This window comes from Cnephaeus nilssonii, assembly GCF_951640355.1.
Source record: "Cnephaeus nilssonii genome assembly, chromosome: 15".
In the NCBI taxonomy this organism is placed as follows: Eukaryota; Metazoa; Chordata; class Mammalia; order Chiroptera; family Vespertilionidae; genus Cnephaeus; species Cnephaeus nilssonii.
Genome location: NC_137086.1, coordinates 7130348 through 7273205, shown reverse-complemented (window position 1 = coordinate 7273205; position 142858 = coordinate 7130348). Strand labels below are relative to the sequence as shown.

Below are 142858 nucleotides of genomic sequence, written 5' to 3'. Positions count from 1 at the left end.
CTCCGTGAGTCACGTGCCCTCGTCGCTAAGTGCTGATACAGTGCCCTGCCTCCCAGACGAGGGCATGTGGGCAAAGTGCGTGGGAAAGCGGGCGCGGAAGAAGCTGCCTGTTACCTAGTTAGCAAAGGGTGTATCCTTCGCAGCTTCCTTAACTGAATTGGAAGCGCTTTGGAGGGAAACATACTTAACAGGAAGAAGGTGCTTCCTTAGCAACTTACATACCCTTGAACATCACTGAACTTTCTTGGCGACTCAGGGTTAATCGTGCTGAACATCCATGTCCGTCCCGAGCTGCAGTGACATGGGCTGAGGGCACTGCCCTGTCACGGGGTGGCTCGGGTCCCAAGGCCGTGCCTCCAGGCTGCTGGCTCTCCAGGCCTCACCGCAGCCCTTTATAGATCAGACGCCTCCCTCCCTGAGGCTGTCGGCTGTCGGCTGTCACCTCCTGGCCGAGCTGTCAGATGCGGGCCCAAAGCAGTTTAAGGACACTTGGATGTGCTGTGGCTTTGCAGGCCGGTTGCCTGCATTTGTTAGGAATGTTCACGAAGGCAGGGATTCCTGAGTACACAGAACGGAGGGTTCAGCTCAGGGGAAGGTGCATGCGCGTTAGTGCGTGGGGTTGTGACATCAGGCTTGGCCACTCAGAGGCCCTTTCTGCTCCCTTCATGGATTTCAGCAGCTCCGGGTGGGGGAGGGGGAGCTGGTGACCTGTCAGGGATCCTCTTTTATTTAGTTAGTTAATTTTTTTAAAAAAAACATAGAACTGTTTCTTTTCCTTCTGCAGGTGGTGTTTATTGTCACTCACAGTAACTCCAGGGCCCCCGCTGCCCACGGCCTCAGCCCAGGCCCTGCCCCCGCCAGCCTTGCCCCCGCCTCCGAGGCTGGCACCTGGCGAGCACTCTGAGTGCCCGTGTGCCCAGCACCCGCCAGGCGCTCAGGGGCACTGCTAGGGCGCACGCCGGCTGAGGAGGCCCGGCCACCGCCTGGGGACAGTCAGGGACACACAGGAAGGCCAGGAGTAGAGGCTGGCCATGCCCCCGCGTGGCCCGCGCGTTAGTGCCTGGGCGGTCAGGAGGAGGCTGCCCGGAGTGCCGGGGAGGGCTGTGGGGAGACCTGAGGGGCGCACGCTGGAGGGACAGCTAACCCCGGGCGATGCTCAGGTCCCCCCAAATGCTGACAGGCATGAGGAGAGGGCAACACCACCCAGTTGTTGGGTCCCCTGAGAGAAATGAGGGTGGAGCGGTGGGGAGCAGGTGGGGAAGCAGGCGAGGAGCAGACTACTGGCTGATGGAGAATTTGTGGGCGATGTGGGCCCCTCCACAGCCTCCCTCCAGTAGACTTGGGGTGAGGATTGGGGTGGGGAGAGCACCAGGAAACAAAGGGCAGGAGCGAGGAGGGCAGGAGCGGGAGGTGCAGAGCCCAGGCTGGCAGAGCCCAGTGTGAGGACTGCCCACGGGCGGGGTGCCCGCGCTGCCCAGCACCCCGGGCTCTGGCCCTGGTGCCCATCACTCCAGCTTGCTTTAATGGGCGCGAATCAAAGCGAAAGGGAGGCAGGAGGCCTCTCTCTCATCCCCGGGAAATTGGTTTCAAGCAGCACTACTGGGGACACGCACTCCCTGGCGCTCCTGGTCCCCGAACACCACGAAAGGAAGTCTGCTTCTCTCAGACTGACAAGCTGGGGGGGGGGGGTGGCGCTTGCAAGGAGGCCAAGCGGCCAGCCCTCCCTCCTCCTCCAGCAGAGCCGCTGGTTTCGGGCAGAGATGAGCCAGGCAGCAGGGAGCTCACGGGTCCCAGGCCGGCCCGGGGCGTTGCGGGAGCTGCCTGTGCGCTCCTGACTTCGTTGGAGCTGGGGTAACCAATGGGTACCCCCTGGCTCCCACCCACGGTGCTGAGGGCTAGGAGGCAGCACACACGCGTGCTTGTGGGGGCTCTGGGGGGGCAGGTCAGCGGGATTCTGGCCTTTGCTCCAGAGGCCCCATTGCACCCACACGCCCTTCACCGTCTGTCACGTCCTCTGGGCAGAGGGTCGCCTCTCTGCTTCGTTCACACAAGGCCCCAGGCCCAGAGTGCGGCCACCGGTCCAGGGTCACCCAGCGGCTGAGTGGCCCAGCGCAGGCTCATGGCAGCTTTCAGGCCCGAGCTGGTGTGGAGAGGCCGTGGGGGTGGGGGTGAGGGATGTGGGGGGTCGCCAATGGCGATTCTCACATTTGGAAATGTGCAGCGCGTCCTGTGTTCCAGGAGGTGGCCACTGCCTCTGGTCATCCCACGTGTCGCTCACTGGGTTCCTGCCAGGGAGGACCGCCTCCCGCCTCCCCAGGGTCCCCGTCCCCACCCCCACCCCCACCCTCACCCTCACCCTCACCCCGGCCCCAATCACCCACTTCCCAGCTTTCCCAAGACATCCTCTTCCAGGAGGAGGCTCAGGGCGGGCGGGCCGGTTAGAGTCAGCGGTGGCTGCGGAGCCCGGTGCCCCACCATGCGGCCGGAGCAGGAACTGCAGGCGCCCCACCTCCCTGCCCACCCCGCAGCCAGCCGGGCTGCACCGACCTCTCCACCCACAGACTTCACCTTCACCTTCACCTTCACAGAGCGTCACCTGGGGATCGGGCTTCATTCCCGCTGTGCGCCCTCGCAGTCGGGGGCAAACTTGGAGTCAAATGACAGAATGGCCGATACCAAATAGAGGTGGAGGCAGGAGAGGAGTGTGTGTGTGTGTGGGGGGGGGGGAGTGGAGGGTGGAGGTTGGGGGGTGGGGTGGAGGGACAGACATCAGAGTCCCAGGAGGACCCCAGGGCACAAGAGCCTTCCTGCGGAGAGATCAAGGATGGGGGCAAAGGTCGGAGGGGCCAGGGCAGGATGGAGTCAGGGAGGCCCTCCCGCTGCTGTGTCTTTTTCTGGAGATGTTGTTTCTCAAAAGAAAGGACAGTGGCACCCCAGCTCCCAGAGGCATCTGGTGACAGGCGGGGCAATCCAGAAGTCCCACCACAGCCACGACTTGCCTGCTCGAGTTTGCCTGGGCACATAACTACATACACACATTGACGTTTTAAACACGGGCTGTCTTCTGGAACCTCTGTTGCCAACCCCCCACGCATTGAAAGCAGAAGCAGGAGACCCGGCGCCGTGGGAGCCGTGGCGGGCTGCTTCAGGGTGTGTCCCAGGTGGGGGCACCATTCTCGCCGCCATGCACAGGTGTCTGGGGAAATGCCGCAGAGCCCAGGGGGAGTGCGGGGGTGGGGGTGGGGGGAGGGTCCGGTGACCTTGATGAGGATCACACGCTGGCCTCTCCGGCGGAGCAGAAGGCCAGGAGTGAAGGAAAGGAGTCTGGGGGTGCTTGTCCCCGGTCCGGAGCTAGAGGAACCAACAAGGGGCCTTTGTTTTAACCTCGAGGCCCCCTGAGAGGGTCTTGGGGACCCCCAATGGGCCTCAGACCATCTTGAAAACTGCTGAATTGAGAATATGGTCACGTGGGCCATGGCCCTGGTTATAAATCTGAAGCCTGATTTTATTTATGTTTTTAATGGATGTCTTTGGAGCTCAGGGTCCCTTTTCTTTGCTCATTAAAAAAACAAAACAAAACAAAACAAAACAAAAACCTACAAAACTGTCCGCAGATGGGCAGGGTTCGGCTCCTGTGAGGTCCCTCGTGCCGAATCAGGAGACCATCAGGGCTCTGGGTCACTGTGCTCAATAACTCTTTCCACGCAGGGAGACAAACATTTACAGACACGACTGTATTCTCATTTACAAGCCATCTTCCAACCCAGGGACATACATGCAGTTATGAGACCTTAGAGCAGGCGACCTCAAACTACGGCCCGCGGGCCACATGCGGGTGTTTTTGCCGCTTTGTTTTTTTACTTCAAAATAAGATATGTGCAGTGTGCATAGGAATTTGTTCATAGTTTTTTTTAAACCATAGTCCGGCCCTCCAACGGTCTGAGGGACAGTGAACTGGCCCCCTGTTTAAAAAGTTTGAGGACCCCCTGCCTTAGAGCTAGGAGGGCCTTGAGAATTCTAGTCCAACCCTTGGTTTTAAAGGTGGAAAAAGTGTAGCCTAGACGCGTCCAAACTCAACCCAATTCCATGAACGTCGAGCACCTGCGATGTGGCCAGCAGCATCAAGCAGACTTAGACGCCAGGGACTGAAGACGCCTTCCTGGAGGTCTCAGTGGACACTGCCATGGGCCAGACCAGGGGAGAGGGTGGCTATGACTGCACCCCAAAATCTCCTGCCCTAACACGCCCCCTAACACCAGGGGGCGCTCCCATTTGTCTGAAATCCCCACCACTGGAGAGTTCTCTTGAGGGTGAAGCTTTGCTGGCCACTGCCTACCACGTGAAGAGAGAGACTCATGAAGTCCTGGTGGAGTTTAGGGGGCGAGGAGCAGGCCAGGGGCCCCAGAGGTGGGGGGCAGAAGGCAGAGCCTTTAGGCAGGGCCCTTCGAGCAGTGCTTTGGGGCGGCAAGGGTTGGCTGAGGGGCAATCAGGAAACCGTTCTCAGCTTCCTTGTGTTAGAGGGGAAAGCGGCTGTGCCCCACGTCTGCGCAGGCGTTCAGGAGTAGCCCGGACGGAAGGCAGGGCCCTCGGACACTGCCAGGCACGGGTGCTTGGGTATATGGTCTGGAAATCTCCAGGCTCCACGACGGGGCCCGGCAGGAAGGTGGGTGAGAAACGCTGTGGAAAGGGCTGACAGAGATGGCAGTGATGCCTCCCTCGAGGGCTCACCCTCCCGCCTGGGACGGGACCGCCGGTCAGAACCTCACCAGACAGAGTGGCCATTTGGGGAGGTTTCCTCCCTGCTCCTGCCTCTAGATCCTCGCAGGAGCAGGAACCCTGCCCATCTCCGTGCAAGGTGGCTCTTTGGACAGCAGAGAAAAGGGAACCTGAACATCGCAGACTTTAGGTTCTAGATTTTACCCAGGCTGTGGTTCCTGTGATCATATTCTTTTTTAAAAAAATATTTTTATTGATTTCAGAGAGGAAGGGAGAGGGGGAGAGAGAGAGAAACATCAATGATGACAGAGAATCATTGATTGGCTGCCTCCTGCACGCCCTACACTGGGGATCGTGGCCACAACCCAGGCATGTGTCCTGACTGGGAATCAAACCATGACCTCCTGGTTCATAGGTCAACCCTCAACCCCTGAGCCAGGCCAGCCAGGCCTGTGACCATATGCTTCATTCAGCAGTTCCCAAAGTGGTCTGGGGGCCCTAGGGGTGCGGGGTGTCCCAAGACCCTTTCAGGGGGTACGGAGGTCAAACTGTTTTCATAGCAATACCCAGATGTTAACTGCCTTTTCACGCATTCTCTCATGAGTGTCCGGAGGCCACAGGACATGTGACGGCAGGGACTGAGGGCCGAAGCTAATCGTAAGGTGTAGGAATCTAGCTCTCTTCCATGAAGCCCGGCGTAACAGAGATCTGTGAAAGTGTAAAACGATGCCACCCTTCTTGCTCTTTTTGTTTTAAAAAAATCTAGTTATTTTTCTTTAAAACATTGTGTTGGTATGGGTTTACTGTTGCTTTTTAACATGGATTTACACATATTTTTAAAATCCTCAGCCTTAGTTTCTAACATAGTATAACCAGTGGCTATGACCCACATAAACTTACTGGGATTCTCAATAATATTTTAGTACAAACGTGTGGAGTGTAATGAGACAAAGCCTTCGGTCTGGCTAGAAGCCTCTCCACCGCCCCCCCCCCGCCCCCCCCGCCCCCGCCCCAGAAGCCTGCTGCTGCCCTGACCCAGGGGGCCACGGAGGCCTGGTGTTTCTCAGAGCACACACTGGCCTCTCAGGGGTCATTACAGCTGTGAGACCATGTTGGCATTGCACATCAATGCCACATGAGGGCGCCCTTGCCAACCGGCAGATTTCTTGTCAAGCTAGCTTCACAGATTACCAATATAAATAGCAGTTTCCTCCACCTTAAAAAAAAAAAAAAAACTTAGTTAAACATCTATTGCAAGGGTAAAACAAAGACATTCCCTAACCACTATGCCGTACATCTGAAACTAATGTCATATTGAATGTCAATGGTAATTGGAAAAAAAATAGATTTTTCCAGATAGCCAAGTGTCAAAAATCTGCCTCCAATGCACCTTTTCTCAGGCTGCTACTGAGGGAGGTGCTCCAAAACATATGGAGGCAGCCCTAGCTGGTGTTGCTCAGTGGATAGAGCGTCGGCCTGCAGACTGAAGGATCCCAGGTTCGATTCTGGTCAAGGGTACATGCCTGGGTTGCAGGCTTGATCCCCAGTAGGGGGCGTGCAGTAGGCAGCCGATCAATGATTCTCTGATCAGTGGTGTTTCTATCTCTTTCTCCCGCTCCCTTCCTCTCTGAAAAAATACAAATATATATATATATATATATATATATATATATATATATATATATATGCAAAACAAGAAAGAGGAAGGCGAGGGAGCGCAAAGCCAGGAGAGAGGAGAAGGGAGGTCCCAGGACGTGGGTCTCAGGCCTCCAGGGCAATGTTCCAGGTGGGAGCAGGGTTTCAGGAGGGACTCTGGGGAAAGTCAAATTGGTAGGAAGCACAGGTTTCTGAGCACCTTGAAAACACTTTGAGGTTTACCTAAACAAAGCAAACCAGTTAACCAGACAAACCAAGATTAATGTCAGGAAAAGTCCAACAATAAGCAAGAAAGAAGAAGTCCCCATAGTGCACACTGTTGTTCAGCTGCGGATATCATTGAAATAGCAATAATGTAAATGCAAAATAATGCTCTGACTGAGATGGTAATGTAACTACTTGGGAAGGGACAGGGACTGTGTTGGTGCATAGTGGGAAGGAGTGGAAGCCGCGTGCTCCGTAGTGGGAATTCAATGAATGATATTCAACATTGGAAAATCAAATAGTAGTAATAGCCGTGTAACATTCAGAGCTGTGGAGGTAAATACGGAGAGAACCAGCTGAGAGCTTGGGGAGGAAGAGGTGAGAGCTGGGATTGGGACAAGGGTCTTTAAACCATGAGCTTGTAAACCTGATAAAAATTCCATCAAAAGTTAACACACACCGCACTGACAGGCATTCCGTGTTCTTTGTGATTTGGCCACCGGCTGTTTTTCTAAGCTTATTTCCCACTGCCCTCCACCTTATCCACACCCCTGTAATGTGCCAGCCTTCCTTACATCTCCTGTCCAGAAGCCGGCACCTCTGTGCGGAATGCATTTCCCTGTCTACCTCCTGTCAACTCCCTAACCAAAGACAGCTTACACCCAATCTCACCCGAGAGGCTTTCTAAGAACCCATAGGCTCCACCCGCCCCCCCCCCCCCCAAACAGGAATCAGATTGTCAGACTTCCTTATCCACACGTCAGTTATTCTGCCCATCACAGCCCATGAATCAGTGCGTGAGGCTGCCTGCCCACTGGGCTGTAGGATCCTTGTCAATCCCTCCTACAGGGCCCAGCACACTGTGTCTGGCCCTCACTGGTCTTGTTCCATCTCAGCTCCTGGCATCGGGGCCAGACATTTGTATACATGGGGTGAATCGGGAGCTCTGAAGCCCAGGACTGGGAGGGTCACTGACTGTGACGTCCTCCTGCCCCTCCTTTCCTCGCTGCACTGACAAGAGGCTCCCTCTGAGGTCCCTCCATCTACTGGCCCACCCCAACACCCCCCCTCAGTCTGTGCCTCCAGACTCTCACCCTCATTACTAGGTAATTTGGTGCAACATGAGTCAGCTTTCCTCGAAAAGGCGGGGGGACGATTCACTGAGATATCACTGTGTATTCTCCCAGCGTTTTCTGCTCCTCTGAGCTATGTCCTTCCCTGAGAGAATTTTGCAAAGCAGGCCTGAGGTGTCTCTAATGACAGCCCAAGTTCATGGAAGAGATTGTGCTGATGTCCTGCAGGGGGCGCCTCTGAGCTAGCAATGAAGAGATTTTTCTCCCCACTCCAGCTGGAGGAAATCAGTGAGGCCTGTGTGAACAAAAGGCCGGCCCCAAGGTGCGCCTGGGCCTCCTGGACCCCAGGCCCCGGAGCTCCCAGCATTCCGGAATTCCCGCCCTGGGAATGCAGAAAGTACGGAGCCACCTGGCTTGCGGGGCCCTTGTCCCAGTCCCGGCTCTCACCTCTTCCTCCCCAAGCTCTCAGCTGGTTCTCTCCGTATTTACCTCCACAGCTCTGAATGTGACACGGCTATTACTACTATTTGATTTTCCAAGTAAAAAGCATGAGCAAGCCCAGCCGGCATGGCTCAGTGACTGAGCATCGACCTATGAACCAGGAGGTCACAGTTCGATTCCTGGTCAGGGCACATGCCCAGGTTGCGGGCTCCATCCCCAGTAAGGAGCGTGCAGGAGGCAGCCGATCAATGATTCTCCCTCATCATTGAGATTTCTGTCTCCCTCTCCCTCTCTCTTCCTCTCTGAAATCAATAAAAAATATATATTAAAAAAAGTAAAAGCATGAGCAAGTGACTGATGACAGCAGGAAGCTCCTGAAGTTTCCACACAGTGCTAGTGTGTGTGTGTGTGTGTGTGTGTGTGTGTGTGTGTGTGTGTGAGAGAGAGAGAGAGAGAGAGAGAGAGAGAGAGCGCGCACGCTCGCGCTTGGGGTAGATTAAAGTTGAGTTGGAAGGATTAAGAATATGAGTCAGTGAAAAAGAATGAAATCTTACCATTTGTGACAACATGGGTGGAGCTAGAGGGTATTATGCTAAGTGAACTAAGTCAGACAGAGAAAGACAAATACCGTATCATTTCACTTCTATGTGGAATCTAAAGAACAAAATAAACTAACAAACTTCAAACAGACTCATAGGCACAGAGAACAGACTGATGGTTGCCAGAGGGGAGGGGAGCTGGGTGGAAAAGGTGAAGGGGTGAGGAAGTACAAACTGGTAGCTACAGAATAGTCCCGGGGATGTAAAGTACAGCCCAGGGAACAGAGTCAGCGATATTGTAATAACTGTGTATGGTGCCGGGGGTACTGGAAATATCAGGGGGACGCTCTGTAAAATATGACTGTCTAACCACTATGCTATACGCCTATAATGAATACAAAATAATATTGAAAAGTAAAATAAAAAGCATAGCAACATAATTATGTCCAGTACATCATAGTTGATAATAAAAGTGATTTTTAAAAAAGAAACAATTTACATAATAAAATTTTTTCTGAAAAAGAAAGAAATGAGTCCATGGAGCCTTATGTCCTACGTGGACCTCAGGGCCTGTGTGTGGGGAAGACCTTTAGCTCCGGAGACGGCTGAGAGGGTGGCTGGGCCAGAGCAGAGACTGGCGAGGGGAAAGGACCAAAGCTGCTGGCAATATGTGTGTGGGGGGGTGGGGGTGGGGGTGGGGGGTGGGGGGTATAGAAGGAAGGGGAAAGAAAGTTCTGGAAGCATGGAGAACAGATGGCAGAGGACTACACTGCCTTGTTTGTTCCTGAGGAAGTAAGGGACTTATTGCCCCAGACATTCTGTGATTTTCTTTTTCAAGTCTTTTCTTTCAGGGATAATCTATAAACACACACATGCTAACAGATAACTGCATAGCATTGCTTTGAACGAAAAGGACTGTTTCTGAAAAGCAAATATATTATAAAAGCTGCACCATCAACAAGCATAAATCCATAGCTGATGTGTGTGTGTGTGTGCATTTTATTTTTTTAAACCCTCACCCGAGAGCTTGCTTATTGATTTTAGAGACCATGGAAGGGAGAGAGAGGGAGATAGAGAGACAGAGAAACAGGGATGTGAGAGAAACATCGGTCAGTTCCCCTCCCATCAGCACCCCAACCAGGGGTGGAACCTGCAATCTGGGTATGTGCCCTGACCGGGAATTGGACCCGCCACCTTCCTGTGTACAGGCCGATGCCCCAACCAGCTGCGCCACACCAGCAGGGCTATGTGTGGTATATGGCACAGGGAAGCCCTCCCCGCGCTGGTGCTATGGCGTGTGCTGGTGATGGCCGCAGCCTGAGTGGACATGAGCACAGGGAGGAGGCCGAGGCAGCTGCGGCATCCCCTGCGCTGTTTGAAGAGCTCGCAGGCTCCCGGAAAGGCATCCGGGGACCCAAGTGAAGAACAGCAAAGGCTAGAAGATGCTTTCTTCCATGGGGAAAAGCACCATCAGTCATTTGAATTAGCAAGCCCTTGTAAGAAAAAAAATATGTGAAAAAGATGTCTGATCATTTTGATTTTAATAAAAAATTATACTGTGTACGGAAAATCCATCCTGCTCAGATGCTACAGGCCCCCGGGGAAGTGGTGCGGAAAGCGGAGGGGGTAACGCCCCTCAGAAAGGCCCTCCCTCTGCCGGGACAGGACGCGGGGTCCCCACCCCTCTGGGCCACTCCCTGCGGCAGGATTTCTTTCACCAGAGTAAACTCAACAAAAATTTCTTTGGGGGAAAGAAATGTAAACAGACCCAGGTTGTCTGGTTCCAAAGCTTGTGTTTGTGTGTGTGTGTGTGTGTGTTTTTCTCATTATACCGCAAGTACCAAATGAGGCAGGCCTTTCGTGATTCAATTACTATGATTAAATTGTTGAACTGTAATCAAAGGATGTAATTTGAAAAGAAAATCATTGGGCTGACATTCCCAGGACTGGGCTGAAGGGAAAGCTTAGAAAAGGAGCCGTGGGCTCTGGCCAGGGAAAAGGACACGGATTCGGGCGGCTCGTAGGGACAGCGCGGCCCGTGTGGACAGGGGTGAGCCGCAGCTGCATCTGAGCGTGGGCTGGGCAGGCCTGGGGGACCCCTCAGAGGCCAGGGAGGGTGGCTTGGCTGGAGAAGCGGTCGCTTGAAGTGTGTCCTTTCCCCTTGCCAAGCCGGCAGTTTCCTGCCTGGCGCATAGATCCCCCAGAGGGTCTTTTTCCGGCTCCAAATTCCATGACTGCCCAGCGGCCCAGCACAAGCAAAGGCCCCAGGGCTGGGATGAGCCTCAATGAAGTCATTGTTCTCCCCAGAGTCCTGCCTGCTCCGAGCAGGGCTGTGTCTGAGAGGGTGAGAAGGGAGACTCCTTGAACGCTAGAGGCCGTGGGAGCCATTGCAGGTCCTAGAGGGAGGCAGTAGTAAAATCGACCGCAAACACGGAGGATGCAGCGCGGAGTGGATAGAAATCCGTGTGTGAGCTGTGTGGGATCTTTCTGTCCCTCTTCTCAGGCCCATTCTTTGCCCTGCTCTGTGCCATGGACCCCCAGAGGATGGCATGGAGGGGCTCCCTTGCTAAAGGGAGGTACAACAGGAGGTTCGAGGCAGGGAGAGAACGCGATGGGGTATTTGCTGCCCCCCTCACTCTGCTTCCCTGTCTTGCTGAACTCTGGTGCTGCCTATGGAAGCTCCCGCTCCACCAGGTCCTTGGGAGGGGGGCCGCCCCCACCCCCCACCCTCTCTCTACTGCCTGCTGACCCTGGGTGTCCTTAGCTTCGTGTTGCCAGAAAAAAAAATTACAGGGTGCTAGGCTAGATTTGCATGTCAGATCAATAATAAATAATTTTTGGTGGATGTCCCAAATGTTATCGGTAAAAATTATTTATTGCTTATACGAAATTTAAGTTTATCGGGTCATCTCTATTTTTATGGGCTCCATCTAGTGACCCCATTGTAATCCCCCTAATCCTGCCCGCATGCTGCAAAGGGCCCTCCATGAAACTCCCCAGGGGGCCCTCTCGGCGGGGTCCTTCATTTCCTGCCGTTGCTGGCCCCCACTCACGCCTCCTGCTTTCCACCAAGGTCTGCCAGCGTGCACCCCCTTTTCCTGCTGCTTCCCGAAGTGCAGGCTGCAGGGAGGCCCTGGGGGAGCCCCTCACATGACTCAGGAGGCACAGGTGACCCGCACAGGGCAGGGCCCACATTGTCCTGGGCCTGAGAACGGCAGCTGAGCGGACAGCCGCCCGCACAGGTCTGGGGTCTGGGAGGAGGGGAGACCCCCTGATGCCCGAAGCATTGTGGTGGGACAGGGTGGCCGGGAGCCATACACTTGACCGGCTCCACCACGTGTTGGCTGGGTGGCCCTGACCGCTCTGAGCCTCCGCTTCCTCACCCGAACTTGGAGATGACACGCACGTCTCAGGGCGTCAGGAGGAATAGACATGCTCTGTGTCAGGATGCTGGCACATGGAAAGCATTCCCAAAGCAGTCATTATTGTCATTTTCCTTAATTGTATGTGTCCGCCTCCCCCCTGAGGCTGGGAGCCCTGGAGGCCAGGAACCGGTTGTACCCACTTGTCTTCTCAGCCGGGGCCCGGGGCCTGCAGAGCGCAGAGCTCAGAAATGTCACGGGGCCTGAACTCAGCTGCCTCTGACGCAGGCCACAGGACAGGCGGAGCGAGCGTGCTGCTGGGGGCCGGGCTTCTGAGCAGGGAGGGCTTCTGGGGGCCAGATTCGGATGTTCAAGGCCCCAGAGCCTCTTGTAAAAAAACAGCACAGTGGCCACGATCACGCTGGTGATGTGTTCGGCCACCAATGCCTCTCACTATCTTTTCTGTGCACGTGACCCAGCTTGGCTGATGCCTTAAGTACAAGCGTTATCTGCCGATGACGTGATTGCTGGGAGGTAAGACTGGGTCAGGGCATTTCTGGGGCAAGGGTGCCAGGCCCTCCCGCAGCCCCTGGCACATCCCGTTCTTCAGGAGAGCCGAGATCTCTCCCCAGGGCCACCGCCTGGCAGGACCAGTCTGGCCTTGGCTGGTTCCTCCTGGGCCACAGCCACTGACCAGCTCTGGGATGCCCTGGGGCACAGGGCCAGGGGTTTTGAGGTGGACTGCAGAAGGGGTGGGGCTGAACGGGTCCATTTAGGAAGCCCGGAGTACAGCTCCTACACCCCGGCCCCCAGGAGACAGGGGGGCATCTGAGGACCCTGGGGCCAGACGACTCCTGTTTTGACGTTGGGCTGGGTGTGGGCTCAGCTCTGTCCCAGACCACCCAGCACAGACCTCATCTGGGCTTTTCAAAACAAACATATTAGCAACAGCCGGCCACACAAACGCAGACCCCCTCCCGGACGCAGACCTCCAGGGCTCCCCACACGGCGACCTCCCTGAAACCCATGCTCGGAGCCAGGCCAGGCCAGGCCGGAGGTACAGCCGTGGACACCGGGGAGGATCAGACCCACCTGGCCCACCCCGGGGCCCACCCCTCTGCCAGGGGACACAAACCACAGAGCCACCCCATCCGGGGCCCAGAGGCCACTCTGCAGAGAAGCAGGGGAGGGGAGGAGAGCTGAGACAGCTGCCCCGTGGCATTGCCTGGAGGGGTGAGGTACAGGAATGCATCAGATAAACTCCCTGAGCAGGTGGCTTGCATTTCTCAGGGGAGGGCAGCTTGCTAGAAAGATTAGATCTACCCTCTGCAAAATTTACAGAGCTGTGCTCTCTGCAAGTCTGAGCTGAGAAATAGATCTACAGTGGGCCCCGTGGCGAACAGAGAAGGTGCTTCAATACGGGCAAGGATGACAGAGTCAGCAGGTCGCTGGGGGAACCAAGAGTGACTCGAGGACACGTCTGTGGCTGACGTGCAGGGCGGTGTACGTGACGCACGACCTGGAGGTCTCCGAGTTCTCCCTCTCCGGTTGTTTTTGTGACCACGTAGCTGTCTCTCTATGGCCACGTGTGAGGCCAGAGGACCTGGCTCGGGGTGTGACATCAGGTGGCCAGGGCTCTGAGGATGAGGACACCTGTGTGTGGCTGCAGAACTGCTGCAGCCCTGGAGCCACTTAGGTGCCGGGCAGGATCCTTGAGAGACACGTTTCATCCTTTTTCACGGGTGGGAGGACCCCCGCACAGCCCCCGGGCCTATTTTAGGGAGGACCGTGGGGATCCCGTGGTGTCTGCCTCCCCCACCAATTTGTGAGCTCTCTCACTGAGCGTGGCTTCTCCTCCCAACCGTCCCCATTCTCTCCCTTTAGGTCCCATTTCCCACCCCTTCTCTGCCCTGATCTGCCCTGGAAGGCTGACAGACATGGATTGTGTGACCCGCGTGCCATGCTCTCTGGCTCCCACTTGGGTTTGACCAACGGGCAGGGCAGGAGGAGGGAAAGAGGTAGGTGTTCACCCCATTTCTACACACACACACACACACACACACACACACACACACACTCCCTCTTTGCAGGTGTTAACGTAAAAAACACACATTCAAACCTATAAAGAATTTTTGTGAGTTTATTTGAGCCAAACTGTCAACCATCGCCGGGAAGCAGAATCTCAACATATGGGGAGAATGCTCTGGAGAATGGTGGTTTTTCACATACTTTTATACATTGCCATCAAAGGAGGAGACATAAGGAGGTTACACAAAATCCGTTGGAGATAGATCAGGGAGGTGGGAGAAAGCAAAGCGGGGGAGATCCTTGGGGATTGGATAAAAGGTAAAATGATAGACACATGCTTCTTTGACATGGGTGGGTGCAGGGTAGTTAACAGCCAACGACTATCATGGTAACCATCATGAGGAGGGGATGTGTGGTCTGTGGCCCTGGCGCCATTGGTTGTGCCCTGCGGGGTCTGGAAAAAGGGAAGTGACAAGTTACCCTGACCTGCCACAGGTCTGTTATCTTAGATGCAAAAAGACAAGAGGCTCAGTAAAGATCGAAGTAGATCTTTGTCAGGGGAGATCCTGGCCTAGGACAGGACTACCCACTACAAACCGCTCTTGAACGGAAAGGTTTGCATTCCAGGCCACCCTTTGTGGTCGCTTTAGGTCTGCGAGTTCGCAAGGCCGCCACGCGGGCCTCCCCTGAGCTCGTCAGTCAGCATGTGGCCCCTCTCCGTCCACACAGGTAGCACAGGCGCCCCCTGGTCCCTCCAGACGCCTCGGATGCTGGCTCTAGGGTGTTTTGACCTCCTTGAACTCTGCCCACACCTCAACCCTGGTCCGTTCCTTTCATTCTTGTCCGTTAACCCTTTCTGAGTCCTGGCTGGGAAGACAGCCTCAGAGAGCTCCCACACGCCCCTGACACACCGGCCCCCAGGCCTGCAGAATGCTTCTGAGAAAGCTTCGGCCTCAGCCGTTGGCGATGCAGATGTCCGGCTGCAGTCCTCAGACTCCCGCTCCCCACCAGGGGTGGGGTGTAGAAGGCTGGTGATCTGAGATTTGGAAGTTGCCGTCTCTGTATGGGCTTGTCTGCACACAGTGGTCACCTTCACGTTAATTCTGAAACCCTGGTCCCTGGATGCTTTGACAAAAACCCTCCCAACTAAACCTCGGAGGGGAGGTAGGGGAGGGTGAGGGTAAGGGGGAGAAATCAACCAAAAGACTTGTGTGCATGCATATAAGCATAACCAATGGACAGAGACAGCAGGGGGTGAGGACATGTACGGGAGTGGGGTGGGGGGGCAATGGGGGATATGGGCACATATGTAATATCTTAATCAATAAAAAAATCAATTAAAAAAACCCTCACAACTGTTCTAAGAGATCCCCCTCACCCCCGATCTATCCTAGGACCCTGGGGACATAGGGCACCACCTTTACAACCAGCACCACCACTGCTACCTCCCAAATATGACCAGACCAGCTCTGGGGTCAAATCTGGGTCCCACGTGGCAGAGGCGAGGGTGGCCCAGGCTCCAGAACAGCCAGGGGAACTCTACACCTCGGCACCTGCACATGGGAAGCTGAGCCTTCGCTCGCTTTCCACCCGACAACGTTATTTAGACCCAGCTCGGTCCTCGGATGTCACCTCCTCCGTGAGGCCCCGCTCCCGCAGCAGAATTAGTTACGGGTTGTGTTCCCCTGGTGTTTGGGGACATATCACACTGTGGTCGGGGGTGACCTGCTGATCTCCACCCTCCCACCTCCCGCCATCCCCCACAAGACTGGGAGCTCTGAGAGCAGAGAACTCATCTCCCTCTGTCCTCGATACCAGCTGAAGGAAAGGAGGAGTTGGTTAATGCATAGTTTCCGCTTACTAGACTGAAAACCGTAACCATGGATACGTAGGGTCAGGCAAGGCAACATTTTCTAGAGGGTCACTGGGTAGGTATTACCAAACGCCTCAAATATTATTTGCCCCGGCCTGGCTGGTATGGCTCAGTGGTTGAACCTTGACCTGTGAACCAGGAGGTCATAGTTTGATTCCCAGGCAAAGCACATGCCCGGGTTGCAGGCTTAATCCCCAGTAGGAAGAGTTAGCCAAGCAATGATTCTCTCTCATTATTGATGTTTCTCTCTCTCTCTCTCTCTCTCTCTCTCTCTCTCTCTCTCTCTCTCTCCATATATATACATATATATTAAAGATATATAATTTGCCCTGGATCAAGAACAAGAAATTTGCCCTTTCTGTTTCGTGTGCCTTTCCTGAAGACCAGTGGGAACCAGAAACATCTTAGGATTTTCACTGACTGGGCACCTGGCTCCCTTCACAGGCATCTCCTTCGCTGTGATTACCCAAATAAATGGAAGGAACACTTCAGCTCGAGACAGGAGACCTCAGCCGAGCAGGCTCTGCCGCTTGTAGCTGGGTGACCCCAGCAACGACCTCAGCTCTCTGCCCCTCGGCCTCCCCCCTTTGCGAGAAGAACTGAGAACCATCGTGGATGCGGAAACCCCTGGAGTCGGAGAGCAGCCAGGAGCAGCCTGTGTCCAGCTCAGTGGGTCCTAGCGTTGCAAACGCCGCAGCACGTCCCTGCAGGACGTCCCTGCACACGTCCCTGCATTGCTTGAGAGGATGGGGCACTGTCTGCTGCTGGGTGCAAGGTTCTGTGTGTGTCGAGAACTGTGGCGGCGCTAATAATGATCCTACTTGCCATGTGGGAACGTGGCTTGCTACAGTGTCACGGATGCTGCCGGAAGACTCGAGACTCCTGGACCACAGACAAGGACTTCATTACCGCACAGCGGGCAGCAGGAGCTTCACTGCTGTGCCGATTCTTCTTGCCCCTCAGGTTCCACCAGGGTGATACGGAGGGGCCCAGGTGGATGCTGGACATGCAGTGGGTTTGTGTCACAGCTGGGGGACCCCAAGCTCAGGGAGCCCCGATTTTTTTGTCATGGGCTGCAGGCAAACTGGCTTCCATTTTCCCTGGAGGAACATTTGTCTTTATTGTACGTGGTGATATATTTGTCTTTTGAAATGTGGTGCCCAACACACGTGATGCCAGATGGGGAAGGTAGGCACTGTGCTTTTCTCAAAAATGACAAACATGTGCTTCCACCTCTTAAAAGAATTCAGGAAAGAAATAAGATTTTAGTTAGAATTGACATCGAAAAAACAAAACAAAACAAAAAAGCACCTTACATTTTAAAAGACCGTTTGACCAGGGGATAAATTCTTTTCTTTTTCCTTTGATTTTCTTGGGACTTAGGTTGGATTCTCCACAGCACCCTGAGCCAGGAAATGCTGGTTTTCTGAAAAGAAGGAAAAAGGAAAAGAAGAAAAAAAAATCTATTAAAAACCTTCGTTCCCCCCACCTCCCCAAAGAAAGTCCCACAGAACCAAAAAACGAAGCTTCGCAATGTGAGTGGCAGTGGGGGCGGGGGCTCTGTTCACTTCTGTGAACACACGTGACGAAGGGGTGGGCGGGGTGGTCAGGATGAGATGGGGAAGTAGGGGATCGAGTCAGCCCGGAGTGTGGGGGGAGCGAGGGGGAAGTGGGAGATGGGGAGGGGGAAGTAGGAGCATGGGAGGGAGAGAGGAGGGAGGGCTGGAGGGTTCTGGAATGACTTGGCAAATGACAGCACGCTACTAACTACTACCATATGTTCATCATGAGTTTGCAACACCCACTGGCCCTGCCCCCTCCCCTCCTTTTTTTTTTTTTTTTTTAGATTTGGCAAAGCACAGGGTTTCACTGTCCAACCCATGCAGGGTTTCCTCTCCTGGCCCCCGAAGAGGAGGGGGTCTCTACACAGCTGAGTAAACCGCAAGTGTCAGGGCAGAGTCCGGTCTGTACCCAGGAAGAGATTCCTCAGGGTGGGGTCCAATACCTCGGAGACCTATGTCATCATCCCTCTCCTTGGGCCCAGAGTGAGCAGGCCGTAGCCGGCAAAGCGAACCGCACTGCGAGGCGGAGCCCGTGGACTTCTCGGGGGCTCAGCCTCGTCCTGGCTCCAGCCCCGTCTTCTCCAGGCCCTGGCCCGGGCCATCCACAACCACAACACAGGGGCGACTCGCAGTCTGGGATGCTGTCCCCTTGGGAGCACACGCTGGCCTCGTCCCTGCCCACCCCGCCTTGCCTCCACTTTTACTCTAAGGTGGCTGCCCTGTGCCCGCCCACGCCAAGCCCGTGTTCTAACCACCTCAGGATTTTGCTTCAGTCTGAAGGAATTTAGGAAATCCTCACCCCAAGCAATAGCCAGGCTAGCGTGGGTGACATCTTGCTGCAAATCTTATTCTGAATGCTATTAGTCATCAGGAAAGTGCAAATGGCAACCATGATGAAACACCCCGACAGACCCGGTAGGACAGCTAAAACGATAAAGACTGGCCATCAGAAGTGCTGGCGAGAATGCGGGACAACTGGAATTCTCCTGGCCTGCGGGGCGGGAGCTTAAAACAGGACACCTAGTTTGGAAAAGTTTCACAGTCTCTTAAAAGACAAAAACACAGTGATGACAGGACACAGCCATTCCACGCCTAGGAATGTCCCTAAGAGAAATGCAAGCATATACTAGTGTGCCCACAAAGACTTGTACACACATGTCCAGAGCAGCTTTATTTGTCACAGCTCCGAGCCAGAAACAACCACATGGTCATCAGGGATAAAGAAGCACATTGTGGGATATGCATACAATGAAATGTTACTCGGCAACAAAAAGGGATGGCCTGCTGATGCATGCGACATCCAGGGTGCGTCCCAAAATAATCACAGAGTTCTGATCGGTGTGGCTCATTTGGTTGGGCATCCTGTGCACCCAAAGGTTGCTGGTTCGATTCCCGGTCAGGGCACATGCCCTGGTTTCTGGCTCGGTCTCCGGTAGCGGGTGTGCAGGAGGCACCCGATCAATGTTCTGCTCTCACATCAATGTTTCTCTTTCCCTCCCTTCTCTTTTAAAAATATTAAAAAATAATAATATGCAGAGTGAAAAAAAACAGGCAAAACACATGTAAATACCGCGTGTGTATAAAATTCTAGAAAATAGGGGAGTGGGGGGTAATGCGGGAATAAGGACACATATGTAATACCTTAATCAATGAAGAAATTTTTTAAAAAATAAAAAATAAAATAAAATTCTAGAAAATAACAAGTTAATCTATAGGGACAGAACACAAATCAGTGGTTGCCTGGGAGCCGAGTTGGGGAGCAAGGAAACTTTTGGGATGCTGAATACGTTCTCTGTCTTGATGATAAAACCAGGGAATGCTGGTTTTCTGGAAAGAAGAAAAAAGGAAAAGAAGGAAAAAACATCTATTAAAAACGTTCAGTCCCCCCACCTCCCAAAAGAGGGTGCTTCACACATGTGCACATATGTCAACAGATCAAACCGCACACTTTGACTATGTGCAGTTATTGTATTTCAAGCCTATACATATCAGCAAAGCTGTAAAAATGGTATTTTGAATGTCAAAAGGTGAACATTAAGGTTTTCTTTCTGTGTTCCTTCTAGAACAAGCTTCCTCTCCCCCATGGAAGTGCATGCTCGGGAGGACTAGAGAATATCACATACTCAGAAAGGCAAAAAGGAAAAGCACATTAACGTTTTCCCAAAGTATCACCCCGGTAAGTTACAAATTTATATTGTGACTAGAGGCCCAGTGCATGATTAAATCATGCACGTGTAGGGTCCCCTACATGCTTATGCTTTCGATCGCGGGGGAGCTGGGTGCCTGTCCGCTGGTGCCGGAGCGGACAGGCACCCAGCTCCCCCGCTTTTGATGGTCCGCGGCAGGACGTGAGCTCGCTGCCCCAGAGGCCCCTTCTGTGCCGCAGCACAGCCATGGCGCAGACGCTGGCCCAATCGGCCACCCCAGCCACACCGAGTCCCGTCCCCCCATGCCTCCTGGCCAATCGTGGGCATAGCGAAGGTACGGTTAATTTGCATATTTGTCTATTATTAGGTAGGATTATACCTTATGCCCCGCCCCCCACCCCGCCCTGGCTCTTCAGCCTCACCCACCCCCCCGCAAATGCCAGCTAAGCCACACCTTACTGAACTGTTAGTTTCCCAGATATGCCCACTGTGACCTGTGGAGGGGGCCCAGCTGAGGCCAGGAGCTTGCTGCCCCCTCAAGGACAAGAAGCCTAAGGGTGTCCGAGGGGTGATGCCCTTCCCTGCTGGGAGCTGAGCTCTCCTTGCCTGGCTGCAAGCTGTGGGAGGAGACAGATGAATCGGTGCAGCCTGCAAGGGGCCAGCTCAGAGGCCGGGCAGCCCTCGCCCCTGGCAGCCCTGCCAGGCCCAGACAGGCCCTGAGCAGCTGCCCCGGATCTAGAGCTGGATGAGTAACCTGGGAGGAAGCCACTGGCCCCCCTTCCATGTCAGCACAGGCCAGAAGCACAAAGCGAACGGATGCAGCGAGTGCAGGAGGAAGAGGGGCACGCTGCAGGGGGGGCCGAAAGGGTTCCACAGCAGCTGGCCCAGCCCTCCCGCGAGGCTGCAGACCAGACAGGGCCAGCAGCCTTCCTAAGTCTCACACTCACCGGAGTTCCGCAAGCCCTGAGCCCCATCGCCCGGGATTGTCTGAAAGCTGAAGACCCCCACAAACGTTGCTTGTCTTCTATGTCATGTTCACTGATGCCCGTGTTAGTGCAAGGGACCCCCTCGCTCCCCAGTCCCGCCCCTCAACCCCTGAAAGAAGGGATCTTCTGGGCGCAGGTGCTCTTGGACCGGAGAGGACAATATTCTCCATGTGATACTTCGTAAGAAAAAGGTCAGCACATCCTGTCCATGCCCTGCTCACCCAGCAGGGACAAACATGGACGGAATCTGCGTTCTTAAAATTTTTTAAATTATAGTCCAGATGTTTGGCAAGTTCATATGTGCAGGATGAAGAGAGAGATGATTAAAAGCTCAGTTCTTGGAAGTAAAAAGGCAAAGGGCTGCGAGTTTTTTGGTTTCACCTTCCAGGGTCCCTTTCCAGGCCTCGGGTCCTCGTTTGCAGGATTGCTTTAGCTCACAGACACAGGATCCTGGTGTTCTCTGGGGACTCACACGCTTAGCTACACGTGGCCATTGGTCTTTATTTTAGATGTTCAGGAACAGCCGTTACATGAAATGGTGAGATTGGTGGAATATTCCATTCTCAGGAAGAGGTATTTACAAGGTTCTGCCATTAAAGGTAGCATTGGATAAACACAAAATGTACAAAGAACTCCAAGATCAAGTACTTGTGAGGTGATAGAAACCCAGCCAAGGCAAGAGTTCAAGAGTCTCACTCGCCTTGGCCAGAATGTGGCTGAGGTTAGAGGCAAATGTATTCTGGTCGGAAATGTTTGCCACACATTGCCAAGGTCATGAGGGTCAGGCCTAGAGAACGAGGGAGCCGCGTTTCACATTTTTCAGAAATAACCTGGCGACTACAGGCCGAACCAGACGCCTCAAGGAAGAGTGTACTGGTCAGTCAGAGAAACAGAATGAGTAGGAAGTAGATATTAAGAAATGTATTGCGTGCCCATCAGCAGATGAGTGGATTAAAAAACTGTGGTACATCTACACAACGGAATACTACGTTTCTGTAAAAAAGAAGGAATTCTTAACCATTTATAACAGCATGGATGGAACTGGAGAGCATTATGCTAAGCAAAATAAGCCAGTCAGAGAAAGATAAATATCACATGATCTCACTCATTTGTGGAATATAATGAACAACATAAACTGATGAACAAAAACAGATCCAGAAACAGAGAAGCATCGATCAGACCGTCAAACCTCAGAGGGAAGGTAGGGGAGGGGAGGGGTACGGGGGAGAGATCAACCAGAGGACTTATATGCATGCATATAAACCTAACCCATGGACACAGACACCAGGGGGCAATGGGGGGATAAGGACACATATGTAATACCTTAATCAATAAAGAAAAATAAAACAATGTATTGCAAGGCATTGCCTTATGTGATTGTGGGGGCTGAGGACCATATCTGAACTCTGTAGGGAAGGCCATCAGGGAGGGCAGCCTGGGACGCAGGGGCGCGGAGGGACGCTCCTGTCACAGGTAGGGTTTCTTCTCCAGGGAGGCCTCAGCTCTGTCTTCAAGGCCTTTCCACCGATGTAATCAGGCCCCCTCCGCCCCCCGCCCCTGCCCCAGCTTATCTACCAGCATCTATTTTACTTCAAGTCAACTAATTACGGACTCGAATCACATCTACAAAATATCTTCACTGCAACATCTAGATCATGTTTGATTGAATGAGTGGAGGCTGTTACTCACCCAAGTTGCCACCTACAAAAAGCCATCACAACATGTTCCCCCTGTTGGCCTCATTCTCAACCATTTCCATGGAGTCCTCCTGAGAAGTGTGTGGTGGACCAGTAGGTGAGTGACAGCTGGGGCATCTGAGTGGGATGAGGGCCCCTGTGATGGGTGTATGGAGTGGCCCCAGCCCAGATTACCCAGCACCACATGGGACTTTTCACACGGACTCCCAGGAAGACTAGAGCATCAGAGATGGGCAAGCCTTGGAGACCCTTCGTCAAATCCTTTCATCGCCATTGAGAAAACTGTGGCCCTGATCATGAAATAGCCGAGACCAGCCCGCAAAAGAATCGAGGTCTCCCATCTGCAAGGATGAGGAAAGGAATGTGAAGCCTGAGAAGTTAAGGAAGGAAGGGAAAAGGCTTGACGAAGAAGGAAAGGCAAACAGATCCTCCAAGCTCAGCGCTGGGGCTCCCAAGGTTCGCCCCCTCATTGCACAGATGGGGAGCTGAGGTCAGTCTGTGACTTAAGGGTGGAACTGGAACCGAAGCCAGGCCCACGCCTCCTGGGACAGTGCTGGGCCCTCCACTGCCCCCCCCCCCCCGGCCCCCCTACCCGCCCAGGGAGCTGGGGACACAAAAGGCTGCCCCTCATGCCCTCAGGCCTTTGGAAGAATCAATTCATTAATCTGGATCATTCGTTTGGAAACCAGAGGGCTTGGGGAAGGTGCCAGGAGAACAATTCCAAACTCAGTCTCTGCCTAAACAAATACAACCAAGTCTGTCCTGTGTTCTCAGAGGACAACCCCACCTCAGCTGTCCAATCCAAGGCACCAGGAAGGCTGAGTGGCTCTGTGCAGGCGCCCCCCCCCCCCCCATGCTGCCCTCCCCAGTTCTCATCCCCGGAGGGACACGCGGCTCTGGACAGGTGTCCTGTGGATGGCAGGGCAGAGACCCCCTCCCCTAGGCCCTGGCCTGCACCTTACAGATGGCTACAGGGAGCTCAGAGAAGTAGTCGGCTCAAGGACATCCAATGGGCTACGGACTGCGAACTCCATGGCTCTGATCCTCAGTTCATTGTCTTTGCTTTTGTTCTTGTTTCCCCGCCACTGTTTCCACTCATTTTCATTGATTCCAGCCCAGCATATAGACGGGGCCTTCACAGTGTTCTTGTTGCGGGTCGGCGGCCAGATGGGAGGTAGGCAGGGTTGAGAGGGCCAATAAGGTAGAATGTAGCGGCTAAAGCGCTTATGTTAGAGGAGAAGTATTCAAGTATGGTTTTGCTGCCTCGTGCTTCAAAATCAATCAATCAATCAATCAATCAATCACACAGGAATAGCTTGGGCCTCTGGGAGAAATTGGTTCTGAGCATGACTAACCCAAACCCCGTTCTGGGTTTCGTAGAGTGCGTCAATTCTCCCCGTGACTCATGGCAGGGACAGAAAGCCACGTGGGTCGCCCATACCGCTGCTCAGACACGCCACAGAAGGTCCCTTTTTTAAGTGACTCATGTAAGCCCCAAATGCCGAAGCTGGGCAGAAGCCGGTGTGCAGAGCTCTGACATAGATGCTCTCACCAGACAAAATAATCCATTTATCTATGGTCCGGGGTCGATGACCCCATTTCTGGATTGCCCATCCATCAGCAAATATTTATCAAGCGGGGCTTCGCGCTAGGTGGTTTGGTATATTAAACGATTTATAAACATGTCCCGGACCGGCAGGAGCTGTCTGGCCAAGCAGTCAGACAAACTCACACACAGATACTGAAGAAAGCCAGCGGGGTGTGCCACACGAATGGTGCCCCTGCAGTAGCCAAGGTGGGAGCTTAGAGTCCGGCTGGGCCCTGGTTCCCTCAGCATCCTGTCCGTTTCCTGTCTGATCCACCCCAGCAGGGGGACTCAGCGCCGTGAGGACCTGGCGGCGAGTGATGCGCGAGTGGTGGATGGTCTTAGCCCAGCTCCGCCACACCCTCCCTGGCGCCGCCTCCAGCCTCATGTGATGGCACTGACCATTAACCTCAGAGGAGTCGGACTCCCCTTGCACGACACAAGCTTAGTAATGCCGAGCTTTCTTTAAAATAACAACAACATATTTTTATTGATTTCAGAGAGGAAGGGAGAGGGACAGAGAGATAGAAACATCCATGATGAGAAAGAATCATTGATTAGCTGCCTCCTGCAGGCCTCCCACTGGGGATCCAGCCCGCAACCCAGGCTTGTGCCCTGACCAGGAATTGAACTGTGACCTCCTGGTTCATAGGTCTACACTCAACCACTGAGCCACGCTGGCTGGCACACCAAGCTTTTAAGACATTATATCTGCTTCCCAGATGGACTTAGAAGCAGCCAGACCACACCCAGTTGTTGGCTCTTCTTCTAAAAAAAATCTAGAATCAGATGCTGACACATACATTGATGAAGTAGCTTTTGAACTTTTTGTGTCTTTACATTTTTGATGAGGTAATGCCTTCACATTGTTCAACCTTGGAAACACTATATAAAAGTACACAGTGAAGTCTTTCTCCCACCCTTGTCCCCTGTACACCTAGCACCCTATGCCCCACCCTTCCCAGATGATTAGTTATCAGTTTTGTATTTTTTTTTGCAGAATATATTTATGCAAATACCCATGAATACAAATATATATTTCACTAGAGGCCCGATGCACGAAGATTCATGCAAGAATGGGCCTTCCTTCCCCTGGCTGCCAGCACCGCCTTCACTCCAGCCGGAGCCACCTTTCTGCCTTCCCACACTGCCCAGAGGCCCAGAGCTGCGGGGGCGGTGCGGAATTCCTGGGTCGTTGCCATGGCGATGACGCAAAGGTCCCATCCCACCCCCCGGCCGCTCGGCACCTGCATATGCAAATTAACCCGCCATTTTGTTGGGTTAATTTGCATACTCACTCCTGATTGGCTGGTGGGAGTCATGAAGGTACGGTCCATTTGCATCTTTCTCTTTTATTAGTGTAGATTCCTCCTTATGTTTTTGTTTATAGAACAGTATGCTCCATTGTTCTGTACATTTTTTTCTAATATCTTAGAGATCTTACTGTTTTCGTTTTTTTTAAATATATTTTTTTATTGATTTCAGAGAGGAAGGGAAAGGGAGAGAGAGATAGAACATCCATGATGAGAGAGAATCATTGACCAGCTGCCTCCTGCACGCCCCCTACTGGGGATCGAGCTCGCAACCTGGGCATGTGCCCTTGACCCGAGTTAAACTGGGAACCTTATAGTCTGCAAGCTAACGCTCTATCCACTGAGCCAAACTAGCTAGGGCTGGAGCCATATTTTTCAACACTTGGTGATAATATTGAAGAGGAAGCCCAAAAGCACACCAGCAAAAATACAAAAAATATGTCTGAGAGGATAGTGATTGTGCCTCTATTTGTAACAGCAAAAACTGGAAAGGAAAAAAAAAATCCATCGAAAAGAGCCTGGTTGAATCAACCATGGCACACCTTCACAGTGGACTGCTGTGCAGCTATGAGAAGGAATGAGCAACATCTCTGTTTACTACTAGGAGTGGTTTCCAAATATGCTGTTAACTGGAAAAAAGGTGGGAGAGTGTTGAGTATGCAACTATTTATTCAATACACGGGGGAGGGGAGAGGAACATAAATACGTACGTGCTTAGATTAAAATTCTTTTTTAATTAAAAATATATCCATGAAGGAGAGAGGGGTGGTGTATAGGGAACAGGAATAAAAGCTGGATACCTGTGAATATATTTCGTTTGTAGATTTGACCTTGCAAACATGTCAATTTTACTTAATTATTAAAAAAAAATCAAAATGAAAAAGCAGTTCTAAAAAGTTGAAAACGTCCATACATGTAGCTGTACGTTCAGTTGATGACATACCACGGAGAGAGGAATTACTTCAAGTTACTTTAAAAGGCAATTCGACTACAGCCCTCAGGTTTCACTGCCTGAAGGCTCTCTTCTGCTATTGCAGCAACAGACTGCTTCCTGGGCGTAGGGTCCGCTGGGTTGAAATGTGTATCCCCCAAATTCAGATGTTGACATCCAAACCCCCGGTGTCTCAGCATGCGACCTTATTTAGAAATAAGGCCACGAGGCCCGAGTGGCATGGCTCAGTAGTTGAGCGTGGGCCTAGGAACCAGGAGGTCACGGCTCAATTCCCGGTCAGGGCACATGCCCGGGCTGTGGGCTCCATCCCCAGGGTGGGGCGTGCGGGAGGCAGCCGATCCATGATTCTCTCTCATCATTGATGTTTCTCTCTCTCTCTCCCTCTCCCTTCCTCTCTGAAATCAATTAAATAATATTTTTTAAAAATTAAGAAAAGAAAAAAATAGAGCCACTGCCGATGAATTAGCTAAGTTAAGAAGAGGCTATTCGTGATGCTCAGGCCCGGGAGGACTTGGCTGGGATTTCCCTTTGTTTTCCGGGCCTGTGACAGCTGAGGAGCCTGGGCGCTCAGCCAGCCAGGCCACCAGGGGACCCCTTAGTTCTACGTTTTCCTGCAGGAAGGAAGGAGTTTCTGGGAGGGGGTGGCTCAGGACATTTTTAAAGCGATGGGGAAAGCTTTGGGTTTGTTTTTTTCACTCTTGAAGGAGTAAAGTTGTGTAAGATACTGACACATAACGTTTTCACCCTGAGTTATCTCAGTTCTTCTTTCAGCCGCTGATGCAGGATTTAGTTGGTACCCACATTACTCCCTGCTTTCGCTGTGGGTCGGAGCGGAGAGAGCTGTTCTCCCAGCAGGGCGGGCACTGGGAGCAGACCAGTAGACCCATTAATTATAAAGTTTATGCCTTTAAAACATTTTGATATGTTCCCTCGGGAAACTGGGGAGTTTTCAAACTGTCAACCTAAAGCCATGGAAAGTTTCTATTTAAACGTTGTTTGCAACTCCTTGAATGAGAAAGTGGGACTTTTAGGTAAAGGCACCACTGAGATTTTTTTTAATGAGGCAAATACATTCTTTCTGCACTATAGGGAAAACAGAAGCCATCAGGACGGGTCCTCATCCACATCCTTATGAAAAGGGGAATTTGGACACTGACATGTACACAGGGAGAGCGCCATGTGAAGGTGAAGGGAGAGATTGAGGTGGGGCTTCTACAAGCCAACAAATGCCAAAGATTGCCAGCACATCACCAGCAGCGAGGCAAGAGGCCTGGCACAGATGCCCTCGCTCGGCTCTCAGAAGGAACCAGGCCTGCCCACGCTGCTCTCAAACGCAGGGAGCTCGTTCACCTGCGCATATCAAAGCCCAATACAAGGGGGTTTGCAGCCAAGAAAATGGTGCTGCACCGAGTCACAGGTGAGCTAATGCTCAAAGACCTGGCCCCCTGACGGCTTCCTGGGGATGGATTCTATAGGGGGAAAGCCATCAGTCATGGGGGTGTTAGGGGTGTGGTTACTGTGATGGTTGGCACTAGGGTGTTGGGTAGTTGATCATTGCATCTGGTCCTAATGTCAGCCATGGGGCTGTGCTGTCTGGTTTTGCAAGGGTGTGGTGGGTCGTTAATGCGAGAGTTGTATACACCCAGAGTATTAAGCATTTTGAAAACTTTAGATTCACTGTCCTCTCCTGTTAAAAAAAAATAATCTGAGGGCAGCTCTCGGTCCCTCCAAGCCCCACCTCGATCTCTGCCTTCCTCTTCACATGGCGTTCTCCCTGTGTACATGTCAGTGTCCAAATTCCCCTTTTTATAAGGACGTGGGCCCTTTGGATGATGGTTTGATAGCTCTCACGGGCCTGGGGAAACAGGTCTGTTGATGTGTTTTAAGCTCTGCGTGGGCCTGTCTACGGCTTTTGTCTAATCTCAGCTGCTCTTAGCAGCCCTGATTTGTATTTTGAAGGCCATGGGTATCTGCTCCTAGTTTTGCTGAACATCAAGTTCACTGATTTGGCATTCTTCATGATGCTTCTGTGAGATTTAAAGGGGAAGAAACAGAAAGATGCTAAACTTACTGTGTGCATGCCAGAAGTCCTTAAGGTTAAGATGTAATCCCACAGCCCAAGTGGTGATTTTAGCCAAGTGCATGGAAAGTAATTTTCCCACGGTGATAATTACATAGTATTTTTCATCTTCAAGATACTTGGACAGCACTTACCAATTACTCCTTTCAATACCTTGGAGCAATTAAAAATAGAAACCACATGTTTAATTTGGCTAAAGGAGATAATTACCAATGTTAGCAGACAAGAGGTACCTTGAGGGACTGGAGATGAATAAGGAAATCGTGGTAGGAATATTCAAGGCATGATTGCCTCTGCTTTCATCAGAGCAAAGAAATTAAAGCTTCATTAGGGAGCAGATCTTATTTCCATTTTACAGGTGAAAAAACAGATTCAGACAAGCTTCTTGTCCAGGCAAATGCTGACTAGCCAGTAATTCAAACTGTTAATGTGAGAGTTGTGTAAACCCACACTATTAAGAATTTTGAAAACCCTAAACTCACTTTCCTCTTCTGTTAAAAAATAATCTGAGGGCAGCTCTTAGTACCTCCAAGCCCCCACGTCAAATATCAGTAACCATTGTCCACTGTGGTGGTTAGAAGGCTTAGGTTACTGGTTCTCAAACCTTTTGGTCTCAGAACCTTTACACTTCTAAAAATGATAGAGGACACCACGAGCTTTTATTTATGTGGGTTATAGCTATTGATAGTTACCATACTAGAAATTAAAATTAAGATAATTTAAAATATCTATAAATTGATTTAAAAATAACAATAACCCATTATATGTTAACATAAAATAATCTTATGGAAAATAACTATATTTTCTAAGATTTACAAAAGGAATGAGAAGAGTGACATTATTTTATATTTATATGAAGATCTCTTTAATGTTTGGCTGGATAAAAATAATAGCTCGATTCTCACGTCTGCTTTTGCATGCAATCTGTGATATGTTCTTTTAGTTGAAGTATACAAAGAAAATTCAGTAGCACACACTTATGTAGCTGGGAAAAGGAGGAGTATTTTAATATTTTTTAAAATATATTTTATTGATTTTTTACAGAGAGGAAGGGAGAGGGAGAGAGAGCTAGAAACATTGATGAGAGAGAAACATCTATCAGCTGCCTCCTGCACACCCCCCACCGGGGATATGCCCGCAACCAAGGCACATGCCCCCGACTAGAATCAAACCCGGGACCCCTGAGTCCGCAGGCCGATGCTCTATCCACTGAGTCAAACCGGCCAGGGATTAATAACCCTTTTAGATATTCGTGGCTATTCTTCCTTGATTATACACTAAAACTTAGTAAGTAGTAACTCCCTAAAGTTCAGTTACAATGTAGAATATGAAACCATATCAATGACCTTTTCATAGTTACATTTAAAATGACTGGTTCTTTTACTATGCATGGTTTTGTAACATTGTGCATTGGTTACCTGGGAAATGTTGGTTCACTGAGTTGTGCAGTTATTCAAATGTTGACATTAAACAACATAAAAAAGTAACAGTTTATTTTACCTCCATTCTCATCAGAAAAAAATCTCTATTTCTAAGTTCACGGTGGTGAATATAATTATTTTTTGTATTTTTTTCCTTTGAAAGCCCAATTTTATCATTGGCAACAAATATTCTGGTTAGGACAGGCTTAATTGCATTTATTTCCAAAAAATGGAATGCCAAATATGCATGTCTGAATTTTAATATTTGCTGGTCAGTTGTTCTTTCACGTAAAAACGGTGGTGTGAATAAAGCAGATAGTTGAGTTCTCAAATCCTAAAAGCCCTAACCCAGTTGTATATACATCATTCTGCTCACATTTAATTGGTAATGACTATGCCTACAGCTACTTGAGATATAAGGGATGTTGGCCAAGGGATGCAAGGAAATTATTCAAAAGAAACAAAGTGATCCATGCATAGAACACAGTATGAGCTATGTAAATTTATGTAAATTTTCAGGGGGGCATTATTATAGTCTACTCCCTGATAGTAGAGCAATGTCCAAATTCATTATGAGTTAAATTACTACCATTCCACTTCACCTTTTAGTGTAGCTTGGGTTAATTATGGCCTCCCAGGGATTTTAAAGTATTATCCAAACTAGAAGAATTGTCCTTGGACAATTTTTTTCATTTGAGGAAGTAAACAAAGTCTCTGCTTTTCCAGAATTTACATTTTAGTAGGTGAGAAAAATAATCAACAAATCAACATATACTTTCAGGCCGTGCTCACTGAAGCCATGCCAGTGCAATAACCTTTACTCTGAACTCACTGTGGTCTCTCCAGCTAAGAATATATTTGGCAGCGGGAAGGCCTTTCTATTCCCTAAAAAGGACGTGTAGGTACTTCCAAAGTGTTAAACTGCAGTGTAAATGAAAAAGGGGTTCTAGGAAAAGTAACCTCACAGGGTGATCTGATAATAAATTGCTTACTGGGTAAGTCATGGTGGTTAGTCATGCCCTAGGCATATAACTTTTTTTAAAATATTAATTTTATTGATTTCAGAGAGGAAAGGAGAGAGAGAGAGAAACATCAATGATGAGAGAGAATCATTGATTGGCTGCCTTCTGAATCCCCTACTGGGGATTGAGCCTGCAACCCAACCCGGGCATGTTCCCTGGACTGAAATCAAACCTGCGACCCTTCAGTCTGCAGGCTGACACCCTATCCACTGAGCCAAACTGGCCAGGGCTATACCTTTCTTAGTAAAAGGTTTCTATTTCCCTTAAGCAAGCCCTGTCCATTGCTTCCATGCATCTAGGTCAGTGATGGGCAACCTTTTGAGCTTGGTGTGTCAAACTTCGCCAAAAAACTGAGCATAACTTGGGTAGTGTGTCACTTTGAGGAAAAAACTAACTCCAAGACTCTAGTCGCAAATGTTTCATCCTCAGGAGCAGCAAATGTTTCATCCTCGGCATGCGGCCGCGTGTCATCAGAAATGGCTACGCGTGTCAGTGCTGACACGCATGTCATAGGTTCACCATCACTGATCTAGGTTAACCCACCTTTCAAATAAGTGTAACTACCCTCAAGAGAACACATGATCTTTACTCTCCTATAATCCAGTCCCTGCCTTGCTTTCTCCCACCTTTAAGTAATCTTCCTTGCATTCCCTCCCAAGCATTAAAGAAACTGCAAAACTGTCATCATCCAGATCATTTGAGATCTTGTTGCCTGGCACTGCTATCAGTTTGGCTCAAATAAAAACTTATAAAAATTCCTTACAAGTTTGGACATTTCTTAATTTGACAATATATATATTTAAAAAATGTTTTTATTGATTTTAGAGAGAGAGAGGAAGGCAGATGGAGAGAGAAAAACATCTATCTACTGCCTCCTGTAAGCCCCCTATTGGGGTTGGGGCCCAGCCTGCAACCCGGGCATGTTCCCTGATGGGAATAGAACTTCTTGGTGCAGGGAGGATGCTCAACCAACTGAGCCACACTGGCTGGACTCGACAATATATTTTTTTAAAGGAAAAGAGTCATAACTCTCTTGCAGATACAAAATCAACAAGTGTCCAATGTTTTATTTACTCATTGAGGAGACCAGTCAGGTGTGAGAACCAGGTTAAAGCAGAATTTAAGTACCCACTTATAATATTGAATCAGGAATAGGAAATGAATTTACAAATAGATGCAAAACGGCTTTTTCCAAGGAGGGGGGACGATTCAATATGAGGTTTAATGGGCAAAAGAATTTTGTTTTGCTATCAGTTACCTACAATTTAGAGTTGCACAGAGCTCCACAAAGATGGAGAGCCCCCTTAGAATCAGAATGCCGGGAAGGTGAGCCAGTAGGGAAGACACCCAGTGAACTGTTGGTCCATTTCAACGTGTTTACCATTTTCCTATAAAAATCACTCTGATGATCGGCAAACACCCAGCACCTCAGCAGTTCTCTCTCTCTTTATCTTTGTTGTATTATCCTCATTGGTCTCCATCCTCTTGCCTCTGAGTTGCCTTTGGCAGGGTTCGATGGTGTTTCTTTGCTCCCACCACCCAGGCTCAGGGTGAGGGACACGGGGAACCAAATCTCCGCCCCAGCAGGGGGCGGGCTCACGCTCGGGGATTAGCCCCGCCCACCCTCCACAGGCCCCGCCCCGCCCCGCCCAATAATGGCAGCGCGCGAAGGTCACGTGAGCAGCCGCCCTCCCGTGACGCTCCCGAGGCCGTACGTGGCAATGACGTCACTCAGAAAAGTCCTTCGACCCTTTCTGCCAGCTCCCCATCCCGTCTCTCCCTTTTCCTATTAAATGCCTTTTTCTCTTGCCGCTCTCGTCTCGGAGATGGTAACCTACGGGGCTACACCCAACGCCAACTACCCGAGGCCTCTGAGCCGGCCAGCCCTTCCCCTCCCTTAGGAGCGGAGGCGAGTTGCACTTCTGTTTGGGCGGGACGTCTTGTCAATTCCCCAGTTGTTCCAATCAGAGGTCGGGTCCAGCGAGCTTTCCGCTCTCCTATTGGCCCGTGGGAGGCGGGAGGCGGGGAAAGAAGGTGTAGACCGAGGTCGCGCGAGGGCGGCGCTCGGCCCTCAGTGCGCAGGCGCGCAGGCGCTGGCTGGGCCGGACCGGGGGCGGGCTGGAAGACGCGTCGTTTAGTGTCGGACACAGGGACAGAGCTAGCTGGGTTCCTCCGTGGCGCGGAGAGCTTTTGTCCGGGTCCCGGCCAAGAACGAGGCCCGCGAGACTCCCAATGGTGTCCATGACTTTCAAGCGGAGCCGCAGCGACCGGTTCTACAGCACCCGGTGCTGCGGCTGTTGCCATGTCCGCACCGGGACGATCATCCTGGGGACCTGGTACATGGTGAGGACGGGCGGGGCGGGAGGCGAGGGCCCTGGGGGTGTGGGAGGAATGCGCCGGAGCGGGAGGCCGGGGGTCCCAGTGGGAGAGGGAGAGAGTGTTCCCTGGGAAGGGTGGGACTGAAGACGGGGTGTTGGGTGGGGCGGCCAGGCCTAGGGGAGCTTCTTTTTAGGGCGCCCTCACTTTGCGGGAGGGGGACTGTGCCCCCGAATCCGAGCGGCGGGGGTGGGGATGGGGAGGTGGTTCCTTGGCCAGGATTTGGGAAGCGGGGCCGGGCCGGGCGGAGGCGGTGCGGGCAGAGGGGGAGGAGGGGAATGAGGGTGTTGTGTTTTGGTGGGAAGTTCTGGAAATTGCCAGGTTTCAGCTCCTTTTTGTACTTCCTTGGTCTGAAAGCCGCCCTCACCCGCCGACCCCCTCCCTGCTCCCTGGAATTTTTCTCCCTAACGAAACAATGAGGAGCGGGTTTCTAAGCGCATGCAGCCTAGTTTCGACGATATGTTTTGCCTGCGTAGCCGGGAAGGGAAAAGGTCCAGCTTGCGCCTCCATCTGCGGCTCCTGGGCCTCCTTTGCTAGGAGGCGCTTTGTCGGGATCCGCACTCGGTCCGCTTGGGGTGCAGCTCTGCTAACCCCCCACCCCCCCGAGCTCTAGGCAGGCGCCTGGCGTCTCTTTAAGAGACATGTTCGAGGGCCTCTTCTGTCCTGGCCGCGGGCGCTGGGGTCCCCTGGATGGAGACCTGGGCGATCACGTGTGTCGTGGCCAAGTTGATTGACGGTTCCCTCCTAATACTTGCGTGAACTCTGACATCATCTCCGGGATACGTGCATCTGGAAGCTGATTTGCCCGGGACTTCTCCATGTGTGTCTTCGTTTGGGTTGTGACGCCTTTGCAGAGGCTTTGACACACTTCTCATGTCGGCGACTTGGCCGCTTTCCCTAATGTTTTTGTGATTGTGTGTGTGTGTGTGAGTGAGTGTGTGTGAGAGGGGGGGGGGTAGGGAGAGGTGGTGGCATTGTTTCTGATAAGTTTAAGAGGGGAGAGCTTCATCACAGGCATTCCTTTTGCCTCTCTCTGTGCTCGTTACTTCCCTGCCCAGCGCCTTGAAGTCATTACTGTTGGACAAACACCAGATGAGCATCATCTTCACTTGGGGCCTAAGTCTTAGGCAGATCGTGTTTCATCCCTCCCCTCCTCCCCCGCATCTGATCTACACATTATTCCCGGCTGCCCTGTTTTTTTTTTTACAGCCGTGCTTCATTAGGAACACTAGAAACAACAACAAAAACGGGAATGTGTAGGCTCATTTGCTTGTTTCTAAGAAATACTTCCTGTACTTTTATATTAGAAGCATTTTACTGGTGTAGTTCCTTCACATCCCCCTGAAAAGGCTCATTTCTAGTTCTGTGTTTTAACTGATTGGTCATACGGGGCATTGATCAGTTAATAGCAATAGGAGCCGTTGTAATTTTCTTTTTATTTCTAATCCATTTGCTAAGGGTATGGGTCCTTACTTTCTTTTGTTTGCCTTGAACTCTGCCTCGGTTCGCCTAAAAGGATCACTGAAATCTTCAGAGTCCTCAAACCTCTTACCCTGCCTCCCTCATCCCTAGGAGATGACCTTTCCCTCCTGCTTTAACTGAGAAGGAGTGTCCCGTGGTCGAGTACTCTTGCCTGCAAACCCAAGCTTCCTTTTTCTCCTCAGTGCCTTTCCTTTCACGGAACAAAGGATTTCCAACTTCTCAAGAGGAAATAACCACCACCGCAATTTCAACCATCTGAATGTAATTGGCTTTTTTTCTTTGCAAGGCATATTAAAAATGTTATTTATTTTTTAGAGAAAGAGGAAGGGGTGGGGGCAGAGAGAGGGAGGGAAGGAGGAAGGGAGAGAGAGAGAGAGAAACATTGATTTGTTGTCCCACTTATTTATGCATTCATTGGTTGATTCTTGTGTGTGCCCTGACCCCCTGACCGGGGATCGAACCCACAACCTTGGTGTATGCAGACGATGGCTCTATTCTACTGGAGCTCCCTGGCCAGGGCTCAAGGCAGATTTTTTTTTTTTTTTTTTAATGCTATGGGCTCAGTTCATAAAAATGAAAGGAATAGCAGGGAAAAGTGGGAGCTAAAACAACAAATCTCAAAATGCATTTATTCTCCCAAAACGGAATGAGGAGTTTAACTCTCTTTTTCTCTGGAAGCACTTGATGTGTAAACATTTCACATATCTCCCTTTTCCCTGCTTTAGCCATAGCTGTCTTTACTTTGCGTGGACTTTTCTGGTTAATAGAATATTATAAGCTGCTCAACCATTTGCACGCCATAAGCATCTATAGATGCAAGTGGCGGACCTTTTAAATTAAATTCAAAATATCGTGGCAGTTAACAGTTAAATCAATCTTAAGACATTTATTGGCCATCTAGGGTGGAAAAGTCTGGTGGCCATGCAAAAAGAATAAGCCACTGGGACCGTATGTCATTGATCTCTTCTATTGGTATTACCTGCCACATAGAGGCTCTCCCAAGTGTTTCTTGGCTTGAACATGGCATCTGCGCTCAAGATTTGTATGGTATGACAAAGAACTTGGGAGCACAGACACAAAAATGAAACTCAGGGTACATTAATAAGGGGGGCGGGATGAAAAAGTTACCAGATTCTAATCAGATTCGAGATTGGAAAAGGCTATTGGTTTTTGTTACAGTTTTGCTGGTGACTTTTAAAAGTGTGGCTTTTAGTTGGGGAGGCATATAGCATTTAGAAAACGAGACCAGTTAGAGAAAAGCGTAATAAAATATCTCTAAATGAAGGATTTGTCCTAACAGTGCATTTTGTTGCCAGAAGCTCCTTTGCTAAGGACGGGGGGGCGGGGGGCGGGGGACAGGGAAATGGGTGAGGTGGGATGTCACTTCCCTCTCCAGCTACCTTGCCGTGACATTCGCCTCTATTCCGGGGGGAGAACATTTGTGATTCTTGAGATGGATGGCCTCTGTGCTGGCTGGGACCTAGAGATGAGCCCTCCCCCCTCCCGGGCCCAGGCACGTATCAGTGACTGTATCTGATACTGTGTCATTGCTTTCTAGCAACTGTTTCTACTGGTCTAGAGTAAAGAGACGGTGATACTATATACTAAAGTATTAATTGTGTGGCACTGAAGAGTGCAGTAGGATATGGAAGAGCCAGAGCCACTTACATGCACCAGGCTTGAAGTGTTAGTCTTTGGCATTTTAGATTTGAATGAAGCACGCCTGACTTAAAGCTGGGTTAAATAATATATGAAATTTCAGAATGAGCTCCAGTTTAAATTCTGGCATTTCTGAAATTGTTTTCTCTCTCATTTATTAAAGAATTTGAAGACAGATTATTTTAAACAATAGTTTCTTATGTGGTATATTTTTATGTAATATTTATTGAATAATTGAAAATGGGCATTCATTTCTGCTGCAGGAGATGTCCTCTGTCATCGTTAATGGTGTACTACAAGAATGCATTTTTGCTTGTTTTTTAAAAAAAATATTTTTATTGACTTCAGAGTGGAAGGGAGAGGGGGAGAGAGAAACATCAGTGATGAGAATCATTGATTGGCTGCCTCCTGCACACCCCCTACTGATGGATCCCACAATCCGGGCATGTGCCCTTGACCGGAAGTGAACCCGGGACCCTTCAGTCCGCAGCCAGACGCTCTATCCACTGAACCAAACCAGCTAGGGCCAAGAATGCATTTTGACCATTTGGAATAATTTTAGGTCTGGGAAAGATTTAATATATGGCTATTGTTTTTTCATTTGACAACAGAATTTATTTTGAAATTATTCATCTTTCTCTGGGGTGCACCCTATTGTCTGTTCAATGTGTGGCTAATTTTTCATGAGTGCCTCAAACATAACCAATCTAAAGTTAGGTAGCTGGGAGAGAAGTAAAGGCAGGTCTCCTCAAGCTGGATTCCTTTCTGGCCCTCACCCCGGCTGGATTCCTTTACCTAAGTATAGCTTGTTTTTATTGCAAAGTTATGATCTTTCCTCAGACACATTGTTCTCTGCTATTTATTTTCCCTGAAATGTTCTTCTTCCCTCAACTGGTAAAAAAACTTTATGAAGGAAAATTATAAATGTACAAAAACAGTGAAGTAGTATATAAAAATCACCCAGCTTCAACCATGAACGTTTTGCCAGTTTGGTTAATTTTTTAAGGGTTAGCTCAAATGTTTCTTGGTGGAAACTTTCCTTGCTTCCCAGCCAGAGGGATCTGGTTTTCTCATTGTGCACCTGGAAAAGTTTCTATATCTCTTAAATTTACTTTTTTGTTAATCCTCACCCAAGGATATTTTTTTCATTGTTTTTTATTATAGAGAGTGGAAGGGGGTTGAGGGGGAGAGAGAGAGGAGAGAAGAGAGAGAAACAGAAACATCAGTGTGAGAGAGACACATCGATTGATTGCCTCCTGCATGGACCTTGATTGTACTGGGGTTCAAACCTACATCAAGGTAGGTGCCCTTGACCAGGAATCGAACCTGAGACCCTTTGGTGCACTCTAACCACTGAGCCATGCCATCCAGGGCTAGAGATTTTTTAAATGAATTGTCTCCTACAAAAAAAACAGGAGGAATAACTCATTAGTAACTGCACATAAGGGTAAAAGACAACAAAAACATATAATATACATTTATTGTAATTTAAATTCTCTATAAGTTTTTTAAAATTTTCTATTTTATTTTTATTGAATTTATTGGGATGACATTGATTAGTACAATTATAAAGGTTTTAGGTGTACAATTCTGTAACACATCATCTGTACCTTGTATTCTGTGTTCACCACCCCAGGTTTCCTTCTGTTACTGTTTATCCCCCTTTGCCCTCTCCAACCTCCCTCCACCCCCTTTCCCTCTGGTAATCACCGTACTGTTGTCTGTGAGGTTTGTTGGCTGGTTGGTTGGATTTTGCTTAATCCCTCCACGAATTAAATGTTAAAGATAGTTAATTTTTATCTTTATCTGATGACAGTTCTTTGCTGACTTAGCTCCCTGTGGATTCCCCTTTCTTTGCCTATGAGACCCTGTTGGGATGCCTTGAAGCAAACACATTGTTTTAATTATAGTCTCCACAGATATTGGGTTGTGGCAAAATATGCTGTGGGAAAAGTCAAGAATAATAATTAAAAAACAAAAACCAGTCCACAAAAGAATCTTCTGGGCTGAGTGAGGCAATGGAATGAGAAAGCAAAGGGCTGCTTCCATGGCCTGATCCTGTTTCTTTGTAACAAGTGAACTCTAATATTTCTGGTTTTTGTTTGTTTATTTATATAAGGTGTGAAAAAGGCTTTCAAGTATAGTGCAAACTGTGTGGGCCAGGGTGGCTCGGTTGGTTGGGCATCATCCTGTGTACCAGAGTCTTGACTTTGATTCCAGGTCAGGGCACATGCCCAGGTTTTGGGCCCAGTCCCCGGTGGGGGGCATTTCTCATCTATATATTTTTTTCTCTCTCTCTCTAAAAATAAGATAATATTTTTTGACCCACTAAATTTTTAGTACCATTCCCACATTGAGTGGTTTGTCCGTTGCCCATGGTGTTACCGTATTTGCATAGTTGCTGCATTCTATATCTCTCCATAATACTAGATTTAGAGATGAATTATTTTAATTACATTTTTGTTAATTTTCTTTGTTAAGTATAATAAAGGGAAAAATGAATTGGGAATAAATATTCTGGAATTGTACATATTTGCTGTTTTCAGAGAAATTTTCTATCTAAAGACTATAAAATTAGTTTTATGTATTTTTTGAAAAATGCTACATGGAACTTAGAAATAATCAACTGAAATCAAGTGAATGGCCTGTATTTAAGCACAGGATGGGTGTGTATTGGTGAATCTTTTAGGGCCTCAAGGATGGGTTTCCAGGCTAGTAGTTTAAAATGTGACGTGGGGTTCTAATGAAATATGGTGACCTAATGTGTGTTTTTAATGAAGTAGCACTGAAATTTATTTCACCATTTCTTGGTCCTTTTGATTAGACCCATGATTTGTTTTATTATTCAGGGGTATGACTCACACTGAAATGAAATGTGAGGTGTCGATACTAGAAGATAATAGTGGATGATTGTGACTTATCCATGGAAGAGAAGAAAAGACATTTTTGTTGTTAATCCTCACCTGAGCATATTTTTTCCATTGATTTTCAGAGAAAGTGGAAGGGAGGAACGAGGGGTAGAGAGAGAGGAAAGAGACAGAGAGAGAGAGAGAGAGAGGAAGAAAGAGAGAGAGAGAGAGAGAAAAAGAGAGAGAAACATTGATGTGAGAGAGACTCATCCATTGGTTGCCTCCTGAACTCACTTGAACCAGGACGGGGAATCGAACCTGTAACCCAGGTACATGCCCTTGAGCGGAAATCGAACCAGAGACCCTTTTGTGTGAGAGCCAGGCCAGCCAGGGTAAGAAAAGACTTCTTAATAAATTCTATATGGGATAAAAAAGATTTAAAAAGGGAAAAAATAAACTTCTAAATATTCTGGATGTGTCATGTCCTTCATTAATAATTGAGTTTGCATGTTTTTTTTGACATAAGAATGGTTTTCTATGCAGAGCTTTTTAGCTATGAGTATATTGTGTTTAGCAAAGAGTTGGCCGAATTGATTCTAAGCTTTTTAAAACAGAATATATAATAACTTTGGTAGATGTATCTGATTATTCCATAGTTAATGCATCTAATCATACTAACTCGTATGTTTGTACCGTATGCACTGGGAACACCCATTGCAATGAAAATGGACAATGGAAAAGTCAGCCTTCAGCTGGGAGCCATCTTGCAAATAGGATTTTCCCTTGTAAGGCCTCTCCGGAGTTGAAGGATAAAGTACCTTAGAAGGCTTGTTACTGAACATTTATTTGGGGAGTAAAGGATAAATCTTTTATAGCCTTAGGTAATCATTTGTTTTGGAAAGACCTCTGGTGCTAAGAAGCAGGCTGTCTTAAAAAGAGCCAGATTTGTATTCTAGCTCCATCCTCTGTCAGCTCTGTGAACTTACACAAATTATTTCGCTTTTTTGAACCTCAGTTTCCTCATTTGCAAGTGGACTTGAGTAATATTTACTTCACTTAAGTAAAGTGAAGTGATATACATCAGAATACTTGGTATATAGTATATCTTCAGAAATACTAGTGGATTGTGTATTTGATATTGTGACACTGTTTAGATCTCCTAGCCTTATCTTAAAGATAAAGACTTGGTCTTAGAGAATGTGTAATGAGTGATAAACACCTCTAGAAAAATTTAAGTGCTGATAAAACTGTTACTTATCATTCAGGGTGGACAGGAAAGCTACGTAATACCATTTGTTTAAAATTCTGATGATAGTTGTAGTTGGTTTGGTGTGATTCAGTGATTGGAGCCTCAGAATGGTCACAGGTTCGATTCAGGTCAAGAGCACGTACGTTGGTTTCAGGTTGGACCCCTGGCCGTGGTCAGGGTGTGTGCGGGAGGCAACCAACTGATGTGTGTCTCTCACATCGATGTTTCTCTCTCTGTCTGCCGGGGCTGACCAGCAGCTCCTGAAGGACGGATGAACAGATTACTCAGACACAGTTTCACTGGGGGGAGAGGGCTAAGGAACGGCCGCTGAAGCCAGGCCTCCTCGATTGCCTGCCTCATTAGCCTTTATTGCAATTTTTATCTTTACATACAATCTTGGGAGGACACATGTGTTTACATTGTCCTCTAGGCAAGGGCATCCAGGGATTAAGATTAAGGATTCCACCCTCCTGCACTGCTGGTGGGGATGCAGAGGGGTGCAGCCACTGTGGAAGACAGTATGGAGTTTCCTCAAAAAGTTAAAAATGGAACTCCCATTTGACCCAGTGATCCCACTTCTAGGACTGTATCCCAAGAAACCAGAAACACCAATCAGAAAGGATATGTGCACCCCTATGTTCATAGCAGCACAATTTACCATAGCTAAGATTTGGAAACAGCCTAAGTAAGTACCCATCAGCAGATGACTGGATTAAAAAACTGGTACATCTACACAATGGAATCTATGCTGCTGTAAAAAAGAAGGAACTTTTACCATTTGCAACAGCATGGATGGAACTGGAGAGCATCATGCTAAGTGAAATAAGCCAGTTGGAGAAAGATAAATATCACATGCTCTCACTCATATGTGGGATATAATGATCAACATAATTTGATGAACAAGAATAGATCCAGAGACAAATGGCAGGGGGGAGGGGGGGTTAGAGAGCAACCAAAGGACTTGTATGCATGCATATTAGCATAACCAGTGGACACAGACACTGGGGCGGTGGGGGCTTGCCCGTGGTGGGAATGGATGGGGGGGAAGGGGGTCAATTGGGGAAAGAGGAGACATATGTAAAACTTTAGACAATAAAAAAATTATAAAAAAATGATTAAGGATTCCAGTAAACACCCGGGGGTCTGCACACGCACAGATTTGTTTGGAAAGGTCAGGGAATAACCAGGGGCGCCGCTAAATGGCAGGCGGCCTTCCACACACTTCCCTTTCATCAGATGTCCTCCTTACAAACTTTCCAACCAAGTCTTGTGTGCTCCCCAACATCTGTCTGTCTCTCACCCCCCCCCCCCCCCCTTACACTCTGTCTACAAATCAACAGGCCTCGGGTGGGAATTATCAACAGCAAAAATTTCTGATGATAAGGCTCAAACATTCCTTGAAAGTATCAAATTTCAAAAGGGGAGAAGGACAGATTCTGTGAACTCGAGATAGGAAAGCCTGACTCCAATTCTAGGTGCGATTTTTTTCTATGAAATCATTAGTACCAATTTGAGCATTTAAACGGCCTGGTGCCTCCTGGGATACTGCAGGGACTCAAAACTAGAGGCATGAATATTTCCTTTTTAAATGGAGTTACAACCCTCCCATGCCACCCCGGAAAATTTACCGGATAATTATGAAGGGATTTCAGCAAGATGTTTGACAAGGTCTCAAGTTGTTCCTCTGGATCAGAAAAAGAATTTTACGGAAACGTTACTGATTAATGGGCAGAGGCAGCCTCGGGCAGCCGGCTTCGCCAATGGAAATACTGATTACATGCTGATTATATTTCCAAATGCAGGATGCAGGGAGAGGGGAAATCCGTATGGTATCAGAATCTAGATTGAGAAACGTCTTAACAGGCAAGAGTATGATAAGATAAAATTCTATTGTAAATGTGTGAGGGCTTATGCTTGGGCCTCTGAACGCAATTGTACAGGTTCAGATGGCAGCCTAGTGGGATCAAGTGTGGAAAAGAATTAGGGGTTTTAGGGAGTTACTCTCATATAACATTCAAAACATTTAGGAGGCCGGTGCGATTTCAGGCTGCCTTAACTGAAATTTGTTAGCTGGGACCCCCTGTGTTCGCTCCAGGCCCATCTTAGCTCACTTAAATGTTGTGTCCAGCGAACTGGGGCATGTGTGTAGAGGAGAGCAAAGGGGAGTTCGTGACGTAGCTGGCAGGATGCTCGTGAGAGAAGCAGTTTAAGAACCTGAGGGTTTGCTCTGGAAAAGACTTATTTGGAGGCACATGTCAGCTGTGCGTAGGTGTTAGAGGAGCACTTACTCAGAAGGGGGAGCAGATTATCTTGAAGGGCAGAATTAAGACTAGTATGTGAAGTGACATCGTCAAAATCTTGGGAAGTCTTTATAGCATTTAGTCAAGAGGAAATAGTTCTCTATCACTGGAGAGGAAATATTGTGGAGGGGTTTCAAGCTTTTCTGATAGCTCATTATACATTTGCCCGATGGCTGTTACATTATCTGATGGGTAAGTAAGTATATTGGATTAACTAGCTTCTTCAATACCAGACATCTAAAGCTGTGACTCGAACGATTTGTAATGGTCCCTTGTGTTTAATTGTTGCCCTGTTTTAGTCTGTTGTATTGAAGCAAATCAGTCATCTTTTCTTGGAAACAGATAAGTTTGTACTTTAACTTTATCATATATTTATTTAAAAAATATTCTTATAATTGTATTGCATATTATTTTATTTCACAGGTAGTCTCCAATTACATGTCTTTCTTACTTCAAGTAAAACAATTTTTAATATGGGAAGACATTTAAAGATTGTGCTGCAAACTGCTGCCTGATTAATAATCTACATATGTAAAAGCCTAAGCGACCGTTATGATAGAACAACCGTTGACCAGTTGCTATGATGCAAACTGACCACTAGGGGGCAGACGCTCAATGCAGGAGATGCCCCCTGGTGGCCAGTGCACTCCCACAGGGGAGTGCCGCTCAGCCAGAAGCCGCGTTCACGGCTGGGGAGCCTCTCCCTACTCAGTGGCAGCGGGGGCAGCAGGCGCAGTGGGCTGGGATGAGTGCAAGCGGCCCGGTTCTGGCTCCTCCCTGGCTGCCTGCTGCACTGCTACATCCCCTGAGGGTCCCAGATTGTGAGAGGGCGCAGGCCGGGCTGAGGGATACCACCACCACTCCTTCCCCCACCCCTAGTGCCAGAATTTCATGTTCCAGGCCTCTAATATAATTGATAAAATTATCTTCCATAGGTGGTTAACCTGTTGATGGCAATTTTGCTGACTGTGGAAGTAACTCATCCAAACTCAATGCCATCTGTCAACATTCAGTATGAAGTCATTGGCAATTACTATTCATCTGAGAGAATGACAGGTATGTTTTTAGGTGAAAATATCTCCTGTTAATTACACACACACACACACACACACACACACACACGTTATTTTGAAGAGAATTAATTAAATTCTGTTTAAGTTATTCAACTTGGTGAGGCAGGAAAGTGTTTTGTGGGTTTTTCAAAGATACTTCAGTGAGGATTACTAGTATAATTGAGCATTTCTAGCCAGATAATGTAATGGCTAGAAATGGTATTTTATACTTTGCCTCCTGTTTTGGTGTTGTGGAGATCAGAGGGCAAGAAGGAATTACAAAAAAACTGTGAACCTTTGAGGGTCAGCTGACAAGTGTAGCAGAGGATGGGAGATTTGCTCATGAAACAAAAAGACTTACAGTAAATATAAAATACAAATTATTTGAATATCTGGTGATATTTTTTGCTTAGGGTCACTATTCTAAAAATATTTTGGTTTGGATGGAAAAAGATGACATTAGAGTTAAAAATAGAGGAACCTTAGGACATTCATAGATATTACCTTTTTAAACCTATGCATTTCCTGATAGCAGTATTTTCATTTATCTTCTCTACGGTTCAGGTGCAGAAAAGTTGTAGTTTTACATTATTATAAATTATGTAAAGTTGTGTGCTTCGTTACATTTATGACCTGCTCTAAACAATTTCTGAAGTTTTTTTTTTTTTTTTTTTTTTTTTTAAATTTGGTGGTTAATTCAAATGATTCATTGTCCTCAGGGCTGACTTCTGTTTCAGGAGCCAGGTAGTGGTTTGTGGGCATCCGTCATACGTTTATGAAAGCTCTAACAATTTTTCACACTTTGTATCTAAGGTGCTTTTTTAAAAAAAAAGGGTCTCCTGATTGTCTTTTCAAAGTATAGTATAATCCTTTAATTTTTTTGTCAAATGTGATAGAAAAAATACCAAGAACATATTAGAAACATTCCTTCTGGCATTTGTTTTTTTTTTTGTTTTGTTTTGTTTTTGAGTTATCTGTTTTTATTTAAAAACCAAGATACAATGCTAAATAAACTTTAGCTCCTAATGGCCATTTATGGTATTTATAAAATTTTACTTTAGGTTATAAAATGTTACTGAACCTCCTCCTGTCAGCCTCTTCCCTGGTCATGTATGTTTCTCTTAAAATGGAGGTGTAGAAAAGGATTCAGGGTTATTGAGATTCTTGTGTGTCTGTACAACGGCTCCCAGCCTTGGCCAGAGCTCCAGGTGTGAAGTACAAGTTCATTGTATGTTGCATGAGGATTGTAACTCTCCAGAGAAGTGGATGCATTCATTATCAGTTTTTGTTAGTTATAATTCTACAAAAGCCCTTGCTGCTGAGAGAATAGAAAAATACATAGTTCTTGGTCATGTGGTATCTGTGTTTCTTTGGAACAATATGAGGAAGTTGAGAAACAAAGAAAACAGACCTGAATATAGCAGAGATGCCCAGCTGAAGGATGCAGAGCAGTGAGCATGGGTATTGGGAAGAGGAGAGTAGTTAAGGATCACCTTTAATTTCAGATCATGTATTTTATCTAAGGCACAAGGGGGCATCTGTAGCATTCTGTGTGTAATACACATGTCTTTTAAGGAAATACCAGCCTTTCCCTTCAGTTAAACCCTGCTCAGATCACAAAACCCAACTTACGTTATTTCTTTTATATATTTTTTCCTGATTCTCCAGGCAAAGCTGATTGTTTCTGCTTCTATTATAGCACTTGCCACTTTGGATTATAATTCTCTGCTTGCACATCTTAGACTCTGGCCAGAGATCTGTCTCCCTAGCAGGGTACCGGGTTCATGTGCCATCCTATATAATAAAAGCCTAATATGCTAAGTGGTTGCCCGTTCAACCAAACAAAGCGTAATATACTGATGATATGCCAAGGCCGCTTAACCGCTCGCTATGACATGCACTGACCACCACGGGGCAGGCAGTCAACCGGTTGACCAGTCACTATGATGTGCACTGACCACCAGAGGACAGATGCTCCAACTGGTACGTTAGCTTGCTGCTGGGGTTTGGCCAATTGGGACTGAGCGAGATGGGCTGGACACGCCCTGGAGCCCTCCTGCGGTCCCTCCCTGGCTGGCCAACCTCCTGTGTCCCTCCCTGGTCCCGATCCTGCACCGGTGGGGTCCCTTGGCCTGGCCTGTGCCCTCTCACAATCTGGGATCCCTCGGGGGATGTTGGAGAGCCGGTTTCGGCCTGGTCCCACAGGCCAGGCCAGAGGACCCCACTAGTGCATGAATTCGTGCACCGGGTCTCTAGTCCTTAATAAGTATCAGTGAGTTGTAGCAGTTTAACAAACAAGAAAACAAAGGGACTAATTGCTTAAGCTTCATTACTTAAAAAGCTGAGGCAGATTTTTTTTTTTAACCTTCTTGAATTTTTTTACCCTCTTAGATTTTTTTCATAGCCAATCTTGAAAATACTTTGATGTTTGTAAGCTAGCTTTAAAGTGTTATTTTGTTATGAAGAGTTTTGTTCTTTTTGTGTAAGTCGCTTAATTAGATTTTGGTTTTTGTTTTCTTAGATAATGCCTGTGTTCTTTTTGCCGTCTCTGTTCTTATGTTTATAATCAGTTCAATGCTGGTATATGGAGCAATTTCTGTAAGTATCCTATGTTTTCAACTTTTGGACTTTGCTTTTTACTGAGCGGTACTGAGTACTTCCATTTATGTGATGTTGTGGTTTTTTTTTCTTCAGTATCAAGTGGGTTGGCTTATTCCATTCTTCTGTTACCGGCTTTTTGACTTCGTCCTCAGTTGCCTGGTTGCTATCAGTTCTCTCACTTACTTGCCAAGAATCAAAGAATATCTGGATCAATTAGTAAGTGTGTATGCTAATTAAATTTATTTTTTTCCATTTTAAGTAAAATATTTAAATTTAAATTCTTAGTTTTTTAGGCACTATTTTTATTTTAACTGACCCTGTATATTTTTTTTAAGGTGTTCTAAAATACTATCACTACTCTTAACTACCACGTTGAAACCAGTAAGATGAAAATAGAATTATCTTCTTACCATACCATTTGGATAGTCAATATTAGAAGTCCCTAAAAATGGTTATTATGGAATTTGAGGAATAGTTCAACTTTTGTTTTGAATAAACTAAAAGTATAATAATTCGACTGTACTTGGCACTCATTAAAGTATTAGCTTTTTATTTTTGCAGGCCTTCATAGCAAATATTTGAGTGCCTACTGTTTGCTTATTCTGTTCTAGGCGAACTGTTGGTGAATGATGTAGATATAAAGAACCCCCCCCCAAAAAAAAAAAAAAAAAAGATAACTTGCCCTTCAAGGAGCAAACCATTGAGGAGTCAGGACATGAAGATGTTATCTGTGATAATGAACTAGAGCTGTCACGGGACGCTGGTAAATGCGGAGCTTAAGTGCTGTATGTCAGAGGGGCAGGGAACACTCTGGACCAAAGTAAGGTCTAGAAGGAGGAGTGGGGCCCAGATAGATGCAAGTTCACTTAAAAAATTCTGCCTTTCAAGAATTTTCACCCCACTTTCAGACTTTCTGCCTAATCCATTTTGTGTACCACCAAATTTATCATTCATTCTAAAAAACATTTGTTGGTTGCTTCTTATGTGCAAGGCACTGCTGGGTCCTAGGGATATATCAGTAGAACTTTCTAGTGAAGGAATTGGAAAATTGACAGTTACTGAATTAAAATTATGGTAAAAGCTGTGAAGGGAAAGTGGAGGCTGCTGTGTGAGTGGATATCAGACCTGAGCTGGGAAGCGAGATTTAATTCTAAGTAGGAATTAAGATAGGGAAAGTGCAAAGGAAAATGTTCCGGGTAAAACTGACACCTCGAAGCAGGAAGGAGCATGGGCGATGGCCGGGGACTGAAAGAGGACTGGTGGCTGGCCACAAGAGGAATGGAGGGAGGAATGCGGTGAGCCTGGAGAGAGGTGGCCAGGCACAGGGCCTGTTGGCCTGGTCAACAGCTGCCTAAACACAGTTCTCTGCTTATGTCATCGCTGGCTGAAAATCGCAAGCCTTCTGAATAAAGTCATAGCATTTCTGCCATGAGCTGGTTCCATTGTGTGTTTGTCCTTTTATTTACAGGTGAAAAAGCTTAAAGAATTGTTTTGTCCCAAGGGACACTTAGTTTGGGGTTCTTGTGTGAATTTTTCTTTCTTTTTGGTCCTTTGGGATTTCTTTGTGCTACTTTTTTATGAAAATGTGAGATTATTTGTGTTGACATTTTCATTGGAAAACTTGGTTTAAAACGATTACATGAGCTATATAGAAATCCATGAAAATGAAATGTTTACTACTACTTTTACAGACCTCTCTGGTTTCTCCCTGTTTTGTTCACCTGGTCTCTCCGCCTGGAAGGGACTTGGTCTGTTGGCCACCTTGTACATCCTAAACGATTCTTTTGTAATGCCCTTCTCCTTGAACCTAGCGCATTGCCTCGCACACAGTAAATGCTAACTAAATATTTGAATACGTATCGTTGATCCTTCTCAGTAGAACGTGGTATGCCTGCAGCAAATCATGTAATCCGCCTGGCATGCCTTCTTTTGCCCCTCCTAATGAGCAGGGAGACTGACGATTGGCTTTTAGATGAATTATTTTCCCCAGGTAGAACCAAATGGCCCATGGACTTTAGATAAATATCAGCACTTCTTAATTTAGTGATTTTGAGAAGAAAGAAAGTGAGCTCGATTTAGACTCCTAGGACTCTTCTGAATATTCAAACAAATGTATTTTAAGTGATCAATCACATGCATTAATGATGAGGCTTTAAAGCACTTTGAGTTAAATTCTGTTTGTAAGTTTTTATTAGAATATCAGTTCTGACTTGGGGGCCTTTTGTTTGTATTTGTGCCATGCTCTTTAGGTTGTCACAGAGTGCAGGTGCTGTGGCTGAATTATAAGTGTGTGTATGTTTAATAGACTTTATTTCTTAGAGCAGTTTTAGGTTCACAGCAAAATTGAACAAAAAGTACAGAGAGTTTCCCACATATCCCCTACTTCCGCCCCCATAACCTCTCTTACTACCCACATCCCAAACCACAGTGATTCATTTGTTACCGTTGTGAACCTGCATTGACACCTCATTATCACATAAAATCCATTTTTGGTGTACATTCCACACAGATTTGGGCACATGTATAATGACATGTATTCATTACAGATTGTTCAGAATAGTTTCACTGCCCTAGAAATCCTCTCTGCTCTGCCTCTTCATCCCTCCTTTTTTTTTTTTATAGCCTGATTTTCCCTATAAAGATGACCTCCTGGCATTGGACTCCAGCTGCCTCCTGTTCATTGTTCTTGCGTTCTTTGTCTTATTCATCATTTTTAAGGTGAGTTGCTGACTAAATATTTGGGGGCCAGTTAGACTGTGACACTGTCCATCTAAGCCTCCTGTTGCCTTATCTCCCTACAGTTCACAGTAAGTGACTGTTCATTTTGAGACAGCAGTAGAGAGAGCTTTCAGGGAATGTCCTCCCTCTTGTTTCCAGAGAATGGTTGGAAATGCCAGGATCCTTATTAAGGATTGTCATGTTTTTAGAAGTGGTTCATGATTTGGATTGAAAATTGTTAAAATTCCCAAGGTTCAGAAATAGAATTTCTTCTGCAGAACAATGGTTATCAGACCTGATACCCCACATCTAGTTTTTCTGTAAAATGGTGATAATAAAACTTGTGACATTAAGTGAGAGCAAGTGGAGATAGGGCCTGGCCTGTGGGGGTCAGTTTCCTTCTCCATGGAGAACCGTGGGGGAAAGCATTAGAAGGCCCCTTAGTTTTAGAACAGGTAGTCTGTTGAGTTCTAGCATATGTAAATTTTATTTTTATTCATTTAGGCTTATCTAATCAACTGTGTTTGGAACTGCTATAAATACATCAACAACAGAAACACACCAGAGATTGCTGTGTACCCTGCCTTTGAAGCACCTCCACAGGTGAATGACCTTCTAATATATTGAAACTTCACTAGCCATTATTGATCATTCTCAAGAACCTGGGTCTTGACTTTCTCTTCAGTGCCATGACTGTGGTTTAGGGCATGAATTGCTTAAATCCACAAGATTGAGCATTTCCCAGTTGGAATCCTGGGTACATGGGCGAGAGACAGCCTGCACTGCCAGTCTTATTCAGTTTGGCTGTTAGGTTTGATTCATAAGTGCTTCCTAAGAGTATTGCATTTTGGGGGGAGAGTAGGCAGGAAACAGCAGTGTGACCCATGCCAGGCTTGTGGGTTCTGGAACTCTTGAGGATGGAGGGACCATCAGTTGTGTTGCTTTCATAAAACATGCATACGATCCAAAGGAGAAGCTGACTTTCTGTGGGGAGATGACTGAATGGGCTGCACGAGTCTTTTGGGGATGCTCACCTCGTGGGGCCCTCTAGTTGCTACTCGACTCTTTCCAGGTTTTCAACATGTAGAATCTCTGTGGCCTGTGTAGGGGCAGCCTGTCACACTTGGAGTCAGTAGGTTAGAATGCTGCTCTCCTGCATAGATGTGCCCTTTACCCCAGAAGAAATAAGCACCCATCCTTTGACTGTAGATGATGATGAAATTCCAGGATGCAGCATTTTATTGGAGGCTTCCTTTAGCCTGGTTCCCTGGGGCCCTTAATCTAGACACGCAACTACCGGAGGTGTAGTTGGTACTGGATCAGTCACATGGGAAGGGTGGGAAGAGCAGGGCACATGCTTCCTGTCCAGGTGTTTGGTAGCCCCCCAGGGTTAGTTCAGAAGCAAAATTCTGCCATTCCTTCCATCCCTCCATTCCTCCCTCCCCTCCTCCTCCCTCCTCCCTTCATCCCTCTCTAGCATTTGGGATCAGATGTCTCATCTGCATGTAAAGGTCCAGGCTACTAGTCATCTCTCCTCTCAGTACCTGCTTAGCTAACAGTTTCTTCAGCTCTTCTCTGTGGGGTTGTGTGTCCCTTTTTAGGACATAAAATCTGAAAGCTGAATTATTCCAAGTAGGATTTTAAAGGAGAATTGAGTCTGATACAACTTTTCTCTCTCTCTAGTACGTTTTGCCAACCTATGAAATGGCAGTGAAGATGCCTGAAAAAGAACCACCGCCTCCTTACATACCCGCCTGAAGACATCCTGCCTTTGTCAATAAACCCTATACCAGCTTTTTGTCGTGTTTATTTTACAGAATGCTGCAATACAGGGCTCTTAAACTTGTTTGATATAAAACTACATTTTCCTTGTGTAAGCATTTATTTTCAAACACTAACAAGCTTTTGGGACATCTATTAGAAGTCAGTTGTTTTTTGTTTTGTTAAGTCTATTACATTTTAGTAGTTTTTGAAGACAATCTAGTTAAGCAAGAGCAAAGTGCCATTGTTTGCCTTTAATTGGGGGGTGGGGAGGGGTGCTCTCTACACATTTTCTTTTTTAACTTTGCACTTCCTTTATATAATAGTTTGCATTTTGGTTATTTGCTGCCCTGGATACTTTCAGGAGGAATGAATAAAATATTCCTGGTGAGTGAGTTAGGTATAAGATCTGAAGTTTTCAGCTGTGAAAACAGGAAAAAATGTATGACGTTTTAACTTGACTGTGGAAATGACGGTTGCATGTTTCTAATTTGTATGTTTCCATTTTGTGATAAGATGCTTTAATAAATTTCTTAAAATTTACTGTTGTCATTTTTAAGAAGTCTATTACCCTTTTTTTGATAAAGCCTAATATTTTTCATTATAATAAGCTCAGACATCCATGGATTTTGATACTTTGAGACTATAATGCTAGATTTTTTTATTATAAAGCATTTCTTTAATCCAGTGACTCTGAAGTATTATTTAATGTTATAGAGACTATATATGTTAATTTAGGTCATAAATTAACATAAATGGTTTGATAGAAAAATTATGCGGGTAGTGTGGCAAGCTCTGCTTTAATGTTGAGATCATTTAGTTGGGAAATGAGTTCATCAGAGCAGTTCATGTTGAAAGGCATCATTTGACCTCCAGCGGGGAACCAAAGAGAAAGCCGAAGCAAACTGCAGCTTATGGGCGCCACAGCTGAAGTTCTCTCCTGAAAATATTCCATTCTGCATCTTGCTAAGAATGCAGCTGTGGTGACGTGCTCATCTAGCTTATAGACATATATATTTTACATATTTTTACATTGAATTTGTTGGAGTGACATTGGTTTGCAAAACCATACAGGTTTCAAGTATACAACTCAATAAAACATCATCTGCACACTCATGGGCCCAACATCTCAAGCAAACTCTCTCCATCCCCACTCCCCCAACCCCTTTGCCCACTCTCTCACCTATACTCCCCCTCCCCCCCCCCCACCCCACACACACACTCCCTTTTCCCTCTGGGTGTCACCAAACCAGTACTTGTTTGTTGGTTTATTGATGATAACCATTCTGACTGGTGTGAGGTGATATCTCACTGTAGTTTTAATTTGCATCTCTGAGGATTAGTGATGGTGAGCATTGTGTCATATGTCTATTGGCCACTGTACGTCCTCTTATGAGAAGTGTCCATTGAGGTCCTTTGCCCATTTTTAAAATTGGATTTTCTGTTTTCCTGGTGTTGAGTTGTATAAGTTCTTTATATATTTTGGGAATTAACCCCTGATCAGATGTATCACTGGCAATATGTTCTCCCATGCAGTGGGTTTCCTTTTCATTTTGTTGATGGCTTCTTTTGCTGTACAAAAGCTTTTTAGTTTGACGTAGTCCCATTTGTTTATTGTTTCCTTTGTTCCCCTTACCCTAGGAGATGTATTGGCAAAAATATTACTATGAGAGATGTCTGAGGTTTTACTGCCTATGTCTTCTAGGGTTTTCATGGTTTTGCGCCTACGGTACATTTAAGTCTTTTATCCATTTTGAGTTTATGGCTTGGCTGTGTGACTTGTGTGGAATTGATGTAAGCCACTTCCTTGCAAAAGCATTAAGATCCGTCCTCTTGTTCTGCCATCTTTCCTTCCTGTCTTTCCTTTGTCACATGATCATTGTACCCCAGATTGGGACCAGCACCCCTCAAGTCTGGGTGCCAGAACGACCATGTAGAGAAAAGTTGCAGCCAACCTACAAAGGACATGTAACAGAGCAAGAAATACATCTTTATTGTGATAAGACCCTGAGATTTTGGGGTCATTAGTTACCACAGTAGAACCTTGCCAGAGCTGACTATAAATAGTCTTTTTAGAACTGTAAAAACAATACAGCAGTATTAACGTGACTTTCTAAAGAAAACTAAGCATAATTTATGCCCTAGTCTAACCAAATAGTTTTAAATTTTCCATATGCCTACATGCAGATGTGCTGAAGAGACCATTAGCACTTTATGTTGCTTCTCCCTCTGAGCTTCAGAGAAGGAGCCAGGAGGCGGAGGCCAGAGGAAGGGGGCACCGCCCAGCACAGAGCTGTCTTGCCAGGCAGTGAAGTGAAACAGCAAAGCCATTTCCTCAGCGTCCTTAGACTCTTGGAAAAAGCAATGCCAGGTGTTTTCTTCTACAAACTGTCATTGCTGCTCATGGGCCTGCCCAGGAAGAGCTAGGTATCAGCTCTGTGGTGTCATCTTCCATTCCCTGAGGTCTCAGCCCCACCATAGACTGAACCTGCCGGTGGTGAGGTAGAGCTTAGGGCCGTGGTCGGCAAACTGCGGCTCGAGAGCCACATGTGGCTCTTTGGCCCCTTGAGTGTGGCTCTTCCACAAAATACCACGGCCTGGGCGTCTATTTTGAAGAAGAAGTTTAAGTTTAAAAAATTTGGCTCTCAAAAGAAATTTCAGTCGTTGTATTGTTGATATTTGGCTCTGCTGACTAATGAGTTTGCCGACCACTGGCCTAGGGGAATGCAGCAGCGAACAGTGCAGGCATCGGCACTGCCCTCCTGGAGCCTGCAACCAAGTGTGTCGGACAGTTCGGGTTGTCCTGGAAGTGAAGGTGCGGGGTTTAAGAAGAGAAGTGACTTTAAGGTTACTGTGTGGAGCGGGGGTTTTAAAGGGTCAATGTCTGGAAGCAGGAAGACCGGAAAGGTTCCATTGGAATTCATGTTCTTTGTCATGTTTTATGACTCACTCAAAAGTCACCTGTTTTTATCACTTCTCTCCCAGGAGACTGAGTTCCTGGAGGACTCCCTTGGCCAGCTTCCAGCTCTGTGCTATCGTGGAAAATACCTTTTTAACTAATGTGACACCCCCCCCCCCCCCCCCCCCCAGTCTAGGTAGCCCCATCGAGGCTCACTCCTGCTGCTGTGATGTGGCGGCCTCTTCTATCCTAAACCCTTCCTTTGTTTCACCGTCTCCAGCTTCAATAAACTTACTCTCAAAATACCCGCTGCAGTGAAGTCTCTCCTGCCTGAAGTCAGGAACCCACACATTCCAGACCGGGTGGCCACCTGCCGGAGAAGAACTAGGATGTGGGCGGGAGAGCGCCTCGCAGGCTGCCTTGTCTTCGCTTCAGCTAGTAGGGCCTCTGGGGAATGTTTGTTTGCCATTCTATTCTGGGGAACATACTTTTGCCCACCCCTGTAAGGTCAATAGTGTGTGCAGATGTTTGAAGCGGGATGAAAGCATTGCTATTCATGCTGCTAGAATCTGAGGCTTTTTTTTTTTTTTTTAACCGAGAGCCCACCGCAAAAGGTGGGTCCCTCGGCCAGGCCAAGGAATGTAGTGTGGGGAGCAGGATCAAGACTTGGGGCAGGGCTGCACGGAGAGGGAGGGCGGACCCGGGCCTCGTCCCGGGGACGCTAGGGACGGCCCCAGGCGCTCGGGGTTAGGGGTTAGGTCAGGTGGCTTCTAGCGGGAGTGGAGGGTTGGGCGGGCTGAGGCCCTGGACTGGCCCCTCCAGGGTTTAGAGAGGGCGGCAAGGGCTGAGCCCACCCAGCGGAGGCCCAGCCACCGGGTGTGTGTGTGTGTGTGTGTGTGTGTGTGTGTGTGTGTGTGTGTGTGTGTGTGTGTGTGTGTGTGTGTGTGTGTGTGTGTGTGTGTGTGTGTGTGTGTGTTGGGGGGCGGGCGGGGGGGGGTCCGGGCACCGCCTCCCTGGCCCAGCTGCCCAGTCATTGGCTCCGCTGGGCGGGGGCGGGCCATTGGCTTAAACCTGGCACCGCCTCCCTGTCCCAGCTGTGCAGTCATTGGCTCCGCTGGGCGGGGGCGGGCCATTGGCTTAAACCTGGCCCCGCCTCCTTGGCCCAGCTGCTCAGCCATTGGCTCCGCTGGCTCGTGGCCGCTGGTCCAGGCGCGGGCCATTCACTTAAATCCGCCGGTGCGCGTGGTCCGGGCCGCGAGGAACCCAGCCTGCCAGCGATCACCCTGCGCGGACACCATGCGGCGCATCCCCTCGGGACTGCTCCTGCTGCTGCCGCCGCTGCTGCTGCTGCTGCTGCTGCCGAGCCCCGCAGCCCCCACTGTCCCCGCTCCCCTGGCCCGCCCGGGCTTCCGGAGGCTGGGGACCCATGGCCCGGGGGGCAGCCCCGGGCGCCGCCTCGCTCCGGGCGTCCCCCCACGCGCGCCCTCTTCGGGGGCCGGCCAGCCTGGAGGGGCCGGTGCTGCAGGTACTGTCTGGGTTCGGAGTGGGGGTGAGGGGTGGGGGGAACCTGGCAGGGGGCGCGGTGGGAGGGAGAGCCCGGCTTGGGTGGTCAGGGCAATCCGGGCGTCAGTGCGTTCCTTCCCTCCCTGGTGCAAACTGAGGTCCAAGAAGGAAGGAGTCAGGGCTAGGGGGGTCTTTGGGAGCAATGCCATTTCCCCTTTGAGTCAGTAGTTGGTTCATGTGGCAGAAAAAGCTTCCAGAGTAGCGGGATGTTTACTAGGTACAGGAGATAATGCTGACTTCTGTGATGGAAAACGTTGCCTCGGAGAGAGGTAACCATGCGGGGAATAGCCCGGTAGGCTGCGAGTCAAGAAACCTGGAGTCCAATCCAGGATCTACCACCTTCTAGCTCTTACCCCTCCCGGAGACCCAGGCTTCTTGTCTGTAAAATGGGTCTAAAAGCAACCTCTGCACCTCCGACTTCACAGGGTTGTTGTGTTGGTACCCTGTGATCTCTAAAGTGTTATTGATGGTAGGATATTATTATTTTCTGAATAATAATACCTCCAGGCAGCAGGATAAAACCAAAAGGATAATTTTCAGTTTTTTTAAAAAAAAAAACTCTAGAGTTATATAATTCCTGTCCCATGCTTAGCCTAGGAATTTATTTTGAATCTACCTTTTCCCTACTCACTTGAGTAGATTGCCTTAGAGTAGCATCAACTCCCAGCCCCTATTAGGAAAGGAAAGAACTTTGATTGACAATTAATATCCAGGGATCTTATTTCCATTTAGGACTTGGTGTGTGTGTGTGTGTGTGTGTGTGTGTGTGTATGATGAGTGTGTGTGTGTGTGTGTTGGAAGAAAAGGAGAAATGACTTGGAAAAAGACATTCAATAACTGGCTTCTCTCTAAGCCTCCTGACCTAGATTAGGCCCAGCAGCTCAGTGGCGGCCACTGCCCTGGGGGGGGTTGGGGAGCAGTGGGGAAGTGTTTCCTCTCCCCACCCTCAAAAAACTTTGGTGAATGAAACAATGAAAGAGAGGTGACTAAGGGTTTGATGGGGACGTGGGATTGGTACCAAATCTCAATCTCTGCTTCTTTAAACAAGAAACACCCACCGAGTGGGAAATGCAGTTAACATGCCTCAATCAGACGAAGTTGTCATCCCTCTTTCTACTTTCAACGTAGCTCGGGCTAGTTGGGCCCTTGAGTTCACTAACCATGAATTAATGACCACCTAGAGCCATGGTCGGCAAACTGCGGCTCGCGAGCCACATGCGGCTCTTTGGCCCCTTGAGTGTGGCTCTTCCACAAAATACCACGGCCTGGGCGAGTCTATTTTGAAGAAGTGGCGTTAGAAGTTTAAGTTTAAAAAATTTGGCTCTCAAAAGAAATTTCAATCGTTGTCCTGTTGATATTTGGCTCTGTTGACTAATGAGTTTGCCGACCACTGAGCTAGAGGGAGACTTAGGGCTACTCTGGAGCAGTGTTCACCCCAGGGAAGTGGGCAGGGTGGCGTGCAATGCGGCTGCCCGGACAGTTGACCTTGCACACTGTTCAGGGACACTTTGCCCCATTGCCTCAGATAGCCAAGGCGCCCAGGAAGGGTCTGGAATCCACTCATTCCTGGGAGTCAAGAGGAACCTTGAGTACAAAACTTGAAGCAAAGGGATGAGGCTCTATGTGAAATTTAAGGGCTCAGCCAGCCTGCAGGTGAGATATTGGGGTAGATAGCCTTAGAGTAGCATCATCTTCCCTATCAGGAAAATTAAATCATGTAATTCACAGCCTCGTGTGAATTCTCATCAGGGGATTCGGAAGGCCTATGGGCTGTCAACACCCAAAGGGAGATGGTCTTGGGGTGATAGCAGACAGTGGGCCATTGGGAGGTAGGGGAGGCTGCCTTGTCTGACCTCCAGTCTCAGAGCATCCTGGGGGTGAGGAATTGCCCCGTTTCTGACTGTGGTCAGATCGCTGCTTAGTCACTTCTGTTCCCCACACCTTCCTCGCAGGCTTTTGCAAGAGCAGGCCACTGGACTTGGTGTTTATCATCGACAGTTCTCGTAGCGTGCGGCCCTTGGAGTTCACCAAAGTGAAAACCTTTGTGTCCCGGATCATCGACACCCTGGACATCGGGCCGGCGGACACGCGGGTGGCAGTGGTGAACTATGCGAGCACCGTGAACATCGAGTTCCACCTCCAGACCCACTCGGATAAGAAATCCCTGAAGCAGGCCGTGGGGCGGATCGCACCCTTGTCCACGGGCACCATGTCGGGCCTGGCCATCCAGACGGCCATGGAGAAAGCCTTCACGGTGGAGGCAGGAGCCCGGGGGCCCGGCTCCCACATCCCCAAGGTAGCCATCATCGTGACGGACGGGCGGCCCCAGGACCAGGTGAACGAGGTGGCGGCCCGGGCGCGGGCGGCGGGCATTGAGCTCTACGCAGTGGGTGTGGACCGGGCCGACCGGGAGTCGCTCCAGATGATGGCCAGTGAACCCCTGGACGAGCACGTGTTCTACGTGGAGACCTACGGGGTCATTGAGAAACTTTCCTCTCGGTTCCAGGAAACCTTTTGCGGTAAGTCTTTGCAACTAGCAAGGATGCTATAGTCCAACGTTATGAAGCAGAAGAAAAAAAAGGATTCTTTCAGTTTTCTTTTTCTTTTTCTTTTTTTTTGGTGGAAATTTTATGGAAAACGTAAATAGAAGCAATGCTTTTTGTGTCTTTTTTTTTTTACCAACGTAAACACACTTGGTTGGTTTAGGAATATAGAGCTGCCTTCTCTATAACTTGGATTGCTCCTGAAATCTCCATGTTTGCATTAGAAATGGGAAGGTCTGGAAATAATCCTGGATAAATGATCGTGCTGTTCCCTGATGGGGTCAGAGAAAAATAAAAATAAAACACACAAGACTGCTCTCCTCCCTCCTGCCCACCCCTGCATTTCCCCCGCTATTTTCTCCAGTTTACCCATGTCTAGAGTTCACAGAACGCCTCTTGTTCCTGCAGAAGACAGGGCCGGCGTGTGTCCATGCAGGGGCCAGGCAGCCTGCTTCAGCGTAACTGGCAGGCAGAGTGGACATCAGTGATGCTCCAGCTCTGAGCTTCCCTTCTTTCTCCGACTATTCTTCATGGAGGGACAGGGTCAGGAATCAGGGGGACCGGGATTTCAGCTCACTTCACAGGAAGAAGGAGCAGGCCTTGTTTTGTTTTTTTTTTTGTTTTTTTGAGGAACATCTGTAATACTTTCAATAATAATGGTTTTTAAAATTTATTTTATTTTATTTTTAAATCTTCGTCTGAGGATATTTTTTCCACTGATTTTTAGAGAGAGTGGAAGGGAGAGGGAGAGACAGAAAGAGACACCGATGTGAGAGAGACACATCAATTGGTTGCCTCCCACATGCCTCTGACCAAGGCCAGGAGCCTACAACCGAGGTATGGCCCTTGACCGGAATCGAACCCGGGACCTTTCAGTCCACAGGCCGACGCTCTATCCACTGAGCCAAACCGGCCAGGGCTTGTTTGTTTTTTTAAATCCTTCTGTTTTTTTAAATCCTACTGTCCTCCTCATTTCTTCCTTTAGGATGGAGCTTGAAATTGGAATTTTTAGCATGAATTAGCCAAATTCATGAATCTGAATCCATTCGAGGCTGGAGTTTATTATTAGTCACTGATCAGAATTATGAATGTGGGACTTATACTATATTTTTTACTTTATTTTTAAACTTACTTTTCTTATAATCTATCTATCATCTATATCTATCATCATGCTTTATTATTATTTTTTTTTGGTCATTTGGAGATAATCTTTTGAAGCCCTCTATGGAAGTCTCCAAGCAGGCGTAGACAGATTTCTGGTTAAGGTGAATTTTAAAATGTAGATACTTTTTGCTGTATAATCTATCCCACATTTATTTGTTTAACATGCATTTATTGACCACCGATGACACAAAGATGAAATTTGTCCCTCCCTACCATCAAGCAGTAATTTGGCGGAGGGGATGAGACAAACCAGTGAAGTAATAATTACAACCGTGTATTTCAAGGAGACTCTATATCTAAACAAAGGGAAACTCAGCAATCACCAGTCTGTCAGGAAATGGGAGATGAAGCTTGGTCTGGAGCAGAGCTTGGCCTCACCTCAGCCAGACCTGGCTGGGATCCCCTTGTCTTTCCTGTCCCAGGACACTGGGCTCTCACAAGCTATCGTTGGTTTTGGTGGCATCTGCTTGGCATTCATTGGTTTTCCCAAAGGAAAATGGCTGTCTTTCTCCCAGGAAGACCCCCCGTGCTTGTGGGTGAGAGCCTGCCATAGAGACGTTGGTCTGTGGCAAAGTTGGCTCTCAAAACCAGCACCTGGGGTTGGGCTTGAAGGCCATGAAGTAATAAGCGGTGAGTGGCAATCTTTTCCTTCTGGTACAAAAGACCCGCTTGTTCTGGGGGGAAAAGACTGAGGAGCAAAAGCAGCTTGTTGTAGTTCACGGACTAGAAAGATCATCCCATGAAAAGGCTCTTCTTGGGAAAATATTAGGCTTGTCCCATTGCCAACGCAGTGGAGGCTGGTTACCTGCCCCAGGGGCTCCAGCCCCCTCCAACAGAAATGACTAAATTCATTGTGTCTTCGTTCAAAACCTCTCACCGGGAAAAAAAGCCAATGAGATATAAACGGCTCTAGAAGGGAAAAGATGGAGATGCAGTTTAGCTAATATAGTTGTTTATTTTGTTGTTTTTCTTTTTACCTGTTTGTGTTAGAGCGATTGAGTTTATTCTTCTTCCTGATATCGGAGGCCCTGAAGTTGCGTATGTTTAAGTTTGCTGCCTATTCAGAAGGCAGTTACCTGCACTGCCATTCCCCATTGTAAGTTCATATATGCCCAAGGGTGAGCGAGTTCTAGGCCTAGAGGAACGCACCTGTGTGTGAATCCTGATTGGACACACACTATAGAACCCCCAGAAACCAGATTCCAGCTGCAATGGGACAATTAGCTTATAGAACTTCAGGAAATACACGATCGTCTTCCCCGTTTCTGGCTTTGGGAAAACAAAAGTATTTTTTCATGGGTAGGTGGATACGTTGAATGAATATCCAGTTGCCTGACCCATAAGAATTATCTCTTTCTTTCCTCCTCCTCCTCCTCCTCCTTCTCCTCCTCCTCCCCCTCTTCCTCCTCCCCCCCCACCCTCTTCCTCCTACTCTTTCCCTCCTCCTTCTCCTCCTCCTCCTCCTTCTCCTCCTCCTTCTCCTCCCCCTCCTCCTCCAGAAAGTTAACAATAAGATCTGTAATTTAAAATTAGTAACATAACATGACTAGTCTAAGGATGGTATTTCTAGCCAGGGCAGAAACAAATAGTCAAAATTGACAGTGAACTAAAGATAGAATCGGAAAGAAACCAGAGAGCGATGTCCTTTTGACACGGGAGAAAGTACCTGAAATGTTTACGAGTCTGTGGTCAACTGACGGTCGTCCACTTCCTTTGCACAGCAGTGGACCCCTGCATGCTTGGCACACACGGGTGCCAGCACGTGTGCGTCAGTGACGGGAACGGCAAGCACCACTGTGAGTGCAGCCAAGGGTATTCCTTGAACGCCGACAAGAAGACGTGCTCAGGTGAGGCCTGCATCCCCGAGGAGGGCTGAATGGGACTTAGATTCGGGGACATACGCTCCAGGTTTTGGCCTGGCCTTGAGCTCTTCTCCTAATTGACTTTTGGCTGATGTATTGTTGTTTATCAGAAGGAAAAGGAGAAGAAAAGTGAGGTGATACATAAATCAGCCTATTATGGTACAAAATTCTTGGTCCTTTGGAGGGTTTGGAATTTTTCGTGGATTTGATTTAATGACACGAGAAGCTACCCTTTCCTCTCTGTGGCCATGGACGCTCATGGGATCTGGAAGAAAACGTAGAGAGGTCCTCACTCATGTGGAATGGGAATACTCACACACAGTCCATGAAGAATGGGATCTAGGTCCACTTAAGTCCTGGAAAAAAAGTGTTTGAGGGGAAGAAAACTTAGAGATCATTTAATTCAACTTACTTATTTTAAAGATAATGAATTAAGACGCAAAGAAGGGAGACTTACCCATGCATGGGGTCTGTGAGTAAAGAGCCGAGACCGGAAAGTCGGTTCCCAGCTTCCAGCCCCGTAGGCTCCCTGTTGTGCCGAGCTGCCCGCAGCTGTGTGTGAGTGTGTTTGCGCGTGAGTGCGTGCATGTGCATGTGTGTGTGTGTGTGTGTGTGTGTATGTGCGTGCATCTGTGTATGGTCTATAATTATTGATTCACGCTTCCATGTGTTCACACGTGTCCTGATCATTTTCGATAGCCATCGATAAGTGTGCTCTGAACACTCACGGTTGTGAGCACATCTGTGTGAACGACAGAGCTGGCTCTTACCACTGTGAGTGCCACGAAGGTTACGCTTTGAAGGAGGACCGGAAAGCGTGTGCAGGTAAGCGGGAAGGAGGCTTCGCGGCTGCCCCCTCTTTGCCTGCCTGGCTGTGAGCAGTGGTGGAGGGCGGGCCACATCCGGGGCGGGCCACACTGATGGGAAACTTCACCTGTTTTCCTCTCTTGCCACCCTGGCTTTTCCCACTTCCAGGTGTTGTTAGAAAACTTAGAAAAGGCCGTATGTATGTATCCCAGCCCACATGTGTAAGAGTGTTGTTCATTCCTTCTCTGTGCCAGCCCTAACAGTCTTTCCAAATGCTAATGACAGTTTAGTCAGCTGAAATCAAATAACACCCCTCAGGATATTTATTACTCACAGAGGGGAAAGAGTAACGTCAGAGTGGGGCAACCTGGCAGACACCAGTTTCGCCAAGTGATCCAAGTTGACATCAACACCAGGGACATAGAGTGACATCATGCATCTCCTGACACCATGTACGGAGGGCACAGGAGCACTTCTGTGGTATTCTTGCTAAAATTTCAGAATCACCAGGACACATCAGACAAACCCAGACTGAGAGATGCCCTACAGAGTGTCCGAGTCATGAAAGGCAACGAAAGGCAGGAAGTATTACAGACTGGAGGAGACCAGTGACAACTTAATGCCTTGTGGATCCTGGGCCAGAGAAGGGACATTGGTGGAATAATTGGCAAAATTGGAATGCTTAGATTAGTGATGAACTAATCTGTATTTTAGTTAGTAGTATTGTATTAGTGTTAAGTTCCTGGTTTTGATAATTACACTATGATTATTTAATATGTTAACATCTGGGGAAACTGGGTGAAGAGTAGGACCTCTCTATACTATTTTTGCAACTTTTTCATATACCTGAAATTATTTCAAAGTGAAAAGTTTTAAAAAAAGAATAATTAAAAAATCTCATGTCAGTTCACAGAATAAGTACATTGAGTGCATTTGGGTCTTGAGTTCTGATGCTGTTCTGAGTCAGTGGGTCTCCTTTGGACTCAGTTTCCTCACAACGGGCGAGGGTTGAACTACACTTTCTTCAAACTCTATGTCTTTCTGAATCTACTAGTATAAGTAGCTACCCAACTGTTGGTACTGCTCTGATTCAGTAAAAGTACAAATAAACCTAAAAGGAATGCTTTAGAAAGCATTTTATGATATATTTAGATTATGAAAACTCAATATAGATGGTTCTGAAAAGGAGTTGGGAGGGTAGAAGAATGAGTACTGTGTGTGTCGGATTTTGTTGAACTCAGCTGGCTTCCCATAAGAGCAAATGGAACTGATGCCTTTGAAAGGGGTTTGCTCCTGACATATTCTAGCTGCAAATGAGATTTCTGTATATACGGAATATATTGCACTTTTTTTATATTGTTGAATTTCTTCTCTCCTGGGCTTTTGTCTGGCAGCTCAAGATCGATGTGCTTTAGGGACACATGGCTGTCAGCACATTTGTGTGAACGACAGAGCTGGGTCCCATCACTGTGAATGCTACGAGGGCTACACCCTGAATCAGGATAACAAAACCTGCTCAGGTGAGGCACACTCAGCAAGCACTTTCACACGTGGCTCCTTCCTAGGGCAGGGAAACCAACTTGCAATTTCCCAAGAGAGAGATTCTTCAAGGCAACGTAAAGAACCAGACTTCAGACATTCTACTGTGCTCACAGACGAAGGCACGCATTGCCTAGAGGACAATGAGCTCAGCAGCAGAATCAGCAAACGTGGATGACTTCAGAAAATTACTGGGAAATGGGTGGGGAGTGGGGGATATGAGGCAAGCTCAGTGAATGGAGGGTCCTTATCCAGGAAAATTTGGTAGCTCTGTCCACTGGGGGCTTGTAAAGCAAATGGGAAACCTTAGAGGAAGTCAGTTGGACAGGAACTATTTGGTGTGATAGGCTGAACTGATCTTTTTCCAATTAAAACTTGGCTTTGAACTTTTCCGTGGCGTTAATCTTAGAGCCGGAGCGTGTTAGTAAAGGAGGCTTTGTAAGGGACTGAATTAGACCCGCACGGATCTTCCAGTAAGTTTGCGGCAAGTCGTCCCCTGACAGTTCCTAGATGATCAATCTTCGAAGCATCTGAGGCTTGGCTAGCGCGCCCATGCCCGAACTCGAATCCTCATTAACTTGATTTAAACTCACTGGCAGAACACAGTGGCATTTATAATGTAAAAACACTCCTAAGAGAAACTCCCAGCTCTCCAGGTGCTGTTTAGTTCTGGCATATATTTTTTTTTAGATTTTATGTATAGTTTCCTCTCCCTTGAGGAGATATATTAGGTGACCTTTACAAGAGGGATGAAGGGAAATGGCTATCACCAATTTCCTTTGTGAAAAAAATGGGATCAATGAAAGAGAACTGAGCACCTGTTGTTCCCAGGACTGCTGAGCACTGTGCGCATATAAAGCATAAGTTTCTGCCTCTCTCTACGGGCAAAGAGACCCAATGTCTCAAGTAAGCGGAGACTAAGTAGCCAGGGAGAGGGACTGATGGAAACTAAGGGCCGGGATGGAGGGCATGTTCGCTTATTATCTCTAGTGAGTGTCAACGTAAAAAACGTCCAAACCTGTAAGAATTTTTATGAGTTTATTTGAGCCAAACTGACAACAATTGCTGGGAAGCAGAATCTGAATGGATGAAGAAAATGCTCCAGAAAATGGCAGTTTTATCACTTAAAAAAATTGATTTGAGAGAGAGAGAGACAGACAGACAGACATCGATGTATGAGAGAAACATTGATCAGTTGTCTCCTGTATGTGAAGGCAACCTGGCTATGTGCCCTGACCAGGAATCAAACTGGTGACCCTTCAGTGCATGGGATGACGCTCAAGCAACTGAGCCACACCAGCCAGGGTTTACCACTTACCTTACACATTAGAATCAAAAGGGAAGATGTAAGGGAGTTACACGAAATCCAGCGGTGATAGATTAGGGAGGATGGAGAATGCAAAATGGGGAAATCCTTGGGTCTGGATAAAAAGTAAAAGGAATAGACACATACTTCTTTCCCATAGGCGGGTATAGGATGGTTAACAGTCAACAATTAGCATGATAATAACAACGAGAGGGTTTGCGATCTCCACTCTGGTGCAGTGGTTGTGCTTTGAGGGGTCTGGAAAAAAGAATGACTTTGATATTCCAAAGGTATGCTATCAGGCACATTATCTTCCGTTCAAAAAGGCAACAGCCAGCCTCAGTTAAGGTGAAGGTTGACCTTTGTTAGGAAAAACACTGCCCTCGGACATGACTACCTGCCTTGAACTGCTTTTAGTTAGAAAGTTTTAATTTCAGACCCTCCTATGTGGGTACTTTCCATCTCCGAGTATGGAAGGCCACCACACAGGCCTCCCCTGAGCTTGTCAGGTTTAGTATGTGGCCCCTTTTCCGTCCACATGAGCGGCACGGAGGTGGTGGGACTGGCGGTGGGCCTTGGAGGATGGTGACAGTTTGATGGAGGAGTGGAGAGAGGGAGCAGAAAAGGGGACTGGCTTGTGCCGGCTTGTTCAGGGTGATAGGGCTGTCAGGTAGGGTGCACTTCTCAACTCGTTACAGGTATCCCCCTTGGTACTTTAAGCTGCCAGGAACATTGGAGTCCTGGGAAAAGGACACAAAAACAAATGTACATTTCAACTAACAGGTGTGGAAATAAGGAACATTTTATTTAAGAAAACCCACAAAACATCAAAGGCAATTTTCAGTCTAGGCCGACTACTCCAGGAATACGCCCACTAAACAGGACAGGCAGATTAAGTAACTTGTCCACAGTCACTCAGCTAGTAAGTAGCAGAGCCAGGATTTGAACCCATGTACTTGCTCTGGGATACACGTGCTCATAACACTAAGCTATACTGTCTCGTGGTGCAGGGCACAAGATAGCAAAGGGAGGTAGAAGAGAAAGACAAGATGGCGGATTCATACACGTCATCATCATCATTATCATCATTGTGTGTGTGTGTGTGTGTGTGTGTGTGTGTGTGTGTGTGCAGGTCAGTGCTTTCTGTCCCACTTTGTAAGCTATCAAGGGCAGGCCCTCCATCATTCAAGATCCTTTTTGTGCAGCATCAAATTTAGCTCCATGTGTGGGTGGGTCCCTAATAATAATTTTAGTTTGGGTTAAAGAAGTCCCATGTATGGTGGGAGGTGTTGGAGGCGGTGGTGGTCATCAGTAAAGTTCTGAAGGTGAGTTCTGGAATATAATCAAGACTCGGTGCAGCCCCAGTGCTGTGGGTAGGAAAACAGAGCAGCACCCCCAGATATGGGCAAGAAAAAAAAGGAAAGGGTGTATGCACTAAAAGGCAGGCCAAGGGGATGTGAGATACGAGACAAGAAAGTAGGCTTTCTTCTTGTGGAACAGGGGAGACTTGTTGCCGATGACACCTGTTGGGACCAAAGCAAAGCTTTTCTTGCCAGAAGTCTGTGCTTCGTTTCCCGTGGTAATCTGTGACTGTTTCCCTCCCTGCGCCACTCCTGGTCAGTGCGTGACAAGTGTGCTCTGGGCTCTCACGGCTGCCAGCACCTTTGTGTGAGTGATGGGGCCGCGTCCTACCACTGCGATTGTCATACTGGCTTCACCCTGAATGAAGACAAGAAGACGTGTTCAGGTAAAGACTGGCCCTTTAATCCTATTCCATTTGGTAGGACAACCTAGGAGTGAGCTCTTCTCTCTTAAAGTCTGAGGCACGTTCTTCCTGTTGGAATTCTCCAGGGATTCCCACTTGGCATCAGAATGAAATAATTCTACTCCTCCCATGATCTGGTTCTATCCTCTCTCTCTGTGTGTCTCTCTGTGTCTCCCTGTGTCTCTCTCTGTCTCTCTCTCTCTCAAATTAAAAAGCAAAATCACTCTTGGGAATTTTTTTTCCTACTCCTGGAAAATGGGATTCCGACATGATTTATAACCGTTTAGGCTCTGACCTCATTTGCCCAGTCATTCACTGAGTTATTTGTTCAGCAGCTATTCATGGAGCTGCTGTTACATGTCAGGTACTGTTAGGTCCTGAGGAAGGAACTGGAGAGGAACCAATGTTTTTTTAAGAAATATATTTCTTTATTGATTTCAGAGAGGAAGGGGGAAGGAGAGAGAGATAGAAACATCAATGATGAGAGAGAATCATTGATCGGCTGCCTCCTGCACGCCCCCCACCGGGGATCGAGCCCGCAACCCAGGCATGCGCCCTTGGCTGGAATTGAACCTGGGACCCCTCAGTCCGCAGGCTGACGCTCTAGCCACTGAGCCAAGCTGGCCAGGGCGGAACCAATGTTTTGTAGTGAGCAGTGTACAAGTCTTGCACTTCGTTTGTTAAACTTATTCCTAAATCTTTTATTCTTTTTGCTGCTATTGTGAATGAGTCCATCTCTCAACTTCCAATTGTGCTACATCTCAGTTGTCCGATTTTCTGTGGGATCTGTTCATTAGAACATCCCACTGAGCCCCTGCCCTCACAGAGCTTATAGTCTCTCAGGCAACAGACACCGAAAAAGTATCCTAAGTACCAATTTTATACTCTGCACCGGGATGATGGGTGGGCTTGTACGACATCCAGAAGCTACATTCTGGTTTACTCATTGATTGAGATGGGGTTTGAGCTGGCCCTCCCTAAAAGGTTCAATAGGGTGTGGACAGGTAGGTAGATTATACTTACTCAAGCGTGCTTTTGTCCCCCAGCCCTCTGTCATCTCTTTGTAGAATGTGGGAGAAAATGTAGGAGCAAAGGCCCCCTGCCTGTCCTCGGGCAGTAGTACTACTCCATTGGAAGGCTGCACTTCAGACCTGGGAGGCTGTTCTTATTTCTATCAGGCAATTGTAGAGGCGATGAGATTGAGTAGGAATAGCTGCCTCACTGAATTACAGAAAGAAACAGGAGTTAGCATTATCAGTCTCCCAGGTTCTTTGATTAAATGTCAATGCAACTTTAGTTCCAAAGTATTTATTTATTTATTTAATATATTTTATTGATGTTTTACAGAGAGGAAGGGAGAGGGATAGAGAGCTAGAAACATCGATGAGAGAGAAACATGGATCAGCTGCCTCCTGCACACCCCCTACTGGGGATGTGCCCGCAACCCAGGTACATGCCCTTGACCGGAATCGAATCTGGGACCCTTGAGTCCGCAGGCCAACGCTCTATCCACTGAGCCAAACCAATTAGGGCTCTAATGTATTTATGGGCCTGGAGTGGGGGCCAAGGGAGGGGCAGGTGCATGCTAGAAGGGGCCAATGGGGAAAAAAGGGGATATATGTAATACTTTCAACAATAAAGATAAAAAAAACCCAAAACCCGAAGTATTTATGGATAAGAACTAGAACTCTCATTTTAAACAATTCAATAGAATAATAGCCCATATAGGAAATCAGGAATTATCTAGTTTTAAACCTTGAAGTATTTTGGCTGCACAAATAGAGGTTTTCCTCGTTTTCATTTTTTAATGAGGACACGGTATCACAAGATTTGTTGTCTTATCTCTGCGTTCTTGGCTTCCCGCTACACTGTCTTTTTAAAAATCTACTTTATGTCCTGGCAAATTTCAGGCAATCACAAAAGTATAGAGAAAATAGAATGAGCTCACATGTAACCATCACCCAGCTCCGACAATTGTCAGTTTGTCCCCAGCATTTCCTAGTTCAGTTTCTTCTGTGACATTAACATTCCAAAGGATGTTGTCCTCTTTGTGTGTGCTCCCGTACCCCTTTACCTTCCAGGAAATGCATTAGGTGGGCCCTAAAAATGGATCTATTGAGTCATGGGTTTCCAGACTCGCCACGATTTCTAATTAACCACAGCATTTCGTGTCCTGTCATTGTCATCAGCCATTCAGGAAGCAGCAAGACTCGTCTCCATAAAAGATGCCTGTGGATGCGAAGCCACACTGACATTCCAGAACAAGGTCGTCTCGTATCTGCAGAGACTGAACACCAAGAATATCCTTTCTGGGAGGTTTTCTGCTTAAGGCCTACCTAGGTACTACAACGAGCCAGACATTTTAGGATATTTCACAGGATAAGGGCCCTCTCTATTCATTAAATTTTAAGATGAGCAATAGTAATACTGTACAGCGTTTATTTTGTAAATTGAGAGTTCCTTTTAAACGTTTTAAGAGACTGTCTCACCCACTTAATATGGACATGTAAAAGCTACCCATTTCTTTCCCTAGTGTTTTTCCATAGTGGCCTCTGCTCCTAATTGAGCTCTTCTTCACAGATCCAGCTATTATGCTATGACGCCCGTATATGGCTTCTTACTTAGGAATCTGGCCATGCATACAATGAGTCAGCTGATTCATGGGGTGCGATCGCTCAGATAACACACAGCTGTAACACTGGCTAGCCAAGCCGCCAAAAAGCAGATTTGAAATGTAACATGTTACCATGTCAGAAACGTTCAAGATCAGCTCTTTAGTCAAAGTTGTGATTCAGGGAAATTAATTGTTTAGCGCGGCTCAGCTTAGCAACACTGTCTCTAGGGATCTTAGAGGAGTGGCATTCAAATTGTGACAGGGGTCCCCGAGGAGGAGGCAGAAACTTTTCAGGGGTACGGTGGACGTGTGTGGGGGAGCGAAGGGGTGGCAGACAGAATGTTTTAAAGGATCAGTTTCCAAATCCTTCACTTCCTTAAGTTGATCTGCCTAAGATGCTACTTGTCATCTCTTTTCCTCTCTCTCACCTCAGTATCCCCATTCTCCTAACTTTACACAAACCTCTCACATAGCCTGTATCTTACTAAGGTGCATTTCTTGGAAAAGTAAAGTCTCCTGAATCTTACTAAGGTGCATTTCTTGGAAAAGATTCAAACAAGGGGACAATTCAACAGATTTTTAAACCAAGGCCTCATAAACACGATTCCCCCAACCCCAATCCATACCATTAAGAGATACCTTTCCAATTAAATTTTACCTTTTATTTGTAATGATTTTATGTCAAAATTTATAACTTATTTGTTGTTTGGATCCATAATGTGCTCATAATAGTTGTATTGATAATTCAATCCAGATGATTTAAAAAAAAATTGGGGCCTTATGGTCAAAGAAATTTAATTGAAAGGTAATTTCAGTACGAATGTGTGTACTTGTTTGTGTAAGTTTACTTCAGAGAAGTATAATAGAGTGATCAAGAAAAGATTTCTGAGATTCAAAGTAGAATAAAATTCTGTGAAGAAAGTAGAAAGGAAATAAAAATTCTTTTGTTTTAAATATTTTAGAAGAATACTAGGTATCAATCTAGTATGCTTTTAATGTAACATGGGATATATTTGAAAGGTTAGTTTAAATTTTATTTTAGAAAGTCAATGTTTATAACAGCAGAAATTATACTAGCATATTTTGTAACTAAAACTTATGAAATTTTCATATAACTTAAATATGCACAAGACACCACTTATTTGTTAAATTATTTTAGGGGCATATGAGCAAAAATGTTTGAAGACTACTGCTTTATATCATGCTTCCTAAAAAAAGAACTTCCGAGTTTTAGATTACATTAGACTTGAGAAAACATTTTTACTCTTTTTCTTTATTTACAATGGAATGCAACTATTTTCTTTTGTATTGAAGTGTTTGAAAGTGTGTGTATGTTTTCTAATGTCTAAAAATAAATGGTGTTGGCCTTAACAACTAACCACTTGATGACATTTTGGAGAAGTTGCAAGCAAATGAATATGGACAAATACATCATTAAGCTGCTCAGAATTTTCACCCTGGCCAGTGTGGCTCAGTTGGTTGAGCATCATCCAATGCACCAAAAGATCGCCGATTCGATTCCAGTCAGGGTACATGCCCAGGTTTCGGAGTCCCCATTTGGGGGTATAAGGCAGCCGATCGATGTTTCTATATCACATCGATGTTTCTCCCTCTCTCTCTAAAATCAATATAAATGATCTTTAAAATTGCTCAAAAGTTTCACCTGGAAATATGGAGAACTTGCTGTATTTAATACTTCTGTATGTTCCAATGGTGCTAATTATCTGCCATTAAAATGCTTGAATTAGTGGGTACGTAGTTTAAGAATCTTCTGGAGAATCAGTATTATTTTTCTAAGGAAACAAATGTCAGATCCTTAATTTAATGCAAACTTTAGTGTCTTTAAGTTATGACTATGAAATGGTTGGTAGGAAATAGAATGAAAAGTTTAATATTTCTTTCTTTACTAATTGAGCCATTTCATTTTTTTTCAGTTCCTAAGTTCTCATTCTATTCTCAAACACAAGTATGTTATTTCTATAATTATATTCATATTATATATTCATCACAGATATTTTTAAATGTATAATATATAAAGAATAATAAAAATCACCTGTACAAAACTACTAATAGTGTGCTATTTTTCCCCAGTGTTCTTCCTTTATAAATGTACATTTTAAAATTCTGTTTTTTTTAGAATATTGAATTTATTGGGGTAACATTGGTTAATACATTTATAGAGGTTTCAAGTGTACAATTTTATAATACATTATCTGTATATTGTGTGTTCACCACCCAGTGTCAAGTCTCTTTTCATCACCATTTATCCCCCCTTTACCCTCTTCTACCTGCCCCTATCTCCCTTTCCCTCTGGTAATCACCATATTGTTGTCTGTGTCTATGAGTTGTTTTTTTCTTAATCCCTTCACCTATTTCATCCAGCCTCCCAGCTCCCATGCCTTCGGACAGCTGTCAGTCTGTCCTTTGTGTTTTGTAAGGTTGTTATGTCCATTAGATTCCACATATAAGTGGAATCATATGGTACTTGTCTTTCTCTGACTAGCTTATTTCACTTAGCATAATACTCTCCAGATCCATCCATGCTGTGGCAAAAGGTAAGATTTCCTTTTTTTATGGTTGAGTAATATCCCATTGTGTAATGTACCACAGCTTTTTAAAAAAAATCTATTCTACTGATGGGCACTTGGGCTGCTTCTAAATCCTGGCTATTGTAAATAGCACTGCAATTCCCTACAGAAACAGTCAAAACCCAGAAACAGTAAAAAATCTAAAATATAAACTTTAAAGAGAATAAATGAAAAATAAACATGTCAAGGCAGTATATATTTTATGAAACATATATTGTTATTTCTCAACATTTTTGGAAGGACATGACATAGAGCAGTATTATTTTCCAAACATATTTGAGCACAGGATCAGTAATATATTATTATGAGAGGCCCAGTGCACGATATTCATGCATAGGTAGGGTCCCTAGGCCTGGCCGACAATCAAGGCTGATCGGGGCTTTCTGGCTGCTGGCCAGAGCCTTCCTTCATTCTGCGCTACCCCCCTGGTGGTCAGCTAATGTCATAGTGAGCAATTGAACTCCCAAGGGGACACTTTGCATATTAGCCTTTTATATATATAGATATCACAGAGCAATGATGCTATAGAAGGAATAAATGAGAGTTCATGTTCAAGAACTAAGGAAAAGTATTTAGATATGATTTTTCAAGAGTGTGACCATTAGTAACTAGCTTCGATTAATCATGTCTTAAATCCCCCTGGCTTAGATAATACTCATTTGATTCATGAGTCCAGTATAGGGAGCCCGTGAGAAGGTGCCAACATATCTTAGGAATTTACAGTTTGGTGCTGAAAAAATTGATACCCATACATTTGAAAACAAATACATTATTTTATCTGAATGGGGTAGGGGTTAGGTTTGGAAAGAATTTCTCAGGAAGACCTGATCAATGCCTTTGGCCAAGAAGGTGGGGACATCAGAGGATATGTAAAATGGCCTTAGAAGCAGAGAGGAATGGTGGGGTGCAGAAAGCATACTGCCTTGCTTAGAGTAGGACACCACAGGAAAGACATTTTAGGAGGCAGATCTGATTTTAGCCAGAGTTTAGATTTGATAGAAAGGCAGCAGGACAATTGTCAATTCTTTTCTTTTAAAAAAAATATGTTTTTATTCATTTCAGAGAAGAAGGGAGAGGGAGAGATAGAAACATTCATGATGAGAGAGAACCATTGATTGGCTGCCTCCTGCATGCCTGCAACCCAGGCATCGAACCTGGAATTGAACCAGGAATCAAACAGTGACCTCCTGGTTCATAGGTCGATGCTCAACCACTGAGCCATCCAAGCCGGGACCATTGTCAATTCTTGAGTGCGCTGGGTGAGGCCAACAGACTCAGGTGAAGGATTGCACATTATTTGCCTGAGGTGGGAAAAGACTCTAGGTGGGGAAATTAGCTACTGTTGCATACCGTACATGCTAGATTATACAAATCAACAAATCAATAGCCGCAGAACGTGGTAAAAGGGAAAACCAGAGGGGGAAAAATGTGTGAGGCAATAATTTCATGAGAGTTTTGGCCCTTTGGTCCAAATAGTGGTGCTTTGTAACTTTCCAGGGATTCAAAAAGCACAAAGGAGAATTGGAGAAATAAAGTAGAAAGAAGAGAATACTGAACAGTGGACTCCAGGCAAGAAAATACCAAATGCCTCAATTATTTGAAAATGGAGAGGGTTATGCCCCAATGGCAATTATATGCTGTAGTGGCCCAAAGCCCACACCTATTTTTATAAGGACCCTTGGGCTGGAGTAACAGCTCAAGTAAGCTGTTAAAAAGTTCTGAATCAGCCCTAGCTGGTTTTGCTCAGTGGCTAGAGCATCAGCCTTTGGACCGAATGATCCCAGGTTTGATTCCGGCCAAGGGCACATGCCTGGGTTTCAGGCTCTGTCCCCAGTAAGGGGCGTGCAAGAGGCAGCCGATCCATGATGCTCTCTCATCATTGGTGTTTCTACCTCTCTCTCCTTCTCCCTTCCTCAATAAAGAAATATTTTTTAAAAAAAGATGGATGAATTAAAATTAAAAATTAAAAATAAAGTTCTGAATCAATCAACAGAATGAACACAAACTCCAACCTCCAAATCCCTCCAGGGAGTTCTCTAATCCCCAAAGGCCCCAGGGAAGGTTTTGCAAACTTGGAAAACGCGTGTTTGCCATTTCATTTGCCCGAAGGCGCCAACCTCCCAGAGGCAACTAAGGATGCTGGGCTTTGGGGCTCACAAAAGACTCAGCCATCGACGGGGCGCCTTTCCGGTTCGAGGGACCCTGACACGTCTCGCGAGTTTCCCAGCGCGCCCCCCCCCCCCCCCCCCGAGGTTGTGCGCTCCGAGCCCGCGGGGGCTGAGGGCATCGGAGGCTCCGGGGCCGGGCGCTGAGGGTGGGCGACCAGGCACTAGGGGAGAGCAACAAGCCCTGAAGCCCCAATGACCGCTTGGGCCCGGAGACAGCGCCTCCTACAGGCCCCGCGACGTCCGCGCAGGCGCACCACGCCCTCTGGGCGCCGCGCGCCCGACACCGGAAGTGTCCCCCGGCGCCCCGGATGCGGCCGGTTGCCAGGGCGACGGGAGCTTCCCAGAGCCGCTGGTCCTGGCCCTTAGCGACTCCAGAAAGAGTCCCCGGCGGCGGGCCTTTGGCGGCGGGGCTCGTCCCCTCGGGCCTCCAGGATGTTCTTTTATCTGAGCAAGAGAGTGAGTGTTCCAGGGGGCGCCCTCGTTTCTCCGTCCCCGCCTCTGCCCGCGTCTGTCCCGGTCGCGGCTTCTCCATCCCTCCTGGTCCAGCAGCGGACCTCCTCCGGCCGGTCCCCGGAGAGGACTCTGCCTCGCCGGCCCCAGGCGGGGTTCTGGAGCGGGGCCCGCTGGACAGATCAGTGGGTGCTTGCTGCCCTGTCGTTCCTTCTCCACCTGTTGCCGATCCAGGTGACTTAAATTCTTCGGGCCATCATGGGCCTTCGGGGAAGAGAAAAAAGAATGACCTAAGGGGAGCCTAAGGATGTGTGTGGAAAGGGAACGTGGACGGATGGTTTGCATTTATATCTCCGTGCCCTTTAAAAAACCCACCAGGCCCTAGCCGGTGTGGCTCAGTGGATGGAGCGTCGGCCTGCGGACTGAAGGGTCCCGGGTTCCATTCCGGTCAAGGGCATGTACCTTGGCTGCGGGCACATCCCCAGTGGGGGCCGTGCAGGAGGCAGCTGATCGATGTTTCTCTCTCATCGATGTTTCTAACTCTCTATCCCTCTCCCTTCATCTCTGTAAAAAATCAATAAAATATATTAAAAAAAAACACCCCACCAGGCGGCTCCCGCGTCGGGCTCCTCTGCTGTGCCCTTGTTGGTGGGCACTTCTTCCTCCCTTTCCCAACGGGCAGCGCCCAGCGCAGTTCAGGGCCTGCACCCATAGTCTTGGGGGCACTTTCTTCAGCGTGTCCCCTCCTGTAGACTCACTTTGCACCTCCTTCGTAGAAAGCTGCGAGTGGCTCTGCTTGCTTTTCAGATCGCCATTCCCAACAACGTGAAGCTCAAGTGTATATCTTGGAACAAGGACCAAGGATTCATAGCGTGTGGGGGTGAAGATGGATTACTGAAGGTTCTGAAGTTAGAGACGCAGACGGGTAGGTAGAAATGAATGCAAGCCCACGTGTTTGAACGTGGTGGAAAATGGGCTTGAGATTTGCCCGTGTTATTGCCAGGATGCAATTTTAATGGTTTTAAAAGGGGAGGAACGAAACCCCAAACATTTCATGGTTGTTTTTCTAGAGTGTTTTTTTGCAGGAAAGTTCATAGAATATTGAACGGAAAGGTCAGATGGCTTTTGCTGAAGTTATTGATGGGAAGTGCAAAAAGAATTTGGCCTCTTGATATTTAGTAATTTAACCTCTCAATCTTTTGGTTTCCTTAACTGTCTTAAAAGAAAATTTCTTTCTGCTATGTTTCTCAAACATATATACATATATGTATGTATATTACATATACTTTTAAAATCTTGCGTAACATATGCAGGAAGTTTTAGTTGCATTAAGAAATACATTCATGGCCCTGGCCAGGTAGCTCAGTTGGTTAGAGCATTGTTGGGATACACCAAGATTGAGGGTTCAGTTCCCTACCAGGGCATATATAAGAAACAACCAATGAATGCATAAATAGGTGGAACAACAAATCAATGTTTCTCTCTCTTTCTCTCTCTCTCAAATCAATAAACATATCCTCAGGTGAGGATTAAAAAAAAAGTGTATTCTTGTCTTGTTCGAGACAGCAACTGGATAATTAGAAGTAGTGGTTTTGAAGGAACTCATGTTTTTTCCCCGGCATTGCTTTCAGAGTAAAGAGTATTTTTTATAATATTTTAAGACATATGTTATGTGAAAGTAGAATTTTTTAGCATCAACTTTTATAATTTCCACTGTCACAGATTTTAAAGATTTTCATAGATTTGTATTTTTAAATAAAAGTTTTAAAAGGCTATATTTTACATGTAACAATCAGATTTTCTAAGTGAAGATTAACTTACTGAAATGATGTATTTTAAAATTGTATGTATTATCTATAGTATGATTAGTAATCAAGAATAACAAAATAAGGAAGCAGCCTTTAAAGGCTTCTATTGCACTTTGGATAAAATCTAAAATTCTTATCATTTCCTACAAAGACTTCATAATTTCTCCTGTGCTTATCACTCTTGCCTCACCTTGTGCCATTCTCCCTGTTCAACTAGGACTTCTTTCAGTTGTCAAAGGCTCTACCCCTGGACCCCCAGGCCTTTGCACTGGCTGTTTCCTAGCATGGAATACTTCTCCCTTGCCCCTATCTCGCTTGGCTATCTCCAGTTTATCCCTCAGTCTCAACTTAAATATCCTTTGTTCAGAAAGTCTTCATATGTGTACATTTATGTTGATATATTTATGTGTGTGTATTTAATATCTATCCCCTGGGTAGACTACAAGTTCTCTGAGGGGAGAGGCCTTAGTTATTTTGTTCATCATTTTGTATTCAGAACTTCCCACAGTGCATAGCACAGTGCAGATGTTCAATAAATATTTGCTGAATAAATGAATAAATACAAAATTCTGCGAAGTCTAGTAAAAACCAATTTCCAAAGTCTTGGCTCTTTGAGCCCACTTATGCTTTAGATTTTTCAATCTATATGTCATCAATATTTCTATTTGTGATTTTTTTGGGAAGGAGTAAGTAGTAATAATAATTACTAATTATTTAATAGGCTGAGTAAACAATGTTCTTGTATACATTTTGCTTTATTTTGCCAGAATAATATTTTTGCAAGGGTGTACGAATTCTTGTCCATATTTCCACCATGAGAAAAATAGATTAGAATGAGGCATACTTAAAAATAATATTTCTAATGTCATCCAGGAATAGGATCTCCTTTCAAAAAAAGCAAGAAATGTCAAAATCTTTATAACCTGTCACTTACATATTTGCCGTAATAGTTTTTGTTACTGTTTTTTGTTTTTCTAGATGATGCAAAATTGAGGGGTCTTGCAGCGCCTAATAACCTTTCTATGAATCAGAATCTTGACGGTCATAGTGGTAAGTCATGTAATTTTTTTAATCACATTTCATCTTTAGGCATTTAGAAACCATCTACTTCATGCAGAATTGTCATCATTTTCAATAATGGTAATACTTCAAGTAATCATTGCTGTTGAGCCATAGTATAGCCTAGAGTCATTCGACAACTTTTACATTACATGATTAATGAACATACTCAATAAATCTGAAAAAAGTAGCTGTTATTTTATATATTAGAAAATACTGTATCTGTCTATGGATAGGACATAATCTTTTTTGAGAATTTGTCCCATGGTTCCAGATTAAAGTAGACTAACGAGATGTAACAATTGAATGCACTATTGTGTTTTTTTTAATCTTCACCTAATATATATATATATATATATATATATATATATATATATATATATATATTAGAGAGAGTGATAGAGATAGAGATAGAGATAGAGATAGAGAAAGATTGATGTGAGAAACATTAACTGATATACATCCTGACTGGGGATCAAACCCGCAACCTGGGTATGTGCCCTGTCTAGGACTGGAATTGAACCCACAACTTTTTGATGCATGGGAGGGCGCTCCAACCAACTAAGCCACCTGGCCAGGGCACATCTGAATGCAATATTAATTTAGATTGGGTCTTGGAATGAGAAAAACAAGTATCTATGAAGGACATTATTTAGACAATTGATAAAATTTGAATGTGGAATGTGGGTTAGAGAATAATATTGTATCAGTGTTAAATTTCCTAAGTTGTAATGTGGTTATGAAAGAGAGTGTCCTTATTCTTAAGAAATATACACTAAAGTATTTAGGGATTACAAAAACTAAAAAAAAAAAAAAGTCAATTGTTCATATAGCCCAGAGGTTTAAGATCTGCTCAAAAGTGTGTTACTAATAGAATGGAAAACAGGGAATGGGGAAGAGAGATTAGGGGACATAACCACAAACAACACCCCCCCACCCCCCCAAAAAAGTAAAATCCCAAAACAACTAAGTACTTAGTATGATGTCTTTCGGGCATTATAGTCTTTGGGAGTCTGGCCAGTTTGGTAAATCTTACATTTGTTTCTGTCATCAGCTACATGGCAGCTCTTGCAACTGACTGTAACAGGTGCTTTGATGGCATGAAATAGGAACAAACATGAAACAGTATTACCCATTCTTGTAAAAAATGAGTGATAATAGTAACTGTATTCTATGAATATTTAAAAAATATATTTTTTATTAATTTCAGAGAGGAAGGGAGAAGGAGAGAGAGATAGAAACATCATTGATGAGAGAGAATCATTGATTGGTTGCCTCCTGCACACCCACTACTGGGGATCAAGCCCGAAATCTGGCGTGGGCCCTGAAAGGGAATGGAACTGTGACCTCCTGGTTCATAGGTCGAAACTCAACAACTAAGTCATACTGGCCAGGCTCCTATGAATATTTTTGACTAATATTAAGGGTGGGTAGTTGGACAGGAACCGTATTGATTTTAACATGCTCTTTGGGATTTTTTATAAAAATATGTATGAAGTTAATTATACCTTTTTTGTAGTTTCTAAATTGTTTTATATTTTTTTAGGTTGTGTTCAAGTTGTCACATGGAATGAACAATATCAAAAGTTGACTACCAGTGATCAAAATGGGCTTATCATTGTTTGGATGTTTTATAAAGGTATGTTAGGAGAGTTTACTTAATCTTTCACAAAGTGGAGGCTGGATTACAGTATTTGAATGGGGAAATAACATCTTTGAAACAGACCCCTTTTAACCAGCAACAGGAGTTCATTCTGACTGTACAGGGGTGATATTTCTGGACTCATTTCTCTCTACTTTCCCCTTTAACTTCATTTCCTTTGAACTGTGACCTTGTATTAGGAAAGTGAGTGAACTGACTGTTGAGAGTGACTGTTGGTTATCTCCAAAATTAACTTAGACTCTTAGCAGAATAGTTTCTGCTGGAGGTAGCTCTTGTTTTTCCAGGTTTCCAATAAGAATTAGTTCCTATGTGGCCAGTGACTGGAGTTAGGTCAGTAGATAAAAACACATTTATTAAGAAGTCGAAGGCAATAATTCATTTCCTTTATTGAGTCAGTTAGCTTCCTTTTCTTCCATGGATACAGATTTTATCTCACCTCTGACTCCTGGCTCACAATTTGTGCCTTTTGTCCACGAGAGTGTGAGAGAAGGATTAATTTAGGTGCATCACTATTGCCAAAAACAACAACTCATAATACATGTTCTCTGGAGGCCTGTAGCCATCATTTTTAAGTGAAAAGTGTGCCTTAATTCATGTGTGTTGTTTTGAAAATGTTCAGAGTACACCATTTAAAAATTGTTATTTAAAAAAAAATATGCCACAGTACATGAGTTTATTATTATTTTTTAAAAGTGTGTGTGTGTGTGTGTGTGTGTGTGTGTGTAAGGAGTGGAGTGTGAAAATATAGTCGATTAGGATAAACTTGGTCTTTTCCTAAGGTAGGGTCCCCAGGCCTCGCCCCTGACTCTGATAATACCCTGCTCTGGCTTGTTATTTCCAATTTACGTGATCATCTGCGTGGCTGGAGGTCAGAGTTCCCTATACCCAAATGTGGTGAAGTCTTTTCAAAACCAAAACTAAAACAAAGTAGACATGGATTTGCCTCACATTTGGTTTTACCTTGAGACAAGTCATGCCTCTCTCCAAACCCGTGCACAACAACGTTTTTGTCGTTCAGCGTTGGTGATGTGATATTGCTAATGTGAGATAGACACTATTTTAAATGTTTTTCAGGCTGGCTTAGAGTTTTTACCTAATGTGCTTATATTTCACGTGCTTATAATTAATCATTGGAGACTTTATACGTACATACAAAGTTATTGTGGTTGCTCTGTTTTTTGTTTTCTTGGTTATTATCTGAAGTGTGTTCAAGTGGGAAAAGTCAGGCTTTGAGAAAAATCAGTTTTTCTGGCCCTTCAAAAGCAACTAAAGTCTTTTTTTTCAATTAACTAAAGAAAGGAAGAAAGAAAGAGAGGGGAAAAAAGTGGGAATTTATTGTGTTTTCTGTGATGATCTTAGTCAAGGTCTAAGTTAATTTTTCATTTTGTTTATGTTGGATTTGAGGGTTTTATAGTTCAATGTCTCGGGTTGTGGAAAACTTTGCAGTTGTTTATTTCACATTGTATTCCATGGGATGTTTTCAAATCTTCAGCACCATCTAATAGAAGTGGAAGTTTTGACCTGTACTTTTATTTGTGCAAATAGGCTCTTGGTATGAGGAAATGATCAACAATAGAAATAAATCCGTGGTTCGCAGCATGAGCTGGACTGCAGATGGACAGAAGATCTGCATCGTGTATGAAGACGGGGCGGTGATAGTCGGTTCAGTGGATGGTAATGCCTTATCGCACCCAGAACTGAGATTGAGACTTAGTTGATGCTTTTATCTTTAGAGGTTTAAATTAATTATTATATGTTAGTCTTCTGACAGAAAAATAAACGTAAAAAGAGAAAACAGTTGGCATATAATTTGATGACATTCCAGAATCATTTATTTTTAATTAAGTTCAAGTAAGAAAGTATATTTAAAAATTTTTTTTATAGTGGCGCTAAAAAAAAAAAGTGAATCACTTTTCAGGATTATTTTATTTTATTTTATTATTTTTTAAGAACTTGTTTTTAATATATTTTATTGATTTTTTACAGAGAGGAAGGGACAGGGATAGAGAGTTAGAAACTTCGATGAGAGAGAAACATTGATCAGCTGCCTCCTGCACTCTCCCTACTGGGGATGTGCCTGCAACCAAGGTACATGCCTTTGACCGGAACGAACCTGGGACCCTTGAGTCTGCAGGCCGACGCTCTATCCACTGAGCCAAACCAGTTAGGGCTTCAGGATTATTTTAAATATGTCTGCCTAATTATATAATTTACCTTTATACTTGAACTTTTAATGAAACAATTATGTTGTATGTTTTGCTTTAGGGAATCGCATTTGGGGAAAAGACTTGAAAGGTGTACAGTTATGGCATGTAGCGTGGTCCGCAGATGGTAAAGCCTTACTTTTTGGAATGGCAAATGGAGAAATACACATTTATGATAGTCAAGGGAATTTTATAGTAAGTATATACCCATATATTCATTAGTTTTATTTATATAATTTTATATGATTATTTTATGTATCTGTCATATATACATATACACATTTATTTATGACTAGAGGAACTGTGCATGAAATTCGTGCACGGGAATGGGGTGGCCCTCAGCCTGGTCTGCATTCTCTTACAATCCTGGACCCCTTGAGGGATGTAGCAGTGCACCAAGCGGCAGGCAGCCAGAGAGGAGCCCAAACTGGGGCTGGTGCCACGCTGCTCACGCTCATCCTGGCCCGCTGTGCCTACTGTTGCTGCTGTGCCTACTGTCACCACTGCCACTTGGTAATGCTGTGGTAATGCTGCTGTTGAGTTGGGAGATGCTCCAACTGCCGCAGCTGCACTCGCCAGTCGTGAGCCCAGCTTCTGGCTAATCAGCACTCCCCTTGTGGGAGCGTACTGACCACCAGGGGGCAGCTCCTGCATTGAGCATCTGTCCCCTGGTGGTCAGTGTGCATCATAGCGCATCATAGTGACTGGTTGACCGGTCATTCTGGTTCCGGTTGTTCCATCATAATAGTTGCTTAGGCTTTTATATATATATAGACTAGAGGCCGGGTGCACGAATTTGTGCACGGGTGGGGTCCCTCGGCCTGGCCGGCTGATCCAGACATCTCACCCAGCTGATCCAGGTATCTTGCCCAGTCCCAATCGGGCCAATGGGGGCTGGCCAGCTCGGGAGGGACCGCGGGAGGTTGGCCATCCAGAGAGGGACCGCAGGAGGGCTCCAGGGCATGTCCAGCCCATCAAGCCCAGTCCCGATCGGCTGGACCCCAGCAGCAAGCTAACCTACCAGTCAGAGCGTCTGCCCCCTGGTGGTCAGTGTGCGTCATAGCGACTGGTTGAGTGGTCGACGGAAAGGTCGACCCATCGGTTGGACACTTAGCATATTAGGCTTTTATATATATAGATGGTTTGTGTAATCATGAAAGTCTTCTCTGGAAAACAGTATGGAATTTCCTCAAATAATTAATAATGGAACTTCTTTTTTGACCTAGTGATTCCACTTCTGGGAATATATCCTGAGAAGCCTGAAACATTAATTTGAAAGAATATATGCACCCTATGTTCATTGCAGCATTATTTACAACTAGAGGCCTGGTGCATGAAATTAGTGCACTTGGGGGGGCATCCCTTAGCCCAGCCTGCACCCTCTCGCAGTTCGGGAGCCCCCTGGGGATGTCCGACTGATGGCTTAGGCCCACTCCCCATGTCACTCAGACATCCTTAGCGTTGTCGCAGAGGTGGGAGGGGCTCCTGCCACTGCCACTGCACTTGCCAGCCGTGAGCCCAGCTTCTGGCTGAGTGGTGCTTCCCTGTGGGAGCTCACTGACCCCCAAGGGGCAGCTCCTGCATTGAGCATCTGACCCCTGATGGTCAGTGCACGTCATAGTGACCAGTTGTTCTGCCATTCAGTCCATTTGCATATTAGCCTTTTATTATATAGGATAGCCAAGATCTGGAAGCAGCCCAAGTGCCCATTAGTAGATGAGTGGATTAAAAAGCTGTGGTACATTTACATAATAGAATATTACTGGGTGGTAAAAAAGGAAATCTTACCTTTGCAACAGCATGGATAGACCTGGAGGGTATTATGCTACGTGAAATAAGCCAGTCAGAGAAAGGGAAAAACTATATGATTTCATTTATATGTGGAATCTAATGAACAAAATAGGAACAGAATCAGGATGCATGGAAGCGATTGACAGCTGTAGAGGGGAGGGGTGTTGGGGATGAAAGAAAGTGAAGGGATTAAGCAAAAAAAAAAATCTAGATATAATACATAGACACAGACAACAGTGTGGTGATAGCCAGAGGGAGAGGTTGGTGGGGGGGGGTAGGTGCAGATGGGCAAAGGGGATAAATGGGGATGGAAACAGACTTTGCTTGGGAGATGGGCGCACCATGCAGATGATGTTTTGTTGAGTTGTACACTTGAAACCTTTATGGTTGTGTGAACCAGTGTCACCCCAATAAATTCAATGAAAACAAAACAAAGAACATCTTCAATTCAGGTTTAAATCATCTAAAAAGTTTTTTTATTAAAAAATCACCTCTGGTTGCGTCAAGATAAATGGATGCTTTTCATTCCCTTTTTCAGGTAGCTGGAAGGGACAAGATTTCAGTGCACAGAGCTGAGGGATGATGAGTGGGAAGATGAGCAGTTTAATCGCTGTGTCTTCTCAGGCCCGAAGCCACAGTTTACATGAGAGAGCACAGATATTCCTGTAGGAAGCTACTAAGGGCTGTTTGTAAAAGGAATGAAGACTTAAACAGTAAGGGACAGAAATCAGGCCTGGAAAGAAGCAAAATGTATGGGCTCAGGTCGTACCATCTCAGGAAAGACTGGCTTTCTGTGACTGAGCTGTGAGGGTCTGATCGTGTGGGCAGCGCTGCCTTTCGTCAGGGTCAGGGCATTCCATGCATCCACTCATTAATGGGAGTGGGAGCAGCAGCTTTTATATGACCCTTTGCTATTTCCATAGTACTTTTATATACCTCTTGTCATTGGAGGCTCATAACGACTCTGAGGTTTTTTCATTCCTCATGTTGCAAACGGGGAAAGCTGAAACTCAGGGGAAGTGATTTTTCCAGGGTTGGTAAACTAGTGAGTGATCGAGCTTGCATTTGAAACTAGATTTTAAAACCCCATTTCCTGTGTTGTTTCTACAATGCTCTGTTCTTGCTGCTCTGTTCTAAAACACAGAACATTAACATGATTTTCTTAGATGAAAATGAAGCTGAACTGTCTGGTGAACGTCACCGGCGCCATCAGCATCGCTGGGATCCACTGGTACCACGGCGCCGAAGGCTACGTGGAGCCGGACTGCCCCTGCCTCGCGGTTTGTTTTGACAATGGGCGGTGCCAGATAATGAGACACGAGAATGACCAAAGTATGGAATTGTTTTGTCATGTGGAGAACTAAAGAATGTTTAAAAATTGGCCTTCAGATGATAAGGTTCCCTAGGCTAAGTGCTGTACCACAGCTGCCTGCTTTCTTCTTTTTGACTAGACCCTGTTTTAATCGACACGAACATGTGCGTGGTCAGCATCCAGTGGAACCACAGCGGCAGCGTGCTGGCCGTGGCAGGCACCCAGAAGGCCGGCCTGCAGGACCGGGACGTCAACATCGTGCAGTTCTACAGTCCGTTCGGGGAGGTACATGCAGTCAAGATTTTGTCTCTTTCTTTCCATTTAAATATGCAGTGAATAAGGTGGGGGGAAAAGAATGGAGGAAATGGTACAAACTTGTCACATTTTTTGTAAGGGACATTTTCAGTAAAAATATCAGGTGTATGTCTTTGAATGATCCTCATTATAAGTCTTCATAGTTCTGTTTTCTCATGGAATTTATAGCACAACCTATATATTTAGAAAGCCAGATGTTTCACATGTGATCTGAATATGCATCTGTGTTTGCTGCTGGTTTTTGAGTTGTTTTTGGTGTAATGTAGTTGTTTCAGATTAATTTTTTGGATTTTTACTGTGATATATTACATGTGCATAGATAATATATATATGTATCTGTCTGTCCTTTCTCCAAACTTCTCATTGTTTTAACTTGTTGTGAAATAATCAATTATTTTAAGAAATGTCTATCTTAATAATTAATCAAAGGTGATCCTACATTAAATGATAAGCATTGTTTTTCATAAATGCATGTTATCCTCAATAGTATTATTACTACATTTAATTTTCAAAAAGGAGAAGTAATATATTGTGAATTTTAAAGAATTTAGAAAATGAGAACTTATTAGTAACCAAACTTAATAAATTTTTACCTCATTTATTTTCTAACTCTGGAATATATTCAATCCCTTTTGGATATCCTGGTGGTTTCTTTAAATTCACCATGCACTTCAAAAATATGTATTTTTGCTACACAAGGCTTTTACCAGTTATTTTAATATTTTACTTAACGATGTGTTTTTTTCTTTCTTAGTTGCACATAAAAATAAAGATAAAATTTGATACTGAATTCTTTGGCTATAGTTTGTAAATTTCTCTTACCATATGTATGATTTTTATTATAAAAATTCTAGGAAAATGATTTTGAAGTGAATAGCACTCTTCCACAAAATAATTTTCATACCAGTTTTGATCCCTGTGAGGTGATTAATGGTAATTTGTATTTTATTTTATCGTGATACTTTAGGTTAACTAGAACTATATTTTCAGTCTCTAGGCACTTTGAGGGTTTCTGGAAAACAGATATCTGCACTATCTTGGGAAGGAGGTGGATTGAAAATTGCACTAGCTGTTGACTGTTTTATATATTTTGCAAATATTCGACCTGATTATAAGGTGAGTATTATGAGCAGTTGTAAAAAAATGCTGTCTTTTACTAAATAGTTTTGTTATAGCTCAAAGTAGAATATGTTTCTTGTATCTGTACATAGCCTGTTTGTTTTAGAGACGAGCTAAAAGAAGGCTTTTTAGTGTGAAGACCTTAGAACTAGTAAGTTTTTCCAGGAAATTATATGTGACTAGTAACATCACTCCAACAATCAGGGTCTCACAGGAAACAGATGGCACACTCAGAGGAGTCACTGAGAGTGATGAAGGGCTTATTACAGGGGTCTGGCCAGGGTTAAGGGGACCAGTGAGGGACGGCACAGCAAGTACCTAGAGACTAGCAACAGCGGGCAAGGTGGGGAAGTGTTGTTCTGGAACCCACTAGCACTGTGGCTGTGCAAGAGGAGCCCTCTGCAGGAGCAGAGCCACTGCCAGCTGGCAGGGCAGAGGCAGCATGGGGGTGGGAGGGAGAAAATGCTTCCACCCTCTCTCCACCGCTGGTGTCTTCTCTTGGCCACACCAGAAGGCAAGGTGGCCCAGGGAATGGAGTTCATAGAAGTCGGCCTTCAGGGCACAGAGCAGGGTAGAGAAGGGCAGAGAAAGGATCAGAGGAGCAATGAGCATAAGCAGATTAAGAGTATTTTATTTTATCTTAAATTTAACATCTGATTCAAAACAAATTCTGAAGCATGAGACTGAGCTGGTAAACTACAAGTATTTGTTATTAAAAAGACTTATCTATCTAATTTTTAAAGGGCAAAGAACCTTGGAGAAATGGCTGATTCTAGGACTAGTGTGGGGAAAGTACAAGATAGCTGGAGCATCTTACAGTTCCAGGAAGTCAGGAAGTGCTCAAAAAACAAGAGCATGGGGGTGGGCCAAAGAGACGAAGGAGCCAGTCAGAAAGAGCTCCCAATGGCCAAAGGTGGAGTGATTTGAGCAACAAAATAAGTGATGTAACACTGGATTGTAACCCAAATTATAAAAAACTAGAGGCCCGGTGCACGAAATTCGTGCACAGGGGAGGGAGGGGGTGTCCCTCAGCCCAGCCTGCACCCTTTCCAATCTGGGACCCCTCGAGGGATGTCCGACTTAGGGATCGAGCCTAAATGGGCAGTTGGACATCCCTCTCACAATCCAGGACTGCTGGCTCCCAATTGCTCGCCTGCCTGCCTTCCTGATTGCCCTTCACTGCTTCTGCCTGCCAGCCTGATCATCCCCTAACCACTCTGCTGCCAGCCTGATTGATGTCTAGCTGCTCCCCTGCCAGCCTGTTTGCCCCCAACTTCCCTCCTCTGCCGGCCTGGTCACCCTTAACTGCCCTCCCCTGCAGGCTTGATCACCTCCAACTGCCCTCCCTTGCAGGCCTGGTCCCTCTCAACTGCCCGCCCTTGCAGGCCTGGTGCCTCCCAACTGCCCTCCCCTGCTGGCCATCTTGTGTCCACATAGGGGCAGGATCTTTGACCACATGGGGGCAGCCATCTTGTGTGTTGGAGTGATGGTCAATCTGCATATTACTCTTTTATTAGATAGGATAGAGGCCTGGTGCACGGGTGGGGGCCAGCTGGTTTGCCCTGAAGGGTGTCCCAGATCAGGGTGGGGGATCCCTTGGGGCGTAGGGTGGCCTGAGCAAGGGGCCTGTGGTGGTTTGCAGGCCAGCCACGCCCCCTGGCGACCCAAGCGGAGGCCCTGGTATCTGGAATTTATTTACCTTCTACAATTGAAACTTTGTAGCCTGGAGCGGAGCCAAGCCTCCTGCTCACTCCGTGGCCGGCAGCCAGTTCTGTTGGGGTTTATGTATCTTCTATAATTGAAACTTTGTAGCCTTAAGCGGAGGCCTGGGCCAGCCAGGGTGTGTGGAAAGCTTTGCTTCTTCCATTGCCAGGGGCAACCCTAGCCTCCCGCTCTTTCCAGCTCCGTGGCTGCTGCCATTTCTGTTTGGATTTGTTTACTTTCTATAATTAAAACTTTGTAGACTTGAGTGGAGGCCTAGGCCGGCAAGGGCAGGCGGAAAGTTTGGCTTCCTCCATTGCCTGGGAAACCCAAGCCTCCCTCCTGCTCTCTGTGGCTGTAGCCATCTTGGTTGGGTTTATTTGCGTACTCACTCTGATTGGCTGGTGGGCGTGGCTGGTGGGTGTGGCTTTTGGGTGTAGCAGAGTGATGGTTACTTTGCATATTACTCTTTTATTAGGTAGGATGTCCAGGAATGCAAACTGATATAAATAACTTACATAAATAAATGGGGGAGACCAAACAAATCTTCCTTAACCAAGTATTCAAATTTACTAGGCAACACCCTGTTCAAGAAGTGCAGTGTAGTCCCCCCCCTTTCCCAATTTGAGTGTGGGGTGCATTTAGTGACTCACTTCCAAAGAGTACAGAATGAAAAGGGGGAAAAGGAAAGTAACTTTACAGTGGAGAAACCTGGCAAACACTACCTTGTCCAGGTGATCAAGGTCCGCGTCCTCAGGGATGTCACGTGGGTATTGCACACCTCGATGTGACCTGACAGAAGAGCCCCTCACCCCTGTGGTGGTCTTCCTAAAAACTGACTATCCTGATCCGAGCATGGGAAAAGCATCAGACCAACCCACACTGAAGGACATTCTACAAAACACCTGGCCAGGACACCTCAAACTGTCACGGTCATCAAAACAAGACTGAGAAGCTATCGTGGCCCTGGGAAGTCCAAGGAGATACGATGACTAAATATAGGATGTCCTCAATAGGGCTCTGAGGAGAAAAAGGACCTCAGGGAAGAACGGATGAAATCCAAATAAGTATGGGTTTAGTGCAGTGGTTGGCAAACTGTGGCTTGCGAGCCACATGTGGCCCTTTGGCCCCTTGAGTGTGGCTCTTCCACAAAATACCACGGCCTGGGCGAGTCTATTTTGAAGAAGTGGCATTAGAAGAAGTTTAAGTTTAAAAAATTTGGCTCTCAAAAGAAATTTCCATCCTCGTACTGTTGATATTTGGCTCTGTTGACTAATGAGTTTGCCGACCACTGGTTAGTGAATAGAACTTCATCAGTGTTGCTTTCTTAGTTGTCACAAATGTTCCATGGTGATGTAAGATGTTAATAGGGGGCATGGGAGAGGAGTATGGGGAACTCTGTACTATCTTTGCAACTTTTGTATAAATCTAAAATTAGAGTAAAATTAAAAAAAGTTATCATGGTATAAAAAGTAAACGTGGCTTAGCTTTGAATAGTACACACAGTCATAATAATATGGACTCTGAATATTGATTTGTTCAAAATTACATGTAAATATATTGGGAGAGTTAGCCGGAAGGGAAAGCACTAAGTGTGTGAGTAATTAATTCTTATGCAACATGGAAATAAATACCGAAACCGTTACAGCTGAAAGAGTAGTAAAGAGCGGCCCTGGGAGAAAATAATGGGAGCGAAGTGTCTGCATTTTGCTTTTGTTTTACATAAGCCCTGTAGACTAATCCTATCTAATAAAAGGGTAATATGCAAATTAACAGTCACTCCGTCACAAAGATGGTGGCGCCCATAACCACAAGATGGCAGCACCCAGTCCTCTCAGCCCTGCTGGAGTCCCCCAGTCCCGGGGTGGGGGCGGGGAGGCGGCCGCTGAGAGCAGGCTGCATGAGCAGCCTGGCGGAATGCTTGCTTCATCACCGTGGCAATGGGCCTCTGGCCAGGGGCGCGGAGAGCCTCTGTGCAGAGGGCGTGGAGCAGCCAGGCCCCACAGAGAGCTACTGGTGCACGGATTCGTGCACAGGGCTACTAGTTTGACTATAAACTCTGTGCATATGTTACTCTGATAAAAACAAATATAAAAAATGTGGGTGGGTGGGAAAAAGCAAGGCATCTGAATTTGAATTTGGCTTGGGGACCAGAATTTAAACTTTTGACAGGGGTCACTCTTCCTATTGGCCCCCATACAGCTGTTACTGACTATTGAAAAAGCTGAAATTGTCACCGAGGCCTACATCTTACCATTAAAATAAGGACAGTTAAACAACTAATTTATTTTTGCAATTTTTTATTTCTTTCATAACCATCTGTATTACTCTTAGATTTTTTGTTATTTTAATGAGAAAAGGTATTAAGCTGAATGTTCAGTTCTGTCATCCATTTCTGAAGAATATATTTTGTCAGAACTGATAAACCACATGTCTGTAATATTTCTATAGTAAAAATGTAATAACGTTTTTTCTTTCCCAGTATTAAATGTTTTTTTTCTCCTTTTTCCATCTTTTCTTCCCTTCTTCCCTCCTCCTTTTCCCTCCCTTTCTTCCTTCCTTTTTTCCTAGTGGGGATATTGCTCAAATACTATAGTTTATGCTTATACCAGACCTGATCGCCCAGAGTACTGTGTTATATTTTGGGATACGAAAAACAATGAGAAATACGTTAAATATGTGAAGAGTCTCATTTCTATTACTACCTGTGGAGATTTCTGCATTTTGGCTACGAAAGCTGATGAAAATCTTCCTCAGGTAGGTGTTCCTCGATATTAAAAACTTAGATGGGCCAACCACTTGGCAGAATTGGGCTATAGTTACCTACTCGCAAGCATGGCCTCTACACCGGCAGGTCCAGCGAAGTAGTGGTTCTCTTGGTCATGTCTGGCTAGACTTCTGTTGGAAATTATATGACCCCATTCAGTCAATTAATCCACTGACATTTTATATTGATCTGTTCAGTACTGAAGCTTTTTGTCTCTGAAATGTATTTAAAATACCACAATCCTCTTCCAACTTAAAAATCCCATAAGCAAAAATGAATAGGCAGATGTCTAGTATAAATGCCCAAGAAATTATATAACAGTGACCATATAACACTGGATAGCTGTGATGTTGAGAAATATACTTTTATTCAGAGTTATATTGCTTTAAAAATCAGTTTGGTAGCACAAAATAAATAATATAGTTAATGCCCTTTTTAAAAGTATGCTAACAACTTAAGTATTTACAGAAGCATGTCAATTTTTCAAAAACGGATTACCATTGTCTTTGGCTGTGTTATAAATTATTTTATCCCATGAAAAAGTATAGAGTTTTTGGTTTAAAGTGGCCATTTGAACAGGCACATTTCCCCCTGAAACTCACTAAAACAGGGTATTTTTAAAGAAGCCATAAACCCATGGGGACTAGAAAGAGAGAGGAAACATCAACCTAGTTGTGGAGGTTAGAGCGGAGGTGGATTGGTGGCAATCGCCCGAGCAGAACTAAGAGAGCTCAAGCCGAACTCATCAGAGGACAAAGCAAGAGCAACAGTTTACCTCGCAGAGCCCCGAAGAGACACAGCTCTTGATGGTACCTGGTCAGAGAAAGAAAGAAACAGAACAGCAGTTTGGAAGCAGCAGAGGTTATGCAGGAAGGAGGAAACAAAACACAACAAAAGGCATATGAAGAAGCAGGCTCCTTCCCCTCTGCTGAGCTCATAGGCAGCTGCCCCTCCTCACCCAGGGAGACCGAGGTCACTCTCCAGAGAGGATAACAAGAGTGTGTGCACGGAAGGCCACCCAGTAAGGTCAGGGGAGGGAATCTGCTGAAAGCAAGGCGGTGACATACAAAGTTTACTGCTCTGTGTCCCCGGTCGTCTTTTCCCACTTGGCTCCTAGAACACTGGTAGCTAAACACACAGCATCCAGGTAGGAGATTGGAAGAGCCCGGAGAAAAGACCTCTGAACGCACTCACATTGGGAGTCCCAACTCAAACAAAGCAGAACAAAACAAGAAGTACCATTATAAACGTGTCCCTTAGATCTGTGGAGGTATTTACCAAAAGGATGGGTTAAAAGATGAAAATAATTACTCTAGGGAGTAAGAAATGGGAAGTTAGGGGAGAAGTGTATTTTTAGTAAGAAGTCTCGGAATTACTTGAGTCTGAGCAAGCAAATATAAGAAAATTAAAAAATACAAGTTATTTGTGGTATTTTGTGGCAGTAAGTAAGCTTAAGTAGTGGAAGAGTAAATTATGGTAGTATACCTTTTGTCATTTAGATTATATTTATGAAATTAAATTTTACTTGAGATGCTGGAAAAAGAAAGATAAAGTCTATATGTAATAGCACATAGAGAATTGGTTAATTTGAAATCATTACCCTAATCAAGAGAACATCTACGGAAAATAACATTCTTAATACAGAAAAATATTACTAACAGTAAAAATAATCACTTAAAAATAATATGATGTAAAGTGTGAATTATGCTTGATTATTTTCTTAATATGAATTATTGGTAATTATTTGAATATGTGTTAACTAATGGGCATTTTGAGTCATTTTCACTAGGTTGGATTATGTTTTTTCTAAATTCACTGAATTTTTCTGAATTTCTCCATCATTTATATATTGCTTCAAAGGAGGAGAGCGAGACGGAAACATTTGGTGCAACGGTAACAAGTTAAATTAGCTCTTAAAGCTGATCATAGGAAAAAAATTATTATTGATATTATAGCTGATCAGGAATTTTACAAGAATAAATAATCAAAGTAGCCAGTGTATTTGTGTTTCTTAAGTAGCCTCTTAAAAACCACAATGTTCCAATATTGAGAAATTAACTTTGGTTTAGATTTAATTAATATTTCTTTATTTTTAATGCTGTAGATTATATTTCTCTGCTGTTCTTTGACTTAACAATTTTATCCATTATCTCTCAGTTAGTGATACTTGAAAAAGAGATATGCTATGTTAAGCATTATTTCCTTTATCATCCTTAAGCAGGAGTTCTGATACCTTTTGTTTTATTTTTCACAGTTTGTGCTAGTTCTTTGTAATTCTATTGGTACACCCTTGGATCCCAAATACATTGATATTGGTAAGGAAATGTTAATATTTATTACTTCTTTAATCAAGGTTTATTTGTAAAGCTAATTAATAACTAAATAGTGGTATTATTAAATTAGAATGGTATTCTCCAAAACAAGGAGGAGCATACTTCCTGGTTTGCCAGGCGCAGTTTATGCCTGTCATCATGGAACAATCATTTCACTGAATTACCCAGAAGTTGTCCTGGGAAATACAATCAGTTATAAGGTTACTTTATCTAAATGCCATAATAATCTCACAACTGCTATGCTGTCATCATTTGCTTTAAATAGGAATTATAATTGTATAGGGATTGATATGCCACATAATGATTAGTGTGCAACAAACAGGATTATAGAAAGAATTTTGCCCTTAACCTTAAACCACTTTTATTATTAATAAACTGCCTGTAAATACCTCTCTTCTATTAAAAACACTTAGCTGCTTGTAAAAGTGAGTTTGCCTTTTTCAGAACTTTCCAATGAAATATGTCTGTTAATAGGGACAACTTTAAAAATGCCTGAGTTTTTGTTTTCAGATATTTGTTACTTTAGATATACCATTCCCTGTATCCAAATGCTATGAAGGTAACCATTAAAAAATTACAAGTCTTATTCTAAGTATTTTGTTAAAAACCATTACCAAATATTTTTCTACTGTTTCACTGTAACTTCCAGAAGTAATGGTTTTCTTTGAAAGCGTATGGTAGTTTATTGGATATGGTATTAGAAAAATGATTAGATTTCAAAAGCTGAAAACCCATATGTTCTGAATCTGAGAACTAGACATTTATTTTTCCCCCTCCAGATTTCACATTTGGACTTAACAATCAAATGTTAGTGTCTGCCTTCTAAGTGTTTTATTGTGCTGAGCGCTTTGGGTAATACAAGCAAATGTGGGAAATCATTACTGGCCTCAGAGATTTTATACTTTATATTTAGGGACTTGGTAACTCACTTTTATATTTTGAACTGCTCAATTTCATGTCTTAAATTCGTTGCTACATGGGCATATTTATATGTATATGTACATGGTGTCCCCCCAAAATGTATACATACTTTAACAGCTCAATTTTGAAAATGAAATGTATTTTAATAAACACTGCCTTTGTAATTATTCAAAGTGTGTGTATACATTTTGTTGGCATACCCTACGTGTGTGTGTGTATGTTAGTGTTCCTTGTTAAAAGGCTTAGCTTAAAGTTATTACAGACGTGTCACAGAATGTCTTCATTTATTAGAAACAAAGTCTAAGGGGTGGATTCATCAACCTTCAGATTATATGCTTATTTTTTCTTTTTCTTTTAATATCAAGTTTTAACATAGAATCGTAATGATGATAGTATAAGCTTCAAAGCAATTTTGATTGTACATATTCTATTTTTTAATGAAGCCACATGTAAATTCTTTACCTTCATCAAATGGGAAATGCTTGAGGCATGATTATTTGTAGTTTTGAGTCTAGAAACTTTTTTTTTTTTTTGCAGTCTCTGTGGCTGAAGTTTTAACAAACAGTTCTTTCATTGGTTTACTGCCAAAGTAAACTCAGCCAAGACTCAACATTTTTTTTTTTCATACTGTAAAATTTCTTTTTTAAGTTTCTGTGTCAAATTATTATGAGGACTGGAGGCTAAAGCAAAAAAAGTATGTAACAGATGTTGTTCTAGAAAGAGTAATTTTTGTTTTGTCGCTTACTCTTCCTCCTGTCAATTTCTATAGAAACTTTTGAAAAGAACTTTAGTTCGTAGGACTCTGTTGTATTGTACCTGTAGGAGTTAGGTACCCTTTTTTTTTTTTTTTTTTTTGGTGTTCTTCCTTTGATCCCTCAAAATATCTTTGGTGTGCTTCTGTTCCAAGTACTTACTCTGCACTGATTGTTGATTTTCTTCTCTATCTTCCCCCATAAGATTTTGAGCTTCTTAAAGATCTACATCTATTAATTTCTGTATCCCCACTACCTAAGACTGTACTTGCCCCATAACAAATGTTTATTGAACATATGAAAATATTTAAAATACATTCCATTTATTTAGTAAACCATCAATGAATATATATTGTTTCATGTACTATACTGGGTACAGGGAGGGCTAAGAACTTAATTATGGCATTTCTGTAGGATGTCTAAATAAATAATTAAAATATAGTTAATCCATTGAACAATGGCCATCAGTCCCCTGCTAGGTGTTGTGCTAGGTGCCGGGTAAGTGGATATCAGTGTGTGAGGACATCAGGGACATCTTATCAACTGAGAGGTTTCATTTAAGCCGAGTTGTGAAGGGCACTCCTTCAGGTGACATTTAAGGAGAGAAAACTGCATTTGCAGGGGAATGAAGGCATGCAAAGTGCCTGTCCGGGGCCTGTGCTGCAGCCGTTGTGGCGGGAGCAAGTAGGAGCTTTCTGAGGACGGGCCGCAGCACAAGCACCGAGCCTTCTGTGTATTCAGAGAGGGGTCGTTTAATGAAAACATTTCAGTGCAGCCTCAGTTTACCAGCTCTTTAAAGGGCTGAGCAGTGAATAAAAAGGAAATTGGGGGAACATTACCGATGCAGACATTTATTTCAGTCCTCTGCATGTGAATATTACTTTCTTAAAATGTTTTTCCAATAATCTTTGTAGATATTTTGAGTTTCTCTTTCCAGATATTGAATAGCTGAGAAGGACATGGAGTGCTTTTATCCTGGTGTGTTTCTTCCTAACTATCCTATCTGCTGAAATTTGTTCTTCTGACTGTGTCCTACTGGTTTAGTTCTAGGAAACTAAACACTAATCTACCTGGAGGGGTGGATCTTTTAATAGAGATCTAGCACATTTATGTTGATAGGGTTAGCTACCCATGTCAATTTGCTGAAATTACTGCCATATTGATTCAAAAGAACCTACTAGTATGTTTTAGATATATTTGTATTTTTTTTTTGTATTGACTAGTGGATCTGAATATGGCTTTATTATAAAAACCTATGTGGGTAATACCAGTAAAACAAAAATAGCAACCACACCTAAGGCTAACCCTTAACGAGAGGCAGTGTCCCCTAGTGGTTAAGAGCATAGATTTGGAGCCAGATTAACTGGGTTAATAATACTATCTACCTGAGAGTGTGGTTGTGATGTAATATTTTAATTTTATATGAATATAATTATGTTATATATTATAACTATAACTATCATTAATATATTAAAATATATGCCTAGCATAATTTTGAAAAATTCAATAAATACAGACTTTTAAAATTGTTATTAAGCATTTATTCTATGCCAGGCACCATACTATGCTCTATATTTATTATTTTTTTAAATATTTAAAGCAACTCTAAAGGGTGGTATTATTATCTTCAATTTACAGTTCAGAGAGAATAAGGCCACAGAGTTAGCAAATGCTTTTAATTTGAATCTAAGAAGTCTGACGTTCACTGTAAAGTATAACATTTTAATTTTGAATTAATCAGGCTAATGACAAACTTGTGATTACTTAGGATGAATCAAAATAAAGGGACATGAGTATCTATAATAATAAAAGCGTAATATGCTAATTAGACCAGATGTCCTTCTGGATGAAGCTGGGGCTGTGAGGGAAGCCCAGGTCCCGGGTGCCAGAGGAAGCTGGTGCCAGCAGCCAGGGGAAGGAAGGCCTACTCTTGCACGAATTTCGTGCATCGGGCCTCTAGTATTTTATAATTGTAGGTAAACATTGTTTAGAAAAATGCTTTCATATGCTTATAAAAATGATGTTTTATTGGAAAGCAGTTATAGTTTGTAGAACATTACATCACATTAAGGGCTGTCATGTGACAGTAATTACAGCATCAGTCTCTGTGAGAAAATTTACGAAGAATTCACAAACGTCTTATGATTTAGCGACGGGGTCATTGAAAGCTGAGCAGAGCGGGCCTGGCTTGCTGAGTCATTGCATTCAGCTCCCACCAGGACTGCCTTTGCTGAGTCATTGCATTCAGCTCCCACCAGCTTTGCCAGGACTGCCTTTCAGCCAGTTGTTCCCACAGGGAAGGCTTCTGTCTCCCTCTAGGGTTTGGAAATAGTACACATTTTAATAGAAAAATCTTAGACAAGTATAAGGAAAAATTTTTTAAAAATACGATTCACTATACTGAGTTATTTGCATATAAAAATTCTTGAATTTGAATTCCCAAGTTGTTAATCTATTCATTTAACATCATACCATGAGTCTAGTTTCTTCAGTTTCTAGGTCTTTTACTGCCTTAATGTCTTTTATTTGGCCTGTGGCCTGAATGCCATAAATGGCAGCTGCAATTAACACCATTTGTTTATTCTGGCCATATAAATGGTGACTTTTCATAATAATTATGAGTAGAATACTAATTTTTGTACCATTTAAATCATTACTTTAGAAATTAGGTACTAAAATGATCTTTTATGAAGGGCTTTTTTGTTTTTATATATTTTGTGTGAGTTTATGTTTAATTTTATGTTGTGTATTTTGTTTGTGACCTTGGACAAGTATTTTACTTTTTAATTCTACATTTCTTTATCTGTAGGATGGATTTGATGAGACTATCTGTTTCATTAAAGGGTACACAGAAGGAGCTTCACTAAATGTGCTCTAAGAAGTAGAACATATAAAAAGAGTTATATGTTTAGGAGAATATATTCCTAAATTAGGAAGGGACTTTAGGGAATTTTCTTTCTTTCTTTTTTCAATCCTCACCTGAGGATATGAGAGAAAGGGAGAGTGAGAGAGGGAAACATCGATGGGAGAGTGAAACATCCATCATTTGCCTTTTGTTAGCTTCCCAACTGGGGATCAAACCTGCAACCCAGGTATGTGCCCTGACTGGGACTTGAACTGGCAACCTTTCGGTACACAGGATGTCACTCCATCAACTGAGCCACTCTGGCCAGGTTTTCTTTTCTAAACTAATGAGGAAATATAAGACATATGAGATCAGAGAGAAGGTGTAGTAAATGCCTACACCAAGCAGTAATGGTAGTGGGGAAGGGAGGAAGGACTTGGATTTTATTTTTCATTCATTAGTTAATGGACACGTGGGCTGTTTTTACTTTTTGGCTATGATGAATAATGCTGTTACGAACATTTGTGTATGACTTTTTATGTGGACGTAAATTTTCATTTCTCTTGGGTATACCCAAGAGTGGAATTGCTGGGGCATATGGTTATTCTGGGTTTAACATTTTGAGGAACTGCTAGCTGTGCACCACTGTACAGTCCAACCGTTTCTCCACATCCTGTCAATACTCAGGTCTTGTGTGACTGCTTGATTCTAGCAGGTGCGGTGGGTGTGAAGTGGTACCTTGTGGCATTTGCCTGATGGCTAATGCTCTTGAGCAGCTTTTCATTTGCTTAGTGGTCATTTGTGTATCTTCATTGGAGAAATTTCTGTCTGGATCCTTTGCCCATTTTTCAATTGGGCTACTTGTCTCTGAAGTATAAGATTTCTTTACATTTTCTAGATATAATTCTTTATCATGTATTTGATTTGTAAATATATTTTACGTTTTGTGGGTTGTCTTCTCAGTTTGTGGATGGTGTCCTTTGAAGCACACATGGTTTTTAATTTTGGTGAAGTCCATTTTACCTACTTTAGCTTTTGTTGCTTGCGCTTTTTTGGTGTCATATTTAAGAAACCATTGCCTAACCCAAGTCACAAAGATTTACTCCTACATTTCTTTCTAAGAGTCCTATAGTTAGGTCTTTGACCTATTTTGAATGAACATTTTTTTGTATGGTTTTACAAGCTTTTGACTCTCAGCTGATTTCCCAGACTGTGTGGGGTATGTTGTCTGTAAAAGGAGGGGTTGAACTTGGGGATCGCTGACGTCCTTTGCAGCACATTCTGAGGTTCTGTGCGACTGTAACCTAATTGTCCCAATGTTTTTTAATAGTTCCATTATTTGTTGCAATGACCAAAACCCATGTGATAGCAGCTTCAAAAGAAGCATTTTATATCTGGCAATATCGTGTGTCAAAGAAGCTCACAGCGTTGGAAATTAATCAGATGACACGGTCTCGGAAAGAAGGGAGAGAAAGGTATGTCTCTTGGTGCATATTTTTTAGAAGCTCAACCGTATCATATTTATAATATTTATTTTTTATTTCTTCAAAACCTGTAGAGAATTTTTACAAGTTTCTTTGAGCCGAACTGACAACATATGCCAGGGAGCAAGCTCTCAAATGCTGTCCTCAACTAGTTCACGTTAAAATCACACAGCATTAGTTATAAATTGTCATGCCTGAGAACTGTAAATTGTTTTGATGAACACAAATAATATTTTCCAGTTAATCTAAATATCTTTCAAATGTATCTGTTTAAATTTATCAAAATAAAAGAGAGGTAAGAGTGGTGTAATAAAAGAAAGCCCTTAGAGATGAAGACTGGAAATTTGTGTTTTTATAAGGAAATGGCTATTCTCACCCATCTCCTCTCACCTAGTTAGGGTTACGATCTTCTACTGAAATATGGTGATTCAGCTAAGGCTGGTGTGTGAGTGGTGCGGATCCTTCCGGGACAGGAGGGGGTGATTCTAGTGTTCTTCCCCTAGGAGAGGCAGGTCCTTAGACACAGGCATGGACGAGGTCTTAGATCGGGTGCACTGGTCACGTGGCTTCTGTCTCTCACCTGATAGGTAGATAATTTCTACCTTTATAAGATTCAGCATTGTCAAGAATTCTTTAAAATAACAGCATTTATGTTAAACTAGAGGTCTGGTGCACAAAATTTGTGCACTTGGGGTGGGGGTGGGGGGTCTCTCAGTCCGGTCTGCATCCTCTCGCAGTCTGGGAGCCCTTAGGTAAGGTGACCAGATTTTAACCTTTTGCACTCGGATGTCAAGTGTGACTCGACACGGTTAGCATTAAAATAAAGGAATCGAGAAAAAAGCAAGCGAGTGCAAAGGGTTAACATTGGTAAAGCGGGACACCATTGACGGGTAGGGGGGAGGGTTCTTGATTAAAAATTTAGTCTATATGGAGCAACTAAAATTTTAATAGAATTCAAAAATAGTATTGTAATATATATTTTTAAATTTCAACATAAGTACAATTTACAAATATAATAAATAAAAAATTATGTATAGTATTATTTTATTCTTTGGCATATTTCTCATTTGAGTGAATTTTTTTTAGTAGATTGCTGTCGTTGTTTAAAAGGTCATGAATTTGCCGTAATGTAAGTCGTGTCACTTTCAAGGCTGGTGCTAGACTTTTTGCCGCCACTATAAAATATAAATAATACGAGTACTGTCTGCTAAATTCAAGAAAATTTATGTATTTATGAAATAAATAAATTACTTACCTAAATTATCTGAATAGCTGATTTGTAATGACATCACTTGTTTAACTAGCTTACTAGCACGCAGTACGATGTGTATCGTCTGAGAGACAGTTACAAAATGTTTTCGTCATTGCCAATCCCAAAAAATGCCATTGTTCATTTAGTCCAAACAATGGTGGTCGAATTCTAACAACTGATCAACAATGCGAACTTTGATAAGCAGTTCTCGATAATCAGTTCTCAACAATTATTTGTTATAATTAAAGTTTAACATTATAAAATTAACAAAAATAATATAAAACTCATATCCTGGCTAAATAGCCACATGGCCACCGAAAACCGTATATTCCCTTCCCGTTCTCCCGCCATTCCCTAGCTTGTCGTGCATTCTTTCCAAAAATCGGGACTTTTTTAAAATGCCGAGGGACGCGGGACAAATTGTTAAAAATCGGGACTGTTCCGCCAAAAGCGGGACGTCTGGTCACCTTACCCTTAGGGGATGTCCAACTGATGGCTTAGGCTGGCGCCTCCTAAGCCGCCAGTCAGACATCCTTAGCGCTGCCATGGAGGCAAGAGAGGTTCCTGCCACTGACGCTGTGCTTGCCAGCTGTGAGCCCGGCTTCTGGTGCACTGACCACCAGGAAGTAACTCCTACATTGAGTGTCTGCCCCCTGGTGGTCAGTGCATATCATAGCAACCAGTCATTCCACCATTTGGCCTATTTGCATATTAGCCTTTTATTATATAAGATAAAAATATTCATTGGTGTCATCCAATCCTTTAACTATTCTAGAGATTATGAAATAGTATAACCTTTATATTATCTTTGAAATTCTGATTTTCCCCCCCAGAATCTATCATATTGATGATAATCCTTCTGGATCAGTGGATGGAGTGCTTGATTATAATAAAGCCATTCAAGTAGGTGATTTTATTGCTGTCATCAAACATTAATATGTGTAGATTTGGAAATACTATAATTTTATTTTGAGACCAGTAAAATAATTTGTTTCCAGAGAGAGATATCCTAATAATTCTTTAAAATTTTTTCTATTCTGAAAACCATTTTCTAGATCTGCTACTTTTTCTTCTTTTGATTTTTAAAAACATTTTATTTTAAAATAATTGTAGGCTCACAGGAAGTTGCAAAAATAGTACATAGAACTTCTTTACCCAGCTTCCTTTAAATGGGACATTTTATATAAATGTAGTATAATATCACAGTCAGGAAATTGACACTGGTAATATTACTGTTAAACTATGATCCGATTCCTGATAGTTTGCATGTGTGCCTTGTGCTAGCCACTTCTTCATTTTCACACCTCCTCTCTACGCCATCCCTGTTCCCTGGCAACCACTAATTTGTTTCCCTCTCTAGAGTTTTGACACCCTGAGAATGTTTTATGAATGGAATCGTATAGCATGCGACCTTTAGAGATGGGCTTCCTTTCACTAAGCGTAACCTCTTGAGTGCCATCCAGGTTGTGACAGTGCCAGGCCATCTCCCTCCCCCATTTTGGCATGGTGATCCTTCTACCATCTGTTCATCTTTTATGACTAAGCTCAGGTTTTTGCCTCCATGCTCCTTCCTCTGTGATCTCATAACTACTGGGTGAACTTCTTTTAAAAAAAATATTTTTATTGATTTCAGAGAAGAAGGGAGAGAGAGAGAGATAGAAACATCAGTGATGAGAGAGAAGCATGGATCGGGTGCCTCCTGCACGCCCCTACTGGGGATCGAGCCTGCAACCTGGTTGATGCCCAGCCAGGCCCCAGTAGACTTTTGACTAATCTCTGAGGGTAAAGATTTCATCCGAGTATCTCTAGTGCTTAGTTTAGTGTCAGTTTAGTGTCTGGCACATAGCAGGTTAGTAAAAGTTTGTTAAGTTAGTAAATGTATTGTTGAACTGCATACTGCCTTATACCAGATTAGTCACCTAATAAATATTTGTTAAAGAATAACAAATTGATTTATTTTAGGGCACGAGGGATCCAATTTGTGCCTTAACTGCATCTGATAAGACGTTGATTGTGGTAAGTTGTGAAAAAAATTGAGTAATAGTTGTTTAAATTGTAAAAATAGAGCAAAGCATCATGTTTTGGATTTGAATATCATCTTATGGGGTACTTTGTGTTTAATTGAATCCAACATAAGAAATAAGAAAGTCTTAAAAAAAAAGAAAGTCTTAAAGATTGCTTCACAAATTGTTCATCTTTTGGAAAGAGCTGTTTGTAAAAGCAGTAGAATGAGGGTCAGTTGGGGAGAGGAGAGCTTGACACTGGGTTGAATGAGCCCTCTAAAGGGTTAGCAGAAGTGGGGCGGGTTGGATGGTGGTCGTAGGTTTAGAGGTTTCCTCCTCTTTGTCGCCTGCTAGTTTACATTGGAGAAAGTGCTTTGGCTCAGCTACTTTTGTAAGATTTAGGGTGGAGAGGTGGTGTGTTTGCTAGCCATTAAAATAAAGAAGTACATGGCAAATTTTTGCTGAATTTTTCAAATAACATCAGTGTATAGTGTCTTTTCTTGAGTTCTGACATTTGAAAATATTAATTTTAGAGATAAATGTTGACTTTGACATAGTAATGCTGGTAGAGTCACTGAATTGGAATTATGGAAACGAAGCCTTAAGGGTGTCTGTGTCCAGTCCTAGTTATGTGCTTTAGCCATTAGTTAATTTAAGGGGGAAACAATCTTAAGAACGTGGTATTCATTTTTCCTCACCGAATGAACTTGGTGTATGTTTTCAGCAGTTTGTCTTAGGTCTGTGGAATCTCTTCTTTTCTCTTTTGCTATATGAGGGTGGCTTTTAAGTAAACATTTGCGTGTGTTTCTGACATTTGCAGAAAATAATAACTTGCAATTCAAAACAATTACAAAAATTAACCTAGCTCCTAAATGAGAACCCACCTATGAGAAACACATTGAAATAGTTTTAATATCAGCCAAAAGTTTCGATGGAGAAGATGCCCTCTGCATTGAACACCTCTTCCCACTGTTGCAATGTGAACAGTTTTTAGAACTTTGACTTTTTCAAACTTTTTAAGCCACAGGACCACCTTTTTCAAAACCAAAATCTTATTTTGTTGATATATTAAATATTTTAACGCCCATATGTCCCTTTTATACATTAGAAAATATCCCCCCATCCCCACCCCCTGGCTCTCCCCAGCCTTTCTGATCGGCCCCTCCTGAGAGTCACTGTGCAACAGCAGCGCTGCTCTGTGGCAGGGAAGGGACAGGGGAAGACTGGCTGCCAGGAGCCTCCACTGTGCCCCATGGCCTGGGCTCGGCTTGGGGCACAGAGGGTTGGAAAACCGTGGTTCGCTCCTTAAGGCCCGCACAGAGTTGCATAGGAACTTACACTCTATTTCATTTTTAAGCACATTTAATACTGATTGTATCACTGCTTTCTGATAATCTTCCTGACACATATCAGATAGACTTTCTGCAGCAACTGTTTCATCCAGTGATCTTATATATGAAATGTAATGCAGTAAATGCTTTATATTTTAGCCTTTAATGTACCCTGATTATTACCCTAGACCAGTGGTCGGCAAACTCATTAGTCAACAGAGCCAAATATCAACAGTACGATGATTGACATTTCTTTTGAGAGCCAAATTTTTTAAACTTAAACTTCTTCTAATGCCACTTCTTCAAAATAGACTCGCCCAGGCCATGGTATTTTGTGGAAGAGCCACACTCAAGGGGCCAAAGAGCTGCATGTGGCTCGCGAGCCGCAGTTTGCCGACCACGACCCTAGACAACTATAAATAACGCTAAGTATTTCTTCCTTGTGATATAAGAATGTGTATATTATTGAAGAACTAGATTTTTTACTTCTTTTTCGAATGCTACATGAAAACAATTGGATCACCTCCTGCCACTTTTAAAAGGTTTTGGTTAACTTAGGAGAGAAATATGTACTCAGTAACATGATTCACTATCACAACGGGATTTGCTATGATACCATCACTTTGATTTTGAAACAAATTATGAACATATAGAGAGACCTGTAGTTGTAATTTAATATTGACCTTTAAAATATTGTGGAAATTTGCTTAATAATCAAAAGTAACTTCCATAGGGTCGTGAATCTGGCGCCATTCAGAGATACAGTCTTCCTAATGTTGTTTTGATTCAAAAATATTCCCTTAATTGTCGAGCCAACCAGTTATCGCTGAACTGCAACTCTAGGTAAGTCTGAGGGCCCCCCTCAAGTAGACGTGGACGTTATCAGTGTGGAGTGCTAGATTTATGCAATAAATGCAAAGATATGTGTGTGTTTAAACTTGCCTTATAGTTCTGTGTGGTTTTACTATACTGTATTTGCATTTAAATATTTATATTTTTGGTACTGTATTTGGTTTAGATGTCTTTCTCTAATTGGGCAAAACATAGAAATGCTAGTGCAATGTTCAAGTTATTTATATGCCTGTTGCTTTAATCTCCTTGGATATCTTTTCCTCACAAGGAAGCAAAATGGAGAGTAGTCCATGTCTTCTATCCGATTTGTAAAACCGTGGTTAAAGTCAGCTTTTTATTTAAAGCCATTTCTGCCTGGATTGCTGGTCATCATTACATTCATGATCGCCGATAGTAATGTTAGCATTCTCCCCCTTCTCCGATTTCATTACGTGTAGCCGTCTTGCCATCATAGACAACTCAGGCGTCCTAACCTTCTTTGACTTGGATGCACGGGTAACAGACAGCACGGGACAGCAAGTCATTGGCGAGCTGTTGAAATTGGAGCGAAAAGATGTCTGGGATATGAAGTGGGCCAAAGATAATCCTGATTTGTTTGCAATGATGGAGAAAACGAGAATGTATGTTTTCAGAAACTTGGATCCTGAGGTAAAGACAAGAAATGAGCATTAACGGTACATAAATCATAACAGTACAAATACCAAGATCTGGGTATTTCTTCTTTGTTTCCTCAAGAGGTTTATTGGTATTGTCTGCATGAATTTCTGAAAGTAAACAGAAACATTTCCGTGGAGTTTAATGTATTTGGCCTTACAGGGGAATGATACCGTCCTTTACATATTCTCTGCGTCCTCTGAGCATCTGTGCCTGTGGAAAGTGATTGCTAAGTAGCTTTAACAGAGCAGCCTTCTTCTTCTTAAATTTGAGCTTGTTGTCTGGCTTGGCCAGCACTTAGGTTTCTCTGAGATTTACAGCTGGATGAATTTTTATAACCGTACCACTGACTGGGTTTCTTCATAAACCGTGCTGTACTGTTCTCACTCACGGGGACCTGCTGGCTGTGGTCCCGTGTGGTTAACTCACCCTGCTATTCATTCCTCTGCTTTATGTTGAAGAAGGAAAATTTTATATAATTAAGTATAATATTTGTTTTTGTCTTTAAAGGAACCCATTCAGACTTCTGGACATATTTGCAACTTTGAGGATTTAGAAATTAAATCTGTTTTATTGGACGAGATATTAAAGGTAATTCTTTTTTTTTTTTAATCCTCACTGGGGAAGAGAAGGGCAAGAGAGAGAAACATTGATGTGCCTCACATAGGAATGTGCCCCAACTGGGGATCGAACCTGAAACCCAGGCATGTGCCCTGACTGGGAATCGAACCCGCAACCTTTTGGTAGGAATGACACTCCAACTAACTGAGCCATTGCGGCCAGGACAAGGTAATTATTAAAAAACAATTATATTTCTGCTGCTGGCTTGACTAGGATTAATTTTGCAGCAAGCAGTGTGGGGTCCCGGTTAGGGGTACGCTTTGAGGAGTCAGTCTCTCTGGGTCCCACCTGCTCTGTCACTGCACCTGTAGACAGTTCCCTCTTTTTCAGAGCATCACTTTCCTGCTTACAAGCCTCACTTTTTACCTCTATCAAATATGGATAGAGGTAATACCTATTTGATAGGATTCTGATTTATAATGTTTAAAAAGCACTTAGCACAGTGCTAGGACCAAAAGCTCAAAAATGGTAGCTAGTTGTTGTCATTTTTATATGAATAACGAAGAGGTCCTGAAGAAACTTTTGACAATTTACTTAGTCCTTTCCTGGTTCTAGGATACTTGAGTAATCTTTTCTTTGAAAATTCACCATCTTTTCATTTTTTCCAGGTTTTTAAAAAATAACCTATTTCTGGTTCCAGATATCTCTTCAAACCCCTACTTTGGTCTTCATTAACCATCATTTGAGAATTACTTTTAGCTTCATTTTATCCAAAGCACTTACTTTTTATATGTACTTTGTATATTTTTTGGAATTAAGTAGTAGATTTTAAATTTCCAGAAGTTAGTTGCAGTTTGTAGCATGTTTTCACATTTTAGTTTGGTATGTAAGTTATAGCCATTTTATTATGAACCAGGTTTTTTCTTCCCTGAATCATGACCACCTGCAGCAGCGGGATGGGCCCCACCCAGAGTCCCATTTGGATGTCAAGGGTGATGAGCCCACAGGCACCTAGAAGGTGTAGAAAGGTTACTGCTTCCTTAGTGAGGCGTCCGGGGAGAAGAGCAGCCTCCCCAGCGGGTGTGAAAATGGTGTGAGAGAGCGGGAAGGAGACTGGCGTGAGCTAGAGGGTAGTTGTTTAGTCTCATATTTAAGTCTTTTGGGAAAGACGACAAGCAAAAGGCCTTCTCTCTTTATTCATAAGAGAGGAAAAGGGAAAATATATATTCTCTGGTGTTATGTATTCAATTTAAACAGGACAGTAACTGCAGATGGAGCCAGTTCTAGTCTCACAATCTAAACAGGGACAGGCCTTTTTCTTTCCTGGTTGCGGAAGTGCTCTCCACGTGGAGAAGAGCCAGATGCTCCCATTGGAGATTACATAATCCTAGGTCGCAGTGACACCTCACACTTCACCTTTGATGTTTGACGCGGACAGCACTTAGGCTTCACCTCTCACCCTTCACCCTTGCCCTCCGGCCTCATAGCTGTAGGACGGTAGGCAGGCCCTACAGAGAGTTGTCAGCCAGAAAGCAGCGGAATTAGGATTTGAGCCAGGTCTGTTTGAATCCCAACCTCATGCTCTTTTCATACTACTTCCTCCTCTGTGCCTGGAGAGCCCTAAGGACTTCCCAGTTTCTAGATGCAGTGGTTTCGTGGCAGGGTGAGCAGGGGTCCACGCGGCTCAGTTCAGCTTTTCAGAGAACTGGTCTCTGGGAGCCATTGCTGTTTACACCTGGGGGCTCTCATTTTCTCTCTCATACGCTTCGCTTTTCATTACTTGGAATACGCAGAATGTTGCTGAGTTCATTATAACCACTTGTTTCCTTTCTTTGGCCATTAGCTCTTCCCTGCGAGACAGGCCTTCGTTTTTTTGTTGTTAGATTGCTAAATTACAAAACAAAAGTGGCGATGAGCACCAGCTCTTTTTCTTTTGTTTGCCTGCTGCTCACCAGCAGTAGAGCAACCGTTTCATCGCCCAGGCTGAGAGGGGGGTGAAGGAGGGAGGGCAGAGGCCGTGCCCCCACGTTTGCTGCTCTCCTGGAGGCCCAGCACTTTGGACAAGAAGTCAGCAGTGCCTCGGGAATAGACCATAGACTGTTTGAGCTGAGGGAAACCAGGCTGCCTGAGTGTCCCTTTTACCACTGTCCCCTCTGCCCACAGGCAGCCTGATAGCTAGGAGGCATGTTTTCTTGGTAACTCAAAAGATCGCCACGGGGGACTTCTTTTGCTTCCAAGTTTTGCCTACACTATGATGCAGTTCTATGTTAAACTGTAAAAAAAGAAACATATACTCCAAAGGCAACTATTTGAATTTCTTTCTTTCCGTCTTTACGTTTAGAATCCAGAACATCCCAACAAGGATTACATAATTAACTTTGAGATTCGGTCTCTGCGAGATAGTCGAGCATTGATTGAGAAGGTGGGAATTGAAGATGCGTCGCAGTTCATAGAGGACAATCCACACCCCCGACTTTGGTATGTAGAGTAGAACCCCTCCCCAAGTGGCTGGTGGGTGTTTTCTTTTTAATTAAAAAAAAATTTTTTTTTATTGATTTTAGAGAGGAAGGGAAAGGAAGAGAGAGATAGAAACACCAATGATGAGAGAGAATCATTGGTTGGCTGCCTTCTGCACGCCCTCTAATGGGGATCGAGTCCGAAACCCAGGCATGTGCCCTGGACTAGAATCTAACCCGGGACCCTTCAGCCTGCAGGCAGATGTTCTATCCACTGAGCCAAACTGGCTAGGACTGGTGGGTGCTTTTAAACCCTCAGCTCTGGCTCCCTCTCCTGCCAGCCTCCATCGGGATGGCCTTCCCGCTCTCATTCTTCTTTTTAAGATAAATTCATTTTAGATGTGGAAGACCTCAAAATAGGCATAATACTAAATGAAGTGGGTATAAAAATGTGTGAGAATAATCGCTTCCCACCGTGTGTCACTGGAAACCATAGTTACAATAATTAAGTTCTGGTTCAAGACTCGTTTATCAGGAATTTGCCATAGACTTTTCGGATCCTTCTTTCTGAAGGCGCCTGCTGGCTGAAGCGGCTCTCCAGAAGCTGGATTTGCACACGGCAGAGCAAGCGTTTGTGCACTGCAAAGACTACCAAGGCATCAAGTTTGTGAAGCGCCTGGGCCAGCTGCAGAGCGAGGCCATGAAGCAGGCGGAAGTGGCTGCCTACTTCGGCAGGTTCGAAGAGGCTGAGAAGATGTATCTTGACATGGACAGAAGGTCAGTGCTCAGGGTGCCGGCATCCGGGGTACTGCCTGAGGTCATCACTTTTTTTTTTTTTTTTTTTTTTATGAATGAGGAATGTAAAACAGATTAACGGTACCAAACCATTTCTTATAGAAAATCATTTCAGGTTGGAGTACAACCTAAATATTCCACATGCCCCTCATTAATTTATGGCTTGTAATTTGGGGCAGTTTTCTTAGTTTTCACACATATGAATAGCTGGCCCTGGTAGATTTTTTCACTGCGTAGGAAAAATAATCATCTGAGCACGGAGACTGGGGCTTTTCTCATTTATTACACAGTTCATTATTTGGGTTTAGGCCATTATTTAATTTACTGTTGTCAAGGAGCATGAAATAAAAATCAAATGTATTTAGGGATTGAGTTTTACTCTTTATATTTTATTTTAGATTCATGTAAAATAATGTATGAACTTCATTTAAGCTCTAAACATTGTCTAATTTTTATTAATATTATTTGTACTTGTGAGAGGCCCTTAATATAACTTAAGCCCTGAAAAGAAAGATAAAGCGAAACATGTTTTTATATGTTTGGTTTTTCAATAAACCTGATCATGTCTAAGAAAATGATGAAAAGAAGTGATTATTATTTAAGTCATTATTTTGCTGAGGAAATTGGAAGTCCAGGAAAATAGAAGGAGGGAAATTGTTTCCTTTTCCAGATTCCAGGTTCTCCCCGTTGCCTCCTACCTGGTCAGGATAAGTTTCTAAAATGTCGGGAGAATTACCATGTCTGTCCGTTCATTGCTGTGTGTTCTCAGTACCCTAGAATTGGACCTGGCACATAGTAGGCGCTTGATAAATATTTGTCAAATGAATGAATTAGTAAATGAATGAATGCCTTTGTTTGCAGAGATCTTGCTATTGGCCTGCGGCTGAAATTGGGAGATTGGTTTAGAGTACTCCAGCTCCTGAAAACGGGGTCTGGTGATGCGGATGACAGTCTCCTTGAGCAAGCCCACAATGCCATCGGAGACTACTTTGCTGACCGACAAAAGTGGTAAGGAGCCTGCCTGGACCCACTCACCCAATCACAGCCCGTGGAACGTAGCTGCCTGCACACTTACCTAGGACATGATGCTCAGGGAATGAGCATCCTCCTGGATCCTAAGCTCTAGGTTCACGTTGGGAGCATGAGATGCTTCCCGTTGTTAGATAAGCTCTGCGTAACTCTGGAGTTTCCAAACTCCAAAACCTTGCGCTTAATTCCCGGCAGCTCTTCCTGTTTGAGACCACAGTGTGCAAGTCTAAGCCATTCTATGATTCATTTCCGAAAAAGTAAAAGCTGTATTTTATGTTGGCTCATTTTGTTATTGTAGATTACTTTCAGAAATCATTGGCTTTTATTCTTAAGTTTTCATTTTGAGCAGGATGCTTTTCAACTGATGTCAGTGTTTGGAAGCACCACTGTGCATCAGATTAAAACAGTATTAAGACTATTCAGGGAATGTTGTAACTAAAGCATGCGTCACAGTTTTAGATTTCACCTCCGCCCCCCAATTTATATGCTTCAAAGACATTTTGTAACTGAAGATGTTGACTAGAATAATCCTAGTAATTCTAATTTTTTGGTGAAAGTGCTATTTATCAGGAGATTCACATTAGCTTTAAAAGTTTTCCTTTTTTCTCCCATAGGTTGAATGCTGTACAATATTATGTACAAGGCCAAAACCAAGAACGCTTAGCTGAATGTTATTACATGTTAGAAGATTGTGAGGGATTGGAGAATCTTGCCAATTCACTTCCAGAAAACCACAAGTTGCTTCCAGTAGGTATTATAAATTGAAGTTTTTGAAGTTGTTAGTTTACTTTATAAGGTTTTTATGTTATAGTCAGGATATATCCTCTGTAGGAAGGAAAATTTTAAATTAATCTATAATCTTAGTTTCTTAGGTGTGGAACAATGCTTTTAATTGCTAAAACATTACATCAATATTACAGAATACATAAAAATGGAGGAAAACCTAATAACATTCCTGCTACTTTAACATGATCACAGTTCTGTATAGTCTTACCAGTTTTATAAAATTGCTTATAAAAGTTAGCTGAATCATGACATATTTACAGATGAAATGATATGTGGTCAGAGATTTGCTTTTGAATCTCTGACCACATATCTGTATCTGGTGCTTAGTTAGTGTGCGTATGTTTGAAATTTGCTGTAACAAAAGTTAAAAAAGAGAGCTTGACTTTTATTAGGTTATATTAACAATAAAATATTTAGTGTTAAAAAAGAGAAACTACAAGTTCTCTGGAACTTTGTCCTTTTTAAGCATCTTTACTTGTTGGATGATGGTAATGAGTTTGTATTTGACTTGCTTTATCCAAAATGTACACCACTGAGCGGTGTAACACCATAGAGTTAGCAGCTCTCAGCTGCAGGGTCTGCACATGGATCAGCTGTGAGCTCTGCCACAAAAATTTTGTCTCTTAACTAATAGGTGAGTATAGAATTCTGATAAGTCCGTTTTCTCTGTTGTGAATGAGAGCAGTTATCCCTGTGGTAGTGGCATTTCACATACCTTCATTCTCAGTCCTGTGTGTTTTCTAGAGTGAGAAAGAAGTTGAAATTACCTGTAACCCGGGGTATAACGACAGCGACAGCGGAGCCCATGTGGGTGTTGTCTGTTAGTGTGTCTAATGATGCGGAAAAAAGTCTTGCTGTAGAGTATCCAGAATAGTAATGTTACTAAGTTAATACTAAGTATTATAGCTATAGTAACACTTAAATAACTAAAAGAATTAAGAACTTAAAATAGTACTACACATTTCAAATCAAGTTTTGAAGCAGTTTTTAATAGTATGGTAAAATGTACATAATATTTAAGTGGGAAAAGCAGGATACAAAGCCTTATACAGAGTTTGGCAAGTAGGTTTGTATGGAATATAATACAAGTGAATAATATTTAGCAATTACTAATCTATAATAATAAAAGCATAATATGCTAACTAGACCAGACATCCTTCTGGATGAAGCCGGGGCTGTGAGGGAATCCCAGGTCCTGGGTGCCAGAGGGAAGCCGGTGCTGGCAGCCGGGGGAAGGAAGGCCTACTCTTGTATGAATTTCGTGCATCGGGCCTCTGGTTACTAAATAGTGATACAAGAATAAACTCTGTGTTTCACATGGTCACAACTGTAGACCTACTTTTGCCCCACCCTGTATGGTATGATTACAATACACGCACCACCTCATATACACACATTTATTCAGAGGACAGAGATGTTTGGAAATTCCATCAGACTGTTGAGAACAGTCTCCTATGGGTAATAAGATTATGAGTAACCACATTTTTGTGTTTTTAAAAATTTTAACCATAAGAATGTATTAGTTTATAATCAGAAAATATAAGCATTACTTCTTAAAAGATAGTTGGTACAAAATGTACTTTTATGATATTTCTCAAAATATTTTAAAAGTAGGGGTGGGGAAAGAACAACTCTGGCCAATTAGATTCAGAAAGAAAAGAAAATATTCTGGAAGTGGCAAGTCCAGCCCAGTAGGTGTGATGTTTTTTTGTGTGGTTTTCTCTCCCGCCACCGCCCTCCCTCCGAGGGAGCTGTTTCGGCCCAGTGTCCGGACCTGATGAATGGCCAGCTTGTTGGGGCATTCTTTATAGAGATATTGGGGAGCTCGGTGAATGAGAGTTCCCGTAAGCCTCAAATTAAGTTACCTTTGAGGATACCATTTGCCTTAAAGGCTTTTCTTACCACTAGTGTGGGGTTTGTTTTACAGGCTGGTGTTTCTGTAAACTGGTTTCCACCCTGAGGAAGAAAAGAGTCAGTGTCTTCAGGTCCTGGTTAAAAATCAGATCCCGGTGGGAGGCAGGGGAACATGGGTTTACAGAGGGTGATGCTTAGCATCCGTTCTGGTTGGTGGCCTCTGTCCCTCTGTCCGTTTAAATGCAAAATCACTGTAACCACCGTTCATTTAATACGCACATGTTCCCAGGGAGTCTTGTTAGTTAAGTAGAAGTGATGTTCTTGGTCTGTGAAATCTGATAGTATGGTTTTGTCCTTACAGGAAATAGCACAAATGTTTGTGAGAGTTGGAATGTGTGAACAAGCCGTGACTGCGTTTTTGAAATGTAACCAACCAAAGGCAGCAGTAGATACCTGTGTGCATCTCAACCAGGTAAGGAACTGGAAGTGAAGTCACCGTAGTCGTTCCTCAGAAACTGTGGCCGACGTAGGGGGTGGGGAGCTTGGATGAAATTAGTGAAAGGAGACGGGACGTCTCCTACTTAGTTGAGGACTGAGAAAAGGTTGGCCTTCCCTCACCTCTTGAAGTGTCACCATTAGGGGTGACGCAGTCAAAGCTAGCTCAGTATGGAACAGGAAGTAACCCTGTGCTTTAGTCTGGCAAGTTTTTATCTGGAAGCAATTTCATAATTTTCTGCATTTTATTAGGATTGGGTTTTGTTTCCAAAGAAGGACCAGGTAATGATTATTGCAAGAGGAAAGGATTGAGTTACTTTCTTAATATTTCTTTTGGCAAATCTATATTCTTTTGCCTTGAAAAGAAAATGTATACTTGATATTTTAAAGAGCTGGGATTTAACTAAAATTGAAGTGCAGAATTGTTGTTGACATTGTTCACTATCCCTGCATTCTTTTAAGTATTTTCCCAAAGTATTTTATAAAGCTCCATTTGCTTTATAAAAAATATCTTTCGAATGTTATATCTGATAGGATATTTTCTTAACTGAAATTGCATATTTTGTTTTACTACACACATCTTTTTCTCTCTCATAGTTTGAGCAGTTAGAATTTTAAGGTTAATGTGATTATCCACTTTGAAGCTTTCCTTTTCAGATGTACTTCTTAAGCAAAAGCAAAGTCTTAGATCATGTCATCGTTTTGATGCATATTTTACTTGTAAAACTTATAATTGCTTTTATTTTAAGTGATTTTAAAAAACATACCGTTTTAATTTTAATATAGCATTATTATTATAAACTTAAAGATTTATTGTGTGGATTCTATGATATGTGACTGTAAGTGCTTAGGTAACTGAATGGTATATTTTTTTTCCTAGTGGAACAAAGCTGTTGAATTGGCTAAAAATCATAATATGAAAGAAATTGGATCCCTGTTAGCGAGGTATGCAGCTCACTTATTGGAAAAGAATAAAACTCTTGATGCCATAGAACTCTATCGGAAAGCCAATTACTTTTATGATGCTGCTAAACTGATGTTTAAGGTATGTAATATTGTTAGTATTTGGTTTGTTCTAGTTACCAGCGTTTTCTTAGATATCAAAGAACATGTTTTCCATTTTGTTTGGAAACAAATATTTGTTGTAGCAAAATACCTCTGGTTTTATTACTACTATAGCAATGTGTTATCCTATTATTATTACCTTTACTAACAGGCTATTTATTAATATTAGCATCTTATTGATACCTAAGAAATTATGTGTTTACTTAATACTGATGTTAAAGAATTATAGAATTTTTAGGGACCACAAAGAACAATTTCCCTTAACTGGGAATTAAGTCCTGTTGACAATAGAATTTGAGTTCCTTAAAATGCACACGTTTTAAAGACATTACACTTTTCATAATATGCATTTGGCAGGAAGGTGACTAGTACAGTATGAGTGTATGCACATTTTACATTCTATTCTTTTTCCATTTGCTTTAATAAAATTTTCCCTCAGAATTGTTTAAATAAAAATTTCTGAAGGATATACCATGTTAAAGCCATTTTATCTCTGTGTACTTAGAACATTATTTAACAAATTTCTTCGTGCCCTAGCTGGTTTGGCTCAGTGGATAGAAGATTGGCCTGTGGATTAAAGGGTCCCGGGTTTGATTCCAGTCAAGGGCACATACCCAGGTTGTGGGCTTGATCCCCAGTAGGGGGCATGCAGGAGGAAGCTGATCAATGATTCTCATCATTTATGTTTCAATCTCTCTCTCTCTTCCTCTCCCTTCCTCTATGAAATCAATAAACATATATTAAAAATAAGAAAAAAATCTCTTTGTTATGGAAAATACTACCCATTCCATGAATGCTTTCTTCATTCTGACTTGACATCTGTTATTTTCTAAGAATCTTGTAAGTGCTAACTTCAAGGGTTAAATACTAAGAAGGAACTAAGTACTTATCAGTACAAAGGAAAAGAAAGTGGGTTAAAAATATTTAAAATGAGGGATATTTATATTCCATCCTACTGACTTTCCTCCTTTTTAAAGAGAATTAAATTTAGAGATGATTATATCCGTACAGATATAGATTGAGCAATATCTTCCCCCAATTCTTTAAATGCTTAAAGATTGCAGATGAAGAGGCCAAGAAAAGAACTAAACCTCTATGTGTCAAGAAGCTGTATGTACTGTCAGCCTTATTGATAGAGCAGTACCACGAGCAAATGAAAAACGCTCAGCGAGGAAAAGTTAAAGGAAAGAATTCGGAGGTAAGTAGACCTTATATAAGTCATCCGAAGTGTTTAAGGAAAAAACAATCAAACTTCTCTTTTTGGACAGGCCGTTTAATTTGCTTATTTGCATTCATTTCCTTGAATGATATGAGGAAAGGAATGACTGATATGGAATTAGTACTCAAATTTTAGAAAATTTTACTTGGAAATATTGAAAACTGTTTTTACTATAAGACTAATCTACAGTCTGCTTTAATTCCTTATTTAGTAAATCCTTTCTAATCTGTGAGTCCTAAAAATTTTCTAGGTTATGTATATTATTTAAATATGCAAATGAATCTCTTATTAAAGTTTGATCAATTCTGTTTTAAAATTTGATCAATCCTTTCACAATGTATGTGTATAGTAAGTCACCACAATGTATGCTTTAACTATCTTATATTTATATAAATTATATAAATTATACCTCGGTAAAGCTGAAGAAAATTTGATCATATCAGCTTGATAAAACATGAATTATAATGAAGAAATTAAGTCTGTAATGCCAGTTTGCAATGATAAAATCTGCTAATTTAGAGATGGTAATGCAGCACCTTCGGAAGTTGTCTTCATTGGCAGGACGTTGTGGTTGTGCTGAGGGGAAACGTGGTGTGCTTCCCTTGCAGGCCACTTCGGCCCTGGCGGGTTTGCTGGAGGAAGAGGTCCTGTCCACGACGAGTCGGCTCACAGATAACGCGTGGCGGGGCGCCGAGGCCTACCACTTCTTCATCCTGGCGCAGAGGCAGCTCTATGAGGGCTATGTGGACAGTGCGTTGAAGACAGGTGGGCCTGTTCCCCAACGTGCGGAGTCTGTCTAGAATTATAAGTTGAATAGGAAGGGCGAGCTCCTTTAATCTGCCCTTGTAGTAATTTCAATATCACCTTTTTCCCCATGGATCTATTTTCATGTTTGAGATTTGCTATCTATAATGTGTTTGTGCATTCCTCTTTTTGACGTTCTTTTTATTTTTTAATACATAGGAATCAATATGTACGATTCACAGAAAAACAAGAAGTTTGAGATAAGCAAAAAGAACATTTGTAGCATTAATTATTCTATTCATTCAAAGAAAACACTTAATCGCCATGTCCTTTTGTTTGTGTATATATAATATAAATATTTATATATTTATAATCTATGATCTATATAATAAAATATATTACATAAAATAAATATATTTAAGTAAATAAATTTGTTTTTTTACAATATTGGGAGTATAGCAGATTATACTTTTGTGTACTTTTTAAAAACAGTAATATGTTGTAAAATATTTTTATATTAAATAGATTTCTATAGCATTTAACTTTTTAAAATAAAAATGATACTTATATAACAATTTCAACTAAAACAAAAAAATTCAAAGAAAAAAGTAAAATTTTATAACTCACAAATAATCATTTCCAACATTTGGTTGAACTTCCTTTTCGGCATTTTTAAAAATATATATTTTTTTATTGATTTCAGAGAGAAAGGGAGAAGGAGAGAGAGATAGAAACATCAATGATGAGAGAGAATCATTGATCAGCTGCCTCCTGCATGCCCCCTACTGGGGATTGAGCCCACAACCCAGGCATGTGCCCTTGACTGGAATTGAACCCAGGACCCTTCAGTCCGCAGGCTGAGGCTCTATCCACTGAGCCAAACCAGCTAGGGCCATTTTCCACATTTTTCCATACCCATAAAGTTGCTGTTTGTATACAGTTTTACTGGAAAAAAAAAAATCAATACAATATATGTTGTTCATGGGCTTGCTTTCTACCTTCAACAGCATATTGCAGTTATCTTTCCATGCTGCTAAAGAGAGCTATGTGACTATTTTTAGTAGTTGTGTAACATGCTATCATATTTATTGTACTGTAATTTATAGAAGATTATTTACGTGCAGTATGATATATTAATCCCAAAAGAGCATAGGTATGAGAATTATCTTATAAACCAGGACACATGAATGACTGAACCATAGTGCTTTCAGATGGGCCACGACAGTACCGTAGGCACTGTCACCATCCACCTGCCTTCCTATAGCATCTTGGTTGGGCCAGTGTGAAGTCACCAGGCTGCTGCTCGTATCATCACCAGCACATCACACCCTCATAGATCATCAATCTGTATTTCCAGGACTGGAGCTGTTAGCTGGCGTTACCGACCCTGGAGATCACGTAGCGTACTTCTTCCTGCTAGTGCCCCGACCTCCCACCATTGTTTTCTTTAACTTTGCTAAAGTTTATGTAGAGTAAACTAAGACAGCTCAGCCCAGGTTCTTTCCCCTGCGCGTTGAGAAATACTTTGCAAAATCCACATTGTTCTTTCTTGCCCAGCTCTTCACCTGAGAGACTATGAAGACATTATCCCTGCCGTGGAGATCTACTCTCTGCTAGCACTCTGTGCTTGTGCCAGCGAAGCCTTTGGGACTTGTTCAAAAGCTTTTATTAAACTCGAGTCTTTAGAGAGCCTCAGTGCCGAGCAGAAACAGCAATATGAAGATCTTGCTATAGAAATCTTCACCAAGCATACGCCAAAAGATAACAGAAAATCGGAATTGGACAACCTTCTTAAAGGGTAAGGCTAACTGTAATTAGTAAGTGTCATTCTACCTTTTTAGAAGTTTGGATTTCTATATGTATAATAGTGTGATATACTAGCAGTAGTTAGAGCACTAAGTTTTGAAGTAGGTTACCTTAACATTATACCCTATTTTATTTAGTCTTAGAAGTATATTAATGCTTTATTTTCTCATTGTAAGAAAAGTTTTTAAGTTTACCTTGAAATATTTTTTATTCCTCAGTTTTTAAATGTGATGAAGTTTTAAGTAATTAGAAGCTTTGAAGTGTAATTATTTGTTCTTCCTCTTACGTTCACAGAGGGAAAGGGAAACTGCCGACATGCGTTGCCACAGGCAGCCCCATCACCGAGTACCAGTTCTGGATGTGCAGCGTATGCAAGCACTGCGTGCTGGCTCAGGAGATCAGTAACTACAACTTCTGTCCCTTATGCCACAGTTCAGTGGGATAAAGGAATGACAAGTCATGCGTAACTGTAACACATAGCAGCATATATGCATAGCCATAACTGTGTACATAATAAGGTCGACTTCCATACATTTTATATGAAAATCAGCATCTTTATTTCATAGTTGTATTTTGACACAAAATTATATATAAATTATGCATATATATAATACCTATATTATATACACATATACATATTATGTATATAATTTTGTGTTAAACTATGACTATGAAATAATGATGCTGATTTTCATATAAAACATATGGAAGTCAACCTTATTTCATGTCTGTCTATCATCTATATCTATCTTGTGGTTGGTTACATGATACTATGGAAATATTCTGAATAAGAAATTTTTTTCTCATAGTGGCAAGATTACTAAGTCACTAAAAAGTCTTGGCGAGGGCATAGAAGCAACATGGGAGTGGGGCAAAGTTGTACCAGAGGAGGTTAAACAATTTGCTTCAAGTCCAAAATCAGCTATTGACTCCTCAAGCCTTTCCTAACACATCTATTGGGAACTCTCTCTTGGGGCCTTCTCATTGGCTACTAGTTCAGCCATGCCTGAGCACTAGAATTTTTCCTCCAGTTAATTATTTCAGATAGAGCCTGAGTGGCTGTCTTCTTGTTCAGTTTAATATAGAACCCAAAATCTCTAAAATAACACCTTGTAGACTTAAGTATGTTGTTTGGGATTTGTATCTGTGACAGTTTTAGTGATCTGCCATGTTTTGGGGACCTTGTCTGTCTTGAAAATGGTACTAGAGGAAGGATCACAGCATGAGTTGACTGAACTGGTTTTATTCAATGAAGGATTTTTCAGGATAACAACAACAAACTCTCCCATGGTGAAAGGGCATAGGGAACAGAATTGTCTATATATAACAAATACTGGAAAGAAGTTGGATAGAGGTAGTATATTAAAGGTAGTATAGGAAACAGTTCTGCTCTGTTCTTGTAATGACTCCCTTTAAGTAAAGCTTTATCATAGAACTTGGTTCTTTATCATATAACTTGGTCTGAACTATGTGAAGTTTTAAAGTCGCATGGTAAGCCAAAGTCCTGAGGTGACAGAACCTACTGATAAAGCTAAACAAGTAAGGCACTATGCCCAAAAGCAACATAGCATTGTTGACCCGCCTGCTGTCCTGCACGAGTGTGACTGTATTAGACTTTTTTTTTTTTCTAAAGCACACTTTGAAATTATATTTTTGTATTTCAGGGGCTGAGATCTTTGGTTTTATGTGGCATTAAGTGAAATAATATGAAAATAATAAATATTAAAGTAAAAAAATGAGTTGTATTTATCTTAAGTTTTCTTTATCTAGAACTTATGGATAACATGGTATTTGTTAATTTAAATATTTTCGTGGCGGTTGGTTAGGAGGGTGTTAGACTGAAGAGTGGATAAGGCAAGAAAGTGGATAAGGTATGATGCATGTATAATATCACTTTTGCTACCAAACAGGAGAAACCATGACCACCACCACCTATTAGGGTACTAGGTAAATATCAGGTGACTGGAGGTGAGAGTGCATTACTCCTTAGAGGCCACACAGAGTTCTCATTTAGAAATGGGGGAGAAGAGGAAAATTATGTTACTAGACTTTTAAGAGAAAAATCAAGAGTATTTAATTTGATGATGATATAGCTCCAAGATATTACTACTGAGTTTCTAAAATGCAATATTATGCTGCCCCCTTCTGTGTATTCTTATTTTCTCAATTCATTTTTAAAATAATCACTATACTATTTAAAATTAAAACTGACAAGTGCTGGTGAGGCTATAGAGCAATTGAAACCCTTATATGTTGCTGGTGGAAATGCAAAACAGTTCACCAACTTGGGAAAAGTTGAGTTTTAGAAGTGCTCCATATATATTATGGAAATATAACTGGCACGTTTGCCTGTGTGTATATGTATGAATATGTGTTTGTTGTTTTTAAAAAATTATTTTACTTTTTGCTGTTTCAGTTAACAAAATGGAAGTTTTATTGAGGCCTCAGGGCCTGGGGGCTCAGGTAGAAGGCCACCCTGTGGGGAAGGAAGAGCCTTATTTGACTTTCTTCGTGGGGCACAGGTTGTTGGTGTGGCCACTCTTCCTGGGGCAGTTGACCGCATGGGGTTGCAGCAAGCATAACACTGTCTGCAGATCATCGTGTTTCAGTTGTATTTCTGGGTGAGCTGGCGGAGGGAAGGCTTGATGATGCCACTCTGCAGGCCAAGTACCAGTGTAGGTGGACTCTGTGGAAGACGGGCATGCGAGTTGGAGAGGGACGGCCACTGAACCTGGCCCCAGCACCTCTGTCACAGGGCACGACCCTCCAGTGTTCTGCAGACCAGAGCTCCTCACGTGTGATGGGGACGCCATGTCAGAATCCCTAGTGTGTTCTATGAGCAGATGGACACACCCACCAGCCTGCCCCATGGAATCTCCATCTCTGCATTCCCCACTCTTATCGGATACATGATTCGAGATGTTTTCTCCCCTTCTCAAAATTATATATAAATTATGCATATATATAATACTTTTTACTCTGTTGATAGCCTTTTTGTTGTCTGTGCCACTGGTGTCATATCCAAGATTGCTAAATGCAATGTCATGAGGGTTTTTGTCTAAGAATTTTGTATTTTTAGCTCCTATATTTAGGTCATTAATCCATTTTGAGTTAATTTTTAAATATGGTGTTAGGTTAGGATCCAACTGCATTATTTTGCATGTAGATATCCAGTTTTCCCAGCACCATTTATTGAGAAGACTGCCTTATGCCAGTGCCACCCTATTTTGATCACTGGAGCTTTGCAGTAAGATTTTAAATCAGGAAGCATGAGTCCTTCAACTTTGTTCTTTTTCAAGATTGTTTTGGCTACTTGGGATCCCCTGAAATTCCATATGGATTTAGAATGGATTTCTCTATTTCTGTAAAAGCATCATTGGGGTTTTGAGGGATTACATTGAATCTGTGATTGCATGTTTAAAATATTGTTTTTACAACCCATGAACATGGGAAGTCTATGTCTTTTTTTCTGCAAAATTTCATTATATAAGTCTTTTACCTCCTTGATTAATTCCTAAGTATTTTATTCTTTTTGATGTTATGTACATGGAATTGTTTTTAAATTTCCTCTGGATTATTCATTTTACATAACTTTTACTTGAATTAAACAAATTTAAATTACTACGTGGGTTTCCTTTTGGCATAAAAAGTCAAGGAATGTAAAGTAACAGCATAGACCACAGACCGTCGGCACAAACTACTATTTAATTAATCTTTATACTATTCCAAAGGTTCAAAAGGGTTGAGAAGTTTGTAATCTATGGACCTGGAGCTAATTAACAGTTTGAATTCGGATCTGGACCCTGGGACAACTAAGTGGCTGGGATTCCACCCAAAGCGTCTCGGGGTTAAACCGAGCCTACTCAGAACTGGGGTGTTTTGCTCGGGGTGACGCTGAAACCCCATAGGTGCTACCCTTACCCATTCATAAACAAACCGAGGATTCTTCCGCTTCCGGCATGGCTCCCCCCACCCCCACCCCCTTATTGTAACAAAGGGCAAGCTCCTCGCAGCATCGGGGCACGGATTTGGGCGCCAGTTCGATCTATTACTTTCCTGGGACCGAGGCCGGCAGGACTAACAACAACAAAGGACCTGCACTTCCCCGGGGCCAGCGCGGAGGGCAAACTCCGGGTCCGGAAGTGGCTTTGCGGTTCCGCCTCTGAAATCAACCCGCATTCCACCCCGCAGGCCAGACTTCCGAGCGCGATGTCGGGGCCGCAGGGGCAGGGAAGCGGCGCCACCCTGGGCCTCGCCCAGGCCCACTTCGAGAAGGGCGAGTACGCGGAGGCCGAGGCGCTGTACTCCGCTTACATTCGCCAGTGCGCCTGCGCGGCTTCCGCGGGAGCGCCGCCCGGGAGGTAACTATCGCGAGAAGTGGGGCCGGCGGCGTCCTCGCGAGGTGGGCGCCGGGGTCGCGCAGCCGCTCTGCTCTGTCCCCTGAGCACCAGGGCGGCGCGGACTCCGCTGCGGGGACGGCGGGGCAGGGGCTTGTTTCCTCCGGAAGGCGGGAGGGGAGCGTCTTGGAGCGCGGCCCCTGGCCGTGGCTTTGGGGCGCCCTGGAGGCTGTCGGGACCCCGGAGCGTCGGCCCGTCTTTCACCCGGGACGTCCCTCTGTCACCGTCCTCTCCCTCGGGGACTCCGCCCGTCATCTAACAGCGGGGTCCCCGAGACACGGGGCGGGCTCTGCCAGCCCCCCAGCCACACCGTCACCGCAAGGTCTGGCTCCTCACGCGCTGTGAGGAAAACGTGAATAGAAGGAGGACCGTGTAATGACCCTCCAGGTCATCGCGGTTCGGCTTCGGTGTCATCCCTGCACCCGGACTCCTGTTCTTTATCTGTGGGCGTTCCAAACGCCTCTCTAAGTATTAAGGGTTCTTAAGGAGACATAACCACAATATCTTTGTCACATAATTCCTTAATAGCAAATGCCCAGTAGGGTTGGAGCTTTACTGATGGGTCAATAGAGTTTAGTGTTTTTTTTTTTTTTGTTGGTTTGTTTTCTGCAGATGGTTCAAGCCAGGGTGCACATCAGGTCTCCTAATCTATAGGCTTCCCCCCCCCCCCTTTTTTTGCAATCACTCCTTTGCAATCACTCAGAAAGAAGACACCTACTAAGAAGGGCTCCTGGTGGCTAATGGGGCTCAGCTTGAAAAACAACAGCCCAGCAGCCATTTCTAGGCACAGGCCCCTCAAGCAAAACTGCACTCAGGGCTCCGAGGCCTGCGCTGAACTGCCCGCTGCCCTGGGTTTCTGCAGGCTCCAGAAATCCTATTCAGATCCATAGGACAGGCTTCCCCGTCCAAAGGGAGACGCGCAGCTCTGACTTACCCAGTAGGTTTCAAAGAGTGTTCACCCAGCAGCAGGTACACTGATGCCATCCAGTCTTGTTTCTCTTCCTCGGTGGCACATCCACGCCTGAGGGCACCGCGTGCATCTGGAGCAAATAGAATTTCTGTCCCTTTGCCAGTTGAGGAAAGGAAGTCTGCGTGGTTTAGAAGGGAGCTCCGTGCGCTTGAATTCCAATCCTGGCTCTGCCGCATAGCTTGCACCTCTTCTCAGCCTCAGTTTCTCAAATCTGTAAAACGAGTCTTCCCTTTCCTTGCAGTTCTGCACTTCTTCTAGGAACTCATGGATTGAAACGGAATTCTTCAGCGTTTTCCTGTACATGTACCTTTTAGGGTTTAAAATTATTTGAAAGATACTGGGTCATTGAATCATTTTGAAATAGTATTTGCAAACTTTGAATTTCTTTTCACATCCAAAGGTATGGCCCTAGCCATAACCTAATTTCCAAATGTTTTTTCTTTGCTAAAGTTAGCGAACGCTAAATAGCCACATTTGGATTACGTAATCTGGTTCAATGACATTACCATAAATACTGTTATTATAAAAATATCAATATTACAGAAAACATTTGGAGCTCTAACTATTAGCCCATATCTTTAAAATTATGAAACAACTTTCACATGAAAAGTAGGCTTTTAGGATTTGTTGTAATGAGATCTAATTCTGAATCAAACATTCTATGATCCTCTGAATATAATAAATTTATAACAAAGCTTTGAAGCTTGGAAATTTAAAGACTAAAACCTTACTGGACTCCTGAGACTGCATTCTTCTTAAAACTCTTTACGGGGTAGAGCTAACCTGGTATAATAGATGGAGGGAGTGAGCCTTCTTGTTCTCTTGGTTTTCACAGGGGTGCTCGTAGCATCCAGAAGTCTCTTTCAGTCATAGCTCATAGAAACAGACATTTTCTTTCAAAAATATTTTTAAAAATATGTTTTTTATTTCAGAGAGAGGAAGGGAGAGGGAGAGAGAAACATCAATGATGACAGAGAATCATTCATCTCATTGATCGGCTGCCTCCTGCACGCCCCCTATTGGGGATCGAGCCCACCACCCAGGCGTGTGTCCTGATTGGGAATCGAACTGTGACCTCCTGGTTCATGGGTACAGGCTCAACCACTGACTCACAACAGCCAGGCAAAACAGACATTTTCTAAAACTGCGCTAGTTCCACTCCAGGGCTAGCAAACTTAGACTTGACGGAGACCTCTAGGCCAGTGATGGTGAACCTATGACACACGTGTCAGCACTGACACGCGTAGCCATTTCTGATGACACGCGGCCGCATGCCGAGGATGAAACATTTGCTGCTCCTGAGGATGACACATTTGCGACTAGAGTCTTGGAGTTAGTTTTTTCCTCAAAGTGACACACTACCCGAGTTATGCTCAGTTTTTCTGGTGAAGTTTGACACACCAAGCTCAAAAGGTTGCCCATCACTGCTAGGCTGTGAGCATCTCTTCTGGCAGCAGTAGTTCCAGTAACTGTCTCACATTTCAAGATCAAGATTAAGGGAAGTACCTTTTAATAACACTGACGGCAGTCACAAATATGTTCGGAGGACTGTATAGCAAAGAAATGACAGGTGCGTTTGGGCTGTATCTTCCCTGTTTGGTTCACATTTGAGAATCCCTTTGGGAAAGAAAGAGGGAGACAGAAGCATCTCTGATGCAGAGCGGAGCCCAGGAGTGTTCTCTGCAGATTTGTCCAGCAGGGCCTTGGGGTGGAGGGTGAGGGAGGGGAGGGCTGTGTAACCTGTGGGGCTGGTGGCTCACAGCTGCCTGGGCTTCCTTTCGGGAATGTGTGATCACGTCACGCTCCTTGGGCAGCCTCTGGAGCCCTCCGATGCAGAGCTGGTTCCGTACACAGGAGCCCCAAAGTGCACTGGGCCCTCCCCTCTAGCAGGAAGCCTGCCTGGCCTTGGGGAGGGTCCCAGCCAAACTGCGGGGAGGGCAGCTCTCTCCCCAGAAAGCACGCCCTGGGGATCAGCGGGTTGACTTTTCACTTAGGCTTGACTTTTCTTTATCAGCGGAAATGACTTCAGATCTCATTGTTTTGGGATCACTTAAAAATTTGAGGGTAAAGCTGATGGTGAACTTTGCGACATGTTCATAGCGAACTCCAGCTCTAACGCTCCCTCCTCGCTCAGCTTGAGTCTGGCCTGTCATTGCCCTGCTGGCACGTGCTTAGAAAACGAACAGTGAATTTGATACTGTATTTCAGCCGGACACGTTGGCAGTGAATAGGGGCTTTGAGCACATGAGTGTGCTTTTCCGGTTGATGGTAACACTCCGACCCTGCTGATGCAGACCACGGGGTTAGACAAAACGGATGCACTGCTTTCCCTCTGTGCCCGGGGTTTCTCAGTGTGGATGCTGCACGCTGTAGGCGATGAAGTCTGACAATACCCCGAAGAGAATGAGGGTGGAGCTGGGCGGAATTTTGGGAGGAAAAGTGGTGTTTTTCACGTGAACTTCTTGTTTACAGCGAATGCAGCCCCGAGGATTTGGCTACTGCGTATAACAACAGGGGGCAGATCAAGTACTTCAGGGTTGATTTCTACGAAGCCATGGATGACTACACGGCGGCCATAGGAGTCCAGCCCGATTTTGAAGTTCCCTATTACAACCGAGGGCTGATTCTGTATAGGCTGGGTAAGCCTCCTTTTCTCCCTGGGTCCTTAGTTGTACTTGCTGAATGGAGAGCTCCTGAAGGTTGTAAAACGAATGTAGTGATCGTTAAGTCTTAAAAGTTGGGCTAAATTTAGGTCTAGAGCCTGGAACAGAGGAATTGTTCTGAGTTTATTTTAAGCTTTCAACAGGCATTACAGACCACAGCGGCACGCTGGGGTGGGAATTGGACGTGGTAACGGAGGGAGGGTCACCCAATTACTTTGTGCCTGTACATCCCCAAAGGCGAATTGAGGGTAATGCTGGTGATCACCTGCGAAACTTTTCTGAGTTAAAATCTTTGAAGGCACACGAGACGAGGTAAAGTGAAGGAGTTTTAAGTCCTTGGAATCAAGGTACTGTTTTTTATTTTAAAGGGTTGAAAAGAATATCTCCTATTGCCTAATTTTACTGTAATTATCTAAAACAGGTAATGTAATTTTGTTGAGATTTCATGATGATTTATGCTATTTACCTGTTAAATCTTAATAAGTAAACCCCTAGCTAATTTTAAGTATTATTCTGAAAGGGCAGACACTCTTATTTTGATGTAGACATTCCTATATCATTATTAAGAGGAAAAATTTCTCCAATAGAAGTGGTTGAAAGCTCGTAAATATAAAAGCATGTGTATCCAAACTTTGCTATGAATTATATAAGAAAATACTCAGCTGCTTCTCTCTCTCCCATTTTTTTTGGATTCTGGTACAGGATACTTTGATGATGCTTTGGAAGATTTCAAGAAAGTATTAGACTTAAATCCTGGATTTCAAGATGCAACTTTGAGCTTAAAGCAGACTATGCTAGACAAAGAAGAAAAACAAAGAAGAAACTATTGAAAAATTTAACTTTGAAATATTAATTCATGATCCATACAGCTGGCGTCTCCCCGTCTCTAGTTTAAAGTAGGTGTTGAGTGATTTTGATTTATATTTAAGATGAAGAGATTGATACATGAGCACTAAAAGTTAAATAGTTGGTTTAAGGTAGTTAATTTCAGATTAAGTATTTATATTGAATAGGTATGCTTTTTACAAAGTATAAATAAGTAATAACAATGTATAATAATTATATATGATTACAGTAAAATATGTAAAGAAATGTGTGATATTTTTAGTAAAATAATTTTTTGCTATATTTTTATTCCCAATTTTTTATTTATAGAATTTACATCTATAGAAAAGTTGAAGTATAATACAGTAAACGCTCTTTAGATTCACCAGTCATTAAAATTTTGTTTCACACTTGCTTCTTCTCTATATTTAAATATATAACATTTTGCGGAACCATTTGAAAATAAGTTGCAGACACCATAATGCTTTCCCAATAATATTTTAGCCTGCATCTTCTAAGAATAGAGACACCCCCCCTTTATAGCCACAATGCCATTATAATACCTAATAAAATTAACAGTTCTATAGTATAACCCGTACCCAGCCTCAATTCTAACTTTACCAATTGTTTCCAAAATGTATTGTGTAGATTTTTATTTCTGGATCTGGAGTTAATCACATTACATTGCATTTTGTTATGTCTCTTTGAGTTCTTTAAAACATTTTTTTTTCTTATTGTTGACTGTATTACAGATGTCCCCAATTTTCCCCACCTTTGCTCCCTGTCTCCCCACCCCTGCCCAACCCCAGGCCTTCATTCTTTGAGTTCTTTTGATCTAGAAGAGTTCCCTGCCCATGTTCTCCCCATGGCATTAGCTTTGAGAGCAAAGCTATTTTATGTAGCGAGAAAGAGAGATGTATTATTTGGGGTTAAAAATAAACAAATGTCCTACAGGAGAGCGATTTGAAAGAATTCAACTTATACCGATTTTCTCTAGAAATCATTGATAAGGTAGGTTAGGATTTAAATATTGAACATAATTTTCTTTTTTTTTAGCTAGACGTTTTTATTTTTATTTATTTATTTTTAAAATTTCTTTATGGATTAAGGTGTTACATACGTGAACATAATTTTCTGTCTGCAGATAATGACAGTAATTATTGTCATCCTCAACATTTATTGAACCCTTACACAGAATAAATGGGGAGGGGGATGGAGGTGGATAGAGAGACGAGGAGCTGACGAAAGCACTTAGTAAATATAAAGCTTTAATAAATCTGTTCTATCTGGACGCTGCCAATAAACGAGTTGGTGCGATGAAGCTGAAGGGAGAACAAGCCAAAGGCAGCCATGCCATCTACATGTTTAATGTTTTTATCGTTGAGGTTTGGCTTTCAAAGATGCCGATCCTGCATCCTGGGCTCTCGCAGACTGGTTTATCATCGCCCTGGAAACCGTTCCGGGTGGAAGTGGCCCAGTCAGGAGAAAGGCGCAGAGGAACTTCTGTGGCTTTCTCATTGCAATCACCACCATCGATCAGCCTGGAACGTTTTTACATTTTATTTTATTTTTGAGTTTAAGGGATCTCATGAAGCAGAAATAATCACCCGGTTTGTAGTTAATAAAGAACAGCTGGCAAAACACATGGAGAATTTGGGCTGTAGGTGGATGAATATTAAAAGGAAACGAGGTTTGAAAGGAAACGAAAAGTCTCAATATTTCTGGAATTATTCACAGTTTCCAATAGAATTTATCTTTCCATTTGTTATAAAAGAATGTATAAAGTTACATTAAAATGTACAGAAATCCCCCTTAAGAAAACTTTTATTTAAAAAGTAAGGTCCTGCCGGACTGGCATGGCTCAGTGGTTGAGCATCGACCTATGAACCAGGAGGTCATGGTTCAATTCTCGGTCAAGGCACATGCCCAGGTTGTGGGTTTGATCTCCAGTAGGGGGCATGCAGAAGGCAGCCGATTAATGATTCTCTCTCATCATTGATGTTCCTATCCTTCTCTTCCTCTCCCTTCCTCTGTGAAATCAATAAAAATATATTAAAAAAATAAAATAAAAAGCAAGGTCCCTAGACCCTGGGAGAGCTTCAAGCCATTCTACCCCAAACATGAAATACTTAAATAATGCTTCATAACTATTTTCTCTTGGATCATATTTTCTTTTTCCTACTCTTGACTAGGATCAGATAGAATATGGAAAAACAAACCCAACAAAAAACAAAAACCCAAGAAATTTAATTTGGGTTGTTGAATTTGTTATTCAATGTTTCTCCATCCTTTAGCAGCAAAAAAAAAATTTAGTGAAGTTCACAGTTAGCACTTCCTGGTTAGAACCCAGACACTTTTTTTTTTCTCTTAAGTTATTTTTTGTCTCAAGTTACTGGCAATAACTAAAGAATAATATTTTCATTCGTTATCTTCTTCAAAAGTTTAGGCATTACAACATTCCAATTCTAAATTTCTGATTGACTAAGTAATACCTTTGATATAGGCCTTAAAGATATTCCTCTAAGTGTGCTAGCATTCAGATTGCCCACATTCCTTTTTCTACTAGAAAAGCACCCAAAGTCTATTGTTTTCCAGTTTTTCTCTCTACAAAAACAAGGCTGAAAATTCTGGTTTATTACAAGGTTCATCTTTCACAAAGTAAGGTAAGAGAGACTAAGTGGCTTTAAGTTGCTTTTGAGCTTAGAAAATTACTCCTAACTCTTAAGCATGCAGTTTTGTTTTTTCTTCCCCTTTTCTGAAATCTGGAGCTGAATAAAGCCAATTGACTGACTTTGTGATAGCAAACTGTGGTCTGGCTAGTGAGAAAACTACATTCCACATCAGCTTTAGTCATGGTCTAATTGCCTTTTCTAAAACTTGCCTGGTTTTTCTGCTGTCTTTCACTGGCTTCTCTACCCTCCCTACACCATCCACCATCTTGGCCCTGCCCCCTTTGCAGGCTCACGTCTTTCTCAGCAGACAGACTATATTTCAGGGCAAATCAGTTCAGTATTAACACTAATACTCATCTCCGCATCAAACTTAACTCTATGCTTCCAGTACTTAAACCCATCTCTTGCTTAATTCTTTAACCTGTCCCTGAAAATACTTATGCTAAGTCAAAAGTCACTGAGTGAAGAAATATTTCCAATACTTTTTAATTGGAAAAAAATGATGAATTCCATTTAGCCCGAGATGCCCAAATACTTTTTACAGACATAAAAACAGATCAGTTGAGCAATGAAAACAGTTTTACATAAGTAACAGCAATTTGAAATTATAATGTTTACAGCAATCACGTAAACTATAATGACTTGAGTGTTTACTCGTCTTTTTCTTCTTTCTGTGCCATTAAAAAAGCTTTATGGAGGTACACTTCACATATACAGTTCGTCCATTAAAAGTGTGTAATTCAGTGGTTCTAAATATATTCAGAGTTTCTGTATTTTTTAAGCTTTGTGGGTCTCGTAGTCTTCCTGCAGGCAAACTGTATTTAATGCAGGTGTTTCAGGCAAATTAAAGGCTAAAGGGGAGAGTCCTTCCAAACACCCAACCACACACACACTCTCACACACACTCCAGTTTGGTTCCTGTGAGAACCTCTGGTTAGAAATAGAAACTTGTGTTCAGTCTCCCTCTGAAGCTCTGACGTTGTAGTATTTCTTCTTATGGCATATTTACTTAAAGGATTTGAGTGAACAGGTTGTTTACAAAAACAAATTGTTGACAGACACATGGTTTAGTTATTTTAAGAGGCAAGTGAAGAACTAATCAACAGTGGGCTGTGTGAGCTAAGTGTAATTTTACAGCTTCTACATAATTCCACGTTGTGGAGTTTTCTGTATTTCTAAAAAAAAGTGACAGTCAATTATGGGAGACGGATTCCAGTTAAAAAGGGCATCAAGTCAGAGCGGGAGAGAGATTTGTTAAAAGTCCTAGCTAATGCTGGGGGTCATCAGAAGACCATTGCATTCTCTGCAGAAAGGAAAGAGGGATGAGAAACACGATTGAATTTTGGGGGTGAAACAAAGCAATTGGTAAGATTGAAAAAATAGCTTATGCTTTTTAAAATCACAAGAAGGTAACGTACACGCCCACACAGCGAAAGACAAACGATCAAAAACGGAGACCTGCTAGAAGTCCAACAGCAGGAGTGATGGCCAGTGACTCGGCATGCACAGAGTGAAACAGGAGCGCAGAAGTAGCATCTGGGTTTGGATCTGTCAGCAGCGCGGTGAAGTCTTATTTTTCACAGAACAGGAAGCAGAGGCTAAGAAATTCAGGAACTTGCCCGAAGCCATGTCCCAAATCCATATAAACAGGTTGTATCCACAGATTTTTGTTGTGGCTGCCATCAACTCGAAGAGACATGCGACCCTTTTTTTTTGGGCCCTGATACAAAGTTTAAATAGCCCATAAACGTTTTAGTGCCCATCCAGGTGATTATCAACATAATATTAAAATCTATTTCGTTTTAATAATGGAACATTATTGCAATTCCAGAATCGCTTGTTCGTCATCTTCCTTCCTGATTGAAAACAGACACGAAAGATGGTGAAAAGGAGATTAATATTAAGAGCAAAGTGCATTTGGAAAATTGAAAACCGCAGCTGCCAATATGTAAATTTGTATCTTATGTTAAGAAAAGTATCCAACAGTTATAAATAAGGCAAAAGGAGGATTCCTCTCCTTTCAATTTTAAACTGAGCCCAGCCTCACAGAGCCACCCAGGGGCGATTTCCTTCTCAGGGCTGTGTCTTCCTGTGATTTTTCTATTGGCTCTTGATGAGGGCCCAGGCTCTGCGAGATGACATACAACTGGTAGGTAGGCTTTTGTTCAGATGAGACGCACATGATTTTTGTAATGGTAGAAACAAGAACCCCCAGGATTATGGGTTTATCACCCTGCAGGACTTTGACCAGTTTGGGTTCTAACCTGGTAACTTCATTTCCCAATTGTTTCTTCATTGACCGTAAACGCTCAGTTCCCAAATGCCTGTTTACCATCCTGGTGGTTCTCTGATTCATGAGTTAAGTCACACTCGTCATGTGTTCATTCTGTATTCTTGTAAGAGTCATGCTTAACTTCAAAAACACGTACATTTTGACACTTCTCTGGAGAAGACAACTTTAACAGAGTTTGTCATTAATAGAGTCACCTACTTATTCCTTGCAGGGATAAGAGAGAAGGGGGACTGAAAAGTTTCTATTGCCTATTGATTTTAAATATTCAGTCATTCCTGTGTGGATGATGTGAAGCCGAATTGAAGAAAAGTGTAGGGAAGGCCATAACCTTAAATTAGAACACAGGTAAGTACTTTTCAAAGTCAGCAAGAGCTGCGAGGAGTGTTCTTTACAGTAAAAAGTGAAAACTTCCTGGCGAAGGCTCCTCCCCACCCTCACTCTTGGGTAGTAGCCCCTGTGAGGTTATACCTACCCTCCCAGGCCTTTTCCTATGTACAGATACACAGACACACGGATGCAGGTCGATGGAGAGAATTACGGCCTACATCTCAGTAATTTAAACCATTTATTATCTTGGACATTCGTCTATGTAAGAGCATAGAAATCTGCATTCTTCTTAGTCTCATGATTTTTTAAAAACCAAGTTAGAAATGCTTGCCAATTTTTGGTTATAAAATTAATAATGCTCATGGTAATAAAAATTAAAACGGGCAGGAGGTATAAATGAGCGAGACCCCCCTCCGCCTCCACATTCCCCTCCAGAACTAACCACTTTTAACCAGAGCGACTGGGCACAAAGGGTTAAACGCTCGTTTTCCTGTTCCCACTGGTCACATCTTTAAAAAATTACCTTTCATTCCTCCCGCCACCTTTGCGGCTCTCTGCCCTCGAGGCAGTTTGGACCAGTCTGGACCAGGAATACCTCTGAGGAGATCCGCGTTTATTGGAGCCTCGTCCCACCTCATTAGAGTGCTCTTTGCGAGATGACAGAGCAGCTGGAACACACGCTTACAACGTCCCAAACGGAGCCCTTGGCCTCCCACTCTGCTGGGTGTTTCCCGCGCTGGCTTCGTGGGCCAGACTCATTCCATCTGGGCCCCCGCAGCCAGTGTGTGGGTTCTGACAGCCCGGATCCGGGGTCCAGCAATGTCCACCTCCTCCTCTGCACTCCAGGCCAAGATGTCACCCCCTCTTTTGTGCAGGTCTCTCAAAGAGTCTCCTGCCCCCCTGGTTCTCACCCCCCAGGTCCGTTTCAGCACCGTCATCAGAGAGAGGCTTTGCAAAAAGGCAGTGGCTCTCCTCACAGCCTGAGCAGCAGAGTGCTCACAAAGGCCTGTGTCCAGCGAGGAGCAGCGCCCTGCTGTGCCCTCCTGCCCCTCACCCCCCCGCCCGGCCCGCCCTGCCCTGCCTTCAGGCCTTTGTCACCCTAAGGTGGCCCTCTGTTGACCACCCTGATTAAAACTGCAGACCCTGTGCGTACGCCTCCTCTCACTTTCTTTTTCTCTCTCGGCCCAGATTGTGTCCTTACTCGTCTGTCTCTGTCCTCTCCTCCCGGGAGGTAAGCTATGTCAGGGCGGGACTTCTGTCTGTTTTGTCCTTTTCTGCTGTGTCATCAGCACCTTGAACGGTGAATGGTGCCCAGAAGGGCCTCAGGTATGTTGAACGCATAAATGAATTAGGTGTCCAACCTGCTCGTTGACTTGCTTTTCAGACCTTGCAGATTTACCTCTGGCTATTAAGTGTGGCGTGGGCAAGAGTTCGATCCCTTGTTGTACAGTTGATCTTGAGACTGTGGCCTGACTTGTAGTTCAGTTTTCATTTTATTGTAAACTAGAGGCCCGGTGCACGAAAATCGTGCATGGAGGTGTGTGTCCCTCAGCCCAGCCTGCACCTTTTCCAATCTGGGACCCCTCAAGGGATGTCCGATCAGAGAGGGTGCAGGGCCTAAACCAGTGATGGCGAACCTATGACATGTGTGTCAGCACTGACACGCGTAGCCATTTCTGATGACACGCGGCCGCTGAGGTGGCCGCATGCTGAGGATGAAACATTTGCTGCTCCTGAGGATGAAACATTTGCAAAGTAATGTTTTTTTCCTCAAAGTGACACACTACCCAAGTTATGCTCAGTTTTTTGGCAAAGTTTGACACACCAGGCTCAAAAGGTTGCCTATCACTGGCCTAAACGGACAGTCGGACATCCCTCTCACAATCCAGGACTGCTGACTCCCAACTGCTTGCCTGCTTGCCTTCCTGATTGCCCCTAACCGCTTCTGCCTACCAGCCTGATGACCCCCTAACCACTCCGCTGCCAGCCTGATTAATGCCTAACTGCTCCCCTGCCAGCCTGATTGCCCCTAACTGCCCTCCCCTGCAGGCCTGGTCACCCTTAACTGCCCTCCCCTGCAGGCCTGGTCACCCTTAACTGCCCTCCCCTGCAGGCCTGGTCACCCCTAACTGCCCTCCCTTGCAGGCTTGATCGCCCCCAATTGCCCTCCCTTGAAGACCTGGTCCCTCCTAACTGCCCTCCCCTGCTGGCCATCTTTTCACGGCCATCTTGTGTCCACATGGGGGCAGCCATGTTTGACCACATGGGGGCAGCCATCTTGTGTGTTGGAGTGACAGTCAATTTGCATATTACTCTTATTAGATAGGATAGCTTACTGTTTTAGTTTAATTCAGAGGAAGAAAGCACTCCAAAAGACCAGGTCAGATTCAGCAGGGACGATATGTTTTAATATGGCCTCATAACACGTGCCTGTGAAGGGTTGAACTGTGTCCCCCAAAAGGTATGCTGAAGTCTTAACCACTGGTACCTCGGGAGGGGACCCTATTTAGGAATGGGTTGTTGCAGATGTCGTTGCTTAAGGTGAGGTCATACCAGAGTAGGGTGGGCCCTTAATCCAATATGACCAGTGTCCTTTTAGGATACCACCTTACATGATTCGGGTCCTTATAAGAAGGAAATCTGGACACAGACACGGGGAAGAAGCCGTGTAAAGATGGAGGTGATGTTTATAGTGATGCTGCCACAAGCCAAGGAGCACCTGGCCACCAGCAGCTGGAGGAGTGAGGAAGGATCCGGCCCTAGAGGCTTTGGAGGGAGCCTGGCCCTGCAGACACTTCGATTTTAGACGTCTCGTCTCCAGAACTGTGAGAGAATATGTTTCTGCTGTTATGGCAACCCGGGAAACTACGTATCCAATGAGTAAGACAGCATCCGATGGATATCAGTTCTGTTTCCACGTGAGGGACCTTCTGCCTGCAGGCTTTGTGTGCTTGCAGCCACCAGTACAGGTCTGTGGAAAAAGGGGTGCACACTCTGCTAGAACAAGCCTGTAGACGAAAGATGTCCCAGGGAGGGAGGGGCGCTCCTATTTCCTTATGTGGCCATGACCCTGTGTCAGGAGGGGGCCCATGCCTACTCAGCACCTACAAAACACACTGGTTTGCTCCAGCCGCCTGCTGAGAAGTTCATGGCCACCCCGCGTGCCTTCAAGACACTCGGCTCCTGGAAGACTGACACTCCTCTGGCTTGAGGCTGGGAGGGAAAAGTGGGAGTCACTTCAGCTGCCAAACAACAAGCCATTGCAATCAGCCAGGTGAGACGCCATCCAAGTTGGCCGAGCGGGTCGCGTGGGGAGCCGTCCGTGGGGCTCGCAAAACAATAATCGTTTCCGTTTTGAAGACCAGCTGCCGGCGGACTTGTTGGGATTGGAGCAGCTTCTGGAATGGGGAGGGAGGGGAGGAGGGTGAATGGAGGGAAGCGCCTGCAAGGGGAGCCCTGGGCCTCCATCGGTCACTGACGTCAGCATGTGCCAGCGGTGACCATGGCCAGTGTCTACTGAGGGTGGCTCATCGCACCCTGAGGTGTGGAAAGCACTGGTTTGTGTCGCCGGTTCTCAGAGTGTAGTCTCTCCCAGCAGCACCAGCAGCTCCTGGGAACCTGTCGGAGGCAACATTTGTACCCACTGACCTTGACTCCCTGGGGCTGGGGCCCGCCGTCTGTGCCTAGGGAGCCGGCCAGGAGACCCTGATGCACACCTGAGTTTGAGAACCACTTGTCTGTCTCATTCCATCAAGTATCTAGTTAGGCTCTTTCATTTCCTGTGTGCGTGTCCCCCCTTCAAGCTGGGGACCCTGAGGTCGGGAACCGTGTTTGTGTGTGTCCCTGGGACTTCGCCCAGATCATAGCGTGGGGTCACTGATGTCCAGGGTAACCTCCCAGGGCCTCCTCCCTGTCTGTTCTGTTCCGTTCAAGCATGTGGGGCTGGGAGAAGGGAGAGGGCAGGGCAGATGCAGGGATGTTTCCCCTTGTTCTCCATGTTTTTTCCAGGGTTTCAGTTTCTTGGGGGCAGCATTAGGTTTGAGACCAAATCAGCATCATGTAATTTCGCATCACAGGTAAAGAGTTCCCACGTGGGAGCTGGACTTATTCCGGACTTGTGTTTCCAATCGTTTTATGTGGGTTTCCCTTCCTGGAAAAAAATCATTGCTATCGAGCAAGTAAAGCCCTGCTGGCTAACTGTTCCTTTGGTGGATCAATAAGTCCTTCGTCTGGGCACGGGGCAGGGGCTAGCTCTTCTGGCTCTCGGTGGCGGGGAGGAGGACTCCCCGGCCTGACTGATGGGCAGCCTCCTCGGGCTTCCTCCTCAGAACTCTCCTCAAACACGGCTGGGACCCAGCCCACCCCTGATGAACCCCCAGCCGGCAGTCCCCCCTGGGGGCACGGTGTCCTTGTCCCAAGTGCTCTTCCTCCTCCGGCTGGCGGCCAGCGTTCAGATTTCTAGACCAGTGGACGCCAACCGGTGGTCCGCGGACCACTGGTCTGTGAGGTCCAAAAGGTTGGTGGCCGCTGTTCTAGACACAATTCCTCTTGAGTTGCTTAATGGGCATCTAGTTTTAATCAGAGTCATCTGACACTTAAGCTGGAGGGCACTTGAGAAATCACTCATTCCTTAATTTTTTATTTAGTCTTTACTATTTATTTAAAAAACACGCATGATTTTTAGAGAAGTGTTAGGTCTACAACAAAACGGAGAGGAAAATACAGAGAATATGCCTATGTCCCTCAGCCCCACACGTGTAGCCTCCCTCAATGGTCAATATCACTCACCAGAGTGGTTCTTTCTCCCTCCCTCCCTCCCTCCCTCCCTCCCTCCCTCCCTCCCTCCCTCCCTCCCTTCCTTCCTTCCTTCCTTCCTTCCTTCCTTCTTTCCTTCCTTCCTTCCTTTCGTCCTTCCTTCCTTTATTTTTTACCAAGGATGAACCTACACTGACACATTGTAATCACCCAAAGTCCATAGTTTATGTTAGGGTTCACTCTCCGTGTTGCACGTTCCATGGGTCTGGACAAATGGATGATGGATGATGACATGTATCTGTCATGCTAATATGATACAGAATAATCTCACTATCCTCCAAGTCCTCTCTGCTGTGGCTATTCATCACCCCCACCCCGTCCTCCTTTTGCAGACAAACAGGAGAGGGTTCTGGTTTAAACGTTGGGCCGTTGTTGGTGGACAAGAGAACTGGCCCAGCCCTGCTGAGAATAACAGTGACTTCCAGCTGGTGAAGCACCGCAGTTTATACTTAGTTCCATGACGTTCTCTTGAGACCGTCCTAAGGGCGGAGGGCCTGGTTGGGCACCAGATTTGACACTACCTCTGTGATCAAGTTCAACAGCAGGGAGTCACCTGGCACTGGAGATTGCATACAGCCTACCCACGTTTAGGCCTGTGTTCCTTCACCTTAAATACTCTGTTTTCTTCCCTGTCACCTTATCAAATCTTGCTTTAGGATCTAGTTTATGGCAGATAAGGACTTCGTACTAAGGGACTGTGTTCCATGTAATTCAAATTTGGCTATGAATGAATGAATGAATGAATGCACTAAGAAGTTTCAGTGCCTGAAGACCCAGCATTCCGACTGGGTTCCTCATGCCTCCTACACTCCATTCAGGAGTGCTCACCTCCACATGCAATAGGAACAGAACATGGAATCGTTCAGGTCATCTCTTCCCCAGGTGCCTCCAGCCCGGACACCTTTATGTTCACACGGAGGGAAGATCTCTTGTCCTGCAAGAAGGACATAAAAACTCAAGTTCCAAAGAAGCCTTGGTAAGAGTTGAGCAGCGAGGCGGGGCCACGTCCCCCATGTTGTGGCGGGACGGAGGCACATGTCTCCTGTTGGTGGACAGCCCGGCGGAGGTGTGCAGGGCAGGAGGACAGAACAGAGCAGGTAGAGAGGCTCAGACACCACCGAGGAGGCTCGGGATTTAGGAATCTGATGTCCAGGCTCATCTGTTCTGTTCAAACACTCCAGGCAGCGCAGTCCATCCTTGAATCTCCAGACCCCAGTCTGAGCCACGCCCAGGCTCCCCTCTGGCCTTCCACCCACCTGCACTGTAGCCAGGCCAGTGGCTTTGCCCTCGCACCTGAGGCTCCTTCCCCGATCGCTCTCACCTGGAACAACCTCCTTCTGCCGGAAGCCTCACCTGAGCGCAAGGTCCCGTGGGCTCACCCCCCTCCCACCAGGCAGGAAGCGCAGGCAGCGAGGGAGGACGGGCCGGGTCTTCCCCCAGCCTGGAGGTTGCAGCGGCTTTTCTTGTCCACCCTGCAGAGTTGCTCTGCTCCCTGGGCCTGGCAGGTCCGCCCTGGCAGGGCACAGGTGAGAACGCTGCAGCTGGGAGGGAGCTCATGCCAAGGTGAGCAGACGTGCCCGGGAGGGCGTGTGGACGCCAGTGGCCTTGCCCCGGGGCAGCCTGGCGCTCCTCCACGCCGTGACCGGGGCTTGCTTGGCTATTGTTTGCGTTTCGGCCATGGTCTCCTGTTTCCTGGGGCGTTGAAGGAGGGCCCCTCTGAAGCCTTCTCACGTGGTTGCCCATGTGACAGCCCAGCACAGACGCTGGGACACGGGGTTCCCCAGACATCTTCCTTCAGCACAGCCACAGCCGGAGGCCAGCTGGGCAACCAGGGCTGGAGGCGCCCCCAGAGGGGCCTGCAGTGGGCGGTAAGGTCGCCTGCCAGCCTGTGGCAGCCCTCAGTGTCCCTGGTACCAGGCTCACGTAGGGCCAAGCTCAGGGCTGACCCCAGGGGAGGGCAGAGGGCAGGGCAGATGTGCCTACGGAAGAACAGGCCCGGCCCAGTCGGAACGCAGGCTGCGCTGGCAGCCCCTCCCTGCGCTCTCCCCTCCCTCCCGCCAGGCCAGGCTTGCCTTGCTGGGTTGCTCAGGGTGGCAGAGAACTCAGCTGGGGTGGGGACAGGAGGTCGCTCTTGGGACACGGGGCCAGAAGAACCCAAAGCCCTTCCTTCCTCTACGGAGTGTTTCTGATGCTGGCTGCGGCTGTGGCTGTGGCTGTGGCTGTGACTGTGGCTGTGGCTGCGGCTGTGGCTGTGGCTGTGGCTGCAGCTGTGGCTGTGGCTGTGGCTGTGGCTGTGCTGTGGCTGTGGCTGCGGCTGCGGCTGCGGTTGCGGCTGCGGCTGTGGCTGTGGCTGTGGCTGTGCTGCGGCTGTGGCTGTGGCTGTGGCTGTGCTGCGGCTGTGGCTGTGCTGCGGCTGTGGCTGTGGCTGTGGCTGTGCTGTGGCTGTGGCTGCGGCTGCGGCTACGGCTGCGGCTGTGAAGGTGGGGGAAGCCTTGCCGCCCTTCCTTAGACCAGGAGCCTCAGCTTGGAGCCCAGAGATGTGTAACTCTTGTGATACAGCCACGTGCATGTCCTTGGCCTCATTGGGTGGCTTCCCTCCTGCTCCGCCTCAGGGCCTGAGAGTGCCATTTTCTAGGCGTCCACTGGGTGCTGCTCTCGCTCCACCAGAGGCCTCCCTCTCTGCAGTCCGAGGCCCCTTGTGGGCCTGTGATAGGTGCTGGGAGGCGCGCCCCCCTGTCTGGCTCTGTTCTGAAGGCAACGGGCCCCACTAGGCCAGAGACAGGGCTGCTGTCCCTGAAAGGACAAGCTGTAGGCAAGTCAGGAAGTTACCGGAATTGTTCAATCGGATGCTTGTCTGTGGAGGTCTCAGCTGTGGTCTCCGAGGCTTACCCGCGTCTCCAGGGCTCTGAGTGTCCCTCTGGGTGTGGCAGCTAGGCCTCTGACCTTATGTGAGGGAATGAAGAGAGGATCGAGGCAGGCCAGGCACGGCTGAGACACTGCCCCTGCCCTGGTGCCTGTCCTCATGGCCCCTTTGAACAGGCCAGGGGCAGGCGGGAAGGGACCCCGCCCTCTCCCCCCCCCCCCCCCCCCGCCCCGATCCTATGTCATAGATGGAGGATCTGAGGAGGAGTGCCTTGCTCCGGGCCACTTAGCCTTGTTCTCTTCTGGGCACTTCCACCCAGAAAAGGTGCCTGTTTGCGTTGAATCCCATCCCCCCCCCAAACTCATGTGTTGAAGTCCTAACCCCCAGTACCTCAGAACCTGACCTTATTTTGCAATATGGCTCTTGCAGATGTCTTTAGTTAGATGAGGTCATACTGGACTAGGGTGGGCCCTAATCCAATATGATGGTGTTCTTTTTTCATTTTTTTATGTATTTTTATTGATTTTAGAGAGGAAGGGAGAGGGAGAGAGAGAAACATCAATGATGAGAGAGAATCACTGATCGGCTGCCTCCTGCACGCCCCACACTGGGGATCGAGCCCACCACCTGGGCATGTGCCCTGACTGGGAATCTAACCATGACCTCCTGGTTCATAGGTCGATGCTCAACCACTGAGCCACGCCGGCTGGGCTGATGGTGTTCTTATAAAAGGGGAATTTGGACACAGATGCGCACACAGAGAGAACGCCACGTGAAGATGGTGTTTCTGTATGCCATGACCAGAGGTGACCAGCACATGCCCGTCGCCCCCACAGCCTCGGATGGCAGCGACCTTGCTGACGCCTCAGTCTCGGACTTCTGGCCCCAGAACTGGAGATGGTGAGCCACGGAGCCCTAACACATTAACACAGTGCCAAGTCTGAGAGGCTGTTCTGGGTCCTCGATTCTTCCCTCTGGGCCTCTGACTGTGATCGGCCGGCTCTCCTCCTCTGCCCCTTGTTCAGCCCTTCTCTTCCTCTCCCCCATTCTCCTCAGCCTCAAAATGTGCCCCTGCTCCCAAATGACCCACCCCGGATCAGCCCCCCACAGAATCCATTCTCTCAGGAAGTTGAGTTCGGCCAGAAGACATCAGGGACGCCATCTGATCAAGCTGCTGCACACTCAGTGGTGTGTGACGAACACTCAGTAGCGTGATTGCAGGGAAAGCGTGTTCGAGAGGAGTTGGTTAATGCCCGAAGAGGGTCCTTTGTTGAATGGAGGGTGTTTTTGGCCTGGGACATGCTTGCCCCTAAGTCATTCATTCTGCATGGTGTGTGTTCTTGTGAGGAGGGTCGGAGTCCTAGAGACGGTGTCTGTGCTGCCGACCTGGGGCCCAGGACTGGTCTGGCTGCTTCACAGCTGGGGGCCTCCGGCGCAGGCCCACCTCTCACCTGGTCTTCCTACCCCTTCCTCTGTGGGAAGGACCGAGGCCAGAGCTTGGCTCAGCCCTCCCGCCTCCCTCCCCCCACCCACAGCTCCTGTCTGGCCTGGTAAAAGTGGTAAAAGTGGGATTGCTCGCTGGGATAGGGCTGTTCTCAGCTGCTCTGACCAGGCAGGTGCCCGGGGGGATGGCTGGTGCTGGCAGCGGGGCCTCGTTGGCCTCCTGGGAGTGGGGCCGGCTGGCTGGGATGGTGCCCGGACAGCGCTGGCAGCAGGCAGGCCGCACTCACTGCCGGGCTTTAAAGAGTGTGACCTACGGCCTGCAGGTGTGGAGGGCTGGCGAGGTGGGGGACCTGCGGGTCTGGGGGAGGCGCAGGGCGGAGTTGCCTTTGAACCTGGGGGAGGAGCCTTGGAGAAGGGGATAGAGGTCTGGCACCTGGGCCAAGGCTGGGAAGGCGGGCAGCGGGGGAGCTGTTCCCCAGGAGCAAGTCCCTCCTGCTGGGGGTGTCCGTGTTCCCTGCGGTGCTAGGTCAGTCCGCTTGGGTCTTAGCAGGGACCTCACGGAGAGCCTGGCTTCCGGCAGGAAGTGGGAAACTGAGGCGGGTCCCAGCTGCCGGTCTCCGGGCAGCGCATCAGAAACGGGCTGCGCTTTGTTTCCCCACAGCACGGGGAACTAGCTGGGAACTAACGTATGTGAGGAAATGCTGCTCACTGAGCGATGGACCTGATTTCCGCCGTTCCCAGGCGTTCCTGTCCACAAACAAGATGCCAGTGTTCCGGCTGAAATCCCCGTGGTTGTAGGAAAGCAGCCCGAACCCAGGGTAGTTTACGCACAGTTCATGTGTTACATGACAGGGCGGGCTGAGAGGGACGCGGGGCCACATGGGAAGCTCCTATCGTCATGGCAAGATGAACAACCTTGTGGCAGAAACCAGAATCGCCAGCCCTTTGCCGACCCCCTTTGCATATCACTAGCCCTTGGAAGACTTGCACACCCTTTTGCCGACCTCCCCACTCTCTGCCCTCCTTCCCCATCCGAGCAGCTGGCTTCTGGGGGCGGGGGGCAGAGCAGATCTTCGTGGCTGACCTGCTGCTCTCGCACGCTGCCGGCAGGATGGGAATAGACGCTCACATATGATTCAACCCTGTCTCTGCTGAACTGGTGCAAGTAGTGACAGGCAGCCCGGACCCTGTGGTTGCCCGGTTACATTCCTACCAGAGCCACCCCTCCCCGCGGTCCCCCCTCTGGAAGCTGGGGTGCACCCACGCAGACCTCAGCAGTCCCTGAGGTTTGCGTGGTCTGTGCCTGAAGAACAGAGGGCCAGGGGCCAGGTCTGCCAGGGGCTGGAAGTGCTTCCTGGGAGCTGAGTGTGTTAGGCCCCGGTGAGGGGTCCATGAATCTTTCAGTTCACCCTATGGATTCAGGGGTTCCTCGGGCACTAGCGGCTCTTGACCTACCTTTCTTCCTTCACCCCGATTTTCGGGAAGCTGCCCCGGTGCGTCCAGGGTGGGAAGGTGAGCGCGGGGTTAGCCCTGCTGCCGGCGTGACACGCTGTTGGAGGAAAGACCACTCGGCACTGTGATGGCCCCATTCCACACAGTACGCCGGTTCACCCCCTTTTCACACGCTGCCCCGAAGCTCACAGTTGCGTTGGCTCAGTGCATGCAGGAGAACACGCAGCTGCTATGCCCTTGTAAGGAGGGAAGCCACAGGCACTGCGGCCACAGCGCTGATAACTGCTCTCAGGAAGCCGGCCCTGCAGCCCAGCTGGGTGCGGCCTCTCCTCCTGAGGCCTGGGCAGGGGTCCGAGGGCTCTGCTGGGAGAACAAACCTGGGGGGATGATGGGGGACACAGGGCCAGGCCCCTCCCACGCACAGAGCCCTCAGCTCACCTGCGTCTCCTGGGATCCCAACTGCCCACTCCTGCCCCTTTTCAGACCCCAAACAGGTTTTCAAAAGGCAGAAACTGACAAGCATGAGGATAGTAATGACTTAGTGTTTTTTTAATATTTTTATTGATTTCAGAGAGGGAGAGAGAGGGAGAGAGAGATAGAAACATCAATGATGAGAGAGAATCATTGATCGGCTGTCTCCTGCACGCCCCACATTGGGGATCGAGCCCGCAACCCGGGCATGACCGAATCATGACCTCTTAGTTCATAGGTCAACGCTCAACCACTGAGTCACGCCGGCCGGGCTTGACTTAGTTTTTGCTCTCACTTCTCAGCACCCCGAGTCTACCTTCCCCAGGGGAGCTCACCCCCGGCTCTGAGATGTGTGTGGGGCACCTCTGGGGGGGTCTGGAGGGTGGCTCCTGTCGATGCTTGCATATCCCCTCTCACCATTGCTCCCCTGTGCCCCACCCCACCCCCCCTTTGAAAAAGCATCTGTCTGCTGCAGAAACAGCACCGGGGGAGCTTAACTATTCAGAAATGGAACCTTCTAACGTAGGACCTGCCTTGGCCTCTGGCAAAGGTGCCCTGGGCGTGGCTGAGCTACAACCTCCCTCTCCCCCGTCACGAGCTGTCTGGGCACACAATTGGAAAAAACCCCAAGTCCAAAGGAAGTGAACCTGAGTCCCTCCTCTGTAGCAGACTGGCGGGAGGAGGAAGACAAGGAGAAACTCGGAAGTCAGCAGGCTGCC

General features: G+C 45.1%; 4 protein-coding genes across 6 annotated transcripts; all 4 read left to right on the top strand.

The window, feature by feature from the left end:
• The first annotated feature begins 32742 nt into the window (after window positions 1-32742).
• On the top strand, window positions 32743-51247 carry LAPTM4A (lysosomal protein transmembrane 4 alpha). Its single transcript, XM_079792673.1, has 7 exons — window positions 32743-33000; window positions 43508-43628; window positions 46146-46222; window positions 46319-46441; window positions 48848-48943; window positions 49448-49546; window positions 50627-51247. The coding sequence occupies exons 1-7, from the start codon at window positions 32890-32892 to the stop codon at window positions 50699-50701; spliced, it is 702 nt and encodes a 233-aa protein (XP_079648799.1). The 5' UTR covers window positions 32743-32889; the 3' UTR covers window positions 50702-51247.
• A 3585-nt stretch (window positions 51248-54832) lies between these two features.
• MATN3 (matrilin 3) lies at window positions 54833-70832 on the top strand. Of its 2 annotated transcripts, XM_079791881.1 has the most exons (8): window positions 54833-55128; window positions 57119-57685; window positions 60595-60720; window positions 61435-61560; window positions 62937-63062; window positions 66009-66134; window positions 68342-68452; window positions 70149-70832. In XM_079791881.1, the coding sequence occupies exons 1-8, from the start codon at window positions 54900-54902 to the stop codon at window positions 70202-70204; spliced, it is 1467 nt and encodes a 488-aa protein (XP_079648007.1). In that variant the 5' UTR covers window positions 54833-54899; the 3' UTR covers window positions 70205-70832. The 2 variants fall into 2 exon arrangements, with proteins under 2 accessions (XP_079648007.1, XP_079648008.1); XM_079791882.1 differs by lacking the exon at window positions 62937-63062.
• Window positions 70833-73842: 3010 nt separating this feature from the next.
• Window positions 73843-120527, top strand: WDR35 (WD repeat domain 35). 2 transcript variants are annotated; one of them, XM_079792135.1, is made up of 27 exons: window positions 73843-73978; window positions 74780-74897; window positions 76759-76830; window positions 78386-78478; window positions 80048-80176; window positions 80768-80901; window positions 83664-83829; window positions 83949-84094; window positions 85115-85240; window positions 89516-89701; window positions 91966-92026; window positions 97893-98037; window positions 100132-100201; window positions 101261-101314; window positions 103366-103475; window positions 103922-104132; window positions 104649-104729; window positions 107041-107177; window positions 107729-107932; window positions 108812-108958; window positions 109594-109726; window positions 111981-112091; window positions 112995-113159; window positions 114237-114377; window positions 115007-115163; window positions 116700-116940; window positions 117243-120526. In XM_079792135.1, exons 1-27 carry the CDS (start codon window positions 73955-73957, stop codon window positions 117391-117393), a joined length of 3513 nt encoding a protein of 1170 aa, XP_079648261.1. In that variant the 5' UTR covers window positions 73843-73954; the 3' UTR covers window positions 117394-120526. The 2 variants fall into 2 exon arrangements, with proteins under 2 accessions (XP_079648261.1, XP_079648260.1); XM_079792134.1 differs by having other exon boundaries at window positions 73859-74206; window positions 117243-120527.
• A 386-nt stretch (window positions 120528-120913) lies between these two features.
• On the top strand, window positions 120914-126563 carry TTC32 (tetratricopeptide repeat domain 32). The gene is made up of 3 exons (XM_079792662.1): window positions 120914-121309; window positions 124788-124954; window positions 125681-126563. Exons 1-3 carry the CDS (start codon window positions 121158-121160, stop codon window positions 125806-125808), a joined length of 447 nt encoding a protein of 148 aa, XP_079648788.1. The 5' UTR covers window positions 120914-121157; the 3' UTR covers window positions 125809-126563.
• Window positions 126564-142858: the final 16295 nt, after the last annotated feature.

Bases quoted from the DNA above. Each gene is read 5' to 3' on its own strand.
- LAPTM4A (XM_079792673.1), top strand. From the start codon at position 32,890: ATGGTGTCCATGACTTTCAAGCGGAGCCGCAGCGACCGGTTCTACAGC. The intron at 46,442-48,847 runs GTAAGTGTGTAT...TTTTTTTTATAG, and splicing joins AAGAATATCTGGATCAATTA to CCTGATTTTCCCTATAAAGA. The intron at 48,944-49,447 runs GTGAGTTGCTGA...TTATTCATTTAG, and splicing joins TCTTATTCATCATTTTTAAG to GCTTATCTAATCAACTGTGT.
- MATN3 (XM_079791881.1), top strand. From the start codon at position 54,900: ATGCGGCGCATCCCCTCGGGACTGCTCCTGCTGCTGCCGCCGCTGCTG. The intron at 60,721-61,434 runs GTGAGGCCTGCA...CATTTTCGATAG, and splicing joins CGACAAGAAGACGTGCTCAG to CCATCGATAAGTGTGCTCTG. The intron at 66,135-68,341 runs GTAAAGACTGGC...CATTGTCATCAG, and splicing joins AGACAAGAAGACGTGTTCAG to CCATTCAGGAAGCAGCAAGA.
- WDR35 (XM_079792134.1), top strand. From the start codon at position 73,955: ATGTTCTTTTATCTGAGCAAGAGAGTGAGTGTTCCAGGGGGCGCCCTC. The intron at 78,479-80,047 runs GTATGTTAGGAG...TTGTGCAAATAG, and splicing joins TGTTTGGATGTTTTATAAAG to GCTCTTGGTATGAGGAAATG. The intron at 83,830-83,948 runs GTATGGAATTGT...CTTTTTGACTAG, and splicing joins GAGACACGAGAATGACCAAA to ACCCTGTTTTAATCGACACG.
- TTC32 (XM_079792662.1), top strand. From the start codon at position 121,158: ATGTCGGGGCCGCAGGGGCAGGGAAGCGGCGCCACCCTGGGCCTCGCC. The intron at 121,310-124,787 runs GTAACTATCGCG...TCTTGTTTACAG, and splicing joins GCGGGAGCGCCGCCCGGGAG to CGAATGCAGCCCCGAGGATT. The intron at 124,955-125,680 runs GTAAGCCTCCTT...ATTCTGGTACAG, and splicing joins GCTGATTCTGTATAGGCTGG to GATACTTTGATGATGCTTTG.